The following is a 117,673-nucleotide window of genomic DNA, read 5'->3' on the forward strand; positions in this document are numbered from 1 at the left end:
CTCAAAAAACTTAAACCAAATAAAAATATTTAAAAAAAATTCTCGTTCTCATCCCTGCGTTTGTTCACTCAGTTCTATACCCCCACCCCAGACAAACACTTTTACTAGATCCCTGGGTTTTCTTCCACTGCTTTAGTTCTTAAAAGGCAGCCTTACTGATACTCTTCATGTACCACACAACTTACTCAAAGCACACCATAGTTGTCAGTAGGTTCACAGAGTTGAACAATCATCATCATCACACAGTCGCAGATTATTTTCATCACTCCAGAAAGCAGCTTTCCGCCCACTGACATTCACTCGTTGTCCCAGCTGTTCACAGCACTCACATTACAATCTTTATTTTCATAAGGTCCAGAGTGGTATGTCCTCTTTTTTTCTTCAGAAAGATCTTTCAGAAAGTTCTCTTATGTTAAATAGTCTCCTTTACTACTGTAGTATATTGTGAAGTTCCAAGAGGGAAATTAAAGACTGAAACTGACATTCTTAGATCACCATTTCTATTTCTGTAATCTTAAACAAGCCAGTACTTTCTCTACAATATCCCTTTTATGTACGGTAGTAAGGGTATGTCTCTAAAGTATGTCTAGTTAACTTTTCAAGAGGTGACCACCCATGGCGGTTCTTCTAGATCAGGTGATCTTGTTAATGGCATCTCCTACCACAGATAACCTGTGCTGACAAAAGGAAGGAAGACAGTAGTTACCTGGTTACCTATAGCTGAAATCTGTTTCCACATAAAGGACCACTGGGTCTAGGCTCAGAGAGTGTGACTCAAGGGAGTGTGACTCAAGGGAGAGAGATCTGTTACTTTCATTTGGTCACGTTATGTCTCTGGGCATGTGTGTGCATGTGCTATGAAAGGTGCTATTCCTGCTCTAGTCAAGATTTACTGAATGGACTCTCTAAGGTAGGATTACACTATCTTCCTGATAATGCTCCTAACTAAAAATTGTTATTTATAAATTCATACATATCCTAGCAAAACTCAATTTTAAAGTTTGTAGATTTAAAATAAACATACCTTTGCTATGGAGACCTCAGTAACTCTCAACAGGGTATGCCTTGTAAAGACTTCTGCCTATAATGGTCTTTCTACACTGAACCTAAAACATGGCCTCATCATACATCCTCACTTAAGTTTTTGTGGTGAAAATAGTGACAAAGTTGAGAGGATTAAGTTAAATGGTCCCTGGGTATGAACCTGTGGTGAAAACAGTGGCAAAGTTGAGAGGATTAAGTTAAATGGTCCCTAGGTATGAACCTGAGACTAACAGCAACAGACACAACTCTTGACTCCATGAGCCTGAATGAAAAGGTAAACCAGTCTCACATATCAAATACACAAAACGGTGGTATCAAATATACTCCATTAAGTAAAAATGCTTTACCAGTCATTACAAAGGATGCAAGAGGCTTACCATATGAAAATGAAAGGATTAACAAGACTTTTCTTTCACTGCATGAGAATGCCCCTTTAGTTACGCTTTCTAGCTATGTCATCATAGTAACTGATGAGGGGAGGAAGGTCAGCTAGGCTTCTAGGCAACTTTACTGTGGCAAAAATGACTCCTGGCTACTAAATTGTATCTGGACTAAATGCACTATAAATAACCTGATGGGAACTTCATGCTTTGGGCTCTTCTGCGTATGGTGTCTCTTAAAACTGACATGTCCCTTGTGGGGCCCCTGGAAGTTGTATTAGGGAACTGTCGTAAGAGGTAGTGGCTCCTTAAGGCCTGAGAAGAATCTCATCACCTTGCACCTCAACTGTATTGGATGAACTGCTACAGGACTTCTGCTGCTAAGGGGGACTGCCTGATGGTTTTCCAGTAGCCCAGTGCTCCTGTTTAATAGCCCCTGGAGCAGCCGACTCATGCCACGTGTGGCCACAGTTATCTTGTGAGTTTGAACGTTTACACCTAAAAAGATCCTTTTGGTCAAAGCTATAAAATAGCTCTAGATGCATAAGTTCTGTAATTATATTCGATGGGCCGGCTGGGAAACCGGGGCTCCAAAATGGTGGATCTTCCTGCCAACCCTCTCCAAGATGGTGGACTTTCCCGCCACCCTAACTGCGGTCTCCATGTCACTGTCAGGAGACTGAAACTCTCCACCCAGGAGCTTCCAAATTGGGAACTGCCCATCACGGACCGCTCTCACCCCATCCCTTCCGATCACCAAATCTGGATGTGAGCCTATGCCCTGCCTTGGCCCAATAAAAGACCCCCGCCAACTCCCTCCCAGTGCGACTTCCCCCATTCCCCTTTTCTGAGTGGAGGAAGCTCGCCTGAGGGTGCCCACCTCGGGCCCACCTCCTGTCACCTCCTGCCACCTCCTCCCGGTGCGACTTTCCTGGCTCCCCTTCTCCTGAGCCCTGAAACTTCCGCTGGAGAGTGCCTTTAATAAATCTTGCCTTGCGCCTACCTTGCCTGGTGGTGTGTTTACCTCACCTGCAAAACCTTACAATATGATGATTGTTTAGTTAAGACCAAAGAGACCCCTCAGGTGGGTGGAACAGTAATAATTTCCTAAATATTGCTTAATTTTAATCTCACACTGAATTCATTTATTAATAAATAAAATTTAAAATAAATAAATTTAAAAAATAAATTTAAATCAAAAATTTAAAACAAATAATAAATATTTATTTGCCAGAGAGAGAGAAAGAGAGAGAACACAAGCAGGGGGAAAGAGAGCAGGAGAAACAGGCTCCCCACTGAGCAAGGAGCCCAATGTGGGACTTGGGACTAGGATCATGACTGGAGCCAAAGGCACACGCTTAACTGAGCCATCCAGGCACCTCTGAATTCACATTTATACTTAATTTTGTTTACACTAAAACTGAATAAAAATAAATCAGAGATTCTGTACTTACTTTAATTATAAAGCAATGAAATTATCACATCAATTTAATCATTGTAAGTAACGTAGATACAATAATGTGTAAGACTTTGAAAACACTGTAACTCAAAATAATAGAAAACAAAAATGACTGAACTACTATTGAATTCTGGGCACTTCTGTGACAGGACACAAATTTTAAAATTTAATAAAATTCTACATTTTCTTTTTCTCCCCTCCCCCCCTTAAGTTTATTTTACCTTTAAGCAATTCATAGTGGCGCTCGAAATCACAACCCTGAGATCAAGAGTCTCATGCTCTTCCAAATGACCAAGCCAGGCGCCCCAATCCTACATTTTCTTAGCAAAAAGTTTCTTAAGTCAGATTTTTCTTTCAAACTGGTCTTCACATTTTAACTAGAGTTTCTTCTTTTTTTTTTATTATTTTTTTATTTTTTTATTTTTTTAAAGATTTTATTTATTTATTTGTCAGAGAGAGAGAGAGAGAGAGAGAGCGCGAGCACAGGCACAGGCAGAGGGAGAAGCAGGCTCCCCGCCAAGCAAGGAGCCCGATGTGGGACTCGATCCCAGGACGCTGGGATCATGACCTGAGCCGAAGGCAGCTGCTTAACCAACTGAGCCACCCAGGCGTCCCTAGAGTTTCTTCTTAAGAATCATTTTATTAACAATTGCAAAATGTCCTTTTAACACATATATTGTGTATCATATGCTAGAATCAAATACTTGAAGAAGTTGGAATCTTATGAATACAGCCAGGACAACAATGAAGAGAGTCGTGAACAAAAACATCACAGTCCACACAGAAAACATTTTGGCACACAGCACAAACATAGACCTGCAGAGAAAAAGAAGAAAAGAAAATTCAGAAAGCAGTTTCCAGAAGTACAGAACAGCCAGAAGACGTTCAAACTGCTTTGCTCTTTTAGATCTCTATCAATTTTCCCCACCCATCTACCTACTTTATTACTTTCAATATACTATTCTCCAATCTAAGGCGATTATTTTTCAAAAAAACCTATTCCTTACAAATGAGAAAATTACTTTGTCTTGACTCCTTAAAGTTTCTTGTATTGTAAAACATTCTTAATTACTTCGTTTTAAGTAACTACCAGGGAAGACACCTAAGCTTGAAATTAGTACTACTTTCAAATGCTTAGGTCATTCCTCCGATTTGATTATAAAGAAAATCATAAATATTTAACACAGATTTAGTTATTGCTAGGGAATGACCTCACAACTGAACAAGTTATATTCCTCTTTTATTTAACTATTAAAGAATATGGAAAAAACAAATTTAAGACAAAAAAAATCCATTATTCCATCAATATTACATATATGGATACTTATGCCTTGGGGTGAAATTTCCAAGGCAGCATCCTAAACAGGTTAAAAATTATTACATCTCGGGGCACCTGGGTGGCTCAGTCAGTTAAGTGTCTGCCTTTGGCTCAGGTCATGATCTCAGGGTCCTGGGATAGAGCCCTATGTTGGCTCTCTGCTCGGCAGGGAGCCTGCTTCCTCCTCTCTCTCTGCCTGCCTCTCTGCCTACTTGTGATCTCTATCTGTCAAATGAATAAATAAAATCTTAAAAAAAAAAACTGTTAAAAAAATTAGTACATCTCAAAAAGTACAGAAATAAAGACAAAGTGTTTTCAACGATATTTATTTATTTATTTATTTATTTATAAATAAATAAATAAATAAATAAATTTATTTGGTAGAGAGAGATCCCAAGGCAGGCAGATAGAGGGGGTAAGCAGACTCCCTGTTGAGCAGGGAGCCTGATGCGGGGGTCGGGGGGTGGGGGGGTGGCGCTTAACCATCTGAGCCATCAGGTGCCCCAAGACAAAGTGTTTTTAAAAACTGTCAAGTGAGGGGCGCCTGGATGGCTCAGTAGGTTAAATGGTTAAGCCACTGCCTTTGACTCAGGTCGTGCATGGATTCCTTGCTCAGCAAGGAGCCTTCTTCTCCCTCTGCCTGCTCCTCCCCCTGCTGTGCTCCCTCTCTCACTCTGACAAAAAAGTAAAATCCTTAAAAAAAACCAAACTGTCAAGTGATTCAAAGGTGGCTCTAGTAAGGATGAAGCTACTGATGTCCAAGAGGGATGTAAAACTTAATAAAATCGTTTTATGAATTGTGAGAGTAGAACAAGCAAGCATTCCTCCCAACTAATATTTCATACAGGGCATAAAGCATAGTTTTAAATATGAACACATAAATTCATAAAAACTTAAAACTAGACAGCTGTCTTATTTGCATCTTTACATAAGTGTATACATTCAAACTGGTCCCCTTCAAAAATTTAGAAGATATTTTCTCACTGGGACAATGGGGGAACAGCCTTTGACCTGTGGCCACCTTCAGCAACAACTTCAGAACAAACTGTGAAAGAGCCTGAAGTACCATATGGAGAAAGAACTCCTAATACTTCCAAACTAAATGGCGGGGAGCTTGCCAACTAGACTGTTTGTTTGTTTATTAATTAAATATAAGTGGATATTTTTTTATTTTTAATTTTTTTTTGAGGGGGGTTTTTGTTTTAAGGTTTTATTTATTTGACAGAGAGAGAGACAGCAAGAGAGGGAACATAAGCAAAGGGAGAAGCAAGCTTCTCTCTGAGCAGAGAGCCTGATGCAGGGCTCCATCTCAGGACCCTGGGATCATGACCTGAGCTGAAGGCAGATGCTTAATAACTGGGCCACCCAGGCGTCCCAGTTTTTGTTTTTTTTTTAAGGTTTTATTTATTTAAGAGAGAGAGAGAGACAGAGACAGAGAGAGCATGAGAAGGGGGAGGGGAGCAGTAGAGGGAGACAGAAAAGCAGGCTTCCTGCTGAGTAGGGAGTCTTGACATGGGACTGGATCTCAGGAACCCCGATCATGACTTGAGCTGAACACAGACAACCGACTGAGCCACCCAGGTGCCAACTATAAAGACAGTTTAAAGTACCAAAATGCTGTTACAGAAAAATGAAAATGCAGAATTATAACAAAGACTATTTAACCCATTTTACTCCCATTTTATCTCTACCTGTTATCCTACTTCTGAGAATAACCTGATAGGAGCCTGGTTTTCAGTAATGTACTGGAAACTTCTAATGTTATTTCCTCAATATTTCTTACATAATACTTAATATTTATTAAAAAAATTTTTTTATCTATTTATTTGTCAGCGAAAGAGACAGCACAAGCAGGGGGAGCAGCACCAGGGTGGAGGAACCAGGCTCCCACTTGATCCCAGGACCCAGGATCATGACCTGAGCCAAAGGCAGATGCTTAACCAAATGAGCCACCCAGGCATCCCAATACTTAATATTTAGAAAGTAGATGAACTTACATGTTGGTCTTTCAATTCCCCCTGACATCCATAACAAAATCTGAAAAAGAAAGTTTAAGAATCATTTTGTTAGGAATGCATTCCTTAAAATAGCGTGGCAAAATCTCAGTAACAAGAATCCTGTAATTAGTAAGTATTTTATCTTTACACATAACTTTTATGAGAAAAACAGAAGAATACCAGTAACTTAAGAAATTCTACAGTATATTGCAAGATCATCTCAGAAAGCAAAATCCTACTTCAAAAAATTTGTTAAATTTTATTTTCATCAAGGTTAAATATGAACATGCTTTCCCTACTGGGATTCTGTGAGGGAATTACACCCTACAGAAAATAATCTGAGTGACTATTCTGAACTCTCCTGAGAATAGCAGGTAGCTAGTATAATTCTAGATGGACAGAAGAGAAGCCAGTTCATGTCTGGAGACCTAAGGGCTTAATTTTCAAGGAATGGTTTTAAGAGATAAAAGTTCTCAAAACTTACTACAAAAAATAGCAGCCCTCTCCTTACCAACCCCACTTCATTTCCAGCTCCCAAACACTTTCGAAACTTGTAACTGTTTGATAGTTACCCTCACTTACAGTGCTATTTCTTATTTTTCTGCCATTGGCTCTAAGCCTCCAACTAAGGAAGATCAGAATTTAATTCTCTTTCAACCCTCTTGATCCAACAGCACGTACACACACATAACTAATGCCATTCTCAATTCTATGTACTGAAATAATTTTGAATACAGTAATATTAAATGCTTAGCTTATTAGGACTATATAAACATTTTCAGGGGTGTCTGGATGGCTCAGTGTGTTAAGCCTCTGCCTTCAGCTCAGGTCCTGATCTCAGGGTCCTGGGATCAAGCCCCACATCGGGCTCTCTGCTCAGTGGGGAGCCTGCTTCCTCCTCTCTCTCTGCCTACTTGTGATCTCTGTCCCTGTCAAATAAATAAATTCTTTAAAAAACAAAAAAGGCTTGTAATTTAAAAAAGGGACAAATGAGGAATTTAATAAATAAACAAACATACTCAGCTAAGCCATATAATACAACTCTTCCAATCTTCAAAATATTTTTTTCCTGGAGTTAGTAACTATATTGTTATCCACAAGCTTAGTTTTCTATATAATTACCACCAACACAGCCTCAACTTTTCCCTGAGAAATCTAAATGTCCTCTCTACACTCACCCACATCAGGAATTCCAGTTTTCGCCCTCTTGGTGACCTCTCTCCTGGAGCACTCTAACCTTCTCCAAACGGGACTATTCTGACATGTGACACAAAAGTGTTATTCTGGAATCTCCCCTTATCATCATTCTCGGGCTTTCTTTAGACACATTTAAACTAGATCAATATTCCTATTCTCTTCCGGTCATTCTCTTTCTCAGTTCCTCTAAATCATTTATTTTTTTTAAAGTTTTTAAAAGGTTTTATTTATTTATTTGAGACAGAGAGCAAGCATGAGCAGTGGGGGAGGGGCACAGGCAGAGGGAGAAGCAGGCTTGCACTGAGCGGAGAATCTGATGTGGGACGGATCCCAGGACCCTGAGATCATGACCTGAGCCAAAGGCAGATGCTCAACTGACTGAGCCACCCAGGCGGTCCTCTACCCTACATTTAATGGATAGGTTTGCTAGGTATGTCATTTAAGTTGGTAACAACTATCCACATGTTGAAGGAAATCTTGCTCTCTGGCAGCATCCAGTATTGCTGAGAAGCAAAATAATTTTAATTCCAGATTATGTGACCTAATTTTCCCTCGTCAGAAATGTTTAGTTTTTTGCTGTTTATTCTAAAATTTCACAATGATAAACTCTAGCATGGGTCTATTTTCTCTATGTTAAGACTCCTGAGAGTCCCTTTCAATCTATAAAGTTCTGTCCTTCCATAGTAGAAAATGTCCTTTAACTATTTCTTCCCTACTCTTCATTTGATCTTTTCTCTATTTCTCTTATTATTCAATACCAGACCTTCTGGATAAATCCTCTGGTTTTATACCATGAAAATCAGCTAAGGTTGCAAACTGGGAATTTTTTTGTTGTTTTAGAGAGCTGATTTATCAAAATATATGACTACACTTACTATACAGAGATGGGCTTAGGGAAATTAATAGATTTCTGGAGATCCAGATCTGTTTAATAATGACTCATTTCAGTCAGAACCAAGGCATTCTACCATCTCATTTTCCATTTTAGAAGTAATCTTGCCCAAGTTAACAGGACTATTTTTTTAATGTAATAACAACGCATTCAAACATTACTCTACCACGTATAACAGATATAGATTAATCAACACTCATATACTTTTCTCCATTATGTTCTTCTAGAGGAATTTCTTGAAAAGCATCCAAAGGAAATAAATGATGGTAGGACCGAGCCAAATGTGGAGCAGACACCAAGGTGAGACCTAACAAACAAAGCAGAGAATCATGTTTAATAGCCCAAACTTCATTAAGACAATGGCTGAAATGTCAAATGATAGGCTAAATATTTTCAAGGTTTTTTTAGGTTTGCTGGTACTCATTTCTTCATTTACAGATCACCTTAAAAAGGAGATTCCAGGATGGAGTCTGTCTTCTGTCATTAATCGTGTGACCTCTCTTGGCCATTTGCTTACTTAAAAATGAAACAAATTTCTACAATGCAATTACTTTAGTTCCTCATTGTCTTTACATATATTTTACAAAGGTTAAGAGCTGCAAAGATGTCTCCTGGATCTACTGCAAAGCCTTGGAAGAACACACTCCTTTCAGAGGGAGAATCAGAAAACTCCTGGAATGTCATGTTTATCCTTAGAAATGGAGTACTGGGCCCTCTATAAAAAGAGCAATCCTTAATATTTACATTTACTTCAAGAGCTACATAGGTAAGAAGTTATTCAAGATTAATTTACTGGATAGAGAACAGCTGGTTTCTTACCACAGATTTTACATTCAACTGGAAGCTCACAGTACTTGGCCCGACACTGTGGGCAGAAGTACCCTCCTAATGTAAGCCCTGGCTCAGTGTTGCTATCCAAGTGCCTGTGGGAGGAAACAGTACTTTTAAAGCGGTATAGAAAGATGGGAATGGTTACAGCAAAACAAAGTACACTACCTTGATTTTAAAATCTTGAAACTATTTCATAGTTCATTTAAGCCAAGGTTCATTCTTCTTTTCTCTCTGCATTTCTGTTTTGAAAAGCGTATATTAATATCTGTTTTTGCGGGGGGGGGGGTTGTTTTTGTTTTTAAGTAATCTCCACACCCAACGTGGGGCTTGAACTCACAACCCCAAGATCAAGAGCTGCATGCTCTCCTGACTGAGGAGAGCCAGCCAAGTGTGTTGCATTAATGTCTTTGAATTCACTCATTTTTTTCTTCTTGAGGGGCTCATCTGCTATTAGTTCCATCCAGCACATTTTTCATTTCAGACCCTGTATTCGTCTCTAAAACTTTGATTTGGGTCTTTTATGTAATAGCTGTTTTAATACTTTGTCTACTAATTCCATCAACTGTGTTGTTTCTAAGTATGTTTCTCTTCTATGAATCTCTGTTATGGGTCCTATTTTCCTACTTCTTTGCATGCCTGGTCATTTTTTGTGGGTGGGGTGCTAATCACTTGTCAGTTACATTATCATAGGTGTCTTTGAGGGCTAAGTTTTTTCATCTGATAAATGCACATTCTTAAATTTAATGTCCAACTTATTTATTTATTTTGGTAGCATAATTCTTTTTAATTTATTTTTTTATTTTTAACATATAATGTATTATTTGTTTCAGGGGTACAGATTCATCACTCTTACACAATACACAGCACTCACCATAGCACATATCCTCCTCAATGTCCCTCACCCAGTCACCCCATCCCTCCCATCCCCCTCCCCTCCAGCAACTCTTAGTTTGATTCCTGAGATTAAGATTCTCTTATAGTTTGTCTCCATCTCTGGTTTCCTCTTGTTTCATTTGCTCCTCTCTTCCCCTATGATCCTCTGCCTTGTTTTTAAAATTCCACATATCAGTGAGATCATATGATAATTGTCTTTCTCTGATTGACTTATTTCCATCCATGTTGTTGCAAATGCAAGATTTCATTTTTTTTCATGTCATGCCTGGTCATTTTTGATTGGCTGCCAGACATTATGAATTTTTCTGTTTCAGATGCCAGATTTTTTGGTATTCCAAAAAGCATGTTGGGGCTTTTACTAGAATACAGTAAAGTAACTTGGAAATAGTTTGAACTGTTCAAAACTTGCTGTAGAGTTCATCAGGCTGTCCAGAACAGTTGTTAGTCTAGGGTTAATTTGATTCCATTACTGTGGACTCTATTCAGAGCCCACTGTTAAGATATCCCTCCACGCTGGTAGGACCATGAAGTGTTTCCTGCCACATGCGAGCTCCTACGACTATGCTGCCTGCTCCTCATCAGGGGTTCTTTCCTGGGCCTCTAGTAGCTCCCACACAAATGTGCTGATCATAACTCTGCTGATAACTCATGGGGAAGTCTCTGCAATCTAGAGAGCTCTCTGTACATCTCTACTTTCTAGCACTATGCCTGGAAAACTACAGCCATTTAGGGTCCCCCAACTCTGAACTTGGTGTCTTCACCTGACCAAGACCTCCAGGTTTTGTATGGGTTTTCCTTCCCTGCACTGCAGCCGGAAAATTCTCTCGAGGCAGTAAGCTGCACTCACAGGGCCCACCTCATTTGCTTCCATTTCTTCAGAAATCATTACCTGCGCTGCCTGTTGTCCACGTCTGAAAATCATTGTTTCATATATTTTGTCTGGTTTTCTGGCAGGAGGGAGGACAATACATTCAGTCCCTATTCAGCTCTTATTTGTGGTTTTTAAGAATTGCTTTAATTTAGTTTTATAGTTACATAAAATAAAAAGCTCTAAAGTTAAAACACGGTATGTTCAAAAAGGCCTAGGAGCCAGCCCTTTGCCTTTCTCCACACACCGCCCAGGTAAACATTTGTTTAGTTTTTACTTTTTATTTCCATTACTTTTTTTTTTAACATTTTATTTATTTATTTGACAGAGATCACAAGTAGGCAGAGAGGCAGGCAGAGAGAGAGGGGGAAGCAAGACCCCCGTTGAACAGAGAGCCTGATGTGGGGCTCGATTCCAGGACCCTGAGACCATGACCTGAGCTGAAGGCAGAGGCTTAACCCACTGAGCCACCCAGGCACCCCATAAACAAGTATGTATATCCAGTGAAATGTCCACCATCATCTTACATGAGTAGCAGCATACAATACACTTTTCTCTAACTTGCTGTTTTACTTAGTAACAGATCCTGAAGATTACTCTGCAGGAGTAAACTGAGATAGTCCTCACCCCTGTTACAGCTATCAAGAAGGTAACCTTTTATGAAAGCCACTGCACCCCAAGCGCACATAACTCAGTTTATGTTCTTTTATTTATAACTTATAGGAAAGAATTTAAAACGTCAAAACATAATCACTGACAGTTACAAGGTTTTTACTTACGCCATGCTGAAAGAGGGTTTTGCGTCTTGATCAGACAGAGAAGCAATGGTATGCTGAGGAAATCCTTCAGAGAAGAAAATGTATTACTTTCTTTTTTCAAGCAGATAGCAAATTCTAGGACTAGGAACCTAAAAAATGTTCCTACCAGAAAGCCCACAGAGTTGTACAAAAGTTCTCTCTCCTGCCTTTCAGATTTATTACAGTATGGTCAAGGTGACTGTAATTCCAGGTCATGAGAAAAATTAAAAGTGGAGAATGTGGGGCAAAGTTCTGTCCGTACATATGGTCACAGATTCTAAAGTTTATGATTATCTAATTTAATAATGACACGTACTGCTTTTAAAAAGAAAATGTTTATAAGTTTTAAATACTTCTGACATAATGGAGGAATCTATTACATAGTTGTCCACTTTCATTTTATTTATTTATTTATTTATTTATTTTTTAAAAAGATTTTATTTATTTGACAGACCAAGATCACAAGTAGGCAGAGAGGCAGGCAGAGAGAGAGAGAGAGGAGAAAGCACGCTCCCTGCTGAGCAGAGAGCCCGATGCAGGGCCCGATGCAGAGCCCGATTTGCGCTCGATCCCAGGACCCTGGGATCATGACCTGAGCCAAAGGCAGAGGCTTTAACCCACTGAGCCACCCAGGTGCCCTGTCCACTTTCATTTTATGTAAGAATATACTTCTATGTTTAAAATCTTGGAATGTCTAAACCCATGCAGTTTGTCTTCCATACATATTTTTAAATTGAAAATACGTCCAAGAAAAACAAAACCATAAAAAAAAAGATTTCATTACAGAAAAATTTTAAGTCTATCTACATATCAAAACAAGTAAGTAGGGGCATGTGGGTGGCTCAGTCGGTTAAACATCCAGCTCTAGATTTGGGCTCAGTTGGGGCGCCTGGGTGGCTCAGTGGGTTAAGCCGCTGCCTTCGGCTCGGGTCATGATCTCAGGGTCCTGGGATCGAGCCCCGCATCGGGCTCCTTGCTCAGTGGGGAGCCTGCTTCCTCCTCCCTCTCTGCCTGCCTCTCTGCCTGCTTGTGTTCTCTGTCTCTCTCTCTCTGTCAAATAAATAAATAAAATCTTTAAAAAAAAAGAAAAAATAGATTTGGGCTCAGGTCATGATCTCAAGAGTTACGAGACTGAGCCCCACACTGGGTTCCACGTTCAGCGCAGTCTGCTCGAGATTCTCTTTTCTTCTCTCTGCCCCTCCCTGTGCTTGCACATGCACACACTCTCAAATAAATCTTTTTTTTAAATAAAGATTTTATTTATTTATTTGACAGAGAAGACACACCGAGAGAGGGAACACAAGCAGAGGGAGTGGGAGAGGGAGAAGCAGGCTTCCTGCTGAGCAGGGAGCCTGATGTGGGGCTCCATCCCAGGACCCTGGGCTCATGACCTGAGCTAAAGGCAGACGCTTCATGAATGAGCCACCCAGGCATCCCTCAAATAAATGTTTAATAATAAATAAATATCTATTTTATTTTATTATTTTTTTAAAGATCTTACTTATTTGAGAGAGAGACAGAAAGAGCAAGAGCAGGAGGAGGGGCAGACAGAAGAGGACAAGCAGACCTCCCACTGAGCACAGAGCCCAAGGAGGGGCTTGATCCCAGGACTTCGAGTTCATGACCTGAGCCCATGTCAGACACTTAACTGACTAACTCACCCACGCATCCCTAAATATCCATTTTAAAATAACACAAAATAAACACTTACCCATGCGAATAAGTGAACATTCGGAACTTGAGCTAGCAGGTGGAGGACTAACATGATGTGTCAGCAATTCTTTGTAATGGCTTTCATCTAAAATAACATGGTATGTGCCTAATCAGATGAAAAGGAAAAGGAAAAAAAAATCAGCTTTCCAGACATAGGTACCATTGTAATTTCTTTTTTTTTTTTTTAAAGATTTTATTCTAAGTAATCTCTATACGCAAGGTGGGGCTCAAACTCAAAACCTGAGATCAACAGCCACATGCCCTTTCGACTGAGCCAGGTGCCCCTCAATTGTAATTCCTATGCAATTCTGTAAAAGTTTTACCATCTGAAAATGTACATTTTCAAAGTAAGTATTTAGGTTAAATTATCATTTTTCAAAAACCTCATTTAAATGACATCTCTAAATGGACTTCTCCGGGAATAATTATAATCACAATATAATTAAAGCCAAGTTGTAAGATCTTTACAAAGTATTACATATTAGTGAAATTTCTAGTGTTTTTTTTTTTTTTAAAGATTTTATTTATTTTTTTGACTGACAGAGATCACAAGTAGGCAGAGAGGCAGGCAGAGAGAGGAGAGGAAGAGAAGCAGGCTTCCCGCTGAGCAGAGAGCCCGATTTGGGGCTTGATCCCAGGACCCTGGGATCATGATCTGAGCCAAAAGCAGAGGCTTTAACCCACTTAGCCACCACCCAGGCGCCCCTCTAGTGTTTCAAGACTCATAACGCTTCCTCTAAACACTGACATAATTACTGAAAAGTCCCTGCATTTTGAGATGGTATCTTACAGAAGCAATGATACATTTTAGATGACTATCCATATTATGGATTTCAGGACATGAAGTGACTTAAATTCAGTACCTTAAAAGTAGACGAAAACCTCCTAATTAATAAGTTGTTACTTCTTACATAGCAATTATGAATAAATACTGAGGAATCTAGATATATACCACCAGTTTCACGAGCAAGTACAGTGCAAACCCGAACCTCTGCAGACAATCCGATAACAGACACTCTGATTTTAGCTGTCTTTAGGGTCTTCATAAAATCCATGTAAATGAAGGGTTTTGGGGGAAGAAAAAAAAAACATGCAAAAATTAACATACTTGAAAAAGAATTTTCTGAAAACTAGTAATAAATTCACTATAGAATTCTCTTTAGAGTTATGACTCTGGTTTTGATTATGAAAAAATGTAGTGGTTCTACCTTGATTAGATCATAGATATTAGATGGATCACAAGTTGTGAGGCTGCTAAAGATGATTAGGACTTCTCTACTTGTATGTCCAGGCATGTGTCTACAGAAAGATAAAATATATTCCCATTAGGTATAACTAATTAATAAAAAATTTACCCAGACAAAATAGTCCATGTGGTTTTTGTGTTTAGACTACAGAGTACCTCATTTGTTTTAACATTGCAAAGGAATGAACTGGGTATATTCTAAACATGTTAATGTAAATTTTTCTAAAATTAGCTGCACAAAAAACTGATTCACTTACTGTTTCCATAAATATTTACTGAATACTCTTTTAGGTTCTAGGAATAGAGTAATAAGCAAGAATGAACAAGGTTTCTGACATCATGAAGCCTACAAAGCAGTAGATTCATTCTGTGCAAACTCTAAAGTGTACACTGGAAAAGTATGACAATACCATATGGATCAACTTTAAGGTGTGTCTTGACAAAAGTAGCACACTTCTTTTTTAAAGGCTATAATTTAACCTCATGGTGATTCAGAGTGGTAATATTCATAAACATTAATTTTTGTGTATCATTTAATTATATGATAATTTATAGGACTTGTAGACACGATGAACTGTTTTCCCCTATCTAAAAGGTATCTATGCTTTTTAGAGCAATTTTATCAGCTATTTACACTTTCCTGCTTCTGCCTGCATTGCTGGGCCCTCGGATTTCATTTGTGGATGCTGCTCTTGAGCCTACCTCTAATGTGGGTGTTAGCTCCTTCTCATCTACTTCAAAATTAGAAAAATGCCTATTATATAAAGGTATAAAAGTCACGACAGACTTCCAGGGATAAAATATATGTGCTAGCACTAACACAATATTTCCATTAGGGTCTTAACAACCTCCCACATATCTGAAGTTGCTGGAAAAGTATGCTACTAATTTGCAGATGTACTACAAAGTAAGGAAAGTCAATAAATGTACAACAAACTCAAAATTATTATGCACATTACATTTCATATACAATCTAATTTTTAACAAAATATTTTTCCACCAAAATTTTCTTTTGTACTAATATTGCTACAGTTTTAACTGTATTTTTCTAAAACCTCTAAGACTCTATCTTACCAACTCAAACGTAAAATAAAAACTACAAAGGGACACCACACTAAACATCATAAATGAGATTACGTATTTCTCTTAAAGGTTTCCTTACTGCTCAGCTTAGGAAGACACATATCAATATATTATCATCTCAATTCATTCAAAAAAACTGGACACCAATCATAAATAAAAAATGTGAAATACCAACTTTAGAGTTTGCATAGCCATGCTTAAGGAGTTATAGAGAGATGGTTCTCCAAGGCAGGTCATATCTACAGCTTTCTTCAAAGATGTTATATGTTTCCTTGGGTTTCCTAAAATAGAAATAGAATAATCTACTCATAACATTTTATCTATACATTATAGAAATTTCTGTTTCTCCCCAAACTTACTTATCTATGTTGTTAAAGAACAGAATCTCTTTATTTTACATTTTTAACAAGTTGCACTTTTATCAGAGGCGTTTGTTATATCAACTTTTACTTCATACAGAAAGACAAAATAAAAACGCTTCCATGAACTGGCACACTTTTTTTTTTTTAAAGATTTTGGGTTTTTTAAAAATTTATTTGACAGAGAGAGACACAGTGAAAGAGGGAGCACAAGCAGCAGGAGTGGGAGAGAGAGAAACAGGCTTCCCACCGAGCAGGGAGCCCGATGCAGTGCTCAATCCCAGGACCCTGGGACCACGACCTGAGCCAAAGGCAGACACTTAACGAATGAACCACCCAGGTGCCCCCACACTTTTTTTTTTTTAACGTGAGGCTTGAACTCATGACCCCGAGATCAAGAGTTGCATGCTCTACTGACTGAGCCAGCCAGGTACCCTATTAGCACATATTTTAAATATTATTAACTTAAAGTGCAAAACTTTTTAATTTTAAGACTCATACATTTTCACATTTCTGAAGTCATGCTGCATCTTCCAATCACTGGCAGCCAAGGAGCACCTGTGACGCAGACATCACTGCTCCCACGTGAACCTACGAATGGCTACTGCGGCCTTTTTCCAGCTGCATCACGTACATTTTTTGTGCTATTCACATTTAGTTTCACTGCCACTTCAAATGCTTCTACAAAAGGTTATTAATGCAAAAGGTTCTATTTTTATGTAGAAAGGCAAGGAACAAAGGAGTGAGGTATAAATTCACTATTAGTGAAAAAAATTCATTGATAAAAGAATGACTGCAATCCCCTATTTCTCTTCAGGGGATTAAAAAAGAGCTTTAGAAGACCTAAGAAAGGAAGATTTCTGCAAATAAACGCAGCTGTATTATCTTCTGTTACCAAAATAACATCTGAAAAGATTTGTCTATTGCTATTTTCTCACACCAAGCAATACATTTTTTGGTGTGAATAATTTATATATATCATCTAGCACTGTAACAAATTTTAACTGCTAGAGTGCTTCCTTCTTGATGGCTCATAAAATAAAGGTATCTTACAAACGATGGAATCTCAGAATCAATGACATATGGTATTCTTTAGACATTTTCTTCTATTTCAACACTGTCTTCATATTAATTAATGAAAATCAAAATATAATGAAATTGATTTGATTAGATTATTCATCAAATTACCTACACACTACTGAACACTTCTTCCCAATTTGTCACTACTGTTACAAAGAGTGTATTTGTAGAATGAGATTTTTTTCTTCTTTCATAGTATTTCTTAAGTATAAATTCCAAGGAACAACAATTTTTGTATCTTTTCCCAAAAATGTTAAATAAATTAATCACTCTATCAGCACTATAGGTACTAGTTTCTCCATGGTTCCATAAGTAATATACTTTTCAAACTTCATTTTGTTCACTTAAAGTATATAAAGTAATAAAATATTGAGTGGTTTTGATTTTCGATCACTTGTTTGACTAAAATTTCTTTTTTTTTTAGTTATTTTTTTAATTTTTTTTTAAGATTTTATTTATTTATTTAACAGACAGAGACCATAAGTAGTCAGAGAGGCAGGCAGAGAGAGGGAGGCAGAAGCAGGCTCCCTGAAAAGCAGAAAGCCCAATGCAGGGCTCGATCCCAGGACCCTGGGATCATAACCTGAGCCAAAGGCGGAGGCTTTAACCCACTGAGCCACCCAGGTGCCCCTTAACTCTGTTTTTTAAAAATTAACATATAATGTATTATTAGCCCCAGGGGTACAGGTCTGTGAATCGACAGGTTTACACACTGCACAGCACTCACCATAGCACATATCCTCCCCAATGTCCATAACCCAACCACCCTCTCCCTAGCCCCTTCCCCCAACAACCTAAAATTTCTTTCTTTCTTTTTTTTTTTTTTTTAAAGATTTTATTTATTTATTTGACAGAGAGAGATCACAAGTAGGCAGAAAGGCAGGCAGAGAGAGAGGAGGAAGCAGGCTCCTCAGCGAGCAGAGAGCCTGATGTGGGGCTCGATTCCAAGACCCTGGGATCATGACCCGAGCCAAAGGCAGAGGCTTTAACCCACTGAGCCACCCAGGTGCCCCTAAAATTTCTTTTTTATTTTTCATTTATTTATTTTTAAAGATTTTATTTTATTTATTTGACAGACCGAGAGAGCACAAGCAGGCAGAGCAGCAGAGGGAGAGGGAGAAGCAGGCTCCCCACAGAGCAGGGAGCCCGATGTGGGACTCGATCCCAGGACCCTGGGATCATGACCTGAGCCGAAGGCAGTCACTCAACCAACTGAGCCACCCAGGAACCCCTAAAATTTCTTTTTTAATAGCTATTTCATTTCTCTTTGTATTCTAGTATGAATTATCTGTCATCTTTGTCCATTCATCTACGTATAGCTTCTTCATGTTCTTATTTATCTGAGTAAGTTTTAAAATATCTGCCATTATTTAATACATTTTTCAAGTATTTAGTCTCAGAATCAAAAAATTTTAGAAATAAGAAGTACCTCACTAAGTCCAAATCCGTCATTTCATAAGTAAAAAATGAATTTAACAAGTTAAAAGATTTGCCTAAAGACAACTACCTACCCGACAGCAGCACCAGCACTTAAACCTACATCTCCTGGCTCTCTACCCACTTCTCTTTCTATTATGCCATACAAAAGAGTTTGTTCATATCCCACTGTATTGTGAGCTAGGAAAAAGGCGAACTAGTTTACTGTCAGTGTGGTTTACAGCAGTGATTCTGATCAGAGAGACAAGCGGTGCTGTCAAAAGGCCTATCAAAATATCTAGAGGACTTTCATCCCTATACATATGACTTCCCTGCACCCATAGAAAACTACTCTGAATGTGAGAAGGGTGTAAGAGGGTTGGTCCTATGTCCTTTCCTTGGGGAAACCATCCTGTCCTCTCAGTATAACAAACCAGCTGCCCTCCCTGCTTCCATCATCCTGCTCCAGGGACAGGCACGTAATTCAGGCCTACCAACACAATACTGCACTCTTTGGGTCATTTTGCTCACGGGTGGGCAGGTTAGAAGCAGGGTCATTTGGAGACCTCTCTGGGACTTGTGCTGAAGCTATTGACTATGAGGGATACGCAGACTTGGGGCTAGTAACAGACATCTTTTCACCTTACAGAAAACCTTCAGAGAATGAGGCCAAACAGAACTAGGAACCCTGGAAACTACTATGTGTGAAATCAGCCCTCCTTTAGAGGTGAGTCAATAATTTTCCTTGTGTGCTAAAGCTAGTTTGAGATTTTTTTTAGTTACTCATAACTGAATTTCTTGATCACTCCAGGCTAACATACATGTCACTCCTCACTGCCCTAGTGAAAAACTATTAATTAATGACAAAAACATGTTATTTCACATTCATCTGTATTGGTAAGGATGAAAGGATGAGAACCACATTTAAAGGATAGTGTGTTTCAGAGACATTAAAACAGAATCAGTGATGTGAATTTGTTACAGCACATATACCAAAGCAAATAAAACCTGCACTACCTTTTTTTTTTTTTTAATTAACATATAATGTACTATTTGCTTCAGGGATACAGGTCTGTGAATCGTCAGGCTTACACATTTCACAGCACTCCCCATAGCACATGCCCTCCCCAATGTCCACAAACCAGAGACTCTATCCCTCCCCCCACCCCCCCCACTTCACTATCTTATAAGAGAATAAAATTTAGTTAGGCATGTCGTGTAAGGAGAAAAACTGAATTATTAACAATAACTGCAACTGAATTTTTAAACCCTTCGCTCTTTAGAGGTTTAACTTTAAAAAATTAATTTTAAGAGTAAGTGGATTTTTGGAGTCGTTATAATAATTTTATCTGAATACTTTCAGTTTAAGAATCTGTAAGTCTTATATAAACATTTACATTCATTGCAGTAGTATCCATTACTGTACAGAACTCAATTTAAAACAGTTCATCTTAGATACCAAGAGTTTAATGGAGAATTTAATGGACAGGTTATTAAGAGTTTCACATGGACAGCATAAAAGAAGTTTCCATTTTACTTATTAGGCAACCTTCTGAGCAGGGTTACAAGGTTGAGTAAATAAAGCCAAGTCCTTGAGCTCTATAAAGGTAAATTTATGCATACCTGAGAGTTCAGTCAGTTTTTCAGCTCTTTTACTCTTTGTTACAATTATTCCAATCTCAAAATAAAAACAAAAATGATTATTAACTTAACAAATTATTTCTTCTTTGTAAGAGTGTACATAATGAAAATAAATTAGTAATTACAAAAGGCATACGTAACATATGAGAAACTTTTTCTCATGATGCTTTTGACAGAAATTTAGCTATGAGTTCACTGTACATGATTTAACTTTTAGAATTGTCTTGTCACTGGTAAGTGTACCAGAAACTGTTACAAAATCTGGGTCACACAGTAATTCACAGAATGTATGTCCAAAGTTTTAAAAATAAATTAGAATTGGCAGTAATATCAGGAATCTAATTCTGAATTCTATCACTTATCTACATACCTGACTAATAGGATTTTGATCAAAATATTCTTCTATGAAGTATTCCAACAACTGTTTAAAGAAACAAAAATATTAGATAAGGGCAAAATAATAACCACACAGAACATGTTTTGTGAAACCTATTTATCAAGCATTACTTCTCATGATTTTTAGGCTCATAGATTTTCAAATATGTTTAGTAAAAATATTAAATAAAAATAAATTTAAGAACATTCAAATAAATAAAAATCACAATATTAAATAAACGTGAATTTAACATAGTAAGTGATGAAATGGGTTTAACAGATGGAACCAGGGCACTGGGTGGCTTAGCTGGTTAAGGGGCTGACTCTTGATTTCAGCTCAGGTGGTGATCTCAGGGTCATGAGATTAAGCCCCAAGTCAGGTTCCACGTTCAGTGGGAAGTCTGCTGGAGATTCTATCTGTCCCCACACCACTCCCTGGTACGTGCGCTCAAATAAATAAATCTTCAAAAAATAAAAAGGAAAGATAAATAAAGATGGAACTATCTGGACTTATGAGACAGAAATAATCTAAACATGGAAAGCTCCAATGAAGCCAGAAACAAGAGAATGAGCAGAAACAAGGATGGGTTTTGATCAATTAGGAATAATCTAAATGTGTTTCTGAACTGGGGGGAATGATCTGAGTAAGTCCAAAGACAATGAAAAGGGATAACTGATTGACAAAGCAAGACCAATACTGGGGTGAGAGGACAGAAATTAAGAGCATAAATAATTAGCCAGTTTGTTCATTTTCCTAAATAATGTGATGAAACTTCTAATTAGTTATAGTTTGTATTAACACAAAAAAGTGCATTCTTTAAAAAAATTTCTTCATGGGAATGTGTAATATTGACCCAAGGGTAGAGGGTAGACAGAAAGAACTATGACCAAGTCCTAGAGCATTCTGGCATTCTAAAGTGGGAGAGAGGAACCTAAGAAGAAACAGAGACTATATGTGACCAAAGTCAAAAGAAGGATGTGTGGGGTGCCTAGCTAGCTCGGTCCTTAGAGGGTGCGAATCTTGGTCATAGGGTCCTGAGTCTGAGCCCCACATCAGGGGTAGAGATTACTTAAAACAAAACCAACCAACCAACCAACCAACCCACCACACAAATAAAAAACAAAAGAATGCCTTTGAGGAAGGAAGAAGTGGTCAACTATTTCAGTTGCTATTAAAGATAAAAAGGAGTTGAATTTCACCTCCCAGAGGTTACGGTGGACCTTGAAAATGTAGTTGTGAAAATAACATTCCAATTGGAGTGTGTTAAAGGGAGAATGCTGCAGACATTCAACTGTGGAGAGGTGATCGATGCTGCAGTAAATACACACATTCACCAACAGAGAAGATAAAAGACAAATTTAATCTAATACATTTTAAAAACTCGTGTACACAAAGTACACGAAAAGGAGCAGAGGATTCTGGAGCAGAATGCAGTCCAGCAGTATGACTCGGTTTCTACCTCATCCTACTCCTCTGAATCCCCACTCACCACTAAAAAAAATCCTGAGAACTTCCACTAATACTCTTGCTTTTGGAAAGAAGTGAAGAGAACGAGTATTCTTATCTTTTTCCTCCTCTGCCAGACGTTATGAATGAATAGAGAAAGAAATAAAGAACTGACCTTCCTTTTTAGAAGAGAAGAATCCAAGCTTCCACTTAATTGAGGGAAAGAGTTCAAAGGCTGGAATCTCCTCATGGAAGTGCATTATTTCCTCCCTCCCCTGCCCAGTTAGTTAAACAAGATACAGGACGGTTAATATAATCTCAGAAGATAAAACGAAGCCCTGTAAATCCAACAGAGCCGGCATACCACCCAAGCTGAGCCTCACCCCTTTGGTGCATACCATTTCACCCCGGGGGCTAATTTTAGGCCACAGAAAAGTAGAAAAGTTCAGTACCCTGAACTACCCAGTCTAAAATCAAGCTTTAGAAGGGAAAACATGATCCACACAAAAACCAATTCATAGAGGTTCCCAGCAGCATTATTCATAATGGCCCCCAAAAGTGGAAACAACCCAAAGTTGTACACAATGGAATACTGTTTGGCAAAACTACAGAAAATTTTTGTGTTTGTTTTTCTTTCCCTTTTTTTTTTTAAGTTTTATTTATTTAAGTAATCTCTACACCCAATGTGGGACTCAAATTCACAACCCTGAGATCAAGAGTCGCATACTCCTTTGAGCCAGTCAGGTACCCCTGGGTTTTCTTTTCGTAATGATAAAAATGCTCTAAAATTGACTGTGGTAATAATGTTGCACAAGTACTGTAATATGCAAAAACCTTTAACAGTATATTTTAAGTAAGTTAATTTTATGGTATATGAATTATGTCTTAATAAAGACCTTAGTGAAATTTTTTTTTTCAAATTCAGCATCCTTTTTCACATCTAGTATAAATTAAAATGGTTTTACAATACCTTTAAAGTACAAGTCAGTCTATTTGGCTTTAAGTCTTGGTCTTCCATTGTTCTTGATCCATCTACTACCACATAAAGATGACGCATCTACCAAATATAAACCACAAATATAACAATTTTCAAATACATTTTTGGCTAAGAAGTAAAAATGGCATTTAGTATTTACATATTCTACACATACTTTTTTTTTTTTAAGATTTTCTTTCTTTATTTGACAGACAAGAGATCAGAAGTAGGCAGAGAGGCAGGCACAGAGAGAGAGGGGGAAGCAGGCTCCCCGCTGGGCAGAGAGCCTGATGCGGGGCTCGATCCCAGAACCCTGGGATCATGACCTGAGCTGAAGACAGAGGCTCTGAGCCACCCAGGTGCCCCTCTACACATACTTTTTATTATATTCGTCTAAAACATTTATAGTCTTACTATTGTTAATTCTGTCAAGACACAATGTTTCTCTAACCCAACGGGTTCTGTATTGGTAAAGAAAAAAAATGTCAACATACCATTCCAAGTCGAACTTGTCCATGGTGCTCAAATACTCTGTTAAAATTATGTAAACATTTTAATGGAATGTCCTCCGTTATACCCCTAAAAATACAACTTTTCAACTAACCTGCATTTTTTAGTGAAGCAAATTATTAACTTATGTGGTCCTCATAATTACAGGCATTTTGGACAGTTCCTGAAGACCCATTTCCCTTCTGACGTGCTAGGTTGCTGGTTCTTTCCCCTTACTCAAGAGTTTAAAGGTCAGTTTCCCTAGAATACAGCTGAAATGAAGTACTGAGGAGTGGGTATAGGTGGACAGAAAGGCTTAAAGGAATCTATTTTATCTTTTGTAACACACAAAATTTTACATACCTTTTTCTCTTTGCTTTGAAGAGAATGTCTTCTATTGTAGCTTTAAGTGATCCCGATTCATCTTCTTTAAGAATCTCCCTAAAAGCAATATTTACTTGTTTGAAAAGCTAAAAATTCATAAACTCAAAAGAAATGAAAACATATATTCACACAGAGATCTGCACATGAATGTTCACACCTGCATTACTCATAAAAGCCAAAAAGTGTAATCAATCTAAATGTCCATCAACTGGTGAATGAAGAATGAAAACATGGTATACAATATAATGCTATCCAGTAATAAAAAGGAATGAATTACTGATCCCTGCTACAACATGGATCAACCTTGAAAATACGGTTATATGAAAGCAGCGAGACAATACTGATCAATATTATGATTACATTTACATGAAACATCCAAAAAGGCAAATGCATAGAGACAAAAAGTAGATTAGTAGTTGCCTCCGGCTAGAGACAGGAATGAAATTAATCACAAATAGGCATGAAGGATCTTTTTTTTTTTTTTTTTTTTTTTTTTAGGCATGAAGGATCTTAATGGGGTGGTGAAAATTTTCTAAAACTGATTTATGGTGGTGATTACACAACTCAATAAATCTAAAAAATCAATGAATTTTAAGTTGGGAACAGGTGACTCTTAACATGCGTTAAATACACTTCAATAAATTTTAAAAACCAATCACTGAACGAGAAGAGAGACAAAGTTGTAAAGAACAGTAAGAAACAAGGTGTAAAAGATAAGGGAGAAATAATGCCCTACTCACCACGTCCTTTCATAGCCTCCTTCCCAACGCTTAGTTCTTTCAGGTTCTTCATCCATTTTTTCCTTTAATGTATTATTCAATATCCTGTAAAAACCACTGAGTGTGAATTTTCTAAGAATATTTGGCAGCAGGGACGCCTGGGTGGCTCAGTTGGTTAAGCAGCTGCCTTCGGCTCAGGTCATGATCCCAGTGTCCTGGGATCGAGTCCCACATCGGGCTCCTTGCGTGGCAGGGAGCCTGCTTCTCCCTCTGCCTCTGCTCGCTCACTCTCTCTCCCACTCTCTCTCTGACAAATAAATAAAATTTAAAAAAAAAAAAAAAAAAAAGAATATTTGGCAGCAAATTCATACATTTAAATGTGAAAAATAAAGAGAGGGAAGCAAACATACAAAGTAAAAAACAGAGAATGCAAGGTCATCTAATTCTTTGCTATTTATTTAATAATCATTGTTGAATGAAAATACTGCACAAAATCCGCATGGAACTCTTCTTCCCATCCGTAAGAAAAAATACAAAATGTTCACACACGAGTTTGGAATCAAGAGAGATAAGCATCTTTCTACAATTTTTAAAAACAAAAATCCATTATAATCATAGGATAAGACCACAGAATTATGGGAAGTGAGAGAAGGTACAGATGAAACAAGATTAGATACAAATGATGGTTGTTATTATAGCTGAGTGATGGATCATGGTGCTTCACTGTACTACCTGTCCACCTTTGTATATGTGTGAACTTTCTTATTAAAAAAAAAATCTCTGGGGCTCCTGGGTGGCTCAGTGGGTTAAGCCTCTGCCTTCGGCTCAGGTCATGATCTCAGGGTCCTGGGATCAAGTCCCGCATTGGGCTCTCTGCTCTGCGGGGAGCCTGCTTCCCCCTCTCTCTTTGCCTGCCTCTACGCTTACTTATGATCTCTCTGTGTCAAATAAATAAACAAAATCTTTAAAAAAAATCTCTAAGTAAGCTCTATGGTTTAAGTGGGGCTCAAACTCATAAGGTGGATACCAAGAGTCACATACTCTACTGACTGAGTCAGCTAGGTGCCCCATCTAATCATGAGTTTTAAAATGAAATTTATTATTTATAAATGGTAAAAGCTTATGGCTCATAATTCAAAAAAGGACAAAATATTAAATGTTTATTATGCTCTCAACTATTAAAAAAAAGAAAAAGGAAATGTTTAGTAACTCAATAAATAGGACACAGTTTCATCTAGATGAAGGGTAACTGGTTTTTTGCTTTTTTATTACTTTCTGTATTTTCATGTGAACATGTATTTCTTTAATAATCAGGGATGAAAATGGTGGTGGGGGAAATCTATTAACCACAGCCAAGTAATAAACATTCTAGTCACATCTATACTTCCATCCTCCCAAATGGTATATCCCTCGCCATCCTATGCTCTCACTTCCTTTGGCTTCCTTCTTCCATGTATGATCAAAGGAATCCTAAGGGCCAAGAAGACATTAAGGCAAACAAATCCCATCACTGACAGGAGCAAAAATTAATTTCTATAATAAGGACCATAAGCAAGACCTTACACTTCCACTTATATCATGGTTTCTATAGAAAAATATATTTTAAAATCTAGAGAACTGACTTATCATGGACTTCTGAAATGAACATCTACTGACAAACTGGAGACTGCTTTAATGGTATCACTGCTTTCTGTGGCACCTGCTAGTATGCCTCTCACTGAATTGACAAACCATTCCCGGGCATAGGAAGAGATCTATTGGTTTCAGGAAATCTGGTGATCTACTTTAGCATACTTCAGTAGAGTGCCTGAAGCAATGACAAATGACTTAGAATTCTAACATTTGTATTATTTCAACACACTGGGCTAGTGCTTGTAAATTTAATGATGACTGCAGGCAGAGGATATGGTGATTAAATGAAGTTTTTGATCCTACATGAAAGTTTCTGTATTTACTGTGAATTACAAAAATCAAAGCTTACATAGTATTCCTGATGTTTTTAAACTCAAATTCTTATAAAGTCACTACTGCCATCCATCATACCAATATTTAAACCGCTATTTTATTCTTAGTTTACTACTTTTAATTTTCTGGAAGTTCAGAAACACAGTGAGAACAGAACAGAACCTGCAAAGAGGAATACTTCTGGCTCACTGCATCCAAGGACTTTCTAATTAGAGCTGTCTGCACTGGGAAATTATAGGGATAGGACAGAGGTATTGAGCTCCCGTAACTACTGACGTTCCAGGGGAAACTGGTAGTTTATAATGGATGTTATTAACGGAGAAGAAGGTTATGCATCCTAGAGAAAGATGTACTTGGTGACCTCTTAGGTCCGTATCTCCAAAAGATCCGTTTCCTGAGGCTCCAACTCCAGAAAAGCCACTTTGCCTAGCATAAGCCTGGCAGTGTGATTCCCGTCACACGAACTCAGAATGCTACTGCAAACAAATGAGATCTGCATCAAACATCGCAATTTATGAAGCTTTTATTCACACATTACCCTGCCAAGCTACCAGGCATGGGTCATCACTGCCCTGTTTTCATACATGGAACTCGAGGTTTAAAAGGTTGGTAACTCTCTCGAGGTCACATAGCTGGAGGCAAGTTAAACTCGAACTCAAGACCACAATTCCCAAAACTCGCATTCTGCTTTAGGGAAGGAGAGCCATGCCCTGGACTGCAGCCCTAGATGCTTCTATGCAGCTACGAGACGGAAGCTGCCGTCCTCCCCCTCCACACGCTCCCTCCCACCCTCAATCCACAACTTGCTGGTCGAAGCCCTTCAGCCTCCGCCCCCCAACCCTCCCGCCCGGCCGCGAAGGCCCCTCCTTGCTGCAGTGCTCCCCAAACGGCCTGTTCCCACCTTGGCTCCGCGAGGAGCTCTAACCGCGGACTCACGGGTCTCGTAGGATGCCGCTCTACCCGGAAGCTCCGCCCAGTCTGCGCCGAGGCCTCTGCGGAAGTCCTTCCCCCGAGCGCGGCGGCGACGCACAAACGTTCCGGTTGATGAGAGTGTTGGTCCCGAGTGCAAGGGGCTCGGGGACGGGGCGTTCCGGGAGCTGACTTAGGGTGCGAGAAGGAGCCTCTTGCCCCACTCTCAGCCGTTATTCACAAAAAGGCAGGAAAAGTGATGTCCGCTCGGCCGGGTAGCCGTCGGACCGGGAGCTTGAATTTGGTGTATTCTGAATGCAGCAGCAGCAACTAAGCCAGAACCTTGCCGTGCAACAGTTTTCTGGGGATGCTCTGCTGCCCTGTTCCTGCAAGAAGTATTATTGAGCACCTGCTTTGGGCTTGATACAGTTCTAAGCACTGAGTAAATAGCAATTAAAAACTAATCCCTGCCCCCCCGTGGAATTCTTCTACTATGCATACATTTATCGAGAAAAACATGCTGTATCAAATGGTGATAGTGCAAATAGAGAAAAATTAAGCATGGAAGGGGAAAATGGTACCAGCTTAACAGAGCGCAGTCAGAGGAGTCCTCACTGAGAAGACAGTCGAGCCAGGACCGGAATGAGGAAGGGAGTTAACCATATTTACAGCTAGGGCAAGACCTCCCGGGGCGGAGGGAACTACCGGAGCTACGGCCCCGCCCCGAGGTGGAAACACATCCCTGTGTTTCTGGGACTGAATGAGAAGATGGGTTGAGTGATGGCAGCTGAAGGCGGCTGGGGGCTCTCGACATTTTGAAAACTTGGACAGATGATAGTGGTTTGAATGAGGGCAGTATGGCAGTGTAGCTAGCGAGAAGGGTTGGATTCTAATCTTGTCCATAGACCAGATGCGGGTTAAAAAAGAGCCAGTGACCCAAAAGTTTTCAGTTGAGCAACTGCCAGGTTAGAGTTGCGATTTCTTAAAGGATGGGGGGGGGGTATTGATAAGATCAGTTCAGTTTTGGACAAGTTTGAGATGCCTGTGATGCCTGCTAATATATACAGAGTTAGTAGTGTGCATGAACACTGTAGGGCCTTAAAAGGGGAGAAAGATGTCAGCCTTCTGTGACTGAGGTGACTGCAAACAGAAACCAAAAACAAGAAGTGGAAAACCAGATAAGCAGAGGCTGAAGTATTTTTCATGTGTCTATGTGGAAATCAGTGGAGTTGAATTTTTACAACTGATTATATGTCCTGACACATAATTATACATTAGAGAACTGCTTGCAAGCACATCTACCCCTTCCCACTTTCCTGTATAACCCCCTGTGAAGGTGAAAGTTTCAGAGCAGTTCTGAGCAATCCGAAACACTGTTTCCTGGGCTATGTCCTCAGCAAGACAAATAATGCGTTTATTAACCTACTTGGAGGTGGGCTTTTTTTTTTTTTTAAGATTTTATTTATTTATTTGACAGATCACAAGTAGGCAGAGAGGCAGGCAGAGAGAGAGGGGGAAGCAGGCTCCCTGCTGAGCAGAGAGCCCAATATGGGGCTGAGGACCCTGAGATCATGACCTGAGCCGAAGGCAGAGGCTTTAACCCACTGAGCCACCCAGGCACCCCTTTTTTTAAGACGACACTAGCATTTCCCACACTTAAGAAATGGCTAGGCAAGGCCCATGCAGAGCGTCAGAAAAAGCTTACGCCCAGGAGAGGAACAGTGGGAAGGAACTGCAGAACTGGAGCTTACTTCCCCATCAGCATACGCTCCCCCCACTCTGCTGCCTATATTGCTTTGTTGGTACCAACATCTCCCCTTAACTTCTGTCCGCTCAAAAATATAAACACCAGCCATGCTGCAGCATACTAAGACCTGGATTTAAAATCAGGCTCTGCCACACTGGGTGGATGGCCAACAAGGAAGTCACAAACTGCATGTGATGTATTGTTAGGTCCCCCCAAAATTGGGTACCCCAATAATGGGTCCGTGATTAAAGGAGCGAGACTGATACAAAGCGAAGGCCAACCAAAGCTTTATCTTGCGCCAAGCATCAGGAATCAGACCGACCATCAAACAGACCGGTTGGGGCCCCCCCTAACAGAGAGGACGACCCCTCCCTGCTTTCCGGACTAACTTTTACAGAGCAAAGGCCATGTGGTTGGGCCTGGCCACACACAGGTGGCCAATGAGATTGTAACACACAGGAAACTCCACAGTGATGCTAGGTGACCAATTGAATTACAATTTACCCTAGTAGACATTTGAACCAGCCCATCACCTAGTTCAGAATTGGTGCCCAAACGGTGCCCAAAGGGCAGGGCCCATACTCCTTGGTAGCTAGGAGACTGTATGGGCCCCCACTGATTGAATACCTCCACCTGGCCTGACCCACCCTTGTATTTGGACTTTGTTACTGGGACTGGTTTCCCCGACTTGCTTTTAAGTAAGTTCCCCTGGGGGGGGGTCAATTTAAGTTTTACAACAAAATGGCAGTTCAACCAGGGTGGGGCCGCTCTGGCTGAATAGGCCCTTACAGTATGAAGTGGGGATACCTTCACCTACCCTACAGGGCTTACACATCACATAATGGCAACTCCGTTACCAGCTACTTTTATTTCCCCCCCAGAAGACAAAGGCCTTGTTATTTTCAGTGTTGTCTTTAAAAAGGAAAGGAGGAGAATTTGGCATTGCTGAATCTTTCCCAGTGCCAGTCACCTTTCATTTTTGCCTCCCCCACATCTTTAACTCTTCACAGAACTCACACTTTTTCCTTGCCCTTCCTACTTTCCTCTGTCCTCCCTTCCTTTCACAAACTCAACTTCTTCCTTTTTCTTTTCCTCCATTCGGGTTGACCATCGTGTTACAAGACAGGATGCATTCCTATGGGACAACTGGCCACAACCCCAAGCCCCAAGTATGTGTCTTGTATATGTTCACAATCCATCAGTCTGGGAAAGCCTTTTTTTTTTTTTAATTAAAAATTCTAATTTTTTTTTCTAATGTAGGGTCCACACCCAATGTGGGGCTTGAACTCATGACCCTGAGATCAAGAGTCCCATGTTCTACCAACTGAGCTAGCCAGCATCCCTAGGGAAGGGTTTTCTTTTAAATGGGGAAAAAAAAAAAAGAAGAGTCCCCAGCAAAGTGCATTTGTGGAAAGGAGGCTGGATCATTCAAATTCACAACTGTGAAGTTTACTCTCCTCTGTACATATTTTAGTCAAGGATCTTTTTTTTTTTTAATTTTTTTAAAAATTTATTTATTTGTTAGAGAGAGAGCAAGCGAGCACAGGCAGACAGAGTGGCAGGCAGAGGCAGAGGGAGAAGCAGGCTCCCCGCCGAGTAAGGAGCCCGATGTGGGACTCGATCCCAGAATGCTGGGATCATGACCTGAGCTGAAGGCAGCTGCTTAACCAACTGAGCCACCCAGGCGTCCTTAGTCAAGGATCTTAACAAGGAGTTGTACCAAGGCAAAACAAAGCTTGTATAAATCCATGGTAACCCCCTGCCATAACTAGGACTGACACAATATTCTAATTGTGTACATTGGGAGAAAAAATGGATCTAATTTAGCCTAATGTTTCAACTAGTAAAACTAAAGGATAGCTATGAAGAATGGAACAGTCTGTTCTTTGCCCATGGGTAGCTAGACACAGCCACCAGGGTTAACAAATTTTTTAAGAGCTCAGCCAGTGTTGTTATGCCGAAATTCTGACTGGGAGAGGTAGACTTGCCTATTCCAATACCTTTAGATGAAACCTCACATACTGCAGAGACTCATTAAAAACCTCCACAACTTTTTTTTTTTTTTTTTAAGATTTCATTTATTCATTTGACAGAAATCACAAGTAGGCAGAGAGGCAGGCAGAGAGAGGGGAGAGGCAGGCTCCCTGCCAAGCAGAGAGCCCGATGCGGGGCTCAATCCCAGGACCCTAGGATCATGACCCGAACCGAAGGCAGAGGCTTTAACCCACTGCGCCACCCAGGCACCCCAACTGCTTTTAACAGTATAGAATAATCCTTATTTTGACACGTAAAGGATTTGTCATCATCCCTGAAGTCACAGTGCCAAGCCTAATGCCGTTATCTATCTAAAATTCAAAAGAACTGATACCCTAATGCTGCACCCAGCACAGACCCATAAGGATTGGGATTATTATACACTCTTACACATGATTTGCTTTTTAAAAGCTTGTTTCTTACGCTGAAAAGAAATAAAAAATTTTAAAAAAAAGCTTGTTTCGAGTCTCACCTTGCAGCCTTGGAAACTAGGTGTAACTGGCCATATTTATTATGTTCTGATAAGGACTATTGTTCTAAGTCCTACATTACCTTCATAATAACTATGGGAACAGGTACACATAGTTCTCACACAAATAAGCAAACTGAGGGACAGGAAAGCTAGGTGATTTGTCCAAGGTCACACAGCAAGTAACTGCTGCAGGGCAAAGGAAGAATAGGACAACACAAGCAGGGAGGAGCGAGCAGGTCCTGTGGCAGCCACAAGAAATCTTGGGGGGATGCCTACACTGGGTTGCAGTCCCCCCCATAAAATCTGTTATGTTTCCATGCTTTTCTCTAACTGCAAAGTGGTATTATTTTAACGTAACAGTGCTTTCTAAAAACTACTCAAGTTACTTGGGCATTTTTCTTTATGAAAATTGTTCCCATTAAAAGACATGTGAACAATATGAAACACAGGAGGAGGGATGACACAGCCTTCCACCCAAGTCATCTGTCCTTTCACAGAAGAGAAGTTACACAGTTAGTGGAGAACCACAGGCTGCCAGGAGACTGGGTCTGAATCCTGATTCCTCCAGCTGAGCCTTCCAAAATGTGCAGACGAGGTATTTCCTATCACAGTGATGAAGCAGGGAAGATGGTTCTGAGTGAGGAAGTCTTACAGCCTCAACTCAAGAAGACCCCCAGAGCCACGACTGGAGAACTCCTTCTGCTCGCACCCTTCTTTACACACACACACACACACACACACACACACACCCATTCTGGTCATCATAGATACTTTCGGTATTTCATATGAAGCATTTTATATCAATTAAAAGTACTTAAAATACTCTTAAAATATATTTTATTAACACCAGACAGAGCAATCCCATCTTACCCAACCCATGAATTTAGTGACAGTCAACCCAGAACGGGAGTACAGAACCTAATATTCCAACAGACCAAGATTCCAATCCTATTTAATCACTTGCCACTGTGTGACAGGGGACCAGTCAACCTACCACATCATCAGTTTTCTTACATGTTAAATGAGGATGAGAAATGATTACATGTCAATGGAATGTTATAAGGATTAAATGATAATTTTATATATGTGTGTGTATATAGTTTAACTTTTACTATAAATACTAGTAGACTCCAATTTATTTCCAAAACTACAAGGCATATTATGACAAAACTAACACCTGTTCCTTCTGGAAGATGGATATACGTACATTTATAGTTTTCTATATTTCTTTAAATTTTTCAAAATACAGAGAAATTAAAATATTGATCTCATCTACTTTTAATACAGAATCACCTACATAAAGGAATCCCTGTGTGCAGCTATCAGCAGGATCACAGGCTTTCCCAACAGAACTTCTGGAACAATTGTTTATAGTAGAAGGCAGACTGCAGAAGTAAGCATCTCAGGTCAGAGATGTACAAGACCTCCAACGTCTAATCTAAACCTTTAATTTTCCAAACTAGAATTCGGCCTAAGTGGTTCTTAAAGTTACATCCAGCTGGTTAATCCCAAGTGGTATTTAAGTACCACATTTGAGAAATGGTTTTCTTGTTATTTTATTTCTAAGTCCAATTTTCTGACACAATTTTACAATTGAAATTCATGCTATTTGATTTTGTTTATTCAGCTGTACACTTTTGTTTTGTCAGAACCCCGGCAACCTTGCCATCTTTCATAATCTAAGTACACTGACTTCCAAGAACAAAGAAATTTCAATTTTAGCATACATAAAACTGAGTTAAGTTGCTCAAGAAAGTCTTTACCAAAAGGTATGAAAACTATAAACTATTACATTTTGTAGTAAGCATGTAGGGCACATGGAAAATTAAGAATTTCTTCAATTTGAAGAAATGAATCAATGTTACAATAGAACAATTATTTTAAAAGATGTATCTTTGGAAAATGATTCAGACTTGTATATAAAGAATTACATACTTAAATGTCTGAATTATATACTAATGATTACTTAAAGTTTATTATTCAAAAATTTTCACAAAAACAGTTCTAAACAGCGGATAATCACAACCAACTGGGCTAGCTATATATACTATCAGCTAATTTCACTTCAGTAATAAAAATTTAAATTTAAAAAACAAGTGGTGAACTGAGGGCACCATCTGAAGTAATTTCATGTTTTGTGGGATTGCATTCTATTTCCAGACAAATCAGCCTTCTGATAGCCAAGACTGGGAAAGTAAGCAACCAGCACAGCACCCAAAATAGTTTAAAACATGAACAGATAAAACTGAGTATGATTTTCTGAAACTTAATAGCATTAATGATGTCAAACAAGTGTATGAAAGAGAGACAACACCAGGTTTAATACCTTAGAAAGTATGTACAGAACCTGAACATTGCTGTAAGATACAATTCAAGTCACAACTGAATCAGCAATGTCATCAGATACTCTGATATAATGAAAAAGCCTAGTTGGTTTAAAAACAACAACAATGCATGTAAACCATAAAAGATTACAAAGTATTTTAGAATACACAACAGAATTCTAACCAGGAGCTTTATATTTTGATTCTTAAAAGGTGAATCTATATACAATCTTTAAGTTTCCATAATTTGTTATTTTTACATGATCTTTATTATCTGGATAACATAAAATAATAAAAGCTCTTTTAACACCATTGCTACACAGAAAAAAATCAATAGGGAGGTTGGTAGTTTGCTAACATACAAAAGACCAGGGACATACAGACTTAACCAACACTGCAAGCCAGGAAACAAGAACTTTCACTTCAGACACTTCACTGCAGGGACAGAATTTCCTTACCTGAGAAGGAATGGTTATAAATAACAGTTCTGAAGGCAGAACTCCGGGAGGAACGGACGAGATAGCCTATGGGAACTAATGAGCACACTTATGTATTAAGAGAAGACTGTTCAAGTTCACAGCACACGTCACTGTGGGACCTTCCTTCAAGGTTTAAAATCCTCAACCTGTAGTCAGTCAGTCCTTAATACAACAGCCGAAGTTTAAAGCCTAGAATCCTTAAATGGAGTGTTCAGCCCAGTTGATTGTCAAAAGCTAGTTATAAAATGCTTTAATACTGATGATATTAAAGCTACCAAAACTTTGTAATGATCACAAAGACTTGGTCTCCTGGGTTAGAATCCAAAGTCATTTTGCCTTCTGACAACATTGCAGAGATGTCAAATACTTCTTAATCTCTCAATTGTATGCCATTTGTCTTCTATGTTTTCTGTCTGTCATAATCTCCCACCATCTTCTTGATGTGTGACAATTTGCTCTTCAGCTGCTTGCAATAATTCCTCTTATTTTTGTAATCTGCAGACTAAAAAAGAAAAAAATAAATAAACCAGGTAAATTTAACAGAATAAAAACAAGCTGTGTTAGCTGCTAGGAAGGCAGAGGTGAAGCAAAATAATCATGGAGTATTAGTCAAAATTGTTGGGGGTGAGGAATGGAGTAATACATACAGGCTTATGGCAGTTTCTCTGATCATACAGGCGGCTGATTCTTTTTGCTCAATTTTACCTTCTAACCTGAGTTTTACAAAGCATATGCTAATTTCTAGTGATTTGTAAAGTGACCCCAAAAATTAACTGGACTTTTTGCTAACACATCATCTAAAAAAATCATTAAAACAAGGGTGCTTGGTTGGCTCAACTGGTAGAGCATGTGATTCTTGGTCTCGGGGTTGTGGGGTCAAGCACCACACTGAGTGTAGAGAGAATTTAAAAACAATTTTTTTAAAGATTTTATTTATTTATTTGAGAGAGAGCGAGTGTGTACTCGCACGCACACCAGGAGGGGGAGGGGAAGAGGGAGAAACAAGTTCCCAGCAGAGCAGGGAGCCCAATGTTAGGGCTTGATCCCAGGACCTAGAGATCATAACCTAAGCTGAAGGCAGACGCTTAACCGTCTGAGCCACCCAGGCACCCCAAAAATAAAATCTTTTTTTTTTAAAAAGATTTATTTGACAGAGAGAGAGAAAGAAAGTGGGTGCACAAAGGGGGAGCTATAGGCAGAGGGAGAGGGAGAAGCAGGCTTCCTGCTGAGCAGGTAGCCCAATGTGGGGCTCCATCCCAGGACCCTGGGATCACAGCCTGAGCTGAAGGCAGATGCTTTATCAGCTGAGCCACCCAGGGACTCCCAAAAAGATTTATCTAACACAGAGAGAGAGAGAATGCAAGTGAGCATGAATGGAGGGAGGGGCAGAGGGAGAGGGAGAAGGAGACTCCCTGCTTAGCAGACAGCCCGATGCCAGACTCGATGCCAGGACCCTGGGAATATGACCTGAACTGAGGGCAGACGATTTAATCAACTGAGCCACCCAGGTGCCTCCCCAAAAACAAAATCTTTAAAAAACAATTGGTCAAACAAAAACTGGTGATATTGGTTGACTTAGGAAAGGAGAAATAGGTAAATGGGGAGTAAGACAGGGAATTTTACTATATACTCTTTCCTTTCCTTTTTTTAAAATTTAAAAAAAAATTTTAAAGTAATCTCTACAACCAACATGGGGCTTGAACTCAAAACTCCAAGATCAAAGGTGCCCCACTATATACTCTATTAAATTCTTGCATTTAAAATTATGGTGTTTTGTGATTTTTTAAAAAATTTAATATAATATCTATTAAAAACAAAGTTTTAAACCAAGACAGACCGATAAAGCCAAGTGTTGACAAGGATATGGAGCAAAATGAATCTACACAGCTCACTGGGAATATACTGGTAAACCAGGAAAGCTGTTTGAAACCATTTACCCAAGGTCAGACAGACACTAGCCCAATGACCCTGAAATTTCACTCCCAAGCACACACCTAACAAATGTGTTCACATGTGCACAGACACTTACAAAAATGTTTCAAGCTACATTAATTATAAAAGCCATAAGCTGGGAACAACCCAAGCCCAACCAAGCCCCATATCAGACTCCACACTCAGCACAGAGTCTGCTTTTCCCTCTGATCCTTCAGTGCTTGTGCTTTCGCTCTCTCTCAAATAAATAAATAAATAAATAAATAAATAAATAAAATCTTTTAAAAAAGAAATCACATCTAAAATACACATACTACACGATTCCCTGTACATTAAGTCCAAAATAGGCTATACTCCTCTATGTTGGTAGAAGATAGGATGGTAGTTATCTGTGGGGAGAAGAAAAACTGGAGGAGAGCACACGAGGGGTTTGCCAGTGAGACATATACATTAGGAAACGTATTTCTTCGTCTGGGTGCCAGCTACAAAGGTATATGGTCACTTGGTGAAAATTTATCACGTTGTACACTCATGATGTGTGGTTTTTGTATATATATACTTCAAGTTTTTAAAAAAGCTTATCAGAATTGGTTGTAGCTGCAAACAACCAAAATTAAGTTCTACCTTCTGTTACAGTTTTCAGCTTGTGGTTTTAGGGGCTTTTGTCATAATCAGTGCTTGTGTGATAAGGTGTTCATAGTCATTTCAAAAGGTTAAATGAAAGACACATAATAGAAAAATTCTTCCTTGAAGAATCTTACAATCTGGGATACTTACTCCCTTAACTTGCTTCAGTCTATTGTACTCGTCAGCAGCAGCCTATTAATGAGAAATACAAGAGAGGATGGTTAGTGGGGCATTTTCTCTTTCAAAAATAACATTCCTGATGTTCTATTGTAGAGCTAAAACTGACAATGCCAAAATGACAGGAAATTAAAATAATGAAGTCTTTAGGTTCTTACAACTATTACAGTCAGCAAGAGGGCCTGAAGGCAGCCAGTAAAGAGAAATGTATGATTTATTCCTCACGTTTCATTTTCATAGACAGGTTAACTATTTTGTTTAGCTGCCTCTCATCTGTCCCCAGGTTGGTCCATGTGCCATGCTGACACCAGAGAGATGTTCAGTAAAGCACAGCTTTCATATGGTTATAGCCCATTATGAAAATGGTCTGAGCTCCCTAGTAACTAACTTAAATATATATGTATTATGTATATATGTAAGTGTACAGACATATACCCACACTAATATATATATATTTGTGATGTATATATTATAGATATAAGTTAATATATACTATACATATATAAAATATTTTGAGCAATAAACTAGTATTGGATTATAACGCAAAGCATAAAACAGATATCCATTTATGTCAATACTGATATAAATGATTAAATAAATGCGAGGAAGTGACCAATTTCTTATGCACAAGAATTCCAAATAATTTGTGTAGGTGCACTGTCTTTAAAGAGCTAAAGCATAATTTCCCATTCCTGAAGGGTGATCTAGGCATAGTGACTTCCTTGTAAAGAGTACAGTATAGAAAGGGGGATTAAAAAGGAAAGACTAACTTTCACAGACAAACATTACCTCAGCCAAGGGGGGGGGAACCATCATCACCATAAAGTACTATCGAGTAAAAAAACCAAGAAGGATGCAGTAAAACATAAGATAACTTCATATCAAAGATGGTGTGTGTCTAGGTGCACTTGTGCACAAAGGCGCTATTTTAACAACTAATATTTTGTTGACAACCAACTGACAGAATTTAAGGCAGTTTATTTTTCTGCACCCAATTACGTTTGTTTAATACTTTATATAAAGAATGAACTGTGTTTATAAATAGAAAAATATAGCTTTTTTTTTTTTTTAACAGAAAGGGATATATGTACATAACCTAATTTTTGTACTTTGTAACTACATTAGTACACTCTTCATTTTGGAAAGACTTTCAGCCAAGACAGGATTTCAGTTGTTTTTCAATGAAATCAATTTGAGAACTGCTAGCAAAATCTGAGTCCGCATTAATAGAAAGGATACTCTATCTTCATAGATTAGAATAACATCATCTATAATATGTAATTATCAGGTCTGAATTTACCATGTACTCTTCACTTTCTTCTCTATAGTCATCCAATTCTTTATCCAGACGAGAGAGTTCTTTATTGACCTCATCGAGTTCTGCTTGTAAGCTCTTATATTCCTGCAGGCCAGTGTCAAAATTTCTCTTGTACTGTTGTCTTTGTTGATCTGAAGTAATAGGTGGAAATTCCCTAAAAATTGAGAAAATGACTATTTATGACTCTAACAGATAAATTCCAGTGTTTCTTCATCAAAGATAATGAAGCTGGTGGGATATGGAAAATTACAATCTCCTGCTTTTGTTTTGTTGCTTATGGAAAGAGAAAGGTGGGATGCAAATGAGTTCTCTTAAGAAGATTATACTTCAGGGGCACCTGGGTGGCTCAGTTGATTGAGGATCAGACTCTTGATTTCAGCTTAGGTCATAAGACCAATCCTCTTTGGGCTCCATGCTCAGCATGGCGGCTGCTTAAGATTCTCGCCCACTCTCTCTGACCCTTCCGTCTGCTCGCACTCTCTCCCTCTCTCCCTCTCTCAAAAAAAAAAAAAAAGAATGATTATACTTTATATATCACTGCTTATGCTTTTAAAAATACTATGCTTGAAAAAACAGATATACTATGGTTGGAGGGAGTGCAGTGCCTGGGTGTCCCAGTGAGTTGAGTGGCTGACTCTTGGTTTTTGCTCAGGTCATGACCTTAGGGTCCTGGGATCAAGCCTAGTGTTGGCTCCACTTCGGTGGGGAGCCTGCTTGAGATTACTTCTCTCCCTCTCCCTTTCCCCCAGTTTGTGCATGGTCTCTAAAATAAATACATCTTTTAAAATAAAATACTGTGCTTATATAATTTTTAGAAATAAAACTAAAAATCATTTATGAACTTTAAGGTTCAAGTCATAGGAACTCATTTATTCTAAATATACAACACCACACGATTATAGAATATTTCTGTTTAAAGTCTTAAAACTAGAATTTTGAAACATAAAGTATGTTTTCGTCATCACAGTGGCAGAGCAGGTGACAGCCAGGTAGTTGTTTTCTGCTACCAACTACAGTTTTTAGATTGTCTTTTTATTTTTTTTTTAAGATTTTATTTATTTATTCATTTGACAGAGATCACAAGTAGGCAGACACGCAGGCAGAGAGAGGGGGAAGCAGGCTCCCCGCTGAGCAGAGAGCCCGATGTGGGGCTCGATCCCAGGACCCGGGGATCATGACTCGAGCCAAAGGCAGAGGCTTTAACCCACTGAGCCACCCAGGCACCCCTAGATTGTCTTTTTAAATTGATCTTGTTTTCCTAAACAGGAATAGCTTATTTTGAGTCCTTTGATTACAGAAGTAGACTTTAAAATGTCCGTGTACAAAAATACATGCTCAGCATACAAATAATGCAGCAGTGCACAACACTGAAAAAAAGCCCTGAAATTCTGCATCACTTGTAATTCTCAATATACTAGCCATTTTTAAAGTGTCACTGTGATGCTCATTAACTAACAATCCACTGAGGAAATACTCTGAATTGTTTCACAGGACTAAGGAACTCACAGCAACAGGGAATTTCCATTTTTACATCTAAATTGGCCTAACATCTTCATTTTACAAAGGTGAGAAATGAAATGATTTGCTCAAAAGAGGAGTAAGAATTGAGGCTTCTTAAAAGTTTTCATTTAGGGGCGCCTGGGTGGCTCAGTGGGTTAAAGCCTCTGCCTTCGGCTCAGGTCATGATCCCAGGGTCCTGGGATCGAGCCCCGCATGGGGCTCAGCTCTGCAGGGAGCCTGCTTCCTCCTCTCTCTTTCTCTGCCTAATTGTGATCTGTCTGTCAAATAAATAAATAAAATCTTTAAAAAAAAAAGTTTTCATTTAAATCTTCCATGGTTCTAGTTACAAATATATTTTATAGCTAGATGGCTGAACTTGGCCAAGAACTTCTATTTTTGAAGATTTATTCATCTGAGAGACAGAGAGCAAGCGAGCATGTAGGGGAGGGGGAGAGGGAGAGAATCTCAAGTGAATTCCCCACTGGAGATGTGGTTCGATCTCATGACCTGAGCAAAAACCGAGGTTAACCTACTGACCTACTCGGGTGTCCCTGGCCAAGAACTCTTGTGGAGAAAGGGGAATGAGGAATGACAATCACCAGTGAGATTTCATACTCTACTATACCACTCATCCCTCCTTCCCCCTGAGAAGCAGTATTTTGATGCACCAAGATTCACACTGCAGACGTTTCTGATTTGTACCCCACTTCTCAGAATACCTGAGCATCAAAGGGCTACACACCACCCACGAGCGGAGTTGGTAATGATGCACCACCAGCACACACAGGAACTTAACCACACCTCCGCCAGAACACTGCATTGTTCACTGTTTACGTTAACTGTTTGCCAAAGCCCTCCGGATTAAACTTTTTTTTTTTTTTTGACAGAGAGAGATCACAAGTAGGCAGAGAGGCAGGCAGAGAGGGAGGGGAAAGTAGGGTCCCCACTGAGCAGAGAGCCCGATGTGGGGCTCGATCCCAGGACCCTGAGATCATGACTGGAGCCGAAGGCAGAGGCCCAACCCACTGAGCCACCCAGAGGATTAAACTTTTAAAAGAATCTCTGGTCTCATCATGAAATCTTAACTTAAAAGTAAATGCCAAAACAAAGCCATAGCATTGGTCTGGGAATTTTATGATCAATAACTGCAGTTCCTGTATACTCGTGTTTTCTTTGTTTGGAAGACCCTTCTTGGGTGATAACTGGTGCCCGAACACTGGTGGGGTTCATCAGTCACTTCGTGGAAGATGCTCAACGTGTTTTTAGGACACAGTCACAGCCAAACATCCATCTTTGTTATCAAAGAGTACTAGGGAGTAAAAAAGCCAAACAAAAAACCCCCTCCAGTCCTGGCTGTTCAAGGATGAAACTGCACCACCCAAGCCCAGCTGAGCCGGCAAGCACTCCCCCAGCCAGCTGGCCCAGGCTAATAATCAGAACCCGCATAGGCGGTCCCCGCACAAGGCCACCCGCTACCTGATCCAGTCCTCCTCCAGCTCGTCACATGACTCGCCGCCAGTCGTGTAGTCTGTTTCATAGTGGTCCTGCTCTGGCCGCTTGGACCTGCCCGCTCTTCCTTTCGCAGGGGCCCTTCTGGAAGGTGTCTCGAAGTTGCTGCTGCTGCTGTAGCGAGGTTGCCTGAAGTCATCCACGGGCGAGGTCACCGGCAGCTCCTGCACCACTTCCGGCACCCTAACGAAACAGCAAGCAGTGTTCAGGGATGGTGGGGTCCACTACAGCCCATGGCCAGCAAGAGCACCGTAACCACAGAGAGCGACAACAGTATGCACTAAGAGATATCCACAGCTATGTGCGTTCACGCAAGCAGTTCACGTACTCAGCACGACGGAGATCCCCAGGCTCCTGCATTCAGGTTAGCACCAGCTCAGACCCTTTGGAACACACCAGAGGTTTTCAGGTTCCAATGTAAGGGGAGCCCCTCTGGAAATCCTTCTGAGTAAGATGGACCCAAGATTGCACTTTAGGAAGCCCAGGCTGCTGTGGGAGAGGTGCTTCCTGGACCTGTGCCAGGGACTTACACCACAAAAGACAGTCAAGAAAATAACACTTAGGATTCTATTCCACAGGTTCTTCCAGGTTCGTGGAATTCAGAGTTGAAGAGAAATGCACGTACCTGTCTACCTTTGGAAGATGACTCTCAGAGGTAAGCATTTTTTTTTAAAAAGATTTTATTTATTTATTTGACAGAGAGAGAGAGGCAGAGAGGCAGAGAGGCAGACAGAGAGGGAAGCAGGCTCCCCGCTGAGCAGAGAGCCCAATGAGGGGCTCGATACCAGGACCCTGGGTTCATGACCTGAGCCAAAGGCAGAGGCTTTAACCCACTGAGCCACCCAGGCACCCCAGAGGTAAGCATTTTTAATATTAATTCTAGACTCCTACACATCAGTTTTCTTTTCAAGATACAATCTAGAAAAACTAAAGTACTAAAAATTTAAAGTGCTATGTTCATCTTATAGCCATGTAGACTGAATGGCATGGAAGCATTACAATTATTAGGCTTATTTTCCTAATGCAATTATTTAATATTGCATTAGATTTTTAATTGCAAATGCTTCTCTGCCAAGCATGAAAACAAGGCCAAACATGGAAGTAAGCAGCAAGAGCTATGGCAATGGTTAAGTACATGTGAGTGACAGTGATGCAGAGCTTAACTCTCCCTGGTAGCAGAGCTGCAGAAGGGCAAGAAGAGCACTGAAAGGAAGACAAAAGACACGCCAGAGATCTCCAGCCTCAGCCTTCATATTCAAACCAACTATTAAAAACGTCTCAAGATTTTTGTTTTCTCACTGCTTTCAATTTACAGAAGCTCTCATCCTGAGCTTTGTCTGTGAGGTGTAATCTATTTTCTAGGTGATCCAGAACTGCTTGCCACTAACTGCTGTCAACGTCTTCAGATTTCTATCACACTTACTAATACTTGTAGAAGCCTAAAGTGTTGGGATGTGTGTGCACAGTTGCGGGTGATTAAGTGGGACTTACGCTTTCTTTTGAATTTATTCAGGTTACAGTGCCTTTGGATGCTTTGTTATTGCTACATCTAAAGAAGGGAAAATGTGACTTTCTCCATGAGTCAATGAGTAACAAGTTCCTAGACACTCTGCCAAAATTGCCAGTATTGTGCTTCTCGCTCTGGGAACGCAGTAGGTGTATTTGAGGGAGTAGTGACTAGAGAAGGAGGAAGCCAAACAGCAAAAGAAATTAGAAAAGAACAAAACCCAAAACATTAAAACAGGCCTCCTCCCATAATTACATTAGATACTGATCTTATAAATTTTTTATCTTATTTTTGGTATCTTTGATATTGATCTTATAAATCTTGTAAATCTTTACTTTGTTTACTTTCTGCCCCTTCTCCTTGCTTGTGCTCTCTCTCCCTCTCTCTCAAATAAATAAAATCTTTTAAAATAAATAAATAAATAGCTCTTTACTTTCGAAGTTTTCCACCTCCCACTCTCCTACATACTTTCAACACCGGAGGGTAACATACTTGATACAGCATAAAACCTAAAACGCAAAATGCTTACAAGTATATATACATTTAAGAGCTAGGGAATATGGGGGCACCCGGGTGGCTCAGTGGGTTAAGTCTCTGCCTTCGGCTCAGGTCATGATCTCAGGGTCCTGGGATCGAGCCCCACATCGGGCTCTCTGCTCAGCTTCCCTCCCACCCCCGCCTGCCTCTCTGCCTACTTGTGATCTCTGTCTCTCAAATAAATAAATAAAACCTTTATTTTAAAAAAAAAAACAGAGGGAATATGTGTACCGTCAATAATCTCTGAACCTACATTTAGATACAAATTCCATTTGGTCATAATCTGTATGACCCTGAAGAGACAACCAGCTGTATGCTTTCCCTGGTCTCCAAACTCAGTTTCCAGGACCAGAAGTTCACCCTTGTGTATTCTGTCTCTTCTATTCATATGTTTTCTTTACACATCCTCCCTCACTTGCCTTTGGTTCTCCCACCTCGCCCTGATTCTCAGTGTAGCTACTGTGTGTGGTCTTCTGTCCCTAGTAGATCGCCACTTCCATGAGAACAAGGACTTGGAATTCCCGGGGCACCTAGCCAACTACTGGGTACATGGCAGGTGTTCAAGAGAATTCCTGAACTGAAAACACATTCACAAGAATCCTCTTTTCTGATGACAACCAGTACCCACGAGGGAACAGAAACAGACATGATCAACATCAGTCAGCATACTGTCCATTACGTACACAGTATTTTATTTGATTTTTAATCTTTTTTCCAAAGAATTTATTTATTTATTTGAGAGACAGAGGGGACAGGGAGGAGAGGCAGAGGCAGAGGAAGAAGCAGGCTTCCTGCAGAGCAGAGAGCCCAAAGTGGGACTCAATCCCTGTCTCTGAGATCTTGACCTGAGCCAAAGTCAGATGCTTAACGACTGAGCCACCTAAGTGCCCCTATGTAGTATTTTAGAACTGTCACCATTACGGGGGGGAATATCTAAACCTTGTCAATCAGAGAACCCCATCTCCCTAGCCTTGGGAATGACAATGACTCAAAAAGGGTCAATCAGGAATCTTTCAATGTATTTTGTATGTCAGCTTTGGGAAAAAACATTCTATTTTCTAAATCCTGTGCTGGAAGGTCAACGTGGCCTGGAAAATGTGGATGACCGTGCTGCTTTAATAGAAGCTGTACCGACAATAAAGCCCACACAGCAACAGGAGTCCTCGTATCTTCCTTCTGAGTTCCCGGCTCACACCCTTCCTGAAGGGAGCCCCTTCCTTGGTCTAATGTGGACCAGTGAATTGCTACAACTCGTATACAGTCCTAACAGATTATCTTACTGGGCTCTTTACTGTACCATACAAGGGTTCATTGGCACTCTCGGGTGTCAGCCCACCTTGAGAGCTCTGGGACATGCCAACATTCAACGTCCTTGACTTATAAAGATGAATTCACCCTGCATTTGGACAGGATAGCAGGAGATGTACCTAATGGGGGGGGGTAGCTCCTAAATTTAACTAGACGAGGTAGAGAAACAGCCATTTTCAGTTAAATTCTGCTATCTCCTAACCCAGTGTGAATTCTAATTGCCCTGAAATTCTAAGACATAGGACATGATGAGCACAAGGCACCAGACACAACTGTAATTACCGTATGATTCCACTTTATAAGAACTTCAATAATAAACTCAACTAAGAGGTAGTTACAGGCATCAAAATTGTGGTGGGGGGATGGAGATATCAATGAAGAATGGGCACATGAGGACCTTTTAGAGTGCTTGGTATGTCTCTCTGTTGGTGTGGTGGTGGTTACTTCAGCATTCACACATGCAAAAAATCGTCAAACTGTATGTGTTCAAGATTAGTACTCTTTACTGAATGTGCGTTATGCCCTGGGGAAAAAAATTCTAAGTGTGGAGGTACCTCATCCTTACCCTGGACCTCAGACACAATGTTCCTGCTCTAATTCCTTGTCTATGGACTACAAAAGCAAGGAGAGGCACTCGTGGGCTACTAAGCACCTTTATGAAAGCCTGAGGACAGACGAATCCATGACATAATGTGCATCTCCTACCCCATACAAGTGGATGTGCTCTGAATCTTCCAGAGCACGCAGCAGTCTGCCATGGGCAATACCCGGACATTTCTATTATTCCCCAGAGGCTGCAAGTTCCTTCCAACATTAGCGGATACAAATCAGGACATAATGTTCCATCACATTCCTTAGCACCATCCCCATCCTCTCCTTCTTCTGGATTTTGAAACTAAGCATCACATTTGCATTTCCCAGACCTTCAAAAAAGTTCTAGGTTGTAGGCTGGGAATACAAATAAGTACACCCTCTGAGGACTACAATTCAAAATGAAATAGGAAATTTCCTCCAGCTCAGCACTTCTGCTTTTAGTTATTTCTCTTCCAGATGCATTCGTTTATGTGTAAAGTGATTCATGTACAAGTTTATATCCTGCAGCGATTTGTAATAAAACATTGGGGGAAAAGTGTGCATCAATATAGGGTTAACAAATTATAGGATATCCATCTGGTGGAATATTATGCAGCTATAAAGCAGATCAGTAAACTCTTTGTATGCCGATATGCACAATCTCCAAGACATATTGCTAATAATGTATTTAATACGTTAGTATTTTTTAAAAAGATTTTATTTTTATTTATTTGAGATGGAGGGAGAAGAGCAAGGGACCACGAATGGGGGGCAGAGGGAGCAGGAGAAGCAGACCCCACTGAGCAGGGAGCCCAACGTGGGGCTCGATTCCAGGACCCTGAGACCATGACCTGAGCCAAAGGTATACACTTAACCGACTGGGCCACCCAGGTACCCCCTAATATGCCAGTATTTTCTAAAGAAAGGTCTAACTAATGTACATTTTGGCCAACATATTTATTTAAAAATAATTTCTGGAATTATAAGAGAAATTAAGAGAAATCAAGAGTTACATAAGAAAAATTGGTGGGGTGCCTGGGTGGTTCAGTTGGTTAAGCATCTGACTCTTGATCTCAGCTCAGGTTTTGATCTCAGGGTTGTGAGTTCAAGCTCTGCACCTGAGTTCAAGTCCAGTGTGGAGCCTACTTAAAAAAAAAGAAAGTGGTAACACTAGCTGCCTCTAGGAACAGGAAGTAGGTAGTGGGGGACAAAAGCTAAACCTATGTCCCTTTTCCATTTTATATTTACAAATGTACTGGCTTATTCAAGAATAAGTAAGATTTTTAAGTTGTTGCAAATGAATTTGTGAAAATATCTTGGTTTTCATGAAAAGAGACAGCATGTGGAATACTATGTAACCATTCAGGCTTTATAATTAATTTAGAGGCACAGCTGGTCACAAGATGCATTATAAATATTTATTATGTATGCACGGAAGTCATACAAATCATAGTTTTAAACTTTTACAAGTATTGTTTCTCTACTTTGTACACCTTTGCCCCTGACTGCCTCAAGCACTTTGGCTTTTTCTCAAAATCCAAACAGAAGGAGAACAAAGAAAATGCTCTTCCTCCAAATCATTCACAACTGAAACCAATGGCATAGTCAATTCTAAAGACCCAAACAAAATATGTATTGAGGTTAAGGCAAACTCCTGTCTGTTTCCAAGTTCCATTCCAGGGTAATAATAAACCCTATTGTCTCAAACTGACTCCACAATTAACTTAGCTGCAGGTGCCCAAACTATCGTGCATTCGGGGGGATTTCTACCTATAGTGGACCACTAGATGGGAGGGATGGGGGTAGGCACGGGAGCTGGAGATACAACTTTGAAGCAACACCAAGTTTTCCAGGAGATACACCTTTAACTTAAAACAATCCAAGTAGTTAAAGGGAAGGTTTATTTTTTAGTCTACAAAGGAATCTGAAGTTCTAGAATTGTATATAGAAAAGGGGGTGGCTGCCTGAGTCAGTCGCTGGAATATGCGACTCTTGATCTCAAGGCTGTGAGTTTCAGCCCCACCGTGGGTGTAGAGCTGACTTAAAATCTTCAGGGGCACCTGGGTGGCTCGGTGGGTTGGGCCTCTGCCTTCGGCTTGGATCATGATCTCAGGGTCCTGGGATCGAGCCCCGAGTCAGGCTCTCTGCTCAGTGGGGAGCCTGCTTTCCCATTTCTCTCCCCCTCTGCCTGCCTCTCTGCTTACTTGTGATCTCTCTGTCAAATAAATAAATAAAACCTTAAAAAAATAATAAAATAAAATCTTCAAAAAAAAAGATGAGTAATTTTTCATCCTCAGGCAAAAATTATATCCAGTCTACAACAGTATTTCAAAATACCCTTCCTTCTCTAGGCATTAGGTTGAATTAGAATTAGGCTTTAGGGTAAATTAAAACCACAATAGGGATACCATTTCAGCAACCATAATGGCACCTACTCTAGGCCAGAAGCTCAGTGTGAGGTTATTTACACTACTTGTAAAACTACACCTACAGGCTTTATCAGTTTCACATTCCCCAGCAACATGAAGGATCCAGCACAGCCAGTGAGATCTCAGAATTCTTGAATTCAAACAAAGTCTGCTCGTTAAATAAAGATGGACGTGCCTGGGGGTGGATCAACCTGCAACCTTCCCCTTCCATTCATGAGACCTAGTAGTTCCAGGCAGGAGAGACAACCGCACACTGCTCTGCTTTCTATCAGTACCATCCTCCACTTTAACCTCAACTTCAAAACCAGCAACAGGGAAGAGAACCACTTTTTTAGAGCAAAAAAACCCAATTTATCCTTTCTCCCTTAAACCAGCAAGAGAAAAGAAGCTTAGAAGGGGAAGAAGATCCCACCAGCTGACAGTCCCACCCTTCTCACTGCCAAGCTTCCATCAACAATGCAAAAGATCAGTCTCCAGCCTTTGGGAAACTGTTAAATTTATTTATTTATTTTAAAGCATTTATTTTAAATGGTACAATAGGAACTGATTTATCAACGTATCCAATTACTCATTTTTAAGACTCGTTCTATCTGAAGGAGGAAGATGCTACTTACGGTGTTGATTTGTAGGAAGACTCTGGATAGGGCCTCTTGTCGTTCACTTTACCATTGGAAGAGTAGGCCATGGGACTGTCCACTCTCTCCACATAGTCAGAAGGGGGAGGAGGCATGTCCTGAGTGCCTGCAGAAACGTTTTTAACCTAAAGAAAAAGCCCCAGGAGACACAGTTATTACTGACCCTGTAATTTAAAGGGGAAAGAAATGAAGAAAAATATCACATATAAAATTACCTAATAATTATTGGGCTCATTAAATACTGTTAACCCACCTTGTTATTGTTAGTGTTAACAATCAAATCCATATTCCTACCAATACACAAATGATGCCATTGTTAATTTAATAAGTCCAGAATTACAAAGAAGGAAAAAAAATCCCAATTACCTGACCCTCATCCTGATGTGACCAGGCAGAAAGAGTTATCCATTGCTCCACCCCATATACAAAGATTAATCTCATTTTATCTAGGCTGGGTCTGGGTTAGGGCAAGAATTTTCATTTCATTTCATTTCTTTTCTTTTCCTTTCTTTTTTTTTTTTTTTTAAAGATTTTATTTATTTTATAGAGCGCACAGAGAACACAAGCAGGGAAGTGGCAGAGGGAGAGGGAGAAGACGATTCCCCACTGAGAAGGGAGGCTGACGCGGGGCTCAATCCCAGGACCCCAGGGATCATGACCTGAGCTGAAGGCAGACACTTAACCAACTGAGCCACCCAGGAGCCCCACGAATTTTCATCTCTAACAAGTTCTAAGATAATGCTTATGCTGCTGTCTGGGCACCACAGTTAGAGAACAACTAATCTAGGACAAAAGACACTGGTTCTTCTTAACCTATCCATACTAAATATGGAATGTTGAAACCATAGAAGAAATTAAGAAGTGCAAACTGACTTCTGCTATAGTTCTTTAATGAGAGATTTGCTTATCCTTTTTTTAAAGATTTTATTTATTTATTTGACAGAGATCACAAGATCACAAGTAGGCAGAGAGCGAGGGGGAAGCAGGCTCCCTGCTGAGCAGAGAGCCCGATGTGGGGCTCGATCTCAGGACTCTGAGACCATGACGATGTGAGCCGGAGGCAGAGACTTAACCCACTGAGCCACCCAGGCGCACCTATTCTCCTTTAACATACATTTTCAATGGCTCTGTTCTTAATACACGACCTCAGTATCAGGAAAAACCAAACAATCTGATTAAAAATGGGCAGAGGGGGGCAGCTGGGTGGCTCAGTGGGTTAAAGCCTCTGACTTCAGCTCAGGTCATGGTCTCAGGGTCCTGGGATCAAGCCCCACATCAGGCTCTCTGCTCAGCAGGGAGCCTGCTTCCTCCTCTCTCTGCCTGCTTCTCTGCCTACTTGTGATCTCTCTCTCTGTCAAATAAATAAATAAATATTAAAAAAAAAAGTTAAAAATGGGCAGAGGACCTGATAGACATTTTCCCAAAGAAAATGAACAGATGGCCAACAGACACATGAAACCATAAAAAAACTGATGGAAAAAAACTTAAGATGACACACACAAATGGAAAGATACTCCATGCTCTCGGATTGTAAGAACGATTATTGTTCATATGTCCATATTACCCAAAGCAATCTACAGATGTAATGCAGTCCCTATCAAAATACCAACAGCATTGTTCACAGAACTAGAAAAATAACTGAAATTTGTATGAAGGCACAAAGACTCCAAACAGCCAAAGCAATCTTGGGAAAGAAGAACAAAACTGGAGGTATCACAGCCCCAGACTGCAAGATATACTAAAAAGCTGAAGTATTCAAGACAGCATGGTTCTGGGACAAAAATTAGACACACAGATCAATGGAACAGAATGGAGAGCGCAGAAACAGACCACACTCATATGGTCAAACTAGACAAAGGAGGCAAGAACACAGAACCTGGAGAAGACCGTCTCTCTAACAGATGGGGCTACACAACTGGACGGTGGTATGCCAAGGCTGAAACTGGATCACTGTCCTACACCAAATACACAAATAAACTCAAAATGGCGTAAAGACCTAACTGGGAGGCCTGAAACCATACAACAATTAGAAGAAAACACAGGCAGCAGTAATCTTTTTGGCATCAGCTATAGAAACGTTTTTCTAGGTCTGTCTCCTGAGACAAGGCAAACAAAAACAAAAATAAACTACCGGGACTACCCCAAAATAAAACTTTCACACAGCAAAGTTAACAATCAACAAAACAAAAAGGCAACGCACTGAATGAGAGAAGGTATTAGCGAATGATACATCCAATAAGGGATTAATATCCAAAATACATGAACTCAGCATCCAGAAAAAACAAATAATCTGATTAAAAATGGGCTGAGAGGGACGCCTGGGTGGCTCAGTTGGTTAAGCAGCTGCCTTTGGCTCAGGTCATGATCCCAGCTCGATCCTGGGATCGAGTCCCACATCAGGCTCCTTGCTCGGCGGGGAGCCTGCTTCTTCCTCTGCCTCTGCCTACCACTCTGCCTGTGCTCACTCGCTCGCTCTCTCTAACAAATAAATAAATTAAAAAAAAAAAAAAAAATGGGCTGAGGACCTGACAGTCATTTCTCCCCAGATGACACACAAATGGCCAAGAGACACATGAAAAGATGCTCAACATCACCAATCATCAGGGAAATGCAAATCAAAAGCATTCTGAGATATCACCTTACATCTGCCAGAAAGGCAAAAATCAAAAAGAAATAATAAAAAGACAAAATAATGATAACAACAAACAACAACAACAAAAAGATAAGACACTGGTAAAGATGTGGAGAAAAAGGAACCCTCAGGCACTACTGGACGGAATGCAAACTGGTGCAGCCACTGCGGAAAACAGTATGGAGGCTCCTCAAAAAATTGGGGCGCCTGGGTGGCTCAGTGGGTTAAAGCCTCTGTCTTCGGCTCAGGTCGTGATCCCAGGGTCCTGGAATTAAGCCCCGCATCGGTCTCTCTGCTCAGCGGGAAGCCTGCTTCTCCCTCTCTCTCTCTGCCTGCCTCTCTGCCTACTTGTGATCTCTGTCAAATAAATAAATAAAATCTTAAAAAAAAAATTAAAAATAGGCCATAAGATCCAGTCATTCCACTCCTGGTTATTTGCCCAAAGAAAACAAAAACACTAATTTAAAAAGCTATATGCATCCCTCTCTGTGTTTACTGCAGCATTATTTACAATAGCCAAAATATGGAAACAACCAAAGTGTCCAATGACAGATGACTGGGCAAAAAAGATGTGATGTATATGGGATAATGTTATTCAGCCACAAAAAAGAATGAGATCTGGCCATATGCAAAAACATGAATGCACCTAGAGGCTATGTTAGTCATATAAGTCAAGCTAAGTCAATAAGTCAGATAGAGAAAAACAAATACCACATGATTTCACATATATGGAATTTAAGAAATAAAACAAATGAATAAACAAAGAAAAAAAGAGACAAAAACCAGTTTGTTTGGTTTTTTAAAGATTTTTATTTAACACACGGACAGTGATCACAAGTAGGCAGAGAGGCAGGTGAAGAGAGAGGGGGAAGCAGGCTCCCTGCTAAGCAGACAGCCCAATGTGGGGCTCGATCCCAGGACCCTGAGATCATGACCTGAGCTGAAGGCAGAGGCTTAACCCTGTGAGCCACCCAGGTGCCCCAAAAAACAGATCTTCAATACAAAGAACAAGCCTGTGGTTGCTGGAGGGGACGTGGGTGGGGGGGCTAGGTAAAATAAAAGGGATTAAGAGGTGCAAACTTGGGGTGCCTGAGTGGCTCAGTGGGTTAAGCCTCTGCCTTCGGCTCAGGTCGTGATCTCAGGGTCCTGGGATGGAGCCCCATGTCGGGTTCTCTGCTCAGCAGGGAGTCTGCTTCCTCCTCTCTCTCTCTGCCTGCCTCTCTGCCTACTTGTGATCTCTATCAAATAAATAAATAAACTCTTAAAAAAAAAAGAGGTGTAAACTTCCAGTTACAGAACAAGTCACAAAGATGAAAAGTTCGGCATAGAAAATACAGTCAGTAAGATTGTAATAATGTTGTTTGGTGACAAGTGGTGACTATACTTATCATATGAGCAATGAGGAATATAGACAGTTGCAGAATCATTATGTCATACACCTGAAACTGATATAACATTGTATGTTAATTTTACTACAACTAAAAAAAAATTAGTGGCATGGTCAATGAGGAAACGACCTACGTCATAAAGTTCTGTTTACAGTCCAATGAGATGAGAAGACACCCTATTTAGCACAGTACCTTGATGAGCGTAGTAAAAACTCAGAAGATGCTGGGTTCTGAAATTGAAGCCAGCTGATCTAAACAAAGAATTTCTGTAAGTATTTAAATGTGAAAGCAGATTATTTTGCTATTAAGTCCTTACAATTAGGTTCAGCACCAATACAGAGTATTTCCCTACAACACACACAGTTTATGCCTTGTTTCCCATTAAGCATAGCATTGAAACAGGACCTGCTCCTTTCCATCATTGCAGTAACACATACCAAGATATCTCTTTACCCACCACTTGAAGTACATAAGGTATTCTTGATTAGCAGTCCCTCAAGCCAGAAATGGGATCACTTCCTTCTGAAAGTGGAAGTTTGGCGGCAACTGGGAAACCAGTGTGTGGCTTGCAAGGGAGTGTGCTTAGATGTCACCGCGTGGGGACACGGACAGGTGGGAACCATTCTCGGCTCCCAATGGATTCCCTGGAACTTGACACCACTGCCAAGCTTCACAGGCAAATGCTCCCCAAGTCAAAGGTCTACTCTTATCTTGGACACTTCATCAGAATTTCAAAAGACTTCCTTTACTTAAAGACCCATTTAACACTTTTCCATGTTTCTCCTTTTCACAACTTGAGCCGAGGCTGCAAAGCTCTACTGTTCTGGCAAACCTGAAATCGAAACCTTACCAAAAAAGGCACCTGGGTATCCTTGCAGACTTCTTAGTGCCTGGAAGGGTAAGCCTTTCCCTGTCTTTGCCAGATAATCCTTAACTGGGCTTCAAGTCTTGGCTCACTACCAAGTAGTGGCCATGCCCATAAGCCCCAGAGACCTTCCACACATGTCTCTGCTGAGTGATGAGGCACCCACCTGTGCTTGGTCTCGCTCAGCACCTGTGCACACAAGCCTCCCACAGGACAGCACTTAGGCAAGGCCTTACAATCGTTCCCAACCAGAATAATGGCTTGTTCCCGTCATTGTTCTAACTTCAGGGGGCAGTGGACTATTCTTAAGACAACAACTTTCTGCCCGCTTACAATGTGCCAAACAATGAAACACAGATCATTCAGTAGGCACAAGCGTACAGGTAAATACTATCATTCCCTTTTCAGAAATGAGGAAGCTATGACTCAGGGAGCTAGACACTTTTTCCAAGCACCTACACCTAGGAAAAGGTTAATGTGGGACTGAACTATACGGCTCCCTCAGAAGCCTCTGCTACAATCCGCCACCCCTCCCTGGGCTGCCTCCTACCTTTCCCTGGGTCTCCAGAGCCCAGCATGGTACCAGGCACAAATCAGGAGCCAGAACTGGCTGCAGAAAGGTGATCTCGTTTATTACTGCTGAACTTCTATGCTGTGCATATCCAAACACCTTATCAAATGAGCTGCTCTGAGCTGACCTTCAGCTCTTCGAGTCAGCAGAACCAGACCAGCTTGACCCCTCGCTTCACCCTCCAGCACAGGGCTCCAGTTTTTAAACCTTTTTTATGCATATACACAGAAAATCCCAAGGCAGTGCTTTGCTTTGGCAGAAGGTATACTAAAGTTAGAACAATGCAGGAAAGATTAATTATTAACATGGCCCCGGTGCAAGTATGATATGCAAATTTATAATGCATTGCAGATTAAAAAAAAAAATTCTCCAGCCAGACTCAAAGATAAATAAGAAGCAGGCTTTGTCCTGAAAAGGAGCTTAATAATCTCTAGGCAAAGGCAAAATACGTTTGTAAAACAAGGAGTAAGGCATTTTTTTTCTTCCTATCCTTATTTTTCCTGAAAGAAGCTGAATTATTCCTTTTCTCATAGTACCAATGCAAACTTGCTGCATTCAAAGAACAGCAGCCCCAGTGGGCACTTACACAGGAGCCCTCAGCCTGTGTTTCCTGGTGTGAGCAGAGGCATTTCTTTTTTTTTATGATTTCATTTATTTATTTGACAGAGAGAGACACAGCAATAGAGGGAACGCAAGCAGGGGGAGTGGGAGAGGGAGAAGCAGGCTTCTTGCTGAGCAGGGAGCCCCATGCAGGGCTCGACCCCAGGACTCACGACCTGAGCCAAAGGCAGACACCTAACGCACCCCACAAAGGGATTTCTGAGCAGCACTGGTATTACTGATTGGGTCCTCAGCCAGTCCACAAAACTTGATGATGTAGCTCAAATTCTTGACAATAAGCAAACAAATTCTAATTCTTGACAATAAGCAAATAAATTCTAATAACTGTTGTAAATTTTTAAAGCTTTAGAACCTGAGAAAAACGAGGCTTAATACTCAATAAAAAATAGTGAATGACTTTCCTAAAGTATCCTGAGAAAAGCTCTAAGGGATCAGGGTTAGAAGAAAGCAGAGTGAAAATATGAAGTAAAAAATGATAGGCCTTTTAACCGTAAGTACTGAGGGGAAAGAAAAGTTTGAGAGCCGGTGGGTACTGCTCTGAAGCCCGGTGGAGCCTCGGGGCCAGCCTGGAGGCCTGATCCCATACTCCCACCCCAGAGCCTTTCAGAGGGGAGGAGACCCAAGTAAAGCAGGGGGTGGGGGGTTGGGGAGTGGAGGGGTGGACGGACACTGCAGAAATCCACACAGCAGGCCCAACTGGCTTCCCTTAAATGGCTTCTGTTTGAGGAGGTGCTGGTCCTAGTAGCACCCCATCCCACATTCAGACATTGTGAAAGGGAAAAACAAGACAGCAGAAGGAAGCAGACGCTTGGGTGGCAAGTTGGTTAAGTATCTGCCTTTGGCTCAGGTCATGGTCCCAGCATTCTGGAACCAAGCCCCATGTGGAGCCCCACACAGGAGCCTGCTTCTCCCTCTCCCTGCTGCTCCTCCTGCTTGTGCTCTCTCTCTGATGAATAAGTAAATGAAATCTTTTTTAAAAAAGAAGAAAAAGGAGGGACGGACATACACAGTGGCTGTGAAGAAAACATACATCTAACCAACTAGAGGCCCACGTTGGACTCCATACTCAGCGGGGAGCCTGCTTCTCCCTCTGCCTCTTGCCCCTCCCCCTGCTCATACTCTCTCAAATAAATAAATAAAATCCTTTTTAAAAAAAAATCCCCCATTTTAGTTATACTTATTAGAAGTGTTCTGATTACGCACTTGTGAAAAAAAATCCTGGTAACAAATAACATCTAACGCTCCTTGGAGAGTTAATAAAAACATCCTAAGTCCCTGTGGGGTGCCAAAAGGCAAACAAAAGGGGTGGCTCCAGCGCAGCTGTCCCCCCTGCAACTACCCTCACGGCTCCTCCTCCCCTGGATCTGAGCATCTCCACCACCATGGGTGCCTGCGCTCCGGGCTTCTGCGCAGCTGCCCCACCCCAACTTTCTTCAAGTCAGAGATAGCACAAAAAGGTCAAGAAAGGTTTAGGTCACTTTGAAAGGAAACCCTCCCTCTCCCAAAACCAAGTGTGGGAAAACACTGCTCTCCACACAAATCAAGGTCATCTGCAATTAGCATAACCCAAAAAGAGCAATGACAGCCAACCCCCACTCTCCTCTTGGCCCCCTCTTCATTCCCAGTCCACACAACACAGGCTCCACCCACATCCAAGTGGTGGGGGCAATGTGACACAAGTCACTGACCTCTGAGAACGGAAGGGAAAGTTCACTTGTTTGAGTATCAGTCACATGCCTACAAAACCTGGCCTTGTTTGTTCCTCACCATTGCCAGGAGAGATAGGACTATCTCCATTTTCAGATGAGGAAATTGAGTCTTTGTGAGTAAATTAATCGGCCCAAGGTCACTTGGTAGAGGGAGGATTGGAACCCTGGTCCACCTGATTCCAAAGACAAACTCTTTCTGGCACAACTTACAGCCACCTCAGTCACTTAAGGATGGCTGGAGGTACTCCTGTTGTCTCGGTGCTGACTATTCCCTGAAACAACAGGAACCATTCTCGCGCCTTACCTCCTCACCACACCCTAACCAGTATGACATGAATCCACTCTGAAGAGTTTTACTTGCTTATCAAACGAATGTTGTTAGAGACGATTTTGCAACAAAATTACTGTGGATTAAACGGACTTGAAAATTAAAATGAATACGTGCTTCGTCACCAGGGGTCTCTGTTGAGATCAGAGTGTAGGAACACCACCCTCAAAAGGGAAACAGAAAGGCTTTTCCTGCTTGTTAAGTGGAGAAACACAGCAGACATCAGAGGGAAGAGCACCATTATCTCAAAGTACCATCTCCAGTGTTTACCACCTGAGGTCCACCTTCTCTGGCACTACAGCAAGCGGCCCAACTCGTTTTTCCTGTTTTTGGTTGTTTTACGCTCATAGATGCTCGCTCAACGAAAGCCTCAAAATTGCCTCCAGAAAGCACCCTCAAGAGGTTCCTCTGCCCTCCGCGGGTTGAACAGAGATGCTCTCCAAGGAACTAATCCGACAAATGAAGAGATGGTGGACGAGGCTTGAGCAAATCTGATTAATTTATCTTAATCAGATGCCACTGAGGATTTAGCTAACACAAGGTCCCCTGCCCAAACTGACGTTGCCCACAGGTAATTATTAACGTACACCAGCAAAGGTGAATTCTGCCGCTCCCTAAGTTTCAAAGAGGTATTTGAACTTGGGGGGTGGGGAGCAGTGTAGAAACCTCATACTCAGTCTGTGATCTCATTCAAGGTCCCCTTGTCCTAGAAACGGAAATCCTGCTGCAGACTCACGTACCCTGTGTCAGCACACCCCAACAGGTGTGCCATGAGGCACAGAACACCTCAGTCCTCAGAGCTAGAGCCCATGGTCAGTCACCATCTAGGGATCCACATCCCCTTTAAGTTTACTGCTCTGTACAACAATACCATTTTCTAAGTATGCCACGGCATGGAAAAGGCCTCGGCTTCTCTCAAAAGCTCTCTGGGGTTGCGGTGTTAAAGCCGCAGCTTGCTTCTATAGAACAGTGGTTCTCAAACTGTGGTCCCCACTCCAGGAACATCAACAGTACCTGAGAACTTGCTAGAACCACACACTCTCATGTGCCATTCCTGAGGATGAGAAACCACAGGGGTGGGTCAGCAGCCCTTTTAACTCTGCCCTCCACATGATCCTGATGCTTGCTACAGTTTGAAAACCACTGAGGGACCACACACTTTTCCTATACATCACAGACAAGTGACCCACTTAGACCATGACAACTATAGTTAACATTCATTGCAGTGCCAGAAATGTAGGAATCTTTGCTTTCAGAGAGCCACAGAGACACCCACTAGCTCAAGCATTTTCGACCTCCCACCTCACCATTCATCATAACTCCCTGAACTGGCTCTCCATGATGCTCTGGCCTCCCCAAGGTCGAGCGCTAAGTCTGTAGATGAATAGGGCGCTCCTACTTTTGTTCTCTATCCCCTCTGAGGCCTCAAATAACAGCAAAATCTTTCCTGGGGTGAGAACCTAGAATCCCGAGAGTCAGCACCCCTTCTTGCCCTGGTTGAAAATTAAAACGCTGTTCCAGTTTCTGCAGATGTCTAATGCTGATCACCAGCACCCCCCTGTCCCTGTCACCTGCCCAAACACACCGGCCTCCCCACTCCCATGTGCAGGGACAAAACAGGCAGAGCCTGCCTACAACCTTCAAGAGAGCATTTGGTATTTTCTCTCTCGTGGCAAGCTTACAAATCAGGGGAAAATTAAGTTAAAATGAACCAACATTACAGTTTCATACAAATTTTAGGATTGTTTGTTCCAACACTTTGAAGAATGCCAGTGGAATTTTGATAGGGATGGCACTGAAAGTATAGATTGCTCTGGGCGGTATAGACATTTTAACAATGTTTATTATTCTGCTCCATGACACCATACACAAAGATAAACTGGAAATGATGAAAGACCTCAACGTGGGGGCAAGAATCTATCAAAATCCTAGAGGAGACCATAGGCAGTAACCTCTTCAACATCGGCCACAGCAACTTCTTTCAAGACGTGTCCAAAGGCAAAGGAAACAAAAGAGTGAAAATGAATTTTAGGACTTCATCAAGATAAAAAGCTTCTGTACAGCAAAGGAAAGTCAACAAAACAAAGAGAAAACCCACAGAATGGGAGATGTTCACAAATGACATTACAAAGGGCTGATATCTAGGATCTAGAAAGAACTCCTCAAACTCAACAAAAAACAGATGATCATGTCAAAAAATGGGCAGAAATCATGAACAGACACTTCTCAGAAGAAAACATACAGAAAGCCAAAGTTGGTGACATCACAATTCCAGACTTCAAGCTCTATTACAAAGCTGTCACCATCAAGACGGTATGGTACTGGCACAAAAACAGACACATAGATCAATGGAAAAGAAGAGAGAGCCCAGAAATAGACCCTCAACTCTATGGTCAACTAATCTTCGACAAAGCAGGAAAGAATGTCCAATGGAAAAAAGACAGTCTCTTCAACAAATGATGTTGGGAAAATTGGACAGCCACAAGCAGAAAAATGAAACTGGACCATTTCCTTACACGATACACGAAAATAGACTCAAAATGGATGAAGGACCTCAATGTGAGAAAGGAATCCATCAAAATCCTTGAGGAGAACACAGGCAGCAACCTCTTCGACCTCAGCCACAGCAACTTCTTCCTAGGAACATCGCCAAAGACAAGGGAAGCAAGGGCAAAAAATGAACTACTGGGACTTCATCAAGATCAAAAGCTTTTGCACAGCAAAGGAAACAGTTAACAAAACCAAAAGACAATGGACACAATGGGAGAAGATATTTGGAAATGATGTATCAGATAAAGGGCTAGTATCCAAAATCTATAAAGAACTTATCAAGCTCAACAACCAAAGAACAAATAATCCAATCAAGAAATGGGCAGAGGACATGAACAGACATTCCTGCAAAGAAGACATCCAGATGGCCAACAGACACATCAAAAAATGCTCCACATCACTCAGCTTCAGAGAAATATAAATCAAAACCACAATGAGATACCACCTCACACCAGTCAGAATGGCTAAAATTAACAAGTCAGGAAATGACAGATGCTGGCGAGGATGTGGAGAAAGGGGAACTCTCCTACACTGTTGGTGGGAATGCAAGCTGGTGTAACCACTCTGGAAAACAGCATGGAGGTTCCTCAAAAAGTTGAAAACAGAGCTACCCTACGACCCAGCAATTGCACTACTGGGTATTTACCCTAAAGATTCAAATGTAGTGAACTGAAGGGGCACGTGCACCCGAATGTTTATAGCAGCAATGTCCACAATAGCCAAACTATGGAAAGAACCCAGATGTCCATCAACAGATGAATGAATAAAGAAGATGTGGTATATATACACACACACACTGGAATACTATGCAGCTATCAAAAGAAATTAAATCCTGCCATTTGCGATGACGTGGATGGAACTAGAGGGTATTGTGCTTCATGAAATAAGTCAATCAGAGAAAGACGACCATCATATGATCTCCCTGATTTGAGGAAGTTGAGAGACAATGTGGGGGGTTTGGGAGGTAGGAAAAGTATAAATGAAACAAGATGGGATCGGGAGGGAGACAAACCATAAGAGACTCTTAATCTCACAAAACAAACTGAGGGTTGCCGGGGGTAGGGGGGTAGGGAGAGGGAGGTGGGGTTAGGGACATTGGGGAAGGTATGTGCTATGGTGAGTGCTGTGAAGTGTGTAAACCCGGCAATTCACAGTCCTGTACCCCTGAGGCTAATAATACATTATATGTTAATAAGAAAATAAAAAATTTAAATTAAAAAAATAAAATAAAAAGAAAACATACAAATGGCTAACAGACACATGAGAAAATGTTCATCATCACTAACCATCAGGGGAATTCAAATCAAAACCATATTGAGATACCACCTTACACCAGGTAGAATGGTCAAAATCAACAGGACAGTAAACAACATGTGTTGGAGAGGATGTGGAGAAAGGGGGACCCTCCTACACTGTTGGTGGGAATTCAAGTTGGTGCAGCCACTTTGGAAAACTGTAGAGATTCCCCAAAAAATTAAAAACAGAGCTACCCTATGACCCTGCAATTGCACTACTGGGTATTTATCCCAAAGATACAGATGTAGTGAAACGAAGAGCCATATGTGCCCCAATGTCCATAGCAGCAATGTCCACAATCGCCAAACTGTGCAAAGAGCCAAAATGCCCTTCAACAGAGGAATCGCTAAAGAAGATGTGGTCCATATATACAATGGAATATTACTCAGCCATCAGAAAGGATGTATACCCAACTTTTGCATCAACATAGATGGGACTGGAGGAGATTGTGCTGAGTGAAATAAGTCAAGCAGAGAAAGTCAATTATCATATGGTTTTCATATATCATAAAGAATAACATGGAAGACACTAGGAGAAGGAAAGGAAAAGTGAATTGGGGGAAATTGGAGTGGGAGACAAACCATGAGATACTGTGGACTCTGAGAAACAAACTGAGGGTTTTGGAAAGGAGGGGGGTGGGGGGTTGGGTGAGCCTGGTGGTGGGTATTAAGGAGGGCATGTATTGCATGGAGCACTGGTGTGATGCATAAACAATGAATCTTGGAACACTAAAAAAATGAAATAAAACAAAGATTTAAAAAAAAATGAACCAACATTAAATGTATTTATATTTTGGGTACTCTTACCCAAGCTTCCTTATTCAAGCTCATCATTGCAACACGGGCAATTACCATTCTAGCTAGAATTTACTGTGTGTTAATAAGTTATGCGCTGGTTCTGACCTAAGCCCTTTAATCATTACAGCATCAGTTTATCTGAAGATAAAACCTTTATTTTCACTGACATATAAAGATTTTATCAAACGAAAAGACAAAGACACCTGGGGGCAAGGTGATTACCTTCATCAGAGTCCAAGGAAGCCAAAAGTCACCCAATACTGATCACAAAGAACAGGGTCCAAGAGCCACATCAGGGACCCTGTCTCTTTCTCTCCCCTTCTCTAGGTCCAGTCAGATCATCCTTACTAGTTCCTATCACGACAGGTAAATGCTGGAAACAAGGCTACAGAAATGTTTCATCACCTGTCAAAACCTTACAAACTTCTAGAAATGAGACTAGGTAGATATCAAAGTTAGTCTTTAAAGTATGTCTTACTTAAAAACAGGATCTTATTTAATAAATTTCACTTACTACTTGGTAACAATGGAGAAATTAGTTGATGGCATGTTCTTTCCAAACTTAGTCTATTCTTGCTTCTGATATAAATCAAGTAGCATAACCAGAAAAAGTGCAAATTAGGAGACATGCAGAAAATACTAGCTGGGAAGTGATATCCTGGTCTGTAGTAGACAAGCATTTCGCATGCATATAAATCTCATTTTAGTCTGTTAGTTTTATTACCTAAGTACTGTTTTTCCCAATTCAACTGGCAAAGAAAACTGAGGCTTAGAGGTTTTCAGAGGAAGAACAACAAAACAAAATCTATACGTTACAAGCCAAATACAACACTTGTCCTGCTGGTCATGAAGACAGGTTTGAGACAAAGCCCTCTGCAAACCTCAATTTCTCCTTCTACAAGAAGGGTGCCCATCCTGTTGGGGCTGCAGTTAGGATAATAATAATGTATAAAGTGGCTAGCCCAAAATGAATACTTAGGAAGTGCTGGTTCCTTTATTTCTTTCACTGTGATTTTTTCCTTTGGCTTTGTTGCCAAAATTCAGATGTGAAACTCAAACCCGGGTCATCTTGATATATTACATGGGCAAGAGCACTGAGAAAGCCGTCTCAGCTAGAGCAGCCTCCGCCTGACTCCAGGTCACCGCAAAGCCGCCATCTTGGTAGTGAGGTAGTGTGGTAGTCTGACCCCACCCTAAGGTCCCGGACCTCGCTCAGATTGTTTCACTTTACCAAAGCCAGATCAAAATTTATTCACAGAGCACTTGAAACTGAGGTGCTGAACTCTTAGTTACTATAGCACCCCGAACACAGTTGGTAGCAATAAAAACTAACCTCCAGAGCACATGTCTTACAATCAACGCTTTGATATTTACCATAGGCGTGTGCTTTTCTAAGGCCAGACCCCACTGATAAGTATTAACTCGAGAGAAAATGAGTTTGTATGTCTTGATACTTACGTTTATGACCTTCTGAAAGTGCAGGTGGAGGGAAGAGAGACTTGAACACAAAGATCAACATGAAATACTCATCTTCGTGGGCTACTGAGTATTAGTCCTTTCCAACTCTGCTCTGACACCCAGGGCTAAACAGTGCCCCCACTTGCATTCTCGGTGTTCTGGCAAGACTTGGCTCCTTAGAACACAGTTCCCTGCCCTGGTAAGAAGCCCAACTCAAGCAGGGGCCAGAAGGGATCTGAGCAGCATGACACCCTCCTGGGAGAAGCTTGCAGAGTTCAGAGGGACAATGAGTGAAGCAGGCACGTTCAAAGCTGCTCAGAGGGGCACCTGGGTGGCTCAGTGGGTTAAAGCCTCTGCCTTCGGCTCAGGTCATGATCCCAGGGTCCTGGGATCGAGCCCTGCATTGGGCTCTCTGCTCAGTAGGGAGTCTGCTTCCCCCCCACCGCCTCTCTGCCTGCCTCTCTGCCTACTTGTGATCTCTGTCAAATAAATAAATAAAATCTTAAAAAAAAAAAAAAAAGCTGCTCAGAAACCCATCCTAAGCTATTCAAAAGACATTCTGAATTTAAACCAGCCCACATGGCCAGAGTCATCATGAATCAGAGGGCAATTACAATTAATTCATGTACTACATATTGTCTACAGGGCAGTTTCCCTAGAAACCACCTCCCTATTCCACACAGTAACTGTGGGAAGTGCCAACTGCCATGTTCTGTGATGAGGGTCCTCCCATGAGCACCATGGGTTAGTGGTGCTGAGGTCCCCTGACCTCAGCCTCATCAGGGCCCCTTCCCCAGGCCAGTCCTAATGAAGCACTAACATGAAAAATTCAAGAGCTCTAAGGGGTTGCTTCCTGCCCCTCTCCTCCGATAGAAAAATGAAGCCTATCCAGACAGAAGGAAAACAAAGAAACAAATCATAACGGTGTTTAAATCCCTGATTTTAATTGTTCCTGATATCCAGCCATATCCCCGTCCTCTGTGGCTAAGTTGTTGAAGTTCTAAGTTATCATGAGTCAACATCCAAAATCTTGCAAATAAATTCCTCTTTTTACCTATACTAAGTTGTATTGTCTGTCACCTGTAACTAGGAAATTGCTAATTCATTCAACATCAAAATTCTTTCTTTTTTGTACATTCAATTGTTTTCAATATCCCTGGAAGACACCCAACTATACTCACACTGCATTTTCTCAGATACATCTCACATGAGACAAGATAATATGGCCAGATTTTATGAATAAGAAACCCAGGGTCCAAAGGACTTAATCTGTTTGCCAAAGAGTGCTGGAATCAGCACTCGAACCCAGACCTTCAAAATCCTGTGCTGCTGCCCTATACCATCCATCTCCAAACCAGACTTCCTTGACATACATATTGTTTAAAAGCAACAGAAACAATCTGCCTTAAGTCACAACAGAAGCAGTGAAGCTAGACTCCAAACCCTGGTATTTCAAGTTCCTAGCATGCTGCTGCTGCTTTTGGGTAGGTCACATAATTTATTAATTCTTCTGTTTGAAACACATCAAAAGCATATATAGAATTTATGCAATAATAAAATTGTTCGAGCGGAGTTGAGCTAATGTGCTGCTTCTACCAGACAAAGGTAGAAAAGCCACCATCATACATGAAGAGTAGAAGAAAGGGGTGGCCCTAACAACACAGTAAGGCTGTTTGTCCACAACAAACTACAAAAGAAGGAAAGGACTCCTCTGCCTATGGCAACGCACAAACCTAGCAGTGCTGGTTTTGCAGGCTGTACACATTGCTCAGAGCATCGAGGAGGAGGTCTGCTCCATATGAGAACATCTGGGGGGACCTACTCTGATTCCACTGGGACTACGAGTTGATTCCCAGCACTGAGAAGCACCTGAGTCCTAAGGTCAAGACCATGGAAAGGGAAAGATCCCCATCTTATCTAATTGAAGCAGGGAAGGCAGCCTGGAGCTAGTTCACCTCTGGGGGCAGGTGAATGGGAGAGTAAAATCCACAAAGCATAACGTAACTTAGACTTAATAATTCTTGGGTGAGCTGGTAGATATGTAGGTGTCCATTATGAGACAAATAACAAACAGGAAGGCTATGCATGGGCCAGAGGTGACAATGTCATGAACCAAGATTTAAGATTAATTTGTTTCTGTGAAGCTGAAGTCCAATTAAAAAAAGAGAGAGAGAAGTAATCATTAAAGTTTCCCTAAGAGCATGCTGGTATGGAAATGCTCAGTTAGGGTTCTAGACCTGGATTTATCACCTACTATATGACCCTATATATGTAAATAAAAAAATGCTCTCCACTTATATAACAGCAAAGTTAACTTCAACACTGATTTCCTCCTTTTTCAAAAAAATTACCATATACTTGAAGAAAATGACCTAACAACTTTTTTAAAAAAAGATTTTATTTATATGAGAGAGAGAGAGAAGCAGATTCCCCACTGAGCAGGGAGCTCGATGTGGAGCTCCATCCCAGGACTCTGAGATCAGGACCTGAGCTGAAGGCAGACACTTAACCGACTGAGTCACCCAGATGCCCCAATCTAGTAACTTTTTACATAATTATTCTTGTCAAAATGAGTTCACAAAAAGAAGAATAACCCAGAGCATTGACTTTCACCAAAAATGTAAAATTTCAGAAGATAAATATTCAGGATGACTGGTCATTTGGGAACAAAATTAAATTAGATCTTCTCTCATATCACACTAGGAAATAACTTGGCCAATCTGAATGAACTGTTTTAGTCAGTAATTAGGAATCAGTATTTATTAAAGACTTTACAGTGAAAACTGAATGCACTGTATAGGGAACTCTTTCTATCATCTTTCCAACTTTTCAATAAATCTAAAACTATTCTAACATAAAAAATTTATTTTAAAAATTGGATTGGGGGTAATGGGTGCACAATGCTACAAGTTTACTAAAAATCAGTTAATTGTATACTTATAATGTGTGAATTTTATGGCACATAAATTATACTTCACTAAAGTTATTTTTAAAAGTCCCTGGGTCTAGGGGCACCTGAGTGGCTCAGTGAGATAAAGCCTCTGCGTTCGGCTCAGGTGGTGATCCCAAGAGTCCTGGGATGGAGCCCCACATCCGGCTCTCTGCTCAGCAGGGAGCCTGCTTCCTCCTCTCTCTTTGCCTGCCTCTCCGCCTACTTGTGATCTGTCAAATAAATAAATAAAATCTTTAAATAAAATAAAAGTTCCTGGGTCTAAAGGTTTAAAATGAAAAAATTATAAAATCAAGAAACACAAGAGAGGAACTTTACACTAATCAAGGATGAACTGACAAGTATGTTTAACTTAATCCTCTGCACACATTTAGTCCACAATAGGGTAAAAAAATATAACTTTAAAAACTGAAGAAACTATAGAAGACTATTCTTTTTTTTTTTTTTTATATTTTATTTATTTATTTTAGAGAGTGCACACAGGGCCAGGGGCAGAGGGAGAGGGAGTCTCAAGCAGATTCCCTGCTGAGCACAGAGCCTGATACAGGACTCATCTCATGACCCTGAAATCACAACATGAGCTGAAAGCAAGAGTTGGACACAACCAACTGCCTACCCAGGTGCCCCGAAACTACAGACTATTAACACACCTCAAAGATGTCCGGAAAACTCTCCAGGAACAACACAAAAATAATATGGAAGCCATAAACATACAAATGGAAAAATGTAAGCACTTCAAAAATAAAAACATTGTTAAAAAAAAAAAAAAGGTGAAAGACCAAAAACAATCTGGGAAGAAGTATTAGCAACATATAAGACAAAATGCTAATATTCACAATATGAAAAACTCCATTAAGAGTGAACAAATCAAAAGAAAACTAAGCCAAGGTATGACTCAATTAATTTAAGAATACAAATTAGCAGGTGGAAATATACTGAATCACAAAAAAAAATTTTTTTTTTAAGATTTTATTTGTTTTTTTTGACAGAGAGAGCACAAACAGGGGGGAACGGCAGGCAGAGGGAGAGGGAGAAGCAGGATCCCCACTGAGCAGGGAGCCTGATGCAGGGAGATCATGACCTGAGCCAAAGGGAGATGCTTACCCAACTGAGCCACCCAGGCACCCCTGATCACAGTAATTTTTAAGTTAAAATAAAACTCAATCTTCACTTATCAGATTAATAAAAATCAGACTAGTGATATCCAGAGCAGGGCAAAGATGTGGAGAAAAAAGCACTCTCCTATATTGTCAGTAGAACTAAACAGCCTTTAAAAACAAGGCAATGTGGCAGCACCTGACAATTTAAAATCTGACACTCGATGAACCCTTTTAAAAATCTATCTCATAATACTAGCAAGATTGCATAAAAACATGTAGGAATGTTCACTGCACCATTATCTCTAACTGCAAACAAGTGGAAGCAATCAAAACGTCCATAAATAGGAGAATGAATCATGGTACTGTCATACTATGTAATACCATAGAGCTGCTAAAAGCAACTAGGTAAAGGGTTATGTACTGACAGACTTAATTATTCTAAATATTTTATAAAGTTCACTTATTGTAACAAATCCATGCAGTAGGTACAATGATCATCCCCATTTTAGAGATGGGGAAGCTCAAGTAGAAAGATCTTGCCAGGTCTCACAAAAGCAACTGGCAGGGCTGCATTATGACCCGGGGAATTTGGCCCAAGTCTACATTTCATACCCATTCTGCTATACTGTACTGATTTTGTGTCTCTGACTACACACAGGGATGGAGTCTAAGTTGGGGAGCTGGGGGAGGAGAAACATCCACACGACAATAAGAAGTACCTAATTTCAAAAAATTAAATTGCAGTGAGCAAATGAGTGTCTTAGGATGCATCTGGGTGGCTCTGTCATACAAAAGTCCAACTCTTAATTTGACCTCAGATCACAATCTCAGGATTATAAGATCGAGAGCCTGTGTAAGATTCTCTCTCTCCCTCTGCTCCTTCACCACTCCCCACCCTTGCTCTCTCTCTCCCTCTCTTAAAAAAAAAATGCATGAAATCAATAATTAAGAAAAGGAGAAGGATTAGGAAGACATTGACCTTTTGTATATGGAACAACTGAACAGTTCATTTGACAAAATTCTTCAGAGAGCATTAAAAAATTTAAGAATAAAATTTGTCTGAATTTTCTTTCTTTTTTTTTTTTTAGTGTATGTGCTGCCAAAACGAGCACTGAATTTTCATAAAAAGGAAAAAAAAAAAAGGATTGGGCACCTAGGTGGCTCAATTGGTTAAGCTTCCGACTCTTGATCTCACCTCAGGTCTTGATTTCTGGGTCATGAGTTCAAGCCCTGTGCTGGGCTCCACACTGGGCAGAGAACCTACTTTAAAAAAAAAAAAAAAAAGGAAAAGAAAAAGGATATAAACCTCTTAGAAGTCATTAAGCAGGCCCAGTGGAAATGGTGAGAGAGAGGATGGAACTTTCACATTTTACTTTTCTTTTTTCTATATTTGTGTTTTGTTAGAATAAATTTATATTATTTTCATACTAAGACCTTCTCAAAAAACCACCACAAACAAAAGCCAGTATTTTAAAAAGTCAAAAACTGAAAAAAAATTTAATACTCAATAATAGGAATTGGCCAAATACATCTATGCCGTGGAATGTTACTAGAAAAGGTGTGTGGAACCACAGATTCAAACATCACTGCTGGTTGTATAAACTGGTACAGCTACTTTAAAAGGCAATATCAATATTCAATGTCTCAATATTTATCAAATAAATAAATAAATAAATAAATATCTCCTCTAACTCAGTAATACTACTCTGAAAAATCTGTCCTAGATAAGTATATAACCAGATACACAAGGTATACAAAGTTTTTAAAATCCTACCACTGACTGTAATATTAAATAGCCAATGTATGGGGTGCTTGGGCGGCTCAGTCAGTTAAGCGTCTGCCTTCAGCACCAGATGTAATCATGGGGTCCTGGGATCAAGCCCTGCATTGGGCTCCTTGCTCAGTGGGGAGCCTGCTTCTCCCTCTGCCTGTCATTCCCCCTGCTTGTGCTCTCTTTCTCACTGTCAAATAAATAAATAAATCTCAAAAAAAATAAAGAGCAAATGTAATCATCAATGAGACTGGTTACATCAAACATGTTATATCCATATGAAACGTGAATATGAAGTGGTAAGAAGTTCATCACAATAGGTTATTAAAGCGAAACGGGCAAGGTACAGGTAGAATGGTGTGATCAGTACACTTTCATGTAATTAAGCAGGGGGTCTATTTTTCTTTGATTTTATTTTCACCAAATGAAACAATGAAAGGGAGCTCCTGGGTGGCTCAGTTGGTTGAGTGTCTGACCCTTGGTTTTGGCTTGGATCATGGTCTCAGGGCCCTGGGGTTGAGCCCACACTTCTGGAACCCACTCAGCGGGGAGTGCGCTTGTCTCCCTCTTCCTCTGCCCCTCCCCCCACTTGTGCTCTCTTCAAAATAAATAAGTCTTTTTAAAAATTACCACAATAAAAGGAATCATAAAAAACTAAGAAGAGTACTTCCAAGAGTAGGCAACGGTAGAAAAAGATACCTAGAAATGAGCAAATGGGAATGAATAATACAAGGATGGAAAGGAGAGATTTCCCTTAAAACCTGCTTTTTGTTTTTTACTATTTTTAAGTTTTATTTTAATTCCAGTTAGTTAACATACAGTATTATACTAGTTTCAAGGGTACAATATAGTGACTTAAAACTTCCATACAACAACCATAAACGTTAAGTTTTGTAATATAACTTCAAGTCTGGAATTGTAATGCCACCACTTTTTCCTTCTTCAAGATTGTTTTGGCTATTTGGGGTCTTTTGTGGTTCCATACAAATTTTAGGACTATTTGTTCTACTTCTGTGAAAAGTGCTGTTGGTATTTTGATAAGGAATGCATTAAATATACAGACTGCCTTGGGTCGTATGGATATTTGAACAATATTTGTTCTTCCAATCCACGGGCATGGAATGTCTTTCCCTTTCTTTGTGTCAGCTTTAATTTCTTTCATCAGTGTTTTGTATTTCAGAGTACAGGTCTTTCACTTCTCTGAGCAAACCTGGGTTTTTGTTTTGTTTTGTTTTTAATTATAATTCTGACCACAGGTTTTGTTGTTTTGTTTTTTTTAAGTAGGTTCCAGGCTGGGCTCACAGTCCTGAGACCAACACCTAAACCAAGACCAAGAGTTGGCCACTTAACACACTGAGCCACCCAGGTGCCCCATCCACAGGCTTTTTAAAAGAGGATAATTGATTGGGGAAGTTGCTACTTTGCTAAAAAGTACAAAAATTAAAACAGCACACCAACAGTTGCAACAACATAAATGAATCTCATAGACACTATGTTAAGTGGACACAAAAATACACATTTTGTAATTTCATTCATATGAATTTTAAGAACAGGCAAAACCAACTGACAGAAAAACCAAGTGATAGGAATGAGAGGGGTTACCATCCTCTAGGGGTTTCTGAGAAAGGGCATGAGGAAACCACAGACACTGGAACAAACTACATCTTGACCTGGGTGAGTTACGTATACGTATAAAAACTCACCAGGCTAAAAAAACAAAAACAAAAACAAAAAAAAACTCACCAAGCTAAGCAACTGGTGGACCTACTGTACTTTACTCTGTACACACAGATATACATTGCACTTCAATAAAAAGTATCAAAAATGTTTGAGGAGTATTTAATGATGTGATAAAAAGCCTGTAATATAATGTTAAATCAAAAAGCAGAATTTTGGGGCCCCTGGGTGGCTCAGTGGGTTAAAGCCTCTGCCTTCAGCTCAGGTCATGATCCCGGGGTCCTGGGATCGAACCCCACATCGGGCTCTCTGCTCAGCGGGGAGCCTGCTTCCCCCTCTCTCTCTGCCTGCCTCTCTGCCTACTTGTGGATCTCTCTCTCTCTGTCAAATAAATAAATAAAATCTTAAAAAAAAAAAAAAAAGAAAGAAAAAGGACCAACTAGCTCTGGAGTTTGAGGATATAACAGAAAAAAACAAACACCCTCAAATTTATTAAAAGAACCTTCTCTGTCAAATAAATAAATAAAATCTTAAAAAAAAAAAAAAAAGAACCTTCAAACATCTAACATACAACAATGTTGGTACAAACTTAAGGGACTGACTACAAAGGACCAGGTTAACACCCACACACATGGCTTGCTTATTTTATAAAGTATAAGATATGCAGAAAGGGGAAGGGGGGAAAAAAAACCCAACCCTAAGAATCCCTAGGAAGGCAAAGAAACCATTGTGCTAGAGATTCGGAGACAGGAAATTACAGAGTTGTACATTCTCCCACACATAATACCTAAGGGCTGAAACCTGCTTAAAACTCTTAAGACACAACTTTTGAAGTGCCTTTCTCTAGGGATTCTGATCCTAAAGATTTCAAAAATCCAGGAAAAAGCAGTAAGACCTAATAAAATAATGACTGTCTAGACCTACCCTAATACATAGGGAAGAAGAAAACTAATTTTCAGTAGCTAATTAATTGTTCTTTAATAAGGTTTTCTTCCCCCCAAACAAAAAACCCCGCTATATTAGCTATATGGGGAGTATCTAATCTCAGTTCCCTACAATTAAATTCAAATTTTACATTTTTATTTATTTATTTAATTTTTTGAAAGAGTGAGGGAGGGGCAGAGGGAGAGGGAGAGAATCTTAAGCAGGCTCCATGCTTAGCACAGAGCCCCCCATGTGGGGCTCAATCTCACAACACTGAGATCATGACCTAAGCAGGAAAAAAACCAAGAGTCAGAAGCTTAATCAACTGAGCTACCCAGGAGCCCCTAGAAGTCAAATTTTAATCCTCACTTAGTATAACTAATCAATGCTAGGTTTTCTTTCCATTATTTAAGTGAAGATTATTTTTATGGTATTAATTTCTAAAAACCAAAAGGTAGAAAAATCACGAATCCACTGTCAGGCACTTCATACGCAGCATCAAACATTTTCACCTGGGTCGCTACTGTTAGGAGTTAGTTGGACAGTTAGGCGGTCAGGGTCCCCAAAAAGAAGATACGAAGTCAGGATGGCTAAGATCAAGTAGCACTGACATCCTGGTTCTGCAGCTTAGACAGGATAGCGCTGATATCCTATTTTGCAGCCTCTGCAGAAATGATTTCTGCAAAACGACCCAAAATAAGACAATTAACCACAAAGCACTGGTCAGTATCATGGGCAAGCGACAGTGAAGACATAAGCCTCCAGATTCAGTAAGAGAAAAGACCATCAGCACAAAACATTAACCTAATAGGTAGACAAATAAGTGCCCAAGCCCTGACTGGCACCACTCAGCACACCCTGGCTGCTTAAGACAGTTCCGCAAAAGAGGCCATAAAAATCCCTAAAGTTAGGACTTCAGGGGCAACCCACCGGGGTCCCCCTCCCTCTCCGGGAACTTTACACTCTTGCTCAATAACCTTTGCTTTGCTGCCCACCAGTATTTGTCTGGTCCACCTCTTCATTCTTGGAAGTGGCGTGGCCAAGAACCATGGGCATTAAGGGGACTCAAATCCTCTAACACACGTTATCAGAGGGACACAGGTGCTGAGCAGAATGGAGCAAAAGAGCACAAAAAGGAGAGCTGTGGAAGTAAATGGAAGAAACAAGGAAGAGGGACTAGGTTCAGCAAAGCAAACTCAAGCAGGTGAGGGGAGAACAGATGAAAAAGCAAAATAGCTGTGGCTAAAATCACCTCCAAATAACTTATTTCAAATAGCATTTCTTAGGCATGTCAGCTGGGGAAACTAAGGGAAGAGGAGAAGAGATGAGAAAGCAGCAGCCAGTGGCGCATTCGACTCTTGATCTCGCCATTTGTGGGTCTGAGCCTTACACTGGGTATAGAGAATACTTAAAAATAAAATCCTTAGAAAATAAAATGATTAAATAAAAAAATAAAAGTAAAGTGCTTTCTGCTTTATGGAAGTATCACTTCCATAAATTGTTATGGCTATCTTTTGCCCAATTATCAAAAGCACCTAGAACTGATTAAAACCTCAGGACAGTAAAATCAGATGAGAGACCAAAGTTCACTGGAACACTATTACTACCAGCATTAGTCTCTCTTGAGATAGTTGTTTTTTTTTCCCCAGCTCTCGAAACCTTGAGTAAACAAATCCAACAGCCAGTGAAAACTGACACACCCAGAAACTCCCAGCGAAACATTTACTTCATAGTTCACAATAGACGGTCCTATTCCATCTACAGGTGGCCTTGCCTGGAGCTAAAGGTCGAAAGAAAACACTCCCATACACCTTCACACTTTATGGGGGGAAAAAGGGGGAGGAAAAAGAAACCATGCAGGCCTCAAGGCAAGGCCAGGAACACAGGAACTCTCCTCTCAGTGGTGTATACATGCCACACCTTCTGATGTTCCTAAGACTGTTTCCTTTCGGCTCTTTAACTAACTAGAGGAAAATCTCATCTACAGTTCTAGATTTCTTAAAATCAGACATACACAGGGACGCCTGGATGGCTCAGTCGGTTGGGTGTCTGCCTTCAGCTCAGGTCATGATCCCAGGATTCAGCCCCACATCGGGCTCCCTGATCAGCGGGAAGTCTGCTTCTCCCTCTGCCTGCCACTTCCCCCTGATGGTTCTCTCTCTCTCTCTCTCACACAAATAAAGAAATAAAATCTTAAAAAAAAAAAAAAAATCAGACATACAGGATGCCAGGGCTAAAGGAGTCTTCAAGATAAGCAACATCTTTATCCCTGACCTGACCAGCAGTCCCCGCCCTTACCGCTTTTCCCTTCACTCCCGCTGGCCAGAACAAACCTCCCCTGGAGGCCCTGTCCAGGCTTCTCAGCTAACCCTCACGGCAAGAAGTCAGTCTGCTCAAAGAAACCTATGATGGCAGTTTCTGAGGATGCCTCCAACTGCTTCCTAAAGGGGTTTCTGAGAAATAAAGTCTCACTCCAGACATCTCTGAGGACATGTTAGGTATCAGTAATACATATTTCCAAGGTATTTTTGGAAAGAGGAACTTGCTGAGCTTTCAGCAAATCACATCTACACATACTGGTAGAAATAACAATATGGCATATATAAACAAGGGAATTGTTCTAATCTCTCTCTGCCTCACTGACATATTTTGTAAGTATCCATGCAGAATTAGTCACTATAGGGGCACCTGGGTGGCTCAGTGGGTTAAAGCCTCTGCCTTCGGCTCAGGTCATGATCCCAGGGTTGTGGGATCGAGCCCCACATCAGGCTCTCTGCCCGGCAGGGAGCCTGCTTCCCCCTATCTCTCTCTCTCTGCCTGCCTCTCTGCCTACTTGTGATCTCTCTCTGTCAAATAAATAAGTAAAATCTTAAAAAAAAAAAAAAAAGAATTAGTCACTATAATTTGCTAGGCTGTTACCCATGTAAACACTTTGTACATAGCACTTGCCACCACTCCAAAACACCCCTCGTGACCCAAGACAGCAAGCATCCTAAGTAGCAGTGCCCCCCTCCAAAATGATAACCAGGAATATAAAGGGGGAGGAATGGTTCTGTTTTGCAAAGACCAAGTTCTTTCTGCATGATTCCTTTAGAAGCCATTTCTTTTCAATGCCTAGATACACTTCTTGTAAATGGAAATCTGAGGGGTGCCTGGGTGGTTCAATTAGCTAGACGCCTGAATCTTATTTTTTTTTTTTTTAAGATTTTACTTATTTATTTGAGAGAGAGAGAGAGAAAGGACAAGTGAGGGGAGGAGCAGAGGAGGAGGGACAAGCAGACTCCAAGCTGCTTGCAGCCCGATGCAGAGTTGAATCCCACAATCCTGAGATTGGACCTGAGCAAGAAACAAGAGTCAGACACTTAACAGACTGAGCCACCCAGGTACCCCAGTGTCCGACTCTTGATTTGACTCAGGTCATGATCTCAGGGTCATGAGATCAAGCCCCATGTCAGGCTTGGGGCAGAGCCTGCTTGAGATTCTCCCTCCCTCTCTCCCTCTGCCCCTCCCCCTGCTTGTGAATGCGCCCCCAACAAAATGAATGAATGAATGAATCAATCAATCAATCAATTAATCAATCTAAAAAAGATCTGGTTTTCATTTTGCAGTCAAACAATTTCCACTTTATTTTTTTTTTTTTTAAATCACAGCACCGGGGCAACTGGGTGGCTCAGTGGGTTAAAGCCTCTGCCTTCGGCTCAGGTCATGATCCCAGGGTCCTGAGATGGAGCCCCACATCGGGCTCTCTGCTCAGCAGGGAGCCTGCTTCCCCCTATCTCTCTCTCTCTGCCTGCCTCTCTGCCTACTTGTGATCTCTGTCAAATAAATAAATAAAATCTTTAAAAAAAAAAATCATAGCACCTTCTTAAATTCTGAGTAAAACATGAGGGCACAACTCTTGCAACATATACAAACAGTAATTCTAAGAACACAGTTTCACAAAGCACTAAAGGTCAGGTTGAGACAGAAGCCTGTTATTAAAAAAAAAAAAAAAAAGCAAATGTCCGGTATTTTACCACTTACCCACTCTTCGACATTAGGGGGTTGTTCATCATAAATATGTTCCTTGTCCCACAAAATATTCGACTTGTCATACCGATCCATCTTTCTTCGGGTTTTCACGGCAAAGAAAATTATTAAAGCAAAAGCCACAATAACCATGAACCCCAGTACAATGGCAATTGCCTAAAAAGAGATTAAAGATATTGACAGTTAGATTTTAATTGTTTTTTTTTTTTTAAAGATTTTATTTTTATTTATTTCACAGACAGAGATCACAAGCCAGACAGAGATTACAAGTAGGCAGAGAGGCAGGCAGAGAGAGAGGGGGGAAGCAGGCTCCCTGCTGAGCAGAGAGCCCGATGTGGGGCTCGATCCCAGGACCCTGGGATCATGACCTGAGCCGAAGGCAGAGGCTTAACCCACTGAGCCACCCAGGCGCCCCTAGATTTTAATTGTTTACTTTATCTTAATCCAGTAAAAACCTAAGGCCCTACACTACATATCTGTGGTTTAACAGATATAAAACTGAAATACTCACATTTCAGAAATATAAAATGTTGGCCCAGGCTAGGTGGGCTGAGGCTAACAACACATGCAGCTTGATTCAATACTCAGAAAAGGCTTCAAGTTAGGTACTATCATCATTCCATTTTAAGTGACAGAACTCTAGTTCCAAAGCTTGAGTGCCAAGTGGCCTTATTTTTATTAACAGATAAAAATAGCCAGTAAATTAACTCAATCATCAGTATCCTTCTAAAGGGCTTGAAAATTGTGACTCTCAGAAATAGTTTTAGATACATAAGCATGTTTATAATCTCATTCATAACACATACTGGGCAAATGTTTTTATACTGAATGTAAATTCCAGTCCATAGAGGATCTACCTTACCATAAATTATGCAGACATGATTTAACCAAGCTATAAATTAGAGAAAATGGATGAGTGATTCATGTAGTCTGGCAGGTGGTTTCTGCTGGAAGTCTTTTGTGTACTTGCAAGAAAGGGCCCTGTGACAAGGAAACCCCCACCCCGACAGTTCTCCCAGTGTCTGATAAGTCTGTTAAGTAGTCCACTGGCCTGGAGACATTTGAAACTGAGGCAGGTACCAGGCCCCTGGCCTGGATTCTGCTCACTGTAACAGGAGGGTCTCTGTGCAGCCGTGATACCCTTTTTCAGTGAATAGAGGTTTGGGGCACTCAGAGGACTAAGAGAGATGGGGTGTGGTAAGACAGGAGTACCAACCCTCAGCCCTGTTTACCACAGGTAACATCTGGATGCCAACAACAAATCTGCTGAAATTCAGAGGGAAAACATTTCAGTCTTCAAAATAATGGTAGTTACTGGAGATGATCTAACCCCAAAGGAGTGACTCATTCAGGTAAAAGAGTAAGAATTCCTGATTCAGTTTAAGGAGGGGGGCGGAAAAAAAAAAAAAACAGGGAAAAAAAAGATTAGAAATCCATCAAGAGAAAGATCAGCAACCTCATACCTATTAACATGGATAGAATCAGAGAGACAAGACAATGCTGGTGAGAATGTGTAGAAAATAGAATCCTCACACATTTCTGGTAAATGTGAAACAGTCCGACCAGTCTGGAGGACAGTCTGGCAGCTCCTCAAAAGCTTAAGCACAGACACACCGGGAAGACCCAGCAATTCTATCCCTAGGCATACACCCAAGAGAAACTGAAACGTGGGTTCACGCAAGAACTTGTCCACAAATGGTCAGAGCATTATTCATAACGACCAAAACGGACATAGCCCAAATGCCCATCAATTCTGAATGGATAAGTAAGATATGCTATAGCCATAAAATGGAATATTATTCCACAATAAAAAGGAATTGATATGACATGCATGAATCTTGAAAACATTAATGTGAAATGAAAGAAGCCAATCATAGGGGCACCTGGATGGCTTGGTCGGGGGCGGGGGGGAGCATGTGACTCTTGATCTTGGGGTTGTAAACTTGAGGCCCACAATGGGAGCACAGATTATGTCAATAAAACTTCCAAAAAAAAAAAAAAAAGAAAGAAAGAAAAGAAAAAAGAAAGAAAAGAAAGAAGCCAATCATAAAATACCACATATTGTGTGATTTTGTATATATGAAATATCCAGAATAGGCAAATGTATAGAATAAGATTAGCGGTCGCCTAGATCTGGGAAGGGTTAGAGAAAAAAGTTACTGCTAATGCGTATGGGGCTTTTTTTGAGGCTACTGAAAATGTTCTAAAACTGATGACAGTGATGGCTGCACAATTCTGAATATACTTAGATTACCGAACCAAACTTTAAGTGGATGAATTATATGGTATGTTAATAGTATCTTTTTTTTTAAAGATTTTATTTATTTGACAGAGAGAGAGATCACAAGTAGGCAGAGAGGCAGGCAGAGAAGAGAGGGGGAAGGAGGCTTCCTGCTGAGCAGAGAGCCTGATTCGGGGCTTGATCCCAGGACCCTGAGATCATGACCTGAGCCAAAGGCAGAGGCTTAACTCACTGAGCCACCCAGGTGCCCCTGTTAATAGTATCTTAATAATGACACCCAGCCCCTCTCCAGATTCTGATCTAAATACAAGTGATGCCTTGTCAGCAATAATTTTTCAAAGTTCCCCCAAGTGATTCTATTAAGCATCCCAAGAGCCTCTACCCAAAGAAAGGACAAAAACCACCCATACCTCTTGGGGATCCACCACACAGTAGTGATACAAATACTGATCCATGTAGATCCCAGTAGTTGTAGATGCATAATACTGGTTGCAGAGGGCATATATCTGTGAACTGTATATAGACCCAGAAGCCTGGGCAGTTGGGTTGACTCCCATTATGTAGACAATGGTGGCGATAAACATCATGACGCCCAGGATAGCACTCAGTATTATGACGGTCAAGTAGTATCTTCTTGTCCTAGATATGTCAGACCGTATAACGCTGGTAACAAATACCACCAATGCGGCAATGAAACAAAAGGCCACCATGGCCAGGAGGAAGCCCTTTGCTGCTCTTGGATCGGTGTAGCCTCCATAGCCATAACCATAGCCATAACCATACGCATAGCCACTTCCGTAGCTACCAAAGCCACTGCTGTAAGGGTAGCCCAGACCGCCACCCAGTAAGCCAGTTCCATAGCCTCGATCCCAGGCAAGTGTGGAGGCAACACAGGCAAATATGGCAATGCACATCACAATAACGAGCATAGACAGAATCCGAATGACTCCTGGAGGAGAGGTCCATTTGTAGAAGTGAAGAATTTCATCTTCTGGGTAGAAAGAGTATGCCGGCTGAGAAAGCATGGGTCGGACGTGCATGTCTCCACCATAGACATCATTGCTTGGTGCATAATGATTGGGTTTGCTGAAATGCACATGAAAACACTTTCAAGTTAATACCGTTTGGAGGGAACAGAAAGAACACAGGATGTACACGGAATAATTTAAACCAGTCACTGGCAAAAAAAAAAAAAAAAAATTAACCTGTTAGTATCACCCCACTACAATGGGACACTTGATGTTTCCCAAATTCAAATGTCAACATCTTAAGTCCCAATGTAGTGGTATTAGGTATTACCATGTGAGGATACAAGAAGTCGGCAGTCTGGGGTGCCTGGGTGGCTCAGGGGGTGGGGGTCTAAAGAAGTCCGCAGTCTGCAACCCAGAAGAGATCCTTCCCTAGAACCTGACCACACTGGTACCTTATCTTGGACTTCCAGTCTCTAGAACTGTGAGTGAGTGAGTGAGTGAGTAAGAAGGAGGAAGGAAGGAAGGAAGGAAGGAAGGAAAGAAAGACAGAAATAAATAAATAAATGAAGGGAGGGAGGGAGGGAGGAAGGAAGGAGAAAAGAAAGAAAGAAATGAAGGGAGGGAGGAAGGGAGGGAGAGACGAAGGAAGGAAAAGGAAAGAAACAAAGAGAAGAGAGAGAGAAAGGAAGGAAGGAAAATAAATAAATAAATGGAGAGAGGGAGAAAATGGAAGGAAGGAAGGAAGGAAGGAATTCATGCTGTTTACATGCTACCCAGTGTGTGGTACTTTTTATAGCACCCTGAAGCTACTGAGACACCCACTGAACAGTGAAGGTTTCTGTGTATCAGAATCACCTGGAGGGCTTGTTCAAACATAGATTGTTGGTCTCCAACCCCAAGTTGCTGATTCTGCAAATCTGGGGCAGGACAAGTTTCCAGATGCTGCTGCCGGTCTGGGAGCCATACATTGAGAACGACTGCTCTAAGTTCTATGGAGTAGAGGTTCTCGAATTTTCTTTTCTTTTTTTTTTTTTTTACATTTTTTTTTAATTTTAATAAACATATAATGTATTTTTATCCCCAGGGGTACAGGTCTGTGAATCGTCAGGTTTACACATTTCACAGCACTCATCATAGCCCATACCCTCCCCAATGTCCATTTTCCCACCACCCTCTCTCGTCCCCCCCCCGCCCCCCCACAACCCTCAGTAGTTCTCGAATTTTCTACCTATGAGAATCACCTGGGGAATCTGTAAAATGCCCAGATGGAGCACTCCATCTCCAGTAAAACTGTAACCCCTGAGGAGGGGACCCAGGCAATTCAGAACAATGATGTTAACCCTTTGGCTTGTGTGATGTGAGACCAGTACATTGAGATACAACACCTACAGTGGCCCACGCAGTGTCACATCCAATTTCTGGCAGTCTCACTCTCCTACCTGAGAAAGCACATTCATTCATTTATTCACGTGATAGCTACTTACTGGAGCTGCTGGGCTGGTGGGTGGGGGGGCACTGTGCTAAGTACTGACGATACAACAATCAACACAAGTGTCTCAACCCAGCCCCCTCACCCAGGTTAGTCTCTTTGAAGGCAGTAAGACATTAAACAAATCACTACATGATCTCTAGTTAGTTATGGTAAGAGCTACAAGACATATCGGATATTCACTGAGGGCTCATCAGGGTGATGCCTATTAACTCGCCAACTCTACTGACATAATCATAAAGTCGCTGGAGACAGACATGTTGATGTGTGGCATGCAGAATCTAAGAAATGTGGGTCCGGGCAGAACAGAGTTCAATTCCCAAACTGACCTCACCCTCTTTGGTTTTTGCCATTATTTCCTTGGTCTGCTTTGCTCTTTCCAAAGCAAGACATCCTACAACTGGGTGCTACCAACCACAAGAATTCAAGGAAAAGGAGAAACTGGAAAGAACCCTGACATGCTGGTCTTTGAAAATGTCACATATGAAAATTCCATAACTCATTCCACTTGATTATTTGGGATGTCTCTATCTGGAGTTGTCACGAACAATGTAGCTCTGGGCATCCTGAACATGTGTCCTCACACACACAAGTACTTCTTTTTCTAAGGTATATATCCAGGAGAATTTTTGAGTCAATTTTTTTTTTTTTTACCTTCCACTCTATGAGACAACGTCGAGGTGTTTTCCAAAATGATTACAGCACTTTTTTAAATGATTCTATCATTTAAAATCCCACTGACACTGTAACATTCACAGAAGCATTGTTTATGAGAACCTGAAACTGGAAACAGTCCAAACGTCTACCTAGAGAGGAACAGGTACCTGTAACATAGCCACCGAAGGAATGCTACAGAGATGATGAGCTAATTCGGCAGCCACTAGCCACATGATTTACTGAACACCTGACATATATCTCGTCCAAACTGAGATGTGCTATTAAGTATAAAATACTTAGTAATCCTAGTATAAAAAAAGAAATGCAGGGGTTCCTGGGTGGCTCAGTCAGTTAAGCATCAAAATCTTGGTTTCAACTCAGATCATGATCTCAGGGTCATGTCGGGCTCTGAACTGAGCAAGGAGCCTGCTTAAGATTCTCTACCCTTGGGGCGCCTGGGTGACTCAGCTGGTTAAGCCACTGCCTTCGGCTCCGGTCATGGTCCCAGAGTCCTGGGATCGAGTCCCTCATGGGGGGCTTCCCCTGCTCTGCAGGGAGCCTGCTTCTCCCTCTCCTTCAGCCTTTCCCCCTGCTTGTGCTCTCTCTCTCTGTCAAATAAATAGACAAAATCTTTAAAAAAAAAAAAAAAAGATTCTCTATCCTTCATCTTCTGCCCCATCCCCCACCACTCATGTTCCCTCTCTCTTTCTCTCTCAAAGAAAGAAAGAAAAAAGAAAATTTTTTTTTAAAGATTTTATTTATTTATTTGACAGACAGAGATCACAAGTGGGCAGAGAGGCGGGCAGAGAGGGAGAGGAAGGGAAGCAGGCTCCCCGCTGAGCAGAGAGCCCGATGCGGGGCTCGATCCCAGGACCCTGAGATCATGACCTGAGCAGAAGGCAGAGGCTTTAACCCACTGAGCCACCCAGGCGCCCAAGAAAAAAGAAATTTAACACCACCTAGAGAGAACCCTAATATTAACTACGTATTTTGGGTGAAATGATTTGTCAGTTAAGGTTCATCAATTTTAACACATGTACCACCCTAGTGGGGGATACTGATAATGGGATAGGCAACACATGTATAAGGGAGGGGGCATATGGGAAATCTTTGTACTTCCCTCTCAGAGTTTTGCTGTGACTATAAAACTACTCTTTTTTTTTTTTTTTTTTAAAGATTTTATTTATTTATTTGACAGAGAGAGATCACAAGTAGACAGAGAGGCAGGCAGAGAGAGAGGAGGAAGCAGGCTCCCTGCTGAGCAGAGAGCCCGATGCGGGGCTCGATCCCAGGACCCTGAGATCATGACCTGAGCCGAAGGCAGCAGCTTAACCCACTGAGCCACCCAGGCGCCCTATAAAACTACTCTTAAAAAAAAAAAAAAATGATTATTTAAAAAAAGGAATATAAACTACATCATGAGTCAGTGTTTATACTACATACTGAAATGATACTTTAAATACATTAGGTTAAGTGAAAAATTAAATATTATATAAAATCAGTATAATTATTAAAATAAATTTGTTTTTAATTGGTTAGAAGAAAACAAAATTACACATACGGTTCATGTTTTATTCTTTTTAAAATTTTTTATTTATTTATTTATTTATTTATTTATTTATTTATTTTTATTTTAAAGAGAGACAGAGAGTATGGGGGGGGGCGGGCAGGGAGCAGGTGGAGAGGGAGAAGCAGACTCCCCACTGAGCAGGGAGCCCAATGCAAGGCTCAATCCCAGGACCCCAAGATCATGACCTTAACCAACTGAGCCACCCAGGCTCCCCTCACATTTTATTTCTATGGCAGTCCTTTGAAGCAAAGAAAGTTTAATAATGAAGTCAAACTGAAATGTATTGTTTAGGATATAGAAAACAGTAAAAAAAAAAAAAAAAGAAAAGAAAAGAAAATGAAAAAGAAAGAGCAAGTGATAACCATATGTAAGAACAGCGTTTCCAGGGAAAGGTGGGGACACACAGAAGGGATTGGGGGTGTTCTATTCTTGACCTATATAATGATTTTGCTTTGACTTTATTCATCATTTCATACACACGTCCTGTGCTGTTTTCTATGTGTGCGTTATACTTCACCAATGTTTACAAAAGCAACACAAAATAAGTCTCCGGTTCATGGAGCACTACTCAATTACTGCATTTTCTAGCATAACTTAAGGACCACATCTTCACGAACAACTGTGTCCCTACAATGCTCAGGTATTAATCAAGAGGCAATGTAACAGGAGCACAGTTCCTACCACAGCTATCGAAGAGCTGAGACTACAAACTACTTAAAGGAAAAAAAATCTCTGCAACAAATTTAAAAATTTTCACTGTTAAATTTCCAAATCACTAGGGATGCCAAGAATCCTCAACTTTGCTTCTTGTTTTATATAATGGGAGGAATCACTCTTAAAACTGACAATGTGGAGGGCGTCTGGGTGGCTCAGTTAGTTAGGCAACTGCCTTCAGCTCAGGTCATGATCCCAGAGTCCAGGATCAAGTCCCGCATTGGGTTCCTAGCTCCATTGGGAGTCTGCTTCTCTCTCTGACCTTCTCCCCTCTCATGCTCTCTCTCCCCTTCAAATAAATAAATAAAATCTTTTAAAAAATTAAGTAAAAAAAACAAAAAAACAAAAAACAGTGTGGAAAACATTACACCAAGTCAAAGAATCAGCCACAGAGGACCACATACTGCATGATTACATGTACAGGAAAGGTGAAAAATGGACAAATCTAAAACACAAAGTAGATTCGTGACGGCCTAGTACTGGGAAGGTGGAAGGTGGGGGGTGGGGTGAGAAGTGAGTGTTTATTGGCAGCCGTTTCTTTGGGGAGGGGGTGATGAAAATGTTCTTAAAATTGATGTGATGATGGCCGCACAGCTTTGTGACTATACTAAAACCCCTGAACGGTCCATTCTAAATGGGCGAATTGCATAGCGTGTGACCGCTATCTCAAAAAAGTATTACTTAGGGGCACCTGGGTGGCTCAGTGGGTTAAAGCCTCTGCCTTCGGCTCAGGTCATGATCCCAGGGTCCTGGGATCAAGCCCTGATTCCAGCTCTCTGCTCAGCAGGGAGCCTGCTTCCCTCTCTCTCTCTGGCTGCCTCTCTGCCTACTTGTGATCTCCGCCAGTCAAATAAATAAATAAAAAATCTTTAAAAAAAAAAAGTATTACTTAAAAAATCGACAGTGAGTCAGGGTTAGGATCAGTCACCTCAACGAAGCATTAATACAGAAGCTTCAAACCATTTGTAAAAAAACAAAAAGGAATAAAGAGACACACAAGTATCAGCCTAGATTATACAGAAGCAAACAACAGCAACAGGTGACAGCAGTTGCCTCTGCAGAGAAACACTGGCATCCTGGAAGTTAAGCTTCAGGGGGAAACTCACTTCCTCTTTACACCCTTTGTTTCCATCTAAATTTACAAACACACGTTATTTTGTTATTCTTAACAGCAAACACTTAACAGATCAAAGTTTGACCTATACATATTTTTTACACATGACAGGCTTAACAAAAAGAAAAAAAAAGTGAAGAATTACTCACAATTCATCAGGTCGATATGGAGGTGGACTTTCAAAAGGCCGCGACGACATGGCTGACTTCACTGATCACCTGCTCTTGAGGACGTGCACTGCCCCGCAGCTCCGCAAAATAAGACAATCTGAGCAACATAAGGAGGGTAATGGCATTACTGCTGAGCTCAGAGTTTCCTTGATCACTAAGAAAACTAATGATACCAATCTCAAGTAACTCCACATACCATGATTATTCCTCTTGTCCTTCTTACGGCCATCCTTACATCCTTACCTACTTACGTACCATTAATTCCTTGAGTACAGGGAATCACTGAGCATAGAACTACTCACCCTGGTGGTCCTCACAGTACCAAGCACCATGCTCTGCACATCACTGGCATATAAATCCTGACTTTAGGGGCGCCTGGGTGGCTCAGTGGGTTAAAGCCTCTGCCTTCAGCTCAGGTCATGATCCCAGGGTCCTGGGATTGAGCCCCACATTGGGCTCTCTCCTCAGCGGGGAGCCTGCTTCCCTCTCTCTCTCTCTCTCTCTGCCTCCCTCTCTGCCTACTTGTGATCTCTGCCTGTCAAATAAATAAATAAATAAATAATCTTAAAAAGAAAAAAAGATAAACTGAATTTAAACACTATTAAATGTAGGACTCCAATTCTGAAGCTGAATGTCAAATACTGACAAACGTTATCTTAGCCCTTTTATAGCTATGGCTCACTCATTCAAGACTATGACAAAAAATTCCAGGCTCCATGGTACTTTTTTTTAAAGATTTTTTTTTTAAGATTTTATTTATTTATTTGTTAGAGAGAGAGAGAGAGATTGAGCACAAGCAGACAGAGCGGCAGGCAGAGGCAGAGTGGAGAAGCAGGCTCCCTGCAGAGCAAGGAGCCTGATGCGGGACTTGATCCCAGGACACTGGGATCATGACCCGAGCGGAAGGCAGCTGCTTAACCCACTGAGCCACCAAGGCGTCCTTTTTTTTTTTTTTTTTAAGATTTTATTTATTTGAGAGAGAAAGAACAAGAGAGAGCATGAGAAGGGGAGGGTCAGAAGAAGAAGCAGACTGCCCGCTGAGCAGGGAGCCCGATATGGGACTCCATCCCGGGATTCCAGGATCATGACCTGAGCTGAAGGCAGTGGCTTAATGGTAGTTTTTTAAATCATCTCTACACCCAACATGGGGCTTGAACTCACAACTCCAAGATCAAGAGTCACATGCTCTACTGATTGAGCCAGCCAGGGGCCCCTCCATGGTAGTTTTCAGAAATTCTAAATTAATCCAGACTCAGGCTAAAGTTTAAATTTTGTCAAAAATCCAGATACCAAAACCTCTTTCTATAGTGCTATTTCAGGGATTCAGAGTTTAGTTATCATGTCTCCTCTATTACTAAAGAATTTATATTGTGTAGCAAGTAATTTTAGGAAGTTTATCAAGAACAAGCCATGCCATATCGACTTCATTTCATTTTTTGAGGTTACCAAACTGGCAGATGAAGCCCGAGAATCTTGAGCACATCCCTGTGCATAGACGCTCCTCTGGAACTGAAAAATGGAATGTAAATAGGATAAAAGAACAGACCATTCATGATCCCAGCCTCCTGGGACTGACTCCTACACGTGGGGCTCTTTGCTCAGCAGGAAGCCTGCTTCTCCCCCTGCCTGCCATTCCCCCTGCCTGCCATTCCCCCTGCTTGCGCTCCTGTTTACTAGCTCTGTCACTCTGACAAATGAAATCCTAAAAACAAAAAAAAACAAACAAAAAAACCTGGACCATTTATGTCCACCTAGAGGGAAGTCGCTTTGGTGATCACAGATGAGGTGGGCAAGCTTATCCAGATTTGCAGCTGACAAAACACTGGAAAGGATAACCAGCCCACTGGCTTCAAGTATATCAAATTCTCCGCAGGGCCAGACTGACGGGTTAAAACAAACCTAGCAGTTTTAAAGGCTCACTGTGAGAGGACAAATTCTACTTCTCTTCCTTGAACCTCACTATCCTACTATGTCAAAGGGCAGGGGATAAGCCTGACCTCTAGGCTGGAATAATTAAGATAATATATAAAGGAAGATGAGCAAAAGCATTCATAGTAAGGTGGTTATCTTGAAAGTGAGACATTCCAGTGTTCAGGCACTTGGGTACATTGTATTCATTTTTAAATACTGGTGACACAAATAAATCATGTTACCAAGGGAGGCTCAATTTGTTAATAGGCATTTCCTCGGTGAGAATTTCAACGAAGTTAATAAGTTATCCCAAACTCTGGCAGTATTCACAGACAGTACTTCCATCTAGGAATGCTACACTTTTTTTTTTTTTTTTAAGATTTTTATTTATTTGACAGAAAGATCACAAGTAGGCAGAGAGGCAGGCAGAGAGAGAGGGGGAAGCAGGCTCCCCACTGAGCAGAGAGCCCCATTCGGGACTTGATCCCAGGACCCTGGGACCATGACCTGAGCCCAAGGCAGAGGCTTTAATCCATTGAGCCACCCAGGTGCCCCAAGGAATGCAACACTTTTTTTTTTTTTTAAGATTTTATTTATTTGACAGAGATTTTAAGTAGGCAGAGAGGCAGGCAGAGAGAGAGGAGGAAGCAGGCTCCCTGCTGAGCAGAGAGCCCAATGAGGGGCTCGATCCCAGGACCCCGGGATCATGACCTGAGCAGAAGGCAGAGGTTTAACCCACTGAGCCACCCAGGCGCCCCAGAATGCTACACTTTAAAAATAAACCTGCATAGGGGCGCCTGGGTGGCTCAGTGGGTTAAGCCTCTGCCTTCAGCTCAGGTCATGATCTCAGGATCCTGGGATCGAGCCCCATGTCAGGCTCTTTGCTCAGCCAGGAGCCTGCTTCTCCCTCTCTCTCTGCCTGCTGCTCTGCCTACTTGTGATCTCTCTGTCAAATAAATAAATAAAATATTTAAAAAAAAAAATAAATAAACCTGCATAACCATGAAATTTGTGCATCATGTGTCCCAACTAGGTGCCTCCCTGGAGGTGACTGACTGTTCAAGAACTAGAAAAACCCGGCTCCTGGGTGGCTCAGTTGGTTATTAAGTGACTGCCTTCAGCTTAGGTCATGATCCTGGAGTCCCCAGATTGAGTCCCGCACTGGACTCCCTGCTGAGCACGGAGTCTGCTTCTCCCTTTGACACTCCCCCCTCTCATGGTCTCCACCGCAAATAAATAAATAAAATCTTAAAAAGAAAAAAAAAAAGAACTAGAAAAACCATGTCTTAAGACAACTGATTGAAAAAACAGGAAATGTCTGGCCTGGTCAAATCAACATCAGAAGGACCACTACAGTTGCCCTCACGTATCTGCAGAGCTGTCTTTGTAGTCCTAGAAACCATTCTTTGAAGAAAAGATACCACAGGATCAGATTTCATGTCAATGTTAGGAAGCCTCTCCCTCACCCTGACTTCACACACCCTTCAAAAATAACAAATAACAATTTTTATCTCAAGCCATGTATGCAAAGCTTAAACTGTTTGATATCTGGGGAGGCTGAACTGAAGGAACTCCAATGTCTCCTTCAAGGCAGTCTGGGACATGCTTTCAGGATACAGCCACAGAAAAAAAAGAAAAGAAAAGAAAAAATCAACAAGAGACTGTTATCCAAACCCCAGCAGGACAATATTAACATTATCTGCTCAATAAATCTATGTTGAGTGAAGGACAAAATAAAAGGAATGAAGAGGATACAGGATCCAGCCTAAGGGGCTCAGTGGCCAAGGTCACAGTGCCCATACCAAGCGGATGATAGGGACCTAAGTCAAACAGACTAATTACAGTCAGGAGTAAAAAGGAAACAGCAGACTCTTACTAAATATGTAAGGTTGACTAAAGTTAAAATACTAAAAAGTTCTCCCTTTGAAAAAAAATTTTTTTTTCCTGAAGATTTTATTTATTTGACAGGCAGAGAATACAGTAGGCAGAGAGGCAGCCAGAAAGAAAGGGGGAAGCAGGCTCCCCGCTGAGCAGAGAGCCCGATGGGGGGCTTGATCCCAGGACCCTGAGATCAAGACCCAAGCCGAAGGCAGAGGCTTAACCCACTGAGCCACCCAGGCGCCCCTCCCCTTGAAAATGTTTACTGGCTAAAGCTGTCCTAATAGAAGTCTAAGCTAAGACAAAGAATTTTCTTTTGCCTGAAAACGCTATGTCCCTGAATAATTCTTTAAAGCAATGGTCAGTAATTTTATCATATCTAAAGAGAGCCTATTCCTTTTCAATCACATGCAGCAACAGTTAATTTGTCGTTATGAAGTTTTTTAAAAGTTGTGGCTGGTACAAAATTTTCTATTTATATTTTGGCACATAATTAGTAAGTTGTCTAAAATTTTAAAATTAGGCAGATTTTGGGGTGCCTGGGTGGCTCAGTGGGTTAAAGCCTCTGCCTTTGGCTCGGGTCCTGAGATCGAGCCCCACATTGGGCTCTCTGCTCAGCGGGGAGCCTGCTTCCCCTCTCTCTCTCTGCCTGCCTCTCTGCCTACCTGTGATCTCTGTTTGTCAAATAAATAAAATCTTTAAAAAAAAATTAGGCAGATTTTGCAATAGATGAGCTCTGTATCGGTAACTGTTTCAGATAAGCTCTCCAGATGTTTCTTAAGCACACCATGTGTTTCCAGCATCGCTGCCTAGATTAAAGGAGTCAATCCCAGGAGGGCCTTGATCTTGGCATTTCCTGTCTATAATGGGCAGGAACCAGCTGTTCAGATCTCACATCAAATATCCCCTCCTCAGAGGTGTCCTCCTGGAAGTCACCCACTTCATCCACCAAATCGTGTTTTTTCAGAACAACACCCCCCTACTAATTATTATTTTTTCTTTTTTTCTTTTTTTTAATTTCTTAAACTGCCACCATCTCCGCCCCAGCTGGAATACCAGCTTTTCTGTCTTGACCATCAATCACTCTTCTTCCTGACCCCTGATACAAAGGGTTGTGTGATCAATCAACATTAGATTTATAAAACCCAACAGCTCATATTACAATTGGGATTTCAATTCAGCTGTGAATGCCTGTAAATTCCTCACAATGCTAGCACTCAGTAAATATAATCCTTTAGTTTCGACCAAATTAGTTAAGTGCTTACAATCTGGAGAGAAGAGAGTCAAACACACAACCATGAGGACATCATTTGGTAGTCTGTTCAAAAGCGGAATTCCAGGGGCACCTGGGTGGCTCAGTGGGTTAAGCTGCTGCCTTCAGTTCAGGTCATGATCCCAGGGTACCAGGATCGAGCCCCGCATCAGGCTGTCTGCTCAGCAGTGAGCCTGCTTCCCTCTCTCTCTCTCTGCCTGCCTCTCTGCCTACTTGTGATCTGTCTGTCAAGTAAATAAATAAAATCTTCAAAAAAAAAAAAAAAAAGCGGAATTCCAGGCCCCACAACTGCCCAATGAATCTGAATCTAGCTTAATAAGATCCCCAGGTGATTCATACCACAATCAAGGTGAGGAACCGTGGGGTTAGGAGACAGGTGCAAGCCAACAGGCTAAAACAAAAGTGTTAACAAAAAATCCTCAGGGTCTTTTCACCCCAGTATTTTCATAAATAATAACCTGGATGAAAAAAAAACCCGCTAAGGACTGTAATCAAGGAAGCCTTTAAATGCAACTGCCTTCTGGCAGTCTCCTGGGCAGGTGAAAGATTTTATATCAATTAATTTGTGTGGCCAAAAGTAATCTTTGTTATTTTGAAAGGACAATAATTCCAATTATCTTTAAAAAGAAAACAGGAAGTTTACCTTCACAGCAAACAAGAGGTGGAAATAGTCTATGAGACCAGAGCCGCTAGTCAAAAATAGAGTGCTCCAGAAAAACCCCAAATCCTTCTGGTGCCGGAGTATCAAGGGCTGCTGCTTTTCTAGTATACCCTCCCCGATTAGCCAAAGCATTTTTCAAGCCACACCATTTGCAATGTTTCCCCTACCTCCGTTTTCCCTTTGAAATGAAGTTCTAATAAGATCTACCTTTTAGAGTTGTCAGTATCACCAAATGACAACAAAGAACAAAACTCTTGGCACAGTGTCGGTCTCTCAGTCAGGGGGCACTGCCCATCATTTCCTTGATATCTCGCCCTCCTCTATCACTGAACCAGGGTGGCACTAATAACTAAATAAATGCAAAAAAACTACACAGAAGTGTTGCTTTGAGGAGACAGCTATTACTGTGGCTCTACCATTTACTATTCTAAAACACCAGAAAGACAAAACAAAGATTCATTTGTACCGAGCAAAAGCAACACGGCTATACCGGGAATGGGCAGCTTGAGAAATCTACCTGCGCCTAGAAAGGACTCGCCAAGCATCACCAGAATTGCCTTCATGGGAAGGTTTCTCTTTTCCAGGGATCCCAATAATACACCTATTGTGCGTGAGGGCCACACACTAACCTGGCAGGCTGCCTCTGCCCCGCCCCGAGTCGTCTCCCAGGTGGGGGCAGTTTGCCCAGCCAGCCCCAGGGCCGGCCTGAGGATGCCGTGGCTTCTCGGGGTTATCGCTTCACCTGGGACCAGGGACTCGGAGCTGCTCCTCCAGCCCCAAGGAGCAGAGGCCATTTTGGCCCCTCAACCCCGCTCTCCCCGCACACTTCCTCCCACGCAGGCAACATGTCGGCTGGCCGCGCGCAGGCCGCCCCTGCCCCGTAGGTGTCTGACCCCCGCGGCAGGTCCGCGTCGGTGCGCCCGGCCGGTGAGCGCCCGCGCGCGCCCAGCTGCGACCGCCCGGAGGCAGGTCCGCCCACCCGGCCGCGGCCTCTGGGTCACGGGTGAGAATCCGAAGCGTGAGCAGCTTCCCTCGAAGGACAGCGTCACTCGAAAATAAATCCCCGCCCCCAGGCTTGAATCGACGCGGGCTCGCGCAGCTCCCCACTAACTGGACGCCACACAGCCGGCCGGCCCATCCCCGGCGCTAGCAATATTTCACCGACGCAGCCGGCCCCCACGTCCCCCCCGCCCCGCGACACCAGAGGGGTGGGTGGGGCGGAATCGATGAGGTCCAACCCCCAGCCCCGGGATCTCAGCCGCCCGGCCAGCGAGCGGGCCCCCCGGCTGCAGCCGTCAGGCTCAGGCCCCCGGAGAAGCCGGGCGTGCGCCCCGTTCCCGAGCACCTCCCAGCACCACAGTCCGGAAGGTTGAGCGCGGGGCTCGGGAATCGCCCGCCCGCCCCCACCAAAGCGAAAAGGTGTGCGCACCGCCGGGACGCAGGGAGAGCACTAAGCGTTTCCGCCGAAAAGAGCTGTTCGGCCGCTCCAAGTGGCCCTTCGCCGAGGCAGCCTCCAAGTTAGACCAGCGCGGCTCCCCCGCCAGACCCGCTCCCTTGCGATTCCCGCCGGTCCCAGCCCAGAGCGAAACCGCCACCGAAACCAGCGCCGGGCGTCCTCCCCCGCGCCTCCCCTACCGGACCCGAGCCACGATCCCGCGCAGGGACTCTGAGGCTACCGTGCGCCCCCGGCGCCGCGCCCAATGCTTACCTACTCACGGCAGCGCCGCCAGACCCTCCAAGGACCGCGGGAACCCAAGGACGCGCTTACTTGGCGAGCGCACCTGCCGGAGACTCGGCTAGGAATTCAGTCAGTCCTCTTCCACTCCTCCTCCTCCTCCTCCTCCTCCCCCTCGCCCCCACCCTCCACCCGGGCCGTCCTGCCCCCGGGCATGCGCACCAAAGCCAGGCCGTGCAGGAGGTCCGCGGCCCCGCGCACCGCCAGCTCACCTGTTGCACCCTGCGCGGGCCCCTGGGTGCTCTGGCTAGCTCCCGCTGGAGTCCCGCCGCCTCCTGCAGGGGAAGGAGAAAGGGGGAGGCGGACGCCGGCGAGGAAGCGTGCTGTGGCCGTCCCCTCCCTTAGTGACCCATTCACCTGGAACTCGGATGGGAGGGGGAAGGGAGCGGTGGAGAAGGAGGCGGGAGGAACCAGCCCTTCTCCGCACACCCTCGCCGCGATCCCAGTTAAAGGAACAGCGCGGCTTTGGGGACCGAGCGTAGACGAGGCGCCCGGGCTCCGGGATGGTGTGGGTGGCCCTGGCCCGGGCTCTGGTGCGCTCCGAACTCCGCGGGCTTCGGGTAGAACAGAGGAGTAGTTAGCGATCCCAGGCCAAGGGAGGTCTGGAGGGGACTGTTTGAAGAGGGTCCAAGGGTGCTCAGCCCTCCGACGCGAAATGCCCCTCCTTACTCAACACTTCTGCTCCGAAAATTTGGTAAGATTTTGTTGGAAAGAAGCAGCCAGAAGTGGGAGATCTCAAAATTAAATTAAGGAGCTGTTTCTGAATCTCTGGAGCCAGACAAGAAGACCATTCAGAGAGGTTAAATGAAGGTGAGAGATGATAGATATTCTTGTTGGTAAATTTGCCATGAAAATAAAGTTCACACTGTAGTACCCATTATTTCTAACTCAACGTCCTTTGCCGCGCCCCGAGATTTAAACTATTTAATATTCTCTTGGATGGGGGGGAGCCTAGTTCTGTGTGCTGTATTCTATTTCTTGATCTGGAGGTTGATTCCAAAGGAGTGTTCACTTAGGAAAATTAATAGTCTAACACATAGCATTGTGTATCTTTTTATATAGTATATTAATATATTTTTAAATTGTACTCTAAATTCCTCAAAATGTTAAAAATAGAACTACCTATTATCCAGCAATTACACTGCCAGGTATTTACCCACGGGATATAAAAATACAGATGCAAAGGGATACATGCCCCCCCCCCATGTTATAGAAGCATTATCAATAATAGCCAAACTATGGAAAGGTCTAAATGTCCATAGGTCCATACACTGATGAATGGATGAAATAGATGTGGTAAATATATATAGATACAGATATAGATACGTAGATATATGGATATAGATAGTATGGACTATTACTCAGCCATCAGAAAGAATGAAATCTTCCCATTTGCAATGGCATGGATAGAGCTAGAGTGTATTATGCTAAGTGAGGTAAGTCATTCAGAGAAAGACAAATACCATAGATCTCACTCATCTGTGGAATTTAAGAAAGAAAACAAATGGGACATTAAGAAAGAAAATATATGGGAAGGGGGAAAGGAAAAAAAGAGAGAGGGAAACAAGCCATAAGAGACTCTTACCGACAGAGAACAAACTGAGGGTTGATGGAGGGAGGTGAGTGGGGGATGGGCTAGATGGTGGATGGACATTCAGGAGGGCACTTGTGATGAGCACTGGGTATTGCATGTAAGTGATGAATCACTAAATCCTACTCCAAAACCAATATTGTACTGTATGTTAACTGCCTAAAATCTAAATTAAAAAAAAATAAAAAGTAATTTTACTCCAGAATGTTACTATTTTAGTTCTTGGCAATTTAACTATCTGCATTGAAGACTAGAATTTCAGTTTCTTAAATTCCTGCTCTACTTTATGCTTCAATCTGGAATGTCAGCATTGCTAATTAATTTTTGTCCAATCCCACCCATTTCCCTGCCTTTAATTGCATGGTTAGAGATGTGACTCTCCCATACATTAGATCTTTAGGTACAATTCAATGCTTAAGGAAGTAAAAGCATTATATAAATATAAGGGATTTGAAATGATGACAGCCTTAAGGGATAGTTAATCTAATTGTCTGTGTGTCTCTGTGTCTGTGTGTTTGTGTGTGGAAATCATTGCTACAATTATTTTAGCATGACCATGTAGTTTTCGAATGATGCAGTTTAAATTAGTGTTCTTAACACTGGGGAAGTCAGGTTAATCCTCTTAATGTTCGCTGTCAGATTACTGAAATCTCCAAACATTCCATTCCGTTTATAATTAAACAAGGGAACATTTCCTAATACTCTCAGACTTATAAACACACATCTATTATTTTATAGTGTACTTTGATATGTTCTGAAGAGAACTGAGAGTTTTCTTCCACTTTTTAAAAATTGAAATATTTTGGGCGCCTGGGTGGCTCAGTGGGTTAAAGCCTCTGCCTTCGGCTCGGGTCATGATCCCGGGTCCTGGGATCGAGTCCCACGTTGGGCTCTCTGCTCAGCAGTGAGCCTGCTTCCTTTCCTCTCTCTCTCTGCCTGCCTCTCTGCCTACCTGTGATCTCTGTCTGTCAAATTAAATAAAGTCTTTTTTTAAAAATGTAAAAAATAAAAAAAATTATAAAAAAATAATAAAATAAAAATTGAAATATTTTTCACAGACCATGAACTTCACCCTGAATTTTAAAGCATGCATAAAAGTCAGTGGCTTTGGAGCGCCTGGGTGGCTCAGTGGGTTAAAGCCTCTGCCTTCAGCTCAGGTCATGATCCCAGCGTCCTGGGATCAAGTCCCGTATCAGGCTCTCTGCTCAGCAGTGAGCCTGCTTCCCTTCCTCTCTCTCTGCCTGCCTCTCTGCCTACCTATGATCTCTGTCTGTCAAATTAAATAAAATCTTAAAAAAAAAAAAAAAGGTCAGTGGCTTTTCCTGTATTCTCAAGGTTGTATAATTACTACCACAGTCTAACTCCAGCAATCTCGGGTCCATCAGCAGTCACTCCTCATTGCCTCTTGCCTCCAGACCCTGGCAACCACTACCCTACTTTCTGTCTCTACTGATTTGCCCATTCTGGACATTTTATATGAATGGATAATACAATATGTGGCCTTCTGTGTCTAAGAATAGCACAATGTTTTCAAGATTCATTCATGTTGTGGTACCTGCCAGTACTCCATTCCTTCTTTTTTTAAAAGATTTTATATATTTCGGGCACCTGGGTGACTTAGTCGTTTAGGCTCTGCCTTCAGCTCAGGTCATGATCCCTGGGTCCCAGGGATTTTCGCTGTCTCTCTCTGTCAAATAAATAAAATCTTTAAAAAATTTTTTTAAAAAGATTTTATTTATTTACTTGACAGAGAGAGAGAGCAAGCGAGTACAAGCAGGGGGAACAGCAGAGGGAGAGGGAGAAGCAGGCCCTCCACTGAGCAGGAAGCCCTACCCCGGGCTCTATCCCAGGACTCTGAGATCATGACCTGAGCCAAAGGCACACACTTAACTGACTGAGCCACCCAGGTGCTCCACTCCACTCCATTCCTTTTTTTTTTTTTTTTTAAGATTTTTATTTATTTATTTGACAGACACCACAAGTAGGCAGAGAGGCAGGCAGAGAGAGAGAGGAGGAAGCAGGCTCCCCGCGGAGCAGAGAGCCCGATGCGGGACTCGATCCCAGGTCCCCTAGATCACAACCCGAGCTGAAGGCAGAGGCCCAACCTACCGAGCCACCCAGGCGCCCCACTCCATTCCTTTTTATGGCTGAATAATATTCCATCACATGGACATACCACATTTTGTTTTAACTTTCATCAGTTGATGGACATCTGGGTTATTTCTATTTTTTGGCTATTATCAATAATGCCACTATGAACATGCATGTTCAGTGTTTGTGTGGACGTATGTTTTCAATTTCCTTGGGTGAATTAAGTTTTTATTTTTATTTTATTTTTTAAGATTTTATTTATTTATTTGACAGACAGAGAAATCACAAGTAGGCAGAGAGGCAGGCAGAGAGAGAGGAGGAAACAGGCTTCCCGCCAAGCAGAGAGCCCGATATGGGGCTCGATTGCAGGACCTTGGGATCATGACCCGAGCCAAATGCAGAGGCTTTAACCCACTGAGCCACCCAGGCGCCCGTGAATTAAGTTTTTAAATTAAACTTTTTATCATTTTAAGAGACCAACTTATGCATAGAATGTTATTTTTCTTATTCCCACACTAAACCTAAACACAAAGGCATCTGTTAGGATGGAAGGTGAGTTCCCATATTTTATTTGCTTCCTTGGCAAATTCATTCATTCAACCACCATTTTCTGAGGGCCCACCACATGAACAGTAGTGAACCAAATCCAGAAATCTCTGTCTTTGGGAAGCTTACATTCTAGTTACTGCCTAATTTATGAAGATGAAATAATCAGATTTTTAAGTTGAACTATGTGAATTAGTAAGTTTTATTCACATTTTTAACTACAAAATGGCAATTTCATATGGTTCAATTTAATAGCGAGCTAAATTTCTATTGGAATATTATGTAGTATTTTTATTCCATTCAGGTTAATTTCCTAGACAATTCTGACAATATTGAAAAAAAATTTTTTTTTAATTTTATTTATTTATTTGACAGACAGATCACAAGTAGGCAGAGAGAGAGAGGAGGAAGCAGGCTCCCTGCAGAGCAGAGAACCCGATGCGGGGCTTGATGCCAGGATACTGGGATAATGACCTGAGCTGAAGGCAGAGGCTTTAACCCACTGAGCCACCCAGGCACCCCAACATTGAAAAAATTTAAAAATATTTTTCTCTTAACTATTTTCTAATGGTGTGCATTTTAGGTAGTAGTTGAAAATGTTCAGAAAGAAAAGCCAGCCTGAAAACCTAAAGACATCATTTGTCAATAGCGAGATAAAGTTTGTTGAATGCTATATGAGGCCATGCTCAATGTAATCATGTTCTATAATCACAAATTGTAGCAAAGCTTTGTTTTTAATCAAATATTCCTTCCCAGCTATTCAGTAATGTTTTCAACTATCATACACTTTTGAACATTATTTGAGGAAAATTCTCATGACTCAGAAACAAAATAAATATTATTCCCAGAAGACCTATGATTAGAAACTTGTTGATTTAACATGCAGCCAAATGAATGATAAGATTTTAAAAACCAGTTTTTCTTCCTTTTTTTTTTTTTTTAAATCTAAAGGAGAAAGTTCAGAGCTCAGAATATGGTCAGAAATTCGGGCTCTGGGCACCTGGGCGGCTCAGTTGGTTAAGTGACTACCTTCGACTCCCGTCATGATCCTGGTAGTCCTGGGATCGAGTCCCGCATCGGGCTCTCTGCTCATCGGGGTGTCTGCTTCTCCCTCTGACCCTCCCCCTTTTCATGTTGTCTTTCTCCCTCATTGTCTCTCTCAAACAAAAAATAAATAAAAATTAAATTTAAAAAAAGAAAAAAAAGAAATTTGGGTTCAGATCTCAATGTTGCCCCTTAGTAGCTGGATAAAATTAATCCTTCAGGGAAATTAAACTGCATAGGCCTCTTTTTTCTCCACTGTAAATATGGGATGACGGTAAATAGTAGTCTCTTCCTACGGTTGTTGAGCAGTGTATGGGCTGTTCACCAAGACAGACCATATGCTGGGCCACATGACAAGTGTCAATAAATTTAACAAGTCGCTATCCCATCTGCCCGAAACTGTCCCTGTGACATGGTTATTCCATAAATATTGGTCAGATAAGCAAATGAATACAACCCTGATTCCCCATTCCAGCACACCTGTGGAGCCGTGCCCATCTCTCGGATAACATCCTGTCGCTGTGAACACAGTACATTCCTTCACAGTGTTTCAAGGCTTACATCCCTCAGACTAGGTTTCAAAGGAGAGAAGCTTGGAGATTAGAGTATTTCCCTTCTGCTCTACCTGCTCAGTGAATGAATTCAGTGACTGGCATCTGTTCAAGGGCAACTCAGTCTGGAGTTGGTGAGGGCCTGGTGTAAAGTGCATCTGGGCTCCCCACCCAGTCACGAGTGGGGAGGCTCCCAGTCCCCGGAGGGCAATTTCCTTGTACAGATTCATGGAGGAATTCTTGGGAAAGTCACCGGGAAGGCAAATTCGGAGAGGACGGTGACACAAGATGAGTAAAACTTTATCGCTCCAATTGCTATGTGTTGAGCAAGATCCTTCCGAAGGGATCCAAAGTTCAGCAGAGTGAGCACCTGGATGGGAACTTCAACAACTGGAATGATAGTAACTGCAAATGCCGTCGTCATCCTGTGCCAGGCTCCGCACTGTTTTATGGACTTTTTTTTTTTTGGTCCTCACAACAATTTTATGAGGTACTATTAATTCCCCCATGTGGGGATAACTAAAGCTCAGAGAGTTTTCTTTGTTTGCTCAAAACACCTGCTAAGTTGTAGAGATGGAATTCAACTCAAGGAATCTAGTTCCAGAACCAATGTCTTAACACTGTTACTATAGCCTAGGACTGCTTTTTTTCCTCTCTAAAAAATACCCAAACTCCTTTAAACTACCTACCCAGAGAAAGATTTCAGAATGCAGATATGGAAAAAAAAAATACCTTAAAAAATGGCTATCATGGAATGTTACGGATGAGAATGAGCCAATTAGAGAGTCCCCCAACTTTCAAACATATTGGACAAATTAAATAGGGCCATCCCCCACTCAAAAGATACAGTATGATTCCATTTATATAAGGTTTAAGAACAGGCAAAACTAAGCTACATCATTTGGGGATTCTATATGTAAGTGGTAAAACTACAAAGGAAAAGCAAAGAAATGATTATCTTTCTAAAGAAAATAAGATCACAGTGGAGAGAAGAGCAAGCTTTACTTGGAGGGATGGCAATGTTCTGTTTTCTTCACTTAGGTCCGGGTTACATGGCTATTAGCTCTATAACAATTTGTTAAACTGTACATGAATGCTTTATGCACTTTCTGTGGGGATTTTGTCTTTTATAATAAACATTTTAAAGAACAGCATTAGGGACCTTCTTAAAAGTTGGTTGGAGACCTACCTTCAGTTTGTTTTGTTTTGTGAATAACATTCCCCGAATACAAGCAGAAAAGAACTTTCTAGGGTCAGAGTAAGTTGAGACCATCGTCTGAAGAGGGAACGGGAGGGTTTCAGTCTGGAACAGGATACAGCCATAATTATGTGGATGATGCAGAGAAAGAGATTTGGGGCTGATTTTTGTTTTAATTGTATCACTGATCCTTGCAGGGGAAAATTGGCCTCGCAGGTTTTTTCAGGAACTGACCTTCCTGGATCTTTTAAGCTTAAAAAAAAGAGAGGAAAAAGTAAACATTAACCAACTACTGCAAATACAGGGTTCTTATATCTAATTTTAACTTCATGGGGGCTCTTTACCTCCTGTGTCCCCAAACTTTAAAAGGTACTAAAACTAGGGGCACCTGGGTGGCTTATTGAGTTGGGCGTCCGACTTTTGATTTTGACTTATGATCTTGGGGTACTGGGAATGAGCCCCACGTTGTTTCTGTGCCCAACGGGGAATCTGCTTGAGGATTCTTTTTCCCTCTCCCTCTGCCCCTCCACCCACTCACGCGCTCTCTCTCTCTCTCTCTCTCGGATAAATAAATAAATCTTTTTAAAAAGTACTAATAATAATCCTTAATTTATCACAAGGAATCCTGACCCTAGAAAAACCACTTGAACCGGGATGGTATGAAACTCATACTCCTAGCAGACCACAACCTTCTCCTGACATTTTCTTGGTTACGAATTACAATTCTCCTGTTATTCGTTACAGGGGTTTCTGCTTGGCAGCTCTTCCGACTTCATTTGGCGATTATTCAGGAGAAAGTTCAGGAGCCTGCAAAGGGAAACTCACTACAGCTCCTGAAATGTTGATGCTAACCCACACAGGGTGCGGTCTGAGTGGCACATTTGCGAGCTGTACATGAAAGGGACTAGTTAGTCACTCAAAAAATATTTACTCAGTACCAGCTACACACCCTCCAGACCCTGTTCTGAGCCCTGGAGATACCACGGACTCAAGTAAAACAGGGTTCCTCACAGAGGCTTATGCTTTAGTAGGGAGAAGACTTACAACAAAGACAATTAAACCAAAAACGAACAAGATAATTTCAAATAATGATGAATGACTTAAAGAAGTCAAACAGGCTGGGGCGCCTGGCTGGCTTAGTCAGAGGAGCATGTGACTCTTGATCTAAGGGTGAGAGTTCGAGTCCTGCTTTGGGGGTAGAGAATAAACAAACAAACAAACTTAAGAAAAAAAGAAGTGAAAACAGGCGAAGGGGACAGAGAGAGGGAGAGGCAGTGGACAGGAGCTACAGGAGGTAGCGCAGAGTGGACACCGGTGGCTGCCCCAAAGCAGTGACATTTGAGTTGAGACTTTAATGATGAGAAGGAGCCAGTCATGCAGAGATCTGAGCCAAGAACATCCTAAAGCAAAATTGGGGGCCACTTTAGACATTTAAAGAACAGGAGGCCAGGAGAGGGGGAGTTGAATCATGTTGGAGATGAAGTGTGCAGAAGGCAGAGGTCAGGCCTCAGATGCCATGCCACCTGCCTGTGTGTTTTCATCTAACTGAGTGAGAAGGCTTTGGAGGGCTTTAGGCATGTCATAGTAATGAATTTATGTGTTAGCATTTTGTGCAATTTTAACTGTCCACCTAAGCATTTTCCTGTTTTTTTAAATAATTTTTGGTAACGCTTGAGGACTTACCTTTGAAATTTGTAGCTTCTGAACAGAAAGGACTATACCTGAGCAAGAGAGCCAGGGTGATCTGAAACCAACTGATAGGATCTTGAGAAATCCAAACTGACTCCTACTTATCTTCCTACATGCATCTTAATTAGAAAGGTCGGCCTCGGTGCCTGAGAGGTATAAGCCGGTAAGGGGATGATTTCTGCAATAATCATAGGATTCTTTTCCATGCTTTTTCTATGTTTTCTGAAATTCCTCAGTGAAGGAGCATGTATTCTTTTTTTTTTTTTTTTTAAGATTTTATTTATTTATTTATTTGAGAGAGAGAGCAGAGAGGGGAAGAGAGGGCAAGAGCTGGGGTGGAGGGGAGGGAGAGGGAGAAGCAGGCTCCCCACTGAGCAGGGAGCCTGAGGATGTGGGACTCAATCCCAGGACCCAGGTATCATGACCTGAGCGAAAGGTAGATGCCTAACCACTGAGCCACCCAGGCACCCCGAGCATGTATTCTTTTTGACAGTTAGGAAGGTTTCCATTTTTTCCTAAGTTACTAAGCTGGAAAATTCAAATATAATGACAGAAAAGTTGAGAAGCTAGCACAATGAGCTATATCTTTCACCTAAATTCACTAGTTGTTAAGACTGTTGACATTTGCACTTGCACTCACGCGTGTGCACACACATGCTAATGTACATGGTAATTTTTTCCTCAATCATTTATACTCATTGGTATCTTTTTGGTTCGGACATTTAAAACTTACTTGCAGATGGGGGGGGTGACACTTTACCCCACATACTTCAGCGTGGACTCCTAAGAACCGAGACAGTCTCCTACACAGCCACAGTCAGTGTGTGCTGCTACAACAGAATACTGTAGACTGGGTGTGTTATAAACAACAGAAATTTCTTTCTCACAGTTTGGAGCATGGAAGTCAAGAGACCAGGCTGCCTGTATGGTCAGGTTCTGGTGAGAAGCCTTCCCCCAGATGCACATAGTAGTTTCCTCTTATCAGCTGAAGCGGGGGTAGATCTCTCTCTGGGGTCCTTTGGGAGGCCACTATTCCCATTCACAAGGGTCTACGCTCATGACCTAATTATCTCCCAAAAAGCCCACCTTCCAACACCATCAGGTTGGTTAGGATTTTAACATAAGAATTTCGGGGGAGGGGCGTCTGGGTGGCTCAGTGGGTTAAAGCCTCTGCCTTCAGCTCAGGTCATGATCCTGGGGTCCTGGGATGGAGCCCTGCGTCGGGCTTTCTGCCCAGGAGGGAGCCTGCTTCCTCCTCTCTCTGCCTGCCTCTCTGCCTACTTGTGATCTCTGTCTGTCAAATAATAAATAAAATCTTTAAAAAAAAAAAGAATTTCGGGGGATACAAACATTCAGATCATAGCAACCACCATACCATTAACAGACCCCCAAAAATGAACACTAATACATAATCATCTCTAATATGTAGAACATACTCACGTAGTTATAGTTGTTCCAGAAATGTCTTTTATGGTTTGTTGTTGTTGTTTAAAGATTTTATTTATTTGAGAGAGAGAGGGTGTGTGCACAAGCTGGGGGAGGAGCAGAGGAAGAAGAAAAGAAATTCTCAGACTCTGGAAGAGTGTGGGCCACAGCTGGGCTCGATCTCATGACTCCAAGATCACAACCTGAGCCAAAACCCAGAGTCGAATGCTCAACGGGCTGAGCTGCCCAGGCAACCCCATCGTTGCTGTTGTTGTTGTTGTTGTTGTTGTTTAAAGATTTTATTTATTTATTCGACAGACAAAGATCACAAGTAGGCAGAGAGGCAGGCAGAGAGAGGAGGAAGCAGGCTCCCCACAGAGCAGAGAACCCGATGCGGGGCTCCATCCGAGGACCCCGGGATCACGACCCGAGCCAAAAGCAGAGGCCTTAACCCACTGAGCCACCCAGGCACCCCGTTGCTGTTGTCTTAAATCCAGGAGCCAGGGGTGCCTGGGTGGCTCAGTGGGTTAGGCTCTCCATTTGGCCCTGGTCGTGGTCTCGGGGTCCTGGGGTCGAGTCCCGCAGTGCTGGGTCAAGTCCCGCAGTACTGGGTCAAGTCCCGAGTTGGGCTCTCTGCTCGGTGGGGAGCCTGTTTCCTCCTCTCTCTCTCTCTGTCTGTCTCTCTGCCTGCTTGTGGTCTTTCTCTATCAAATAAATAAAATCTTAAAAATCAATCAATCAATCAATCAATCCAGGAGCCAGGGTGCCTGGATGGCTTAGTCGGTTAAGCATCTGCCTTTGGTTCCAGGATCCTGGGATCGAGTCCCCACATGATTCCAGGATCCTGGGATCGAGTCCCCACATCAGGCTCCCTGCTAGTCTGCTTCCTCCTCTGCCTTTCCCCCTGCTCCTGCTTGTGCTCTCTCTCTCTCATAAACAAAAATAAAGAAATAAAATCTTTAAAAAAAAAAATCCAGGAGCCAGTCCAGGATTATTCCTTGGATTGCATTGTCATGTCTCTTTAGTCTCCTTAATTCTTGAATAGTCCCATTACAATTTCTGTCCCTCATGACATTCTCATTTTTAGAAAAAGAATCTGGTCCAGTTGTCCTGTTGGATGTCTCATGATCTGGATTTGTACACCCCCTCCCCCTGCTAAATGTTAAAGCAAACCTCACTAGAAAGAACACTATATAGATGATGGGGACTTTGTACTCCATCCCATCAGGAGGCTGACACTATGAAGCTGTCCCAGGATGAGTGATGCTAACTTTGAATCAGGTGGTATCTTCCCTTTATAATCAAGAAGTACTCCTTGGGGTCTTACTCTCTAGCAACCTTTCATCGTGAAAGCTCTCAGTGTCCATTGCTGGCTCCTGCCCGACTCAAGTGTTCCATCAGTCGGTGCATGGTGTCTGCTAGGACTAATCAAGAATTAGCATCAACACTATCGAGAGCCACCAAGAAAAAGAAAACACAAAGAATTTCCAAATGTAAGAAAAAGAAGGTGGAACACATTCTAAGTCATTACATATTGACCTCACATGAGAAAAGTTTCCTTTTTGAGGTACAATTTTTTTCTGTGTTGCCTTTAAAAAGTCAACCAGTTCCTGGGGCACCTGGGTGGCTTAGTCAGTTAAGTGTCTGCCTTGGGCTCAGGTCATGATCTCAGGATGCTGGGACTGAACTCCATGTCAGGCTCCTGGCTCAGTAGGGAGCATGCTTCATCCTTTCTGCCCTGCTTGTGCTCTTTCTCAAATAAATAAACAAAATCTTTTTTAAAAAGTCAACCAATTCCCTTACCTGCATAATATGTATACTGAGTGTTTATTTATGAAGGAGGGCAGGTGATGTGGGAAGAATGCAAAGCCTACTTTTGTAGAGCTCTCTTCCCTCACACAGCCTAGGAGATAAGGTGTACACTCATAAAAATGAAAAATAATAAAACAAAAGGACAGATAAGTGCTGTGTGAGTGGTAAAGATAAGAACACTCTCTTTTCTGAGTAAGTGCACCTGTTTACCTGGCTGTCTGTATGCTCTTCCTACTTGTGTCCATGCGACTTGCCCTTTGTTCACACTAATTCTTCTATCTGGAATGTTCTTCTTCCACCTTTGCATCTGCAGGCTCATGTATTAAGATATTGCCGCTGCTTCAAGACTGAGCTACCCCATCTTCTATTAAAAAAAAAAAAGCAACAAAGACACTTCTTTAGTTTCTCCTCTTCTTTATTTTTTTTTAATTTTTAAAAATATTTTATTTATTCATTTGACAGGGAGAGTACAAGCAGAGGAAGAAGGAGAAGCAGGCTCCCCAACGAGCAGGGAGCCTGACGCGGGACTCGATCCCAGAACCCCGGGATCATAACCTGAGCCGAAGGTAATGGCCCAACCAACTAAGCCACCCAGGCGCCCTCTCCTCTTCTTTAAACAGTGGTTTCTCCCAGTTCTGCACAAATTCCAGAATCAACTTACCTAAATCTTTTGGCTGCTCAGTGTTACACCACTTTCTAACTTGGATTATGTAAGTGTGTGGCTCCTTCTAGACTGTATGCTGACTGAGGGTGAGCTCCCCTTCTGCCTTGCCTGGGTTCCCAGCGGGCCCCTCTCTCTGGTATTTTGCACTTGTCTTACTTTGAGTAAATGAACAACGGTCAATGCTTCAATAAACTGTCCTTACTTTTATTGGGGCTGAATTATGCTGGTAATAATCTTGATGAGAAACTCTGCACTTGGCCTCTGTGCTTATTTTTTTCCAAATGTGTTCCTTATAGTAGTAAGTTAACCAGGAAGTTTCCTTTACTCCCTTCCTCTAGACAGAGGGAAAAAAATAACAGGAAACCAACCCACAGCAAACAATGAAGATGCATATCAAATATTTATTCCTTTCCGTCCTAGAGGAGTTAGCACAATATTAGGTCATCATGGTACCACTTGAAACAATCAAAGTTGCTTTGAGCTTTAAGAACTTTCAGTAGAGCAATTTGGCTGTTTTTATTGAAATGAGGTCAAGTTAAAACACAGCCTTTTAACAGAAATCAGTAGATATTATTCCAAGTGTCCACATGTGTCGCTTGAAAGCCATGCTTGGTCTCAACCTTGTGATTCAGGAACTAGGTCTGAGGCTGTTGGCAGATAACTTCCTTTCTTTCTGTGCTCCTATACATTTTGGACATGGTAAGAAAAGAAATAGGAACTACCAAGTAACTTTCCTGTGTCACTACGACATCACAAGTTAAATATTAACTCCATCTTGCAGATAAGAAAACTCAGTTTCATAGACAATAAAAACTTGCTTCAAATTACACAGCTAGGAAAGGTTAAAGCCAGGATTCAAAAATACATGTCTTTTGGACCCAAATCCATGCCATCATCACAGGAGCATGCTTTTAACAGATTTTTTAAAAAATTTGAGATAGAGGGGGGCGCCTGGGTGGCTCAGTAGGTTAAGCCTCTGCCTTCGGCTCAGGTCATGATCCCAGGGTCCTGGGATCAAGCCCCGCTTCAGGCTCTTTGCTCAGCAGGGAGCCTGCTTCCCCCTCTCTCTCTGTCTGCCTCTCTGCCTACTTGTGATCTCTTTCAAATAAATAAATAAAATCTTAAAATAAAATAAAATAAAATAAAATTTGAGAGAGAGTGAGAAGGAGAGAGACAGTGAGCAAGAGAGAGAGAGACAGACAGAGCATGAGGAGGGGGGAGGAACAGAGGGAAAGGGAGAAGGGATCACGAAGGGATCAGCCCAAGGCAGCACTTAACTGACTGAACCACCTAGGTGCCCCAGGACTGTGCTTTTGTTAGATGCCTGCCCCCTATTCCAAAGTGTGAGGTCCTTCGGTCCATAATACCTACCATAATGACTGGAGCATGAATACTGGATATATTCGAGTATTTCCCCATTTCCATTTCTCCTTTCCTCTATCTCACCGAATGTCAAGTTCAGTCTTATATTCATCCTCCCCATACAGCCAGAGGCTTCAGAAGAAGCTGACTCCGCCCCAGCTCCATCAGTGGGAAACTGGACACCCTGCTCCACTGCTGTTGGCAGCCATCTTACAACCACAAGGGGAATCAACATAGACAGCATCAGGTCCACACCAGACATGGCAGAGACAAGAGAACCAAGAAAAACCAGAGCCTAGAGTCCACTCTGGATTTCCACTAATGTGAGATAACACATTGCCTTATTCTTTAAACTACTTCAAAAGTGTTCATTGTTGTTGCATTGAGCTGAAATGGTCCTGATACAGACAGTGTGTGTACTTCATACATGTCCATTGATGAATATTTCTTTTGCATCAGGAATAGCCCTTCCAAGGTGGGTATCATCACCCTCGTTTTCTGGATAAGGAAATTAAACCTCAGCAGGTTAAGTGATTTGCTTAAGGTCACAGAACTGGTGAGGTTAAAAATGAATTTGGAACTCAAACTAGGATCTTTTGATCCGTGGGTCCCTTACCTCCCACACAAATGAAGTGGGTGTAGGTCTTCACTCTGTGACAACCTTTTGCTTAAGGAAGAACTTACAAGAAGTGATAAGACCATTTCTTGGCAAGATTAATTTTTCTACCTCGTTTACTAAACAGATATTTCCACAAACTTTTGTTGACATTGACCAAAACATCCATGTCCAAAATGGCCAAGCAATCATGGTGATTCAATCAACATAGTCTAGGTTGTGCTGAATTAACAAAAGCCTCACAAAGTCTTGGTGCCTAAACACAACAAATATTCATTTTTGTTCATGCTCCATATCTAAAGAGGGTTGGTTAGGCACACTGCATCAGAGTTTTCTTACTCTAAGACCCAGGCTGTCAGAGAAGCCACCATTTCAAATGTTACCAAACACAGTAAAGGAAAAGAAAGTTCTGGAGGCTCTCACACGGACAGTTAAATGCTTTAGGTCAGAAGTGATGCAAGTCACTTTCATTAACCATATACTGCCAGAACTAGACCTATGGTTCCACCCAGCCACAGTCTTCTGTGTGCCTGGAAGGGGAAGAAAACCGGGTACCTAAGTGGTAAGCAGCAGTCATGACCACACCGCTGGTTATACTGATGACTGTGCTAATGTTTGTTCTCCTTTTTTTTTTTTTTAAAGATTATTTATTTATTTGATAGACAGAGATCACAAGTAGGCAGAGAGGCAGGCAGAGAGAGGAAAGGAAGCAGGCTCCCCGCTGAGCAGAGAGCCTGATGCGGGGCTCGATCCCAGGACCCTGAGATCATGACCTGAGCTGAAGGCAGAGGCTTTATCCTACTGAGCCACCCAGGTGCCCCTAACGTTTGTTCTTAAACGAAGACAACATAATGTAAAATGTAGAGCTTACAAATTTCACAGAGCCCTTCAAAACACTTTGCCAAAGGGCACCTCAGTGGTTCAGTGGTTAGAGTCTCTGCCTTCAGCTCAGGTGGTGATCCCAGAGTCCTGGGATCGAGCCCCGCATTGGGCTCTCTCCTCTGTGAGGAGATGGCTTCCTTCTCTCTCTCTGCCTGCCTCTCTGCCTGCTTGTGATCTCTGTCTATCAAACAAATAAATAAAATCTTAAAAAAAAAAAAAAAACACTTCACCAAGGTACTTTTACTAACATTTTATCTGCACCACAACCCTATGACAGCATGTGAGCACATCAAAGTGTCGTCAAACACAGGACAAATATTAGCCTTAGAAATAAGACAATACATGAGGTTTCCTTTGCCAGATTCCACAACTCAATAAATTAATAGGACACATGGTAAGAGTCATCCATTACACACACACACATAGTTAGGCTGAAAGATAGAGGTAGCCTGGTTACCTACCACACCATGGCCTTCCAGGGACAAAACCATATGACGCCTTCTAAGAAGTAGTGAAAGAATGACCAAAATGTCTCTCTCTTCTTTCCTTCCCCTGTGACATCAGTGATGGCAGCAAGAAAGAAGAAAAGAGGAAGACTTCCTAAGGGAACTGGACTAGAATTGAGGAGACCCAGTTATACTCAGTTCTGTCAGAAAGCAGCTATGTTTTTTAAAAAGTTGTATTTATTTATTTATTTATTTAGAGCATGAGAGCTGGGGGAGGGGCAAAGGGAGAGAGAGAAAGAGAGAAACAAGTTCCCCGCTGAGTGCAGAGCCCAAAAGTGGGTCATGGCGGGAGTGGGGGGTGGACTCTAGCCCATCACCCTGAGATCATGACCTGAGCCAAAACCAAGAGTTGGTTGCTTAACCAACTGAGTCACCCAAACACCCCAGAAACCAGCTATGTAACTTTAAGCCAGTTTTTTACTGTCTTTACCAGTGATAATAAAATGTATATTATTTTAAAAGATTTTGTTATATATTACTTTTATTATACATTTTATTATTTATTTTTAATAATGTCTATTATTATTATAAGAGATTTTAGAAATATAAAGTGCTCTAAGTAATTAGTCATCCAATACTAAGCTGTTCTTTGTGCTTGGTCTTGGGGGAATACAAGAATAAAGACATGATCTATGCCATGGGCATCTGTTGTTTTTGCATGGCTGGTTTCTGTTAAGAACACCCAGCTCAGGGGAGCCTTCAGCTTAGGTCATGATTCTGGACTCCTGGACGGGATAGAACCCCAAATCACATGGGGCTCCCTACACATCAGGGCATCTGCTTCTCTCTCTCCCTCCACCCCTCCCTCCACTCATGCTCTCTCTTTCTCTCTCTCTCACTCTGTCTCTCTCTCAAATAAATAAAATCTTTAGGAGCATGTGGGTGGCTCAGTGGGCTAAAGCCTCTGCCTTGGGCTCAGGTCATGGTCCCAGGGTCCTGGGATCGAGCCCCACATCGGGCTCTCTGCTCAGCGGGGAGCCTGCTTCCCAGCCTCTCTCTCTGCCTGCCTCTCTGCCAGCTTGTGATCTGTGTCTGTCAAATAAACAAATAGAATCTTAAAAAAAAAATAAAATAAAATCTTTAAATTTTTTTTAATTTATTTTTTTAAAGATTTTATTTATTTATTTGACAGAGACAGAGATCACGAGTAGGCAGAGAGGCAGGCAGAGAGAGAGAGGGCGGGAAGCAGGCTCCCCACTGAGCAGAGAGCCCAAAAAAATAAAATGTTTAAAAAAGAAAAAGAACACATAGCTCTTCCTTTGAAGACTTGTCCCTTCCCCTACTTCATGAGGTCTGCCAGAGCTGTCAGTCACGATGCTGTGTCCCCACAGCAGTGGGTAGACTAATGAGATGTGGCGATTGGCTCAAAGAGGGACGTGAGACCCAATCAAGGCTTCCCAGACATGTGGAGAGAATTGCTGGAAGAGAATGTCCTGTAATCCTGGACATAACCATGGCGCATGGGGGGCTGAGCCATTTTCCTCAGTTACACAGGATTATAAATAGAGGAAGATGAGACTAATATGCTGTGAGAAGCAGAGAAGACAGGATGGGCTGCCAGGGAGCACTGAAGCCAAGTCAACTCCTGAACTGTTCCATCCTCTAAATCAGTTCATTCAGTCAGTCTCACTTTCTCACCCTGCTTTGTAAATACAACCCCGGGCTCAACTCGCACCTTATCTCTTTATCCAAATATTCTCTGGCCAGTCCAGCCTAAGGTAGCCTCTCTGGAACTCCCCTCCCCCTCTCCAGAATTCCTGGCTCTACTGGGCTCTGTTAATCCTGAGATAAGCTCTATAAAAAAGTGCTTAAGAAAGAAGGATTACATAAATGTAAAAGTATCTGTTGTAAAAGTAAAGTAAAAGTGAAAATGGTGTGTGTTGAATTGTCAAACATATTCCCTCATCCTGAGGTCAGCAGAATTAAAAACGCTCTTCAAACTGCTTTAAATACCAAAGAGCATTCTACTTGCTAATACCAGCTCACTTCATCCTTCTCAAACCCTGTCTAGCCTTCACATTCTTTCAAGTTTGTCTCAACCAAGCTTTGTTATTACTGAGAACATCTGGGCCACTTCCCGCTTCTCGAATGGTCTCTAGAGTCAACCGTCTTCTTTTGTCCTCCACTCCCTCTCCCCACATTACACACCCTCTCAGAGTTAGCTTTTGCTCTGCAAGTGCACCTCCTATGGGGCTGTCCACTAATCCCCAAACTGGAAGTCCTTTCCTTGGTTCCTGGGTTCAAAAATGCAGGAGTTCCTTTTTTCTTTTTAAGGAGTAAATTTTTATAGAACACCAAGTCATTCAAGTTATTAAAGGTAACTCATCTTTGCTATTCATGAACCACAGCATTGGCCCTTCACTCAAGTTTACACAGAACTTTATTAGGCATTGTGCTGAGAAGCTGAGTTGCCAGCAACTTTGCAAAGCTCCCACTACGCAATTACCCAGATAGTTGGAATTCCTTAGTTTTCCAGCTAGAAGGCTTTGCTAAGGTGCATTATCAGTGTTGACTCAGGTTGGTCTTTAGGTATTAGGTTGGCTTAGTCCTTCCTTGAAATGTCAATTATTGTTAGTCTAGCTTTATTATTGTCCTTTGGTGTGTTGCTTTGCTAACCATATAGTTTTTTAAGGCTTTACTGTACCACTAGGATTTTGGAGCCATAATTTTCAAGGAACTAGATTCTAAGATATGTATGGTTTGTATCCTAATAGAACTCCTTTATACCTGTATAGCTAAATCAGATGTTTTTATAATTCCCTAGAATGTGCTCATATTATGACACTTCATTGTTTATATGCTTTTCATGAATGTGTGTTCTTTATATAACTATGATCTGGAATCCAGATTAAGTGTAATGAAACCACTGGATGATTTTTATATTTATAAGACATTGTTTTACAATATAAAATCATGTGAGCAAGCTCATATTCTTCTGTTATCAAGTAAATGGTAAGTGTCTGAGGAAAAACATATTAATGATACACACCTTGTCTAAAATGTGGTATCATTTTGTGATGTTATATTGACATTTATTGTTCTGTTTAAAATATATTGCTATTCTAGACAAGGGTGCCAAGGCTATTCAGTGGGGAAAGGACAGTCTTTTCAACAATTGTTGTTGAGAAAACCAGATATCCATAAGCAAGGAAAGGAAGTTGTATGCTTACCTTCGACTGTATAAAAAAATTAACTCAGGGTTATTATATTGCCAAATTGCTACCTATAGAGGATGCAACAATTTATACTCCTTTTCCTAAAAATGTAAATGATGGTTTCCCAAACTCTGGTCAACAGGGGATTATCACATCTTTGGTACTCTGATAAATGACAAAAGAGCATTTTGGCTTAATTCTAATTTGCATTATCTAATAATAGTGAGGTGAGCTGAACAACTTTGCATATGTTTAACAAGCCATTTGTACTATTTTTCAGTGAACCATCCCAATCCTTTCCAAATTTTCTATTGTATTATTCATCTTTATTGATTTATAGGGACTCTATTTATTAATGAAATTAGCCCTGTGATGGACATTGGGGAGGGTATGTGCTATGGGGAGTGCTATGAATTGTTTAAGACTGATGATTCACAGACCTGTACCCCTAAAACAAATAATACATTATATGTTAATTAAAAAAAAAAAACACTTTACCAGATACAAGAGAAAAAATAATGATATTCCTGAAGGAATACCAACCCCTTCCCAGGCTTTTTTTTTTTTTTTTAAGATTTTATTTATTTATTTGACAGAGATCACAAATAGGCAGAGAGGCAGGCAGAGAGAGAGGGGAAAGTAGGCTCCCCGCCGAGCAGAGAGCCCCATGCGGGACTCGATCCCAAGACCCCGAGACCACGACCCGAGCCGAAGGCAGAGGCCCAACCCACCGAGCCACCCAGGCGCCCCCCCCAGGCTTTTTTATATCACCACTGATCATAGGGCTCTAGTATGTTCTCAGTGTTTATTTGTCTGCTGGTGCTAATTGCCTTTTTAATACTACTACTATTCACTGTCACATTACATCCTATGCTTTCTTATTTACTTGAAAAATATTTATAAAACAAAACAGAACAAAAAAACAAATTAGCCCTTTGCACTACAAATGACAGATTTTTTTCCCTGGTGTGTCACCTGTCACTTTTCTTTTGCTTTTTGGTGTTTTGGGGGGAGGTGTGGGGCATTGCCATGAAAACATGTCTTGAGATACTGTACACCCAAATTTCAGATGGATCACAGAATTACTCGTAAAGAATGCCAATATTAACAGGAAACCATGGAAGAACTTTCTTTTAGTTTCAAAGTAGGAAGGGCCTTTCAAAGAATGAATTAAAACCCCCCAAAGACTGATAAATTTGATTCTATGAATAAAGTATGTCCTTATGGCAACGTCTGATCGACTAACGCTCAATACCTTAGGATGTAACCTTATTTGGGAATAGAGACCTTGCAGATATAGTTAAGGTAAAATGATTCCTACTGGAGTAAGGTGGGTCCTGAATCCACCATGATTAGTGTCCTTATGAGAAGAGAAGAGAAGAGAAGAGAAGAGAAGAGAAGAGAAGAGAAGAGAAGAGAAGAGAAGAGAAGAGAAGAGAAGAGAAGAGAAGAGAAGAGAAGAGAAGAGAAGAGAAGAGAAGAGAAGAGAGAGAAGAGAAGAGAAGAGAAGAGAAGAGAAGAGAAGAGAAGAGAAGAGAAGAGAAGAGGAGAGGAGAGGACTTGGAGATAGAGACCCAGGGAAGACACCACATGACAATGGAGACAGAGATCCGTTGTGCTGCAGCTAGAAGCCAAAGAAAGCGGAGCATGGTCACCAACCACCAGAAGCTAGGAAAGACACAGAGAAAGATTCTCCCCTGTGGGTTTCAGAGGGAACACCACCCTGCTATCACCAGAACTGTTCAACAGTATATTTCTGTTGTTGTAAGCCACCCAGATGGTGGTACTTTGTTACAGTAGCCCTAGGAAACGAAGAAACCCAGCTTCCTTTCTGGCTGGGTCAGACAACTAGTCTTTTTTTTTTTTTTTTAAGATTTTATTTATTTATTTGATAGACAGAGATCACAAGTAGGCAGAGAGGCAGACAGAGAGAGAGGAGGAAGCAGGCTCCCCTCTGAGCAGAGAGCCCCAGGCGGGCTCAATCCCAGGACCCTGGGATCATGACCTGAGCCGAAGGCAGAGGCTTTAACCCACTGAGCCACCCAGGCACCCCAGACAACTAGTCTGATCGCATGAAAGGTTTTGTTCTGAATCACTCTGGGAAAACGCATGGAGGTATAAAACACAGGGTACATTTACTTGCCTAGAAGTATTCTTATGGTGATACATTGTGCAATGTATAGAATTGTTGAATCACTGTATCAAACACCTGAAATGAATAGAACATTGTATGTTAATTATATTGGGATTAAAAAGGTAAATAAATAGGGCGCCTGGGTGCCTCAGTGGGTTAAGCCTCTGCCTTCAGCTCAGGTCATGGTCTCAGGGTCCTGGGATCGAGCCCCGCATCGGGATCTCTGCTCAGCAGGGAACCTGCTCCCCTCTCTCTCTGCCTGCCTCTGCCTACTTGTGATCTCTCTCTCTGTCAAATAAATAAATAAAATCTTAAAAAAAAAAAGGTAAATAAATAAAAGTTTGTTAAAGTGGCCTCCTCTGACCCCCCACTTTTAGGTAGCCATACAACTCTCCTCTTTGACATCATAATTCCTCTCTGATACTAATCTTATTTACCTTTGTCTGCTTCACGAGAACACAAACTGCATGACAGGGAGAATTTTCCTTCCTGTTCACCACTCTGTCCTGAGGTGATCCCTAAAAGATGGTAGATAATCAATACTATTTGGATGATGAAAGAATAAAAATCATAAAGAAGGGGTGCCTGGGTGGCTCAGTGGGTTAAAGCCTCTGCTTTCGGCTCAGGTCATGATCCCGGGGTCCTGGGATCGAGCCCCGAGTCGGGCTCTCTGCTCGGCGGGGAGCCTGCTTCCTCTCTCTCTCTGCCTGCCTCTCTGCCTACTTTAGATCTCTTTGTCAAATAAATAAATAAAATCTTAAAAAAAAATCATAAAGAATTCTAGCACATCACTGACTCTGTGCCCTAAGTCATGTTCTGGATCTGTTCCAGCTCTCTGGGTCTTCATCCGTGAAATGGGGAGAAGGGTCCATGCTGCAGGTTGGGGAGAACGGGGGCCACGGGGAGTGGTGGTGTTTTTGGGGAGCAATCAACCAGACTGTAAGCTCTACTGGGTTCCCCACCAGACTGATTTACTGCCGTGTGCCCCATAGCTACTGTAGCCTGACACATAGTAGGTGGTCAATAAATTTACTGAGTAAGTGAATGGAAGACCTCAGGACGTGAGGGTTTGGAGAAATACTTGGAATGTAAAACCTGGTACTGAAGTGGATGTTGGGGAGATTAAAGTAATGACGCCATATCCTCTCCTCAGCCTTGGGAACTGGTGTGAGCTGTCCACAGATTTTAACACTTGTGAAGCAAAGGAAATAACACCCCTCCGGGGCTTTTGAACCGTCAAGCCTTACCCTTGGATTTCCACCACGCCAGCCCCTCAGAGAAGAAAAGGCAGACTTTCAAAGCTGGCAAAATAACAAAGTTTGGCATTTTAAATGGAAACAAAAACAAACATGAACAAGCCTTTTTCCACTTCTCAGCCTCCTCCAGGCAAAGGTTTAATAAGTAAATATTTGCCTTCTATCCTCTCAAAAAAACCCACACCACTTTTCTCCTTACAACTTAATATATTAAATTAAGTGCGTATGTGATATTAAAATATATATGATTTCAGTCTCTCCCCCATTCCTTCTTTTTGGAAGATTTCATTCATTTTGACAGAGACACAGCAAGAGAGGGAACACAAGCAGGGGGAATGGGAGAGGGAGAAGCAGGCTTCCTGCTGAGCAGAGAGCCTGATGCAGGGCTTGATCCCAGGACCCTGGGATCATGACCTGAGCCTAAGGCAGACGCTTAATGACTGAGCCACCCAGGTGCCCCTGTTTTCAGTCCCTTCTTAATAGTTATTTTATAGATTAACAAAACCCAGGAATTTAAAAATTATTTATGTATTCATATTATGTAAAGATTTTGTTAAGTGATTTTTGGAGAATTTTTTAACTGTTCCCGCCTTCTTGTTTGGAAAATATGTTGAATGATTATAATGAAATGGTAGATAGAAATCATTTTCTATAAAGTTAGATATATAGATATAACCGTTTTTTGTGTTGCTATTTTGAAAAGATGTATTTTTGTCAGCATGGTGCTTTGGTTATTTGTAACATTCATGGGACTGTCTCAACACTCAAATGCTTGTATCGTCAGTGTAAAGACTTCAACTAGACTGCAAACAAGGCAAAGGTTACATTGTGAAAGTAAATATTTCATTGCTTCTTAAAATAACTCTGCCAGCCACAATATTCCCATAAAACAGTGTTTCTAAAACCAGCTCCAAGGGTGAAAACCATAACTGGGTGTTTAAAAAAATTTTTAAACTCTATCTCTAAAAGTTTACTTCTGAAAAATGACTTTCATAATCTTAGTCAATATTTGTACATCTAAATTTCCATTCCTCAGTGTCTCTGAAAGTGCCCTGTCACAGTGTACTCCTAATTTCATTCTTAGGTCTTACAGTATGTTCACTAAGTGTATACTCTATCTGCTTCAGACTCTTTTGACCTAGAAGGTCCTTGAATGATACCCTGGAGCACTCCTTCCCCCACTACAAGCCAGAATACCTCTGAAACTTCTCCCTTCATTTCCTGGTGGTTCATGGACACTCAGGTTTAGAGTACAGAGGCCAGCAGCAGCCTTGGATACCACGGTACCCAGAAAACACAGGCCTGAAAAGAGACTTGACTTTTGTTGCTTGCCATTTTTGTATATGTGACCTACTGTCCTGACCTAATCTGGCAAGGCCAGCCAGCAGTCTGTCATGCCTGTTGACTTAAGCACACCCCCCCCCAACATTAAGTTCCCATCAGATTTTATTATTTTATATTATGCTTCTGAAGATAATCTAGTTAAGATTATTTTCTGGAGTCTATAGATTTTTCTGATGAACAAACATGGATTTATTCAAGTTCAAAACTAAATCAAGTCCAGAATAAAGAACGTTTACAACTCAACAATGAAAAAAAAAAAAAAACAATAAAAAGGAGGACAAAGGTCTTACGTAGACATTTCTCCACCGAAAATATACATGTGACCCATAAACACATGAAAAGATGCTCCACATTTCTAATCATTAGGGAAACACACAACAAAACCATAATGAGATATCCCTTCACACTCACTAGGATGGCCATTTTAAAAAAGAGAGAGAGAAAGTAACAAGTGTTGGTGAGAATGTCAAGAAATTGGAACTCTCATGCACTGCCGAAGGGAATATAAAATGGTGCAACCACTGTGGAAAAGAGTTTAATGGTCCCTCAAGAAATTAAACAAAGAATTACCACATGATCCAGCGATTTTGCTCCTACATATATAAACCAAATAGCTGAAAATGGGGATTCAAACATATCAATATTCATAGCAGCATTATTCACAATAGCCGAAAGATGGAAACAATCCATATCTATCAACAGATGAATGAATAAGCAAATACCCTACCACAAGCGAAGAGAACTCATTGGCATAAATAAAACCATATTAGAAAAAAAGCGTATTTTGTGACAATTTGCTAATAATTTGCAAATGTTTGGTCTGCTACTGTGTGCTAAGACACTGTCCTAAGTGTGCTTTACATGTTTTAGTTCAATTAATCTTTACAAAGGCCTTAGGGGCAAGTGATATTATTCTCATTATACAATAAGAAACCTGAGGCACGGAGAGGTGAAGTCGCTTGGCAAAGATTACACAGCATGTAAGTGGCACTGTCAGGATTTGGACCCAGACAGTCTGGTTCCAGAGCCAGTACTCTCAACCACTCCATTCCAACTTCCCACAAAGTTCCTGAGCATATGGTATACAAATGAACTCTGTGAGAGAAAGAAAACATGGTTATGTCTCATGGGTAGTGTAACCAAAGCACTTACTTTGTAACAGGAGGTGCTCAAGTCACAGACAGCTAACATTGCAAAAGGGAGATGGGTAGACCAGGGAAGCATTGCAAATTACTCCAGCCTCGACACGAATTGATGAGGACTTGAGTGTCCCCCAAATTTTCAATGGTCCAATCATGCAGTACCAGTTTCTCATCATGAGAAGAGGGAAAATCAAGGAGCCCCCTATAGGGACTCCTGAAGAGTCACTCACCCACGCTGGCATGTTGACCATAGACACCGACAAAAACCCTTTTGCAGTATGTGATCTCTCCAAATTCTCTGCTCTCAAGCCCTCAGGCCCCAGGGTTTCTAAGAAAATCCTAGATATCACCACTGATTGCACGAGCAGCCACAGACCATTTCCACCACACTGTTGTATCTGGGCGGCTAAATCCCACAGCGGGCACCTTCCAAATAGTTTTGAAGGCAGTTCTGCATAGCTTCATCCCACGGCTTAACTTGGGCTTGCCCTCTGGCAAGATCAATCTGCAGAGTACGCTTGAATATTAACAACACTGGCAGGCTTCCTGGTCACGAACAAGATGTAAATAGAGAAGTGCTGCTGCTTTTCACACATTACCAACAAACAGTATTTCCTCACCAGTTGTCCATCCTGCAGCCCCTTGGCCTATGCACAAAGGCAGTTCATGGGCACGGATACAGCAATGTTGGAGGAAAAGCATGTCAACAGGTAAAAATAATTTTAAGGTTCACTCATTTGTAAACTTTCTGTTTTTGAGCTGCTCACAGAGGAAAAGGTGGAGAAAATGGTTAGAATCTGCCATCTCAGATGGGGACTCAGTTCAAAGTCACAAACACAATCTTGGATCTCAAACAGGACTCATCAAGCCAACAGTTTTAAGACTGTTGTGTTGCTCTAGTTATAAATGTTCTCCAGAGACTGCTAGAAAACTAAGCAGTTTCCTTTTTTTTTTTTTTTTTTAAAGATTTTATTTGTTTATTTGACAGAGAGAGATCACAAGTAGGCAGAGAGGCAGGCAGAGAGAG

At 41.5% G+C, this 117,673-nt stretch overlaps 2 protein-coding genes across 4 annotated transcripts; both read right to left on the bottom strand.

The window, feature by feature from the left end:
• Nucleotides 1-2,629: 2,629 nt before the first annotated feature.
• On the bottom strand, nt 2,630-27,549 carry LOC308343393 (general transcription factor IIH subunit 2). The gene is made up of 16 exons (XM_080804396.1): nt 27,472-27,549; nt 24,627-24,710; nt 23,866-23,943; nt 23,508-23,544; nt 23,008-23,094; nt 20,586-20,636; nt 20,198-20,252; nt 15,895-16,000; nt 14,599-14,689; nt 14,343-14,430; nt 13,389-13,496; nt 11,660-11,723; nt 9,107-9,210; nt 8,492-8,594; nt 6,199-6,238; nt 2,630-3,699 (listed from the first exon to the last, which is right to left on the bottom strand). Exons 2-16 carry the CDS (start codon nt 24,680-24,682, stop codon nt 3,580-3,582), a joined length of 1,188 nt encoding a protein of 395 aa, XP_080660522.1. The 5' UTR covers nt 24,683-24,710; nt 27,472-27,549; the 3' UTR covers nt 2,630-3,579.
• Nucleotides 27,550-32,552: 5,003 nt separating this feature from the next.
• OCLN (occludin) lies at nt 32,553-117,015 on the bottom strand. Of its 3 annotated transcripts, none has more exons than XM_080803909.1 (9): nt 116,877-117,015; nt 84,160-84,277; nt 77,906-78,581; nt 75,248-75,409; nt 48,567-48,712; nt 41,566-41,781; nt 38,572-38,743; nt 37,245-37,286; nt 32,553-35,037 (listed from the first exon to the last, which is right to left on the bottom strand). In XM_080803909.1, exons 2-9 carry the CDS (start codon nt 84,207-84,209, stop codon nt 34,936-34,938), a joined length of 1,566 nt encoding a protein of 521 aa, XP_080660035.1. In that variant the 5' UTR covers nt 84,210-84,277; nt 116,877-117,015; the 3' UTR covers nt 32,553-34,935. The 3 variants fall into 3 exon arrangements, with proteins under 3 accessions (XP_080660035.1, XP_080660034.1, XP_080660036.1); XM_080803908.1 differs by lacking the exon at nt 116,877-117,015 and adding an exon at nt 91,612-92,747; XM_080803910.1 differs by lacking the exon at nt 116,877-117,015 and adding an exon at nt 90,533-90,640.
• Nucleotides 117,016-117,673: the final 658 nt, after the last annotated feature.

Source organism: Martes martes (genome assembly GCF_963455335.1).
Source record: "Martes martes genome assembly, chromosome: 5".
In the NCBI taxonomy this organism is placed as follows: Eukaryota; Metazoa; Chordata; class Mammalia; order Carnivora; family Mustelidae; genus Martes; species Martes martes.

Excerpts from the sequence above, each read along its gene's own strand:
- LOC308343393 (XM_080804396.1), bottom strand. The coding sequence starts at position 24,682 with ATGGATGAAGAACCTGAAAGAACTAAGCGTTGGGAAGGAGGCTATGAA. Across the intron at positions 20,253-20,585 it reads ATCAAAATCCTATTAGTCAG|ATTGGAATAATTGTAACAAA; the intron begins GTATGTAGATAA and ends TTTTATTTTGAG. Across the intron at positions 8,595-9,106 it reads AGTTGAATGTAAAATCTGTG|GTCTCACCTTGGTGTCTGCT; the intron begins GTAAGAAACCAG and ends TTTGTTTGTTAG.
- OCLN (XM_080803909.1), bottom strand. The coding sequence starts at position 84,209 with ATGTCGTCGCGGCCTTTTGAAAGTCCACCTCCATATCGACCTGATGAA. Across the intron at positions 78,582-84,159 it reads CCATATCGACCTGATGAATT|CAAACCCAATCATTATGCAC; the intron begins GTGAGTAATTCT and ends TGTGCATTTCAG. Across the intron at positions 75,410-77,905 it reads GTGTGGTGGATCCCCAAGAG|GCAATTGCCATTGTACTGGG; the intron begins GTATGGGTGGTT and ends ATCTCTTTTTAG.